General features: G+C 39.3%; 6 protein-coding genes across 6 annotated transcripts; 1 reads left to right on the top strand and 5 right to left on the bottom strand.

Moving 5' to 3' along the window:
* Positions 1-64,556: 64,556 nt before the first annotated feature.
* LOC137914777 (kelch-like protein 4) lies at positions 64,557-80,263 on the bottom strand. The gene is made up of 11 exons (XM_068758271.1): positions 79,818-80,263; positions 74,889-75,056; positions 73,847-73,983; positions 73,251-73,447; positions 70,770-70,982; positions 69,422-69,608; positions 69,113-69,337; positions 67,144-67,306; positions 65,827-66,039; positions 64,956-65,127; positions 64,557-64,616 (listed from the first exon to the last, which is right to left on the bottom strand). The coding sequence occupies exons 1-11, from the start codon at positions 80,261-80,263 to the stop codon at positions 64,557-64,559; spliced, it is 2,181 nt and encodes a 726-aa protein (XP_068614372.1).
* A 5,394-nt stretch (positions 80,264-85,657) lies between these two features.
* Positions 85,658-115,290, bottom strand: LOC137914779 (neuroblast differentiation-associated protein AHNAK-like). Its single transcript, XM_068758274.1, has 15 exons — positions 115,111-115,290; positions 109,507-109,563; positions 107,485-107,541; positions 107,213-107,369; positions 106,895-107,121; positions 101,987-106,769; positions 100,898-101,875; positions 99,779-100,771; positions 98,690-99,667; positions 97,586-98,563; positions 95,834-97,459; positions 92,963-95,707; positions 91,874-92,851; positions 90,770-91,747; positions 85,658-90,643 (listed from the first exon to the last, which is right to left on the bottom strand). The coding sequence occupies exons 4-15, from the start codon at positions 107,367-107,369 to the stop codon at positions 86,523-86,525; spliced, it is 19,542 nt and encodes a 6,513-aa protein (XP_068614375.1). The 5' UTR covers positions 107,485-107,541; positions 109,507-109,563; positions 115,111-115,290; the 3' UTR covers positions 85,658-86,522.
* Positions 115,291-125,402: 10,112 nt separating this feature from the next.
* On the bottom strand, positions 125,403-131,932 carry LOC137914778 (elongation factor 1-gamma-like). Its single transcript, XM_068758273.1, has 10 exons — positions 131,908-131,932; positions 130,829-130,987; positions 130,619-130,682; positions 129,212-129,354; positions 128,882-129,025; positions 128,619-128,748; positions 128,305-128,503; positions 126,639-126,811; positions 126,347-126,471; positions 125,403-125,741 (listed from the first exon to the last, which is right to left on the bottom strand). Exons 1-10 carry the CDS (start codon positions 131,917-131,919, stop codon positions 125,583-125,585), a joined length of 1,308 nt encoding a protein of 435 aa, XP_068614374.1. The 5' UTR covers positions 131,920-131,932; the 3' UTR covers positions 125,403-125,582.
* A 300-nt stretch (positions 131,933-132,232) lies between these two features.
* On the bottom strand, positions 132,233-135,884 carry LOC137914781 (DNA-directed RNA polymerase II subunit RPB7). Its single transcript, XM_068758276.1, has 8 exons — positions 135,758-135,884; positions 135,352-135,461; positions 134,276-134,435; positions 134,054-134,104; positions 133,889-133,954; positions 133,339-133,410; positions 132,717-132,750; positions 132,233-132,529 (listed from the first exon to the last, which is right to left on the bottom strand). The coding sequence occupies exons 1-8, from the start codon at positions 135,767-135,769 to the stop codon at positions 132,516-132,518; spliced, it is 519 nt and encodes a 172-aa protein (XP_068614377.1). The 5' UTR covers positions 135,770-135,884; the 3' UTR covers positions 132,233-132,515.
* Positions 135,885-136,218: 334 nt separating this feature from the next.
* Positions 136,219-140,630, top strand: LOC137914780 (uncharacterized). Its single transcript, XM_068758275.1, has 5 exons — positions 136,219-136,356; positions 137,210-137,374; positions 137,453-137,552; positions 138,072-138,202; positions 138,479-140,630. The coding sequence occupies exons 1-5, from the start codon at positions 136,306-136,308 to the stop codon at positions 138,767-138,769; spliced, it is 738 nt and encodes a 245-aa protein (XP_068614376.1). The 5' UTR covers positions 136,219-136,305; the 3' UTR covers positions 138,770-140,630.
* Positions 140,631-142,268: 1,638 nt separating this feature from the next.
* On the bottom strand, positions 142,269-144,171 carry LOC137914782 (CHRNA7-FAM7A fusion protein-like; the record flags this gene model as incomplete). The annotated part of the gene is made up of 4 exons (XM_068758277.1): positions 142,269-142,678; positions 142,721-142,871; positions 143,396-143,505; positions 144,102-144,171. Coding segments are annotated over 4 exons (741 nt in total), but the record flags the coding sequence as incomplete, so codon positions are not given.
* Between the last annotated feature and the right edge of the window lie 8 nt (positions 144,172-144,179).

Here is a 144,179-nt window from a genome sequence, read left to right as displayed (position 1 = left end):
ATAATCAAACCCTTGATAGAAATTGACCTATTTGGGAAGACAATTTCATTTTTTTTTCTGACTTCATGACATTCTCTTGTTAAAATCAGGCCAAATTATTAAGAAAATCACTTATTTAATTAATGAGGTCAAAGGGACCATACACCATGATGCTACTGCAATTTTAAAATTCATGTCTCTGAAAAATGCGTCTTTTCAACAAAAATAAATTCAGAGACTATTTTGAACATTTGGAATTCATTAACAATGAAAGGTACATATACTTTCTACTGTATGAATGTTTATAAATGTAACACAGGAAGCTTCATTGTGTTAAGGAGAGTGAGAATTTCCACATAATATACATGACAATAAACACTCACACTGTTATAAAAAAAAAGTGATTGTTTGATGATCTATCCAATCATGTGTACAGTAAGCACAATATTACCTGTCTGTAACCCTCAATGTGTTTTAATTCACTGTGTCTGCATAACTCCTGTAATATAATGTTGCTGCAGCTACATTAATTGAAAGCGAACTCCTGGAGGGAATATTGTTGTAATGGCATGAATGTACATGTGTCGGATGTTGCTTTTGATATTTTGTTTTTCTACTGCAGTCCTGTTCTTTTTTTGTTTTTTGACCAAATACCCCTTAGAGATACAAGTCATGGCATTTAATTTTGCGTAATTTTTTTCCAGACAAAAAAGAATCCCATATGAATATGCATATACATAGCTCATTTGGGCAAGTAGTGTACCTCTATGTAAAATGCTTTCTAATGTAACAATATGTGAAGTGAAATAGACAAAATGTCAGGCTTTCACTTTAAGCAATTCAGTTTTCATTGATATTTTCAGCGTTTTTAAATTCCCTCTACCCATAACTAAAGATAATATAACTAACACTAAAAATCTACTTGATTTTCAGAGTTTTTTCTATCCAAATGTGTGTCATGGTAACCACATCAACCTGCGTCATAATTTGCATGGACTCTTTGGATTTCCACAATCCATTTTTGACACTGAAATACTTGGCTCATGCATCCATTCTTAGATTCAGTGTCTGTATTGATGTTCTACCTGTGTTTGTCTTAATGAAAAGTACAAATGTTACACAGTGTACACATTCAAAGTTTGTAAAGTGTACAAACCAATTATGCCTATAGGTTCACACACATATCTACTTTCAAGTGAGTTGGGTTTTGAACTGTACATAACAGTACCCCTAAGACGTGGTGCAAAGGTGGAAATTCAGATATAATAAAAACGAATGGATTTTGGCTAAATACTGGTTGATAAAATGAATGAAGGGAACACATTAGAAGTGATGAGATGACAATCTCTCTTGTGATGTAACTGCTTAAATATGCATAATATTAACAAGAGCTTGTTTGGTCTTTTATGTGTGTGAAGGAGGGAATGTCTGTTTAATTGCATGTATGAGTGTGTGTGTGTGTGTGTGTGTGTGTGAGCACATATGTGTATACTGGCATGCATTTTGCCACAATATTTTATGTACACAATTGTATCTTGTGCTATATCAAAATACTTAAATATATGCTTGTAAATGCGTCATTGGTGTGTCAGATAAAGTTTGCTTTGAGAGTAGGCAGCAATGCTTGCCAGCAAATCTGTATTGGTCAGTGAAAGCTATACAGTCTATGTTGTCATGCCTTTGTAAGATATCTCATTTTAATCAACGAAAAAATGACCTCTCATATGTGAAATGATTTTTCTTGTCATTGAATTTTACTTGATCCATTAAATATTGAGTCCTCAAAGTATGCATGGATAATGTGTGTCCTTTAGATTGTTGTTTTGTTCTGATGTTCTGTTTTCATATCAGTGATAGATGTGAGTGGGCTGTCGCTGTACACCAATTAATTCAATTACAATTTAATGATAAAAGGCCCATTAAATTCATAATTTAAGCAAATCAATATTCCAGGGAGGCAATTCAACCTTTGACATTCTGCTCATTTGGGGGGAAAAAAAGAAATAGAGCTCGTAATGAACATAGAAATATCAAGGAGACTACGCTCATGAAGAAATTTACTTTATATTGCAACATGTCTCTTTTGAAGCAGAAATAGTAGAATTACTTTTTCCTTTACTGAAAACTAACTGGAAGCAATATTTTCTTTTTTATTATTGAATGATTTAATGCCATTGTGGCACAGCTCTTCTTTAAAAAAAATTCAGAAGACTGATTTTATCAATATTATTATAGTTCAGCCATTAAAATACAAATTTAAAAGCAGACCTTTTAAATTTGAATCTTTTTCTTGTAATATGTTGAATTAATGAATTATTCTAGAATTCTTACTTTATATACTTACTGTATTTTATTTTATTTTTTTGCTTTGAACCATAATACCATTCCACCATTCCATAGCCATGGAATTTCATAAAAAAATATTCTAATTATTTTTTCTATTTTAACAACCTTTCTATGCATCATCATCTCTGACACTCATCAGTGACACTCAGGTTTTCTTCGTTATTTTTTACTCTTATTTCATTTTTGTTTATCCATTAATATATTCATCACTTCATTTGTTGTCTTTCGGGCAGAGAATACAACAGCTTTCGTAATCCCCCTGGGCCACGTCCCTTCTGAGGACCTTTCCCCTCAATACTTTGTCCACTGTCCATTTATGAACACACACCAGACCTGGGAGAGGAAACCATAAGACAGTATTCTCTAAGAAAGGGGGGGGGGGGGATGATGTTCACAACAACAGAACATGACAGGATCCCTCAGCACTGACTTCTAACTCTGGCAATGCAAAGAGTTGTGTAACGTATCTCGTAACACACAAAAGGGCTCGACGGTGTCATCTCATTTCAACCTCTGCATATGTTCAGCCCTTCATCTCCTGAAGAGAGCTAGCTGAGGCCTACCCTATTTGGCTTTCAAGGTAATAAGATAGAGACAGTGTAGAGGACGCCAACACTGTCATGCATGCACACCTACCTATACTAATCTGCATTTTGTCTAATTGTTCAATTTTTAAAGATAAATAATTATGTACACTTAACAGCACAGTCAGTACTTGTATTTCCCCATGTGTTAACAAGCCAACTTGTGTCGCCTGTTGAAGTGTCAAGAGAACATATAGAGATTGTCAAACAGTGCACTAATTTCAAATTGTAATTAAACTGGCCATCAGGTACCTTGAGGCTGTTTAGTCAACAGCAGTATACTAATTACTATAAGGTGACCTTTGGAATAATATCTGGTGAAATATTCATAGTTGGGAAAATTGCTTCAGAGACATGCCAACGCCATCCAAGGGAAGGCTGAGCGTACACAGAAAATTCTACTCAAACATTTTAGACCGGCCGTGAAAATGAGGTCCGAAGTTGGATGAAGTTGCACCTCTTTGTGAGACAAAATGAGACAGTGGAGATAAGCCCTGAAAGATTACTAAAATTAAAAAAAAATGTATTCTGTCAAAGAAAAACGCTACAAGCCAGAAAAAAAGGCAGACTTATGTGAAGTTAATGTAAGATTTGGAAGAGAGAAAAATAGTCTGTCTTGAAGCAGCTTAAGAAACAATATCATTCTGCTGTGGAAGTCTTTATAATGGACATAACTGTTGTTTGCTGAAATTAATATTGTCATAGATTATTGTATTATTGTGATTTGACAATTGCAACTGTCATTTACACACCGACACACACACACACATCCACAGAATGTTAGGGATATTTCGCTTTTGGGTGAAATTCATAGAAAACATAGAAAGCTGTATTGATGTTATATCATGAGCATTTAAGCAGAAGCATGTAATGGTGATGTCTTCATTTCAAACAATTTCTGTGGATGGCACACCAAAACCAAAAATGTCATGTCTCAATGACTAGTTTTGTGCCCTTGAGCATCATTTACCGCTTGAGAACGACATCTCATGGTGTTCACATGTCGACTTATTGTCTGCTGAGGCATGGCAACCCGTTCTTTTGAAAGGTGGCCGTCGGGTAATTGTGGTTCTGGGGCAAGTACAATACTGTACCACAACTCAATGCAAACACTACAGAGGATCCATCACACACAACAACAACATTCATTCAAAGCTCAATGTTCAGAATGTTATGGTTATTTATGTATTACACACACACACATGCAATCATTGTGCTCGCATCTCGTCTGTAATGATGGTGCGAGTTTTTCTGCCCCTGCCCATTGCACGTTTGGAGCCTTCAGCAAGCTGCACGCTGAACTGGCTTTTATGGGCGTGGTCACATCATTTGCAACAAGTGTGTTCCACTTTGAGTCGTTACGTTGATTGAAGCCATGAAGTGTGTTCAATGTGTTCAGATTTTGCAACCTGTGACAAACATTTTGCATTGCATGAGTTTTAATTTGAGAATTTTAGCAGAGTTTCTTGCAACTTGAGTTTTAGCAAGTAATTGTGTCTTCATGTGAAATGTGTTTATGGTTTTGACAAATGGGGGATAGTTTTATTACATGTGTTTAGAGAACTGGTCATTTGGTTTAGAGAATTGGGTTTTGTGTTTTAGCAATTGAAAAAAAACTGTAAACAAAAGAGAAAAGGAAAGCCTTCTTTACAAATCAGTTACTGAGCAGAACTTTGCAGTAATCTGGACAGCTATGTATATCTTTATTTAAGAATACTGGCAAATATATGAATATTTAATTCTCTCAAAGCAAGTATCTTATTTATATTTTCTGAACATCAAAGATTACACAATTTCTTATACAAAAAAGTATGCATCATATAAACCAGAGTATTATTCCTGCCTTCAATGAGATACCACAATTTGAGTACCGTTAAATAACATTGTCTTTAGTTAGGGTTAGGGGTTAGGAGTTAGGGATTAGGGGTTAGGGGTTAGGCAGGATTGGGGGTTAGGTTTAGGGGTTAGGGCCAGCAACAGCTTCCTAACTTGCTCACATTCTGTGATACATTTTAAGATCAATCAGTGAGCATGCTCAAATTTGCTAATTAACCCAATGCAGCACAAACTACAGCTAGTATTAAGGGAATATTATTTGCTCCGTGAGTTCTTGGTAATACAGTATTGCAAAAAAATGTCAATATTGACCTGTGTGGTACGATACAAAAAGTAAAGGGATCACTGAGGTCATTGAAATAAACTTTGTGGAGAATAAATGCTGATAGTTTCATAAAAAATACATGAAAACCATAAATTGAAACCTAATATTCGGTACTAGATTAAAAGTATGGCTACCCGCATCAAAAGTTTAGATCCATTAATAACAAATGCCCCTCTTTGTTTCTCTCAGGGTTTTCCTGCCTTTGTGAAAAATAAATAAAAGAAAATGATACATACACAGTATGCGGTTCCTGATGGGTTATAAAGAGAAACTAAATGTGTACCATGGCCCTTTCGCTGTGAGGAAGTACATCAGAGAAAGTGCTTTAACTGCGACTTCTTCTCACCACGCCGGCGCTGAGGCTGACAAGTCCGTTCACATTCAGCACACATGCAGCTTTCTTGAAGTCGAGGCAGCGAGTCCCTGAAGCTCTTCCTCCATGAAGTTTATTGTCAGTGCATCCGACGGAGGGATACCTAAGGCCCCTCCCCCCCGCCCCTTCAAATCCGGAAGATCAAACAAAACAACACTGTTGGTGCAGAGTTTGTTGTGTTTGTGGTTTGAATATATAACTAGTTTCTATTGTTAGAGGTTATTATTTGTTGGTGGATTATTTAATGTGATATTTGTTTAGAGGTTTTCCTTAACTCTCATCGGTTCTTTTATCTCTTTCAGAGGTATGTGATCAATAAAGACAACATTTGAAAGATTTCAACATTTAATAAAACAATTCAGATACAAGTTGGTGAGGAAATCAGCGCTGGGTCCGGACCCGGACACTGCCTCTTGTCTTTTGAGCCAGCACCAGAACAAAGAGACTCCTTCGCCGGCTTTCTTCTCACACCTCTGTGGTGTGTCTCTCCCTTGGGGGGAGGGTGTGATGTGAAACTGACTCTGCTTATGTGGATCAGTATCTATGTGTAGTGTTCTCTTATTGTGATTTAACGTGATCAGTATAATCAATAAAGCTAAATGTTGTGCAATCCCTTTGTTGTATAAGCGTGCAGCAGCATGGTGAAGTTCCATCTATAAGGGAAATTCCCTACAAATTAAAACAATTATGTCTGTTCATCCGTGCATTCATTTTCCAGCATGTGTTTATTGTTTTCCATTCGTTCCTCACAAACCTGAGAGAAACAGTCAAAACGAGATTAACCCTGAGCATCAGCGAATTGATTTGAATAAAGTAGTGAGTGAAAGCCAATTGTTACCGGGACAGAGTTTTAAAAAAAATATACATCTTTTAATTAATTTTCAAGCATTAATATTTTCATCAATCCACATTTAATTGGCAGAGTATCTACTGAACGGTTCTGGACAAATGCATGGCAGGATGAAACAGGTGAGAACAGGAAAAAAAAAAATCAATGCAGCAATTGCGTGCACAGATACCAGACATCAAGGTGTTATTTGAAGTTACTGAAAAGAAGAGATGACTTACGGCAATTTAAATTGTGCAAACATTTGTCAGGGTCTTTAAATGTGTATTGTTTCGCTGCATCTCAACAGATGAAATAGAACAATTTACCACCATCTAATCACGAGATTCTGCTTAATCAAAAGCAACAAACAAAGTGTTTATTCATTGGAAAAGGGGCATTCATTGCTGCAGCTGAGTTTTACCCTTTGGAACGGCATTGCTTCACACTGATACAAACCGAGTGCAGCAAACAGAAGGGTACGGAGTTACAGAATAGTACAACAGTTACAGAAATTAAACTTGAGAAAGTGTACGTGCATGTGTGCATGTAGTCTTTGGCTTGAGAACTAAGTCACAAAAGTAACTTGTATAATAATGATGTTGAGGTTCTATTTATGCTTTTTTCCACCACATACTTCTTAATGGGCATCGTATGACAATGTGCATGCATTTGGAGAGCAGCTTTTTGACTTCTGAATCAAGGAGCATTTTCTTTGCTGATATGTGTGTTGGTTACCATGGTCACCAAACTGCATAGAGATATTAATGGATTATAAAAATCCATCATAAGACAACTTCCTGGCCAACATTTAACTAATCAGCAGATAGATTTATCTTCACTATCGCGTTTGAATCATATGTGCTATCATAAACTACTTTGGTTGGTTGGTTGGTTTTCATACTCCAAACCAACTTTTCATTTGTAATTGAGCTGACAACATCCAGTCTTTGTGATCTTGGCCTTTTTGTTTTGTCCCACATCAGAGTGCGAGTTCTTTTCTTCACACATCTACAAACAAACCAATATTTGGAGGGGAGCACTCATGGTTCAAAAACAACTGCTCAAAATTCTGAAAACAGAAAGAGAGAATGAGGCGAGCATGGGAGGAAGAAGGAATGGAAGAAAGAGCCCCCCCCCACACACACACACCTCCTTCCTTCTTTTACCTGCTGGATAAAGGTCACCTCCAGCTCTTCTAAGGTTTGCAGGTGTGTCAGAGATCTGGATTTGATAACTAGCGGGAGTTTAGAGAGCAGACATTTGTCAATGCTCTGACAGCCCTCATTGAGCCATGATTAATGACTGACATCGCTGTTGCATGTCTCCTACAGAAGGCAAATGCAGCTCAGAGAGAAAACTAAGCTGATGGTCCTTCATGTGATGCGGAAAGTAACGCATGCAGCAAGAACATGACGAGACTTTTTTCTTCTGACACAAGACTTTATTACAGAGAAGACTGTCTGGGTTTGATGTGAGAGATGCTGCAGTCTAATTGAAACTGACCGGCAGCAAATCCTTCTCATTTGTAGTAACACGTTGACATTTATCAGCGAGTCAAGGGATGAGCGGAGAAGATATTTGGAATCTATAGTTGAAAAGTCACTCCTGACCCAGCTCCCTCACTTCATGCAATAATTATTTTCTTCTTGCTTTTTAATCACATTACCGAAATAGGTCAGTGAGTTTTATTCCACATATTAAACAGTGGACAAGTACAGGGATGTTAATGAATTTCAAAAGTTAACTCTTCTCATGCCACATAGAGACAAGAACACCAAATGTTTAAGCACTTTTGCACCGGTTTGACTTTGAGCAGGTGTTGCAAGTTCAAACAGCTGGTGTGAGTTCTTAATGAATATGCATAACGGTTCAAATGCATTGACATTTGTCGTTTTGACTGCAACCACCGACTTTATGTTCTCAAAGGCAAGAAGGTTGATGAAAGACTTTTACGAGGCAAAAGTTCAAATTTGCTAAAAGTGTGACACAAAATAATACATTTCTGGAAATACTTCATATATGTTTTCAACATCCCATAACCCCAATTTTTGTCATCGCGCTTTGGCTCTATCGAGCTGCTGTACGTGTGTGCTACGCGCTTAGCCCTGATGTGTTTCCATTCAGCTGTTCAACAACACCTCACTAATTACTGCGCCAAATGAGCAAGTGCTTCAACGAAAGGAATCAAAAAGCACCGCCAACCTTTTCCTGTACTGCTAATCACTCTAAGAATCTCTACAGAAAAACATGGGTCCATTCTTTGACACCGGCTAATAATGAATTGAACAGAGTTAGCAGTGCTGTTTCAATTTTAAGGGATGTTAATTTGTGAGTTTCGATACCATCACTTCACAGTGTGTGTGTGTGTACTTCTTTCTGACTGGTCAGAAATGGCACAAACTGAAATAATAAAGATAAGGAAAATTACAATTATACCGATACAATATTCAGTCGTGTGTCTTCACACGCTCAAACACAATAAAGGAGCTGACTGTAAACTATGAAATCCACTGAGAGAAGAAGGAATTGTCATAAAACTTTTGTTGGGAGAAGGGGGGGAGTTTTCATGACAGCCTCCCTCTAATGGGAATAAGTGTCAAAAATAAGCCCTGCTTTGAAAGATCATTGAAGTTACAAACACGAGCAATTATGAAAAGTAACCCGAAAAATATGTATCCCTATGGAATAATGAGCAGACCAGGCTCCATGCCTTTTGCGACGATCCTCATTGTTCTGATTGAATAATAGATATAATGTCGCATTTGGAGTTGAGAAGCATGCCTCTTTCTAAAACAAAAAGAGAGAGAGAGAGCAGTTACACTGTAAATTAGCTTGTAGGTAACACTGGGGCTGCTCCTTCATCAAAGATATTAATGAATCCCAGGGATTAAGAAAAAACTCGCTTTGACGTGTATCTCTGATATGGCGGAAGCTGTGGGACGTGAACAAACAGTTCTTTCCAGGTGGTTTGAGTGATTTCCTAATCCCCTGCCGCGAGATGATTGCAGCGCAAGGTCAGTTTGAAGGCTCAGACTGATTGAGTGCTGTCTTTGGTCCAGGGTTCACTCAAGCCTCTGATGCCATTAGAAGATGGAGAGCTGCTGAAGATTCACTCTGGAGTTTTCCGCTTGAGCCAGACGTCTCCAGACTAAATGACTCTGATGTTCCTGTAATCACAAGGACACACTTGAGAAAACATAAACAATCAATCCTACGGGCTGCTGAAAAATACATAACTGTGTCATCATTCCCAACAGCCTTCTCCGTGTTCCTAACTGATTTTTCTTTATTTGCATGCTGGCTGCATGTTGGCTGCTTTCTGCTGAAAGAAAAAAAATATATCCTCAGCATATATCCTCAGGGGTTGAAATTGGATCACCCCCTGCCACTGTGTACATTCAAATGGCAACATGTTCTGTATTTCAAACTCTGCTTGTCTGCAGCAGAAATCCTTTGTGCGGACGTCTCGGTGACGGCTCCCTGGCAAGTTGTGCGCAGGCCTGTGTGTCACAGGCTCCCTAAGCTAGCTGACTGTTTGGATCAAGTGGGAAGAGGCAGAAATCCCAAAGAGAACTCAATAGCAGATCCCAGCAGCTTTCTCAGCCGATGCTGTGAGATTTACTTGACTTGGCAAGGGAAATGGAGATAGTCATCAGGACTCTCTCCGGATCAACCCCCCCCTCCACCCCCTTTTTTGTCCTGCACATATGAAGTGTCTTTGTAATTTATTGTAACGTATTGTAATTTATGTAATCTATTGTCATTCATTGTCGTTCTGCATCAGTAGTGTAATTTATTTTAGATTTATTATTAGTTTGCATCGGTGGTGTAAAATCATTTTATTTTTCTAATGTTACTTTGCATCAATTGAGTTATCGAATATTGGTTTTATTTTTATGTTTTATTTGTATTATTTTTATTTGTATTGTTAAATTTGTATTGTTAATTGTCGAGGATTTATGTACCAAGGACTTTCAATGGAAACAAGACCGCAAGGGTTTTTTTGAAATGCTCCTCTTAGGCAGGATGTTTGACTTTATTTGTACTGTAATACATGCTACTGTGTGACTGTACTTGTACTCTAACATTCTATCTAATAAATATATTCATCATCATCATCAATCTGTGCACGTGTGCTTGTGTATGTGTGATGAGAGGAGGCATAGGTGTGCTTTGGAAGTGTGTGTAATGTCAAGACAAATACGAGTCACACGATGCATTATGTTTCCATATTGATGAAGTTGTGGATCTTAAGTGTATAGTGTTAATATGCAAATGTTGACAATAACAAATCTGTGAGAAGTTCTTTCTTTTAAAAGGTGTAGGCAATGAATCACTCATTTTCTTTCTCTTGTCCATGAGGGCTTTAAAGTGATTAAAACGTTGAACGTTAAAACAGTTGTGCCAATATGTACATTATTGTTAGAAATTTAAGCCAAAAGGTAAATAACTGTATGCACAAAGTATTATTCAACTGATTTCAATAATTATTTCTGTTGAAATGGTTTTATTTTAGAACAAGTACAATTGTTTGAAATCCTATTAAAAATTGCATTTTCATTTTTTGTTAATAAATACAATCATTTAATTCCAACCTTTTTTCCCAGCTGACACCCAAACATAGATAATCAGAGTTGATGCTGATCATACACAGCTTTGTTTGTGATTCACTTTTCATCCCTCTCTTAATCTTCTAAACCACACATGGGTATGCTCTCTCCTGATTCGCAGGATTAGAAGAAATGGGCCGAATTGGTTGCAGTCCAGTGAACACTCCACATCATTTAATGTATTCCTGTCTATTACAACTTTTTTTTTTTCCCCGACACCTCATTCTTTTTCACCAATATATTAGGGGGTCAGTCAATAACTAGCACCTCTTTTCCATACCATAGTCGCATCTCTGTTGCTGTTTGAGCATGTGTCACAGCTGAAAAGCCTGCATTTCAGCAGATGGATTTGCTGACAGAGACATCTCATCACTCCTCGGGCTGAGGATCACAGAGGAAATGCAGCACTGTAAAGGTGTAGACGCCTTGTCCCTTTCATTTGAGCTAATGGATCACAGCAGACAACAGCTGATGTGTGCAAGTCAATTGCAGGGGCCAAAAGGATAGTGCTTATTCAGATAAAAGAGCTCCAGCATCCGGAATCAGTCACTTTAGATCGGCATCATGATCGACATGGAATTAAGATGGCAGAAGGATTCCTCTTTAAACATAATTTGTCAAATCTGGCAATACATACAACTGCAAAGTCTATTTTTCTGTAAAATGAACATATTCATAATAACTTTACAATTTTATCTCCACCTTGGAGCATATGGAACACTGGAGGAGAGACTGTTTCAGGGCAGGTGCAGAAAATGTTGGACGTTCTTACTGGAAGTAAAAAAAAAACAAAAACGGAAAAAACATGGATACCCTGGGACTTCTCAAATGCCACTTAGCATTCGAGGGCTTTGTGATTCATTAGTAGCCCAGCAGACTGGTTAGACAGGAGCATCTGCTATCTGGTTCCAGTCCTTATGCCATCACTGTCATAAATAATCACATACAACAGGTGGTTTTACAGCTACAGGTACTTTACCCTCCAGCTTGCTGCATTAACTTCCATTATTGTGCCATATTTATAAGCTGGCATCACTGATTTAATCATTATAAGGTATGATTCTGATTGAGCTATGCTATCTATGTATGTCTCGCTTTTGTCCTAGTATTTAGCTTCATTTTCACTCAATGATTCTTCATTATGTCCAAGCAGGTATCATGACAGTAGAAGATAGCAGTAAACGTGGTACCTAATGCTTCAACAGAAAACGTGTCATTAAAAGCTGCTGTTAAGCAAATCTGTTAAGGACGTGCCTTGAAAGTCCTGCAGATCCCAATGAATACTTTTAACAACAACTAAAACCAATATTTCCCAGATGTTCTATTTTATATAATAATCAACCGTGCAAAATATTTTATTTTATTCTGTTGTAGAGTGACAAAATCACATAAATATCACTCAAAACCTAAATCCTCACTGCAATACCTTGACATACGAGTATAATTCGTTCCTGGACCGAGCTCGTAACTTCAATCGTATGTTAAATACATTTTTCCCATTTTATTACTTCTGGTCGTCTAAAAACACTCAAACCAACGCTAATAACAATGGAAAGAAAACATTTTTAAGTGCTATATAGATGCACACACACACACAGACAAAATTATAAAATAAATGATATACAGTATTACACAGTTTTTGGTGGTGGTATGAAGCCGGAGAATCCGGAGAGAACCCACACAGACACGAGGAGAACATAAAAACTCCTCACAGAAAGGAGGCGGATTTAAACCTGTGTCATCCTTGCCGTGAGTATTCAATACACACTCTTTAAATTGAATTGATTCATTTGCAATTTATTCTTCTTCCTGTCACAAATTTGAGGCTCTAATAGAGCATTTTGTTGACATACCCACACTGGCAGAGCAGCCTTTTGTGCTCTACATGTAATATTTATTTACACAGGATGCTTTGGTTGGTCACACAAGCTCAAACAACCTTTAACAAGCGCTTCCTCAACCTCCTCCACAGACATCATTCCGGCATTTTGAGCTTTTGTATAGAGGCTAGATTTGCTTCTATATTGATTGTTGAATGTTTATTGGCTATGGTGAAATACAGCATGAGATACTGCCTTCTTCTTCTTCCTGCCGTCGCTGTGACACGGGGCGATCTGGAGGTTTCTGACCCATTTCAACACGTCCCACAAGCTGTGAAAAGGCATGGTTATTATCAGAGGTGGTGATCTTGACACTTGCCCTCTTCAAATGGGGAAAATGATGGAAGAGAAAATGGGAGTGTAGAGGTCTCCAGTGGACATAATCACACCGTCCTCGGAACATGAAAATTATTGTGAGGCCACACAATGGGGAGCATCTGGAAGGGGGAGGCAGAAATCCATTTTCACATTGGCTTTACAATCCACATTTGAGTCATTTTCACTGATGAAAGCAATAAAGGCGTATGCTTTTGGGCAAGTTGGAAAATTAAACATTAATAATTAATATTTACTTTTCTTTATCTGAAATTTTGGTAAATCCTGTTAACTGCCTTTTTTTCCGAGTGAGACAGCCTTTGTCTCTGGATTTGTGGTCTTATTTTTCCAATTGAAGCTGCTGAATTATCTTTTTGATGCATATGCTGAAATCAACATTTATCTCCTCCCGATCCTGTTTATTTCTTCATCGTTCGTCCAAGTCCATACATTTGGACACACCAAACTCTGTCCATATTTAATTTAGCTTCATTTGACTGGCAATAATGGGAACGAACATTAACACACATACCTCTGAGCCTAATTTCCATAAGGCTTATTAGAGGGTCCAAGGTGAAATCTACTTCCTCAGTCTTAAATTGCAAAGACACAATAGCAATTTCAGGGTGTTCAAGCTGAGATGGTGCGAGAGATCTCTCAGGCTTGTCGACCTTTATCTCAGCAAACATCAGAATCCCTATACAAAAAAGCAGAAAATGAGCTATTGATTTTCCGTTTTTCTTCTTCCTTCTCACTTTCTTATTCCCCTCTGGAATTGTCATGCCATCGTCTAAATGAAGGTCAACACTGGTCTCCTTGTCGTTGCCACAGAGATGCACAACAGAAATAGAGTAATCCATGCTGTTTTAAAGGAAAGGGTATTGTGAGATGGTGCGACAATGCTTTTTATCTTCGGGTCTCAGAGGGTTAATTGGCTCAAGACATCTTTTCTTTCAGAGCAGCACAGTTTCTACTGTTTGTTATTGCAGACTGTTACTGAGCGAAAGTACACACTCGATATATAACGGATGACACCACTTAATGAAATAATTTGAACTGACAATGTATAATGTCTATTTATTAGAACCTGAGTCTAAGGACTACGAGAAATGAAAGAAGCAAGAGCCGCCTTGACATCGAGGAGAGTGAAAATGCTTCCTTGCAGACCCCGTTAACATTGTCCCATTCAAAGCAAGCCCCCATCAATTCATGCCTGCTTTCATTGTGTAAACATCCAAAGCCAGCTTCCTCCAAGGAAAAGATATTTATACGTTGCAGTAGCCACAGAAAGACAACTCATCTTTGCAAGCCAAAACTCATTCTTAAAGGTCGCAATTTCAACAGTGAGGCAAAAATAATAATAAAGATGTGTTTCAGGCACAACGTTATATTGAATTTGACATTTAAAAAAATATATTTAGTAAAACGTGTGATTTTTTTATCATTTATTCCAAAAACAATTATTTATGAACATCAATTTATGAACTTGTCATTGATTTTTGTCCCAAGATAAATCCTTTGCCTCTTACAATTTGGGATTCTTATAGGTGCAGATAGTTGAAAAATGTCACTTCTTGGGTGTAACTCTTTCAAATGACTTGAAACGGAGTAGAAACGCCACCAGCATTGGCAAGATAGCAAGACAGCGCCTCTTCTTTAAACGTAAACTCAGAGCATTCACACATAACACAAATATTCTTTTAAACTTGTATTATTGTGTGATGGAACGTGTGTTAGTCAGCTCTATGATTGTGTGGTTTGATAATCTCTCTCTGAAAGAAAAAAATGTTTTGGACAAAGTGGTTCCCTCAGCCAGCAGGACAATCGGTGGCACTCTGCCGCTGCTGGAGGCCACACATAAAACAAGACTCTTAACTCGTGCTTTACAAATCGTTCATGATTCCTCGGGCCATTCTGCCAGGGCCGTGTTTGAAATACTTCTCAATTAAATGTTCTACGGCTCGCCATTCTAGGAGCTTCCTCCCACAAGCTGTGATGGTTTTAATTAATGTATCTTGATTCTTGTGTTTTATTTATTATATTTGTTGCATTACTTTATCAGTAAGTATTTTATGTGGCATTTTTGGTCTGTCTTGTTCTGTAAATATTGACAGCGCACCCTTTCTGTTTTTACTGTAAATGGCAAATAAACTGAACTGAACTAAACTCAAAATTAAGTTTTGGGGATCTTCTGAGGCCAAACCAGCCCAGTAATCATAACTGGGCATTTAACAGTCCCAAGATTGTCCTTCATGTGCCCACCAAGGTGGTGCAGTGGATTGCGCTCTTGCCTCACAGCAAAAGGGTCAAGAAGCTCTCTGGCTTTGCAACATAGTTGAATTGGAGATTCTGAATTGCCTGGGACTCTGCTCTAACCTGGTAAAATGCATCTCCCCCTAGTGGTCAGTGTTAAACTGTACGCTGTCCCTGTATAAATAAATTACAAATTTAAAAAACCAAGCAAACAAATGGGCCAACTGTTATTGTGATGTATACATTTGTGCTGTAGCTGTGGGTCAAATTTATTCATTGATTCATTCATTTTTGTACTAGTTGTCAATCAATCAGACTATCAAATGTTAAAATATTGATTTGTAACATCACCGATTAGTGGCAGTAGACAAATACTTCTGTTCTGTCTTCTACAATCCAATGTCAGTTTAAGATGTTGCATCTATCTGGAGTACCCCCCCCCCCTCCCCCATTATGAGATTAAATGTTACCTGTTTTAGTCTTATGTTGCAATGTGTCTGTAATCCTCTCAGCCTTCTTGCAATCTAAATCAAGTTGAGAGGAGAGTAATGGATTTGACATTTCCCTCCGCCTCCTTAGGCCCGGCGTGCGAGCCGATCAACGGCAGTGTTTCATTTGACCCAATATATCTTTTCCTCGTCATCTAATGAGCTGTGCCAAAGATTCCTGTCGTGATGTTAGCTACATCAGCGGGATCAAACACTTTCTTAAATCTGTGGTGGCATTAGTGTGTTTCACTGGGTGTGCCTCTCTCATCTACAAAATCATCACTTCCCTAAGGTGAACGTGCGATACTAAATCCAACTCAGTGAGCAATGCACAAGCCTTTTGTTTTTTGCATATTCTTCACATTTGTTTATGGATTACTGAGCAGGTCACTTCCCCTGCTTGCTTGAATAGTGCCCCCTCCCCTCCGAACAGGGTCGAATAACTACTTGTGAGCTGCTCCCTGTCAAGCTCTCCTCTGGTAGGGAGGCCTGCTGGTGACCTAATGCACAGCATTTACAAGTACCATGTGAATAATGTATTCTTTGAACTCAGCCCAACTCTGACATTTTGATGTTTGATGCCCACAGGCTTGAGGTTTGACAATATAGATAGTGCTCTTTTCCTATGTGCACCATCAGATAAAGTGCAAAAAAGCACATCCAGTGCACTCGATATCAAAACTGCGAGTATCAGGGATGCTGTATGTTCCGTACGCTGACTTTCTCTCTTCTATTACCTCTTAGAGAGGTATCTCTCCGCATTCAATTGGATTTTATAGAGGTTGGAGACATGCGGGTCGAAAATATTGTGTTCTGTCAATAGAGATAAGATAGGAATTAATCATCTCCAAGGGGACAGAAAATAGAAAGACATACTTGAGAGAAGAACAGTATTAATAATCACAAATAGAGCAAAGGGAACAAACTCTATGCATGCACAAACAGATATAAAATTCACATGTTGTTAAGTTTGTATGAATCATATGAAGCAATCAACCACAATATATAAAATACAATAATTAGAGAAAAAATGTCTGCAGCAGCACCGTTGCAAGTGACAAAAGGAGGTGTTAAAAATGAACAGTCTTCTCCTCCATGTTTTAAAACGGCTGGTATTTAAGCCTTTGAACCAAACGCTTAAATGTGTAGACACAAACCACAATGCCTCTCGGCTTAGCTGCTGGACTCGACCATGAAGAGCGCTGTTATGTAGACCTATAAGCAGCCTGTGCTGCTGGCTCTCTCTCACACAGCGTCTGTTTCCTACTCGCTTCAGACCAATTGTGTTATTGTACACACTTGTATGTTGGCACCACCTTCACCACGAATGATGACTATCAGTAACATCTTGCTCTTTAGGAAATCTGACAACAGCTCCTTGGTCTTGCTGACATTTGGCTGAAGGTTGATGGTTTACTCCTCCAAACACATCACATAAAAATTATTAATATTACTTCTGGCCATTACATTCCACTGCGCACCGAAGATGCCTGAGATTTAGCAATTAATAACAGTTAATTTTACTTTGCCACCGATGCCGGCACTGTGCTAATACAATGGAAACTTTGTATGAAGAATCCCTTTTACATCCCTATTAGCTAACAACAGTCTCTCATTAATGATTTGATTTGCCGTACTCCACCTCTGTTTACTTTCTGGAAAGACTTTGAGGGACATTTTCTCAAACATTGGACTCTGGCGTTTCCTAAGATCCCCCCAAGGACACTTCCTCCTGCTGCCAAGACCTGTCAGGTAGCAGCCTCTCAGCAAAGGGGTAAGAGCACACCAATTAGAAAAGCATCCTCGGCCAACAGAGTCAGCGGCACAGCTTGCCACAGGAAGTGTGATGTCTGACTTCCTGCATGGGGTCACAGCTGTTTGCAGGGAGGTTACCACAAGTAGACATAACACAGTACCATTTAGCGTCTGATGAGGCAGACCTCATTTGAATAGCAAAGATCCATGTCAATGTCACCAATAAATTTACATGATTTCTCCCTTGCTACAGCTGGGATCCAAGTGGGCATTTTGAATTACGAGAGCATGACTGAATGTCAAAAGAGCAGGACCAGCTCCTTTCAAATTGGCTTGTTCTGAAATAATAATAAAAATAATACATTATTTACAATATTCAGATACAACATTTGGATACATCGAGAAAAACTACTCGAAGTGTGGGTGCAACAAGGCTTTATGTCTTGTACTCCTTCATTGAGAAATATTTTACATAACTTTGTCAAATACTGCACAAGCTTTGAAAAATGCACTTTTTAAATATAGGGGCAATTTCCTGCTAAACAAATAAAATAAAATATGGTTTACAAATGTACTGCATTTCCCAAATTCTACTCAACTATGAGATCATCAAACACAGACAGTTTTCAGAAATGCATAAAAGAATTCAGGGCACACAAAATGCTTATTTAAATGTGTGTGTGTGTGTGTGGGGGGGGGGGGGGGGGGTCAGAATTCTACTTTGATTTAATGATTCAGGCTTCTTTTTTCAGAGTTCAATCTCTGTAAGAGGCTTTTGAGAATAACGTCATAATTATGATTCTGCCAGAAAACGACAGAACAAGCTGCAGCTAAATATCTCCACTCTCCATCGTCAAAACTGTGTGAGCATTTGAGACATGTGGTGGTGTGGAAGCTCTGCAAACATGACATTCACATCACAGTACGGCTCTGCATGAGCACTTTAAGCGAGTGAAAAAAAATGAAGAGAAAGTGGAAAGACTGCACAGAATTAAGTCCTGATGACTTTTTATACACGCAGACATGTTAATAAAGTGTTGACAGTGTTAATTCATTCTAAATTAAAATTTTTGCTCCACTGTTTTTAACCAAGACACCTTGCCCATGGAGTTTTGGGGGTGTTCACCATTGTGGTATATTGTAAGCTCCGGAGCGCTTATAGTCATTTCTATAAGCGCTCCAGAGCTTCTATTTCTATTCTTTGTCCCCATCCTTGTAAAAAAAATTAAAAATACATGTGACGGTAATTATTTGACTGCACCCTCCTCTTAGGACATAAATTCAGTACAGGTTTTAGGTTAAATGCATGATTAAAAATAAATGATTGTCCACTTCTTATACTCAGCTGGTCTTAACTAGCCTTGGCTTGCTAATTACATTTGCTGCTGGACATTGGATAGTGATGAGAAAGCTGCAAGTAGCAATACCACCCGAGCAACCGTTTTTTGAAACAAACATTGTTTGCTTTTGAAAAATATAAACAATATTATGCACTAATTCGTCTGATTTGAATGGAAAATGTGTTGCTGTATGGAACAGACATTTCATCCCTGCTCTTCCCTGACATGTTATTATAACATTAGTGGTGACTAAGTGACTCTATTTCAAAGTAGTTAAGAGCAGTTAAAAAAATGGATGTTCAATATAAAAAAATACCGCTTTAAGCGCAAACCAATCAAGAGCAAAAGATCAAGTATCTTTAGCTAAGATGGCAAACAACTGGAAGCGTGACAGCAACTGGTGTGTGCGATTGGCTTCTGCTATGGCTTCTGCTATGAACAGTTACATCCTCTGGTCCCCAGTTACTGGGCTGATGCAGTCAGAGACATTCATCTCCCTAGCTGAGTACCATACCATGAGTTAACAGCCCCCCGCCCCACACACACACACATTCAAGCCCCATGACCGGTGATTGAAAGTTACGCCAATCATTTTGATTCCTTTGACTCTGATGTACCCCTTGGGCTCATTGTGATTATGGACAAATGTCTGACCCATTTGGTAATGTAAAGTATCCAGGATGTACTCCCAGTATTCCATCAATGTTTTTTATTCTGCGCAAGTGTGTAGTGTTCGAGGGGGGGGGTAGTATGAAATGGAAGAGGTTAAAAACATTTCCAGATCTGGGATACTAATGACAAAATATCATGAAGCATTGTCACTGGGCAATTCCAACAAATCATTTTCAAAGGGGACAGTTGTAAAGAGGGTTGTAAATTATCAACTTCCCAAACTAAAGGCATCTTCAGCTCATACATGGTCCATGAGTCGACGTCTACACCAGAAACCAGAACATTTAATTCTCGTGTTTGGCCGACTCAAATCCAATCTGTTGAGAAAGGAAACGATATATCATCCTCAACAATGTCCCAAATCGCAACCCGTTAGATTGACTGACCTCTAATGTGTTTGTGTAACCATGACTACTGCTCATAACTGGATGAGAAGAAAAAAAAAAGGTCTAATTTAAAATAAGGGGAAGTGGTTTAATCAGGGTCTGAATTACACGGACCTTAGTAAGCCTTTTTGTGTCCACAGAGATTAAGGGAGAAGTCACACAGTGCTCGTTTGTTCCGCTGAGAAAAGAAAGCCATTTTCTTTGAACGATAAATGTCTTTCCGGCATAAATCATGTCTCTGAATCCCTTTAGTAATGGCACATAATGAAAATTGTTTCTCATTTCTTGATCGCACAAAAGGAGACAATGAAGAAGTTTATACTCGGATCGTGTAACATGTTCCTTCCTGCTAAGTAGAGATGGACTTTCACTTGCATTTATTCTGAGACAGGAGTCTTTTGTTGGCTAAGGTTGTGTTGCATCGCTCAATACTGAATAAACACGTGTCAAGTAATTGTGCAGCAAAGATATTGCTTCATAATAAACAGAGCATGAAAAAGTAGACTTTTTTTTTTAATCGGCCAGCTGCCAGCAACTTTTAAGTTTGGTCCAGGTTGCCTCTGTTATCCACCTTTTTACTTCAGTCTCTAAGCACCGCATGAGTCATTTACCCAAAGGATTCAGGTTGACATTTAGCTTTGCGTGGGCCTATACTCCATTTATATTCCCATGACAAAGATGGCTTTACAAAATACGCAATTCCTGCAGGCATAATTAAAAGTCATCTAAGACAGTCTTCTGTGACCTGCTTCTTTATCAGGAAATAGCTGACAAATTTATGTGCATGCATATTTGTTTTGTTAAATAAAACAAAAAAAAACAGATGCAAATAAAGCCACAATATAAAAGGAGTTCAGAATAAATCTTCTGGGATTATAGATTACTTCAGTGTTCAAGGCGCATCTTCTCTATATGAACTTGCCTTTTGTATCACGGCGTGACCTTACCTTCCATACAAAAATAAACACAAGGCACACTGTGCGGATTTTATCGACAGCTCTTCGCTGTGTGATGTCCTCTGCCTTAGCTCTTAGAATAAAACACTAACAAATAAATCTTTGGCAATGTGTGTTTTGGTTTGCAAGAAAGAGCCCATTGTGTATTTGTGTTCTACTGATGTAAAAAAAAGATGTGTGTGTGTGTGTTCCTGTCTAGCCTAAGAGCAGGGGGTATGTCCATGCAATATATTAAGATCACTGTGTGCTTTGTTTGTGTCTGCCTCTGTGCTTAAGTTGGTACTCAATGATCACATTGCTTTCAGGGCCCCTATGTGTGTGCCTTGAGCGGGTGATCTATGTATCTCCTCTCAGCTGCCACGTAACAAGCCATGAGGGATTGTGTTCAATGGAAGCCCAATACAGAGGGATTAGTCATAAAACCACCATGTCACCAAGGAATTGTGAAGGCTGTGCTTTTTACGTCTTACAAACAGATTTTAATAAACCAATTGTTGATAGAGAGGCCTTTTTCCCTCATGGGTCTAGATTTCAGGGGGCGGGGGGGGAATAGGACTGGATTGATGGTGAGGAATAAAACATATTTGTTGTCATTTGGAGTTGAGCCAAGAATTACAGTTGTCATTTGAACGGTGTTGAAAGTCCATGAATTCATAATTATTGTCATTTATGTTCATGTAAAACTTTTCTGTCAACTAGGTCCTCACCTAAATACAGAAAAAACCTTGAAAGAGTTTACAGTCACTACGAATCACGCTATTTTTGTGCAGCCATGCAAAAGGAGAGTTAATAATTATCTATATTTTCTTCATTCACGCAGAAACACATTGTGCTATTCCTGTGATGATTTTGTGCAGCTAACAATACCTGCGTTTTCATTTCCTAATAAACGAGCTCTGTTTGGTAATAACACAACAATCCCTGCTGCTATTATTCATTAGTGGCATGTACAATTGTACATTTCAGCAGGTTTGCACGTCGCAGTAACAGTGTCAGCGATGCACTTTAACAGGAGCAGCAAAGCAGGAGTTAAAAGTAAGCTTTCATCCTTCCCGTGGCGAGGAGGCCGCTTTAAATACAGCTGGTTTTCTTCCGAGCTCCTAGCCTCAAGCCTATAGGCCTAACAAGCATGATGCTTTGAGGATTGACTTGTGATTCAACCCAAATTTACAAGCCGATTACTATGCAGACACAGAATAAAGTGTCCTGCTTATTTTTACCAACAATCTTTTGGATGTCCAGAGTCCGCATGTGTTTTTGTATGTTTGTGTGTGGCTGTGTGAGCATGAATTTAATGGGCACCAGCTGAAACTTTGATGTAATTGATAAAAGGGATCTGTTCCCATAATCCTAATGGCACAATTCCTTATGATCCTTTATTCACAGACTTGCTGAGGATCAAAGAAACAGAGTTTAGCCCTAGGCGATATGAGATGTATTAAAAATGAGTTTGAAGGATATATTAACGGGATAAAATCCTGTAATTTATTCAATTGCTAAGTTGGCATTGCATGTAGTTCACAGAATTTTTTCATCATTCACAGATGAAACTGCTCCCAATCATGACTAAACCATGATTGGGAGCAGAAAAATGTTTTGGCCAAAAAAATACACTTTTCTGTGGTCCTTAATTTTCAAATTAGGAACACTTCCGTGAACGAGAGAAAGGTGATTGAATGGATAAAAAAGTGCTTGGTACAACATGGTCGATGTGTCGGCTGTTTACCTTTCATCGCAAATAAAGCTTTACATATTTACCGTTATTAAAATAATGGGGGAAAGGTACTGCACGTAGAGGCAATGTGTAACAGCCATTAAAAACAAGTGGATTAACCAAATTAAGTGTCATTTTTTTCTTTGTATTTCTATCGATCGCAGTTCATTTTGACACTATGGACAGTGGGATCTTGCATCCTTTCCCTGCAGGATCCTGGTTCCAGGACCCATTGAGAGACCATTTAAGACCTGTTTTTCCAGTCTCCAGCAAGCCATTGACTTTAATGTTAAGCACAATGTGGACATGGGCTTACAGCAACATTTTGATATCATTGATAGTTGGCACATCAGCGTGATTTGAGTACAACTGCTGCGTGTGAGGATGTTTTTAGTTTCTTCACCACCCATAAAAAGGCTAATATAAGACGTAAACCACACGAACCACATGTGAATGGTGGATATCACACTCTGTCTAAGCAGTGCAAATTAACAACTGAGACAAGTCCGGGTGAAATAAAGCGCTTCTCCCTCACAGGTGATCTATAGTTTGTCAGCACCAATCAGCCGGGAATGGGAGAAAAGTCCATTTATCTGCTCATGGCTTATTGAAGACAGTGGGCTGCTTTTGAATGCCTCAAGACCACAGCTCCCATCCAGGAGCACTATTGAATTGAGCCTATTTATCTTCCTCTTTATCAGTTGAGAATGCACTTTTGATTTATATGTCCATATGATTCTCTCTATTGTGAAGAATTACCTCCACATACAGCCCTGGGACAGCGGCTCCAAAGAATGAGCAATAGTCGCAATGAATATGTCCTAGTGACATCGAGTAAACATCAACAGGAGGTCTCTGCCAAACAGATGTTAACGCCGTCACTGCAGTAGTTCCATCTGACGTTAGTGCAGTGATTGAGATACAATATATTTCAATAGGATATCTCAAGGTTGATTAGTTCAAGGATTATGATATACACCAGAAAATTAGTTTCAAGGCTGCATGTTTGTAGGTGTAATGGTGAAACACTGGTATACTGGTTTTCCTCTGCAAAACTGGTAATTGCACCAAAGCCCCTTCCCTAATCTCATTGCATATCCAGCTGCATATACTGTCATCATGGATATAATAAAGGAAGATTAGAATGCATTCGCATTTTGCTGGCTCAAAATCTGTGGTAAGTTCACTGTTATATACTGAATATTTACAACAGTTAATGTGATTATCGCTGTACTTCAACTGAGCCCCTAATGAACAACAAGCCTTAATTACCTCCGCCGAGGCCATGTCATCGCCGGCTTTTGTTTGTCCCTCCGTTTACAAGTTCATTCAAAAGGATTGTGGATGGATCTCGATTACATTTTCAGGAATTGTTGGGAATGTTACCAGGAACAGATGATTACATTTTGGTGGAGATCCTGGATCAGTTTGAAATTTTTGATAACATTGCAGTCAATGAAGCTTCAAAATTTGTTCCTCAATATACCCATTTTTATGGAATCGGACACAGTCAGGGTGGGGGGACTTCTATTTCGCCACCGAATTTCATCTGGATCGGATCTAGAATGGAGCCAGTAAAAATATTTCATTTTAACATTGAAAATCAGTTACAGATACACATCAACTCCGAATAACTTTTACTTTTCATGGTTCGTGTATAAAGATACCAAGAACAATATATAACCTTTTGGTGATGATCCAGATCAACATGTGGATGGTGTAGATCTAACTAGGAGGGGAATGTGAGCTGCTCGGCAAAGGTCTTCGTTCATGTTTGGAAAGCTCGCTCAAAGTAAACCTTTCATTGTACTGTGTTTGGTGAGTCACTTTATAGTCAAAGCAATGCTGCTGTGTTTTTCTGGTGTTGCCAATAATCAGTCGGCCACCGATCCGGAAGGACATTTGGTTTCATTCACTGCGTATGGACTTCAATCCCAGCTGCACCTGTGTAGTTCAATACACACCGACCTCTTTTTATTGCATGCTCTAATGTGTGCAGTAGCTAAATGCTAAAGGCAAGTAAAATAAAAAAGAGTTAGATGTTACCAGGAGTGGAATTATTTTCTGCAAAGGGGAGCAGTAAATATTCTTCATGGGGCCCCACCCTGTGTTGTCACTTCAACACAGCGGAGCTGATTAGACTGAACTATTACTGAGCCCAGCCCAAGGCTTTAATTAGAAGTTATTTGAGAAGTATACTGTAGTTATTAAGAAAACTGGAAATTAAGATTTAGCTGTTCCTTCTAGCATCTTTTTACTGTGACACTTAAAGGGTTCATATCAAAGAGGCATAGCATTCCATGCTCATATCAAACACGAAACCTTAAAACCTAGAGCCTTCTCCCAGTGAAGAACCAGTACTACCCACTACACCACCAAGCTCGGGTTATTCATATAAATTATTTATTGCTGCACTCCAGGAAAATGTCATCTTGAACTTGTTGTCCTCTTGGTTTGTCGTCTAATGGGGAGTATAACATGTCTAATTGCGTGTACACTCATTGTTCGGAGATGCCCTCTAACATTTTAACTACTGTCCATAAAAGTATTAGTAGCATTAGAATTTTGAATGTGTTGACTTAAACATCAGGAGAGATGTCACTAGGCATCATCAATCAAGTCAGCAGGCTCAATTAGAGCAAAACGGATCGGATCGGTGCTAAATCGTTTAGCAGTGCCGTTATTCAGATGCCAGCGTGACATCTTGTGGAAATCATTTAGATCTTGTTGTGAAGCTCAACTGCTTTATTATTCAAATAAATCCCATTCCACCATATCCAGCTGCTTCATTCTGTGACTCTGTGATTAAGGCACACCTCGCCATGCTACATGTACAAAATATAGCCCGTGCCCTCTGCCCTGCGGAGCATCAACTTTTTAACATTATTCAAGATCTCATCCTAAAAGAGTAGAATTTACTGCACTGCCATAAAGCCGTGCACTATACCAGAGAAGCACAATGCATGTTCAATAAAACAATATGAGATCATAAAGGGTGAGCAATAACGCATCTTGGTGGCAGATTAAATGAAAATCAGGGAACCAATAAGGCTTGTGTTAACGCTCTCTGACAGGGTGGGGCTATTAAACAGGGTAGACTCTCTTACATTTACGCATGGCCAAACTTGTTTTGTTTTTTTTAATTCAGAGAAATACACCAATCTAATTGAAATGATTTCAGATAGCATTCAAAAAGATATACTTTTTGAAATGATTGTGAGATAATGCATTTATTACTCACACTTGAGCATACAGAAAAAACAGATGTACATTTGAATGTGCAGAAATGTAAATAAAGTCATCTCATATTAATGAATAAAAAAACCTGTTAGTTAATTCTCATGCTTCAGAGGTTATTTAGGTCCAGTAATGGATAAACCTCACAGGTGAACAGTGAAGCCAGAGGCGAAAGCCTTAGTATTGGGTTCCACACACATCCAACATTCTTCTCTTCAGAATAAATGTTGGCTCATAAATGCAAAGCTTGGATAAAGTTCATCTGAAGATTTGAATGTTTCATGAACAGTATTTTAATTGCAACCCGAATCACAAGGTGTAGGACTGAAACGCAAACGGCAGGTCTATGCAGCGTTTCTCTGTCTTAATTCGGTGGCCTGAGGAATCAAAGCCTTGCTCTTGTTGCCATGGAAACCTTTTACGCTTTATATTTCCTATCGTCAATTGTGTTTTTTGTTCTTGTCCACCTCAATGAGACTGAGTTCTGATGGCATTCACCACAGGAAACAAGGTTGTAAGAGCTGTACTTAGACAATCGACCAGTAAGCCCTTATAGGGCCTAGGTTTAAGGAATTAAACCTTGATTTAAAGGGAAATGGAATGAATGGTAAAATAATAAACATTGAGAAAGAAAAACACGTATTGATTTTAAAAGATTAGACCTAGACCCCACTTAAAACACTTAAGGATGTTTTTCAAAAATGGCATATTTTTACTTTATCTTATATTATTCTTTATCAGAATAAGCGAGGACATTCAAAATGCCTGCACCAAGGTGATTGTCCCTTCCACACAGCCTATTTCAGCTGCGGCAGCTCTATGAATGTCCTTGTGTATATTCTAAAAGTACAATTAAAATATCAAACACTTGACGAACATAGACATACACCACAATGGATCTATCTATCTATCTATCTATTTTCAAGCTACTAAATGATAACTTATTTGATTACTAATAAATGTCCTAGAAATTTAGAATGTTAGCTCACGAACATTAACATGTGCCACCTCGATGTGACCTATAATACACAAATGTCACAGTCAGAGAGAAATAAAGTGTCAGGAAAAACTGTCAAAAAATCACATTGAACATGACAAATACACAGGCTGGACTGCAGCTCCACATTTCTGACTTGACCAGCACAGGATTTTCTGTAAGGGGCAACAAAATTAATTTATCCAATCAGAGTATCACCTTGTATTGTAAAGTAGGCAGCCCATGTAAATGACAAATTGCTATTTAAGCAACGCTTGTATTCATTGAAGGACTGGGATTGCTGTCCTCGGCCATTGGCCCTTCTGCCTCTGTCATCTGCCAATCTCAATCAACTCCATTTCACAAATGACATTTATCTAAGGGAGACGGGGAAGACCGCTGCTGCGCATCATTGTGTGTACTGTGGCTTATGGATCAAGTATGTGGAACAGGCAGACTGGGTAATCACAATTCTGATTATGATTAGTCAGAAGGTGATATGTGGGCAAAATAATACACCTTTAATGAGGGAGATATTATTTTCATTGCCTACAGTTTTCCTCCAGCTGTAGAAACACTGCGTTTCACCATCAGGAGAAATGCTGTGTACTCACGAAGCACAGCAATTTATCTTCATTGATCATTTAAATACGCTTTAGTATACACTTGTGTCGGAGGCAGAATAATGTCTATAGTGGGAATACTTAACTATTGTGGGAGTAATCCCTTGTGAATGGAAACCACTGACTAGCTTGCTGGCACTGGCCACGGAACATCCGGATGAGACAAGCAGCAAGAACAAAGGAAGAGGGATTTTCCATCTCGGGATAAAGTTGCTTATGGACAAATAAAAAACCCTTAGTGACCTTTATTTATTTATTTTAACCAGGTGAGTTAATTTCCAATAACGACCTGGACGCAAGGTGCATGTTTTTTTGGTGGTGGGAGGAAGCCGGCGAACCCGGAGAGAACCCACACAGAGAGAGAGAAAATGCAAACTCCTCACAGAAAGGCGCCAAGCTGTATTTGAACCATGCAACCGTCTTGCTGTGAGGCAACAGCGCTATCCACTGCGCCACCCTACTGCCGTATTTGTAGTTTTCACTTGAAACTGTGCCTGTGCCAATTAGATTTCAGGGCGACAGAAGCAGCGTGAAGGAAACAAATGCACCGCAGAAAAGCATCCCAATTAATTATCTATGCATAGGAGACATATCTTCTCATGTTTGAGTCGCAACAACAGAAATACTTGCAGGTCAGAGTATAAGGTCATCCATGGGTCGCAATCTCAGCAGGAGAAGTGTGGTAGGTCAAGTGACCCATCAGCAGCTAGTGTCTTGCGATTAATCCCTGGCAGCCCAAGGAACAGTGCATGAGGGCAGAGGAATTAGAGGCCACTGGAGCAGTAAATGGCCTTCCCAGCATATCACTGTCCCAGGGTTAAAGGTGGCTGAACTTGCCAAACTAAGATTATTGCTTCATGTTTGGGGCTACAAGGTGCTGCAACAGTGTCATTGGTATCCATGAACAGCTCTGTTTGCCTGTAGTGACTCACTACTCCTTGGTCGGGGTTCAACCTCATTTTCGTATACCTTAGACAACTTGACCAACCCTTGGCTCAAAATTTTTATTTAGGCATTTCCTCCCTTAATCTAAGGGAGGAAGCCGTTACTCTTTCGGGCCACAAATACACAGCATTACTGACTAACTCTGTGTTTAAAAAAAAAGGAATATCAGAGTGGATAACTCCTCTTCCCCACAAGGTGTCTTGTGAAAGTCTTGATTTGATAGAGAACAGTAGTTCATACTGTCACCATTGTTCTCTGATTGAAGTCTACCTCTCCATCCCAATGTCACTTGAAATCTGGCGTCAACTTTAGACAATCAGATTGATGGCACACACAGTCTTATTATCCACATCATCGTTCAGCGGGAGTCAAATCTCTGTACATACGGATAATGTACAGTTCTACAGCTAGACCTTTGGAGAACTCAGCTGGAAGCGAGATCCAGACCGGGAGATAGGCACAAGGAGGGGGTCTATTAACGCTTTGGGGGACCAAATGTGACAGCTCCTTACTCATCTGAGCCCCACAGGGAAGCTTGTTCTCTCTCCAGTAGTGACGGTCAATGCCGGAACTTCCAGAGACACCTGGGTATGGGCTGGAGTTAAACCGGAACGAAGGATTGATTTTCTGTTTCTGTCTTTATTTGCTGAGCTTGGACTTTGAAGGCTATAATCTTGTGAATATTAATGTAAAACTGCATGTACAATGAGTCGTAAACGGGCAATCAAGCATTTTGTTCTAATTATGTAGAGAACGCTGAAGGCTATGGAGCTATTAAGGCAAAGCAATATTGTCAATGCATGTTCAGTTTGAGATATTAATCAAGGTAAATTCTTGTTAAACATAGAAAATCTTGTGCGTCTTAAAAAGGATAGCTTTGTTTGTATTCAATTTGAGATGTTTCAACACTTCAAAACTTATATTAATTAACTTATATCAATGATAAAATATTTCACAAAAATAACAGGAAGCTTCAGCATGAGAGCAAAAATCTGTGAAATGTTAAACGAGACGAAAACTATGCAAGTAAGTCAAAGGTGGTATGCCAGTGTTTATAGATAATAATTGAATTATACTTATTGCCTCTGATGGAAATCCTGTAAATTGAAATAAAGTTCCTTTATTAATAATTTATATTATGTAAATACAGCATATACAGCTTCATTTCATTTTGCACAGGAAGGCCGGTGTCCTTGTACAAGCCACTTTTGCTTTTGATTACGTACAGAGCCCGTTCTTTTTCACTTCTACTTGACAAAAGTTCACCTTTAACCAGTCATTTTTGCACAAGTGACTGTATTTCTTTTTGAATATTGCGTGTGTAAGTGCTGCACACCATGGTGTATATATATATGTATATGGCATTATGGCATGCCGTTCAGGAACTTATTATATATATATATCAAAAGTGCTGGAATATATGGACCGAACTATGAAAAGTCTGAGAATATGGACCGAACTCTGGAATATATATACGAAAAGTCTGAGAATATGGACCGAACTATGAAAAGTCTGAGAATATGGACCGAACTCTGGAATATATATACGAAAAGTCTGAGAATATGGACCGAACTATGAAAAGTCTGAGAATATGGACCGAACTCTGGAATATATATACGAAAAGTCTGAGAATATGGACCGAACTATGAAAAGTCTGAGAATATGGACCGAACTCTGGAATATATATACGAAAAGTCTGAGAATATGGACCGAACTATGAAAAGTCTGAGAATATGGACCGAACTCTGGAATATATATTTTGATATATATATTCAGACATTTTCATAAATATATTCAGACATTTTCATATATATATTCAGACATTTTCATAAATATATTCAGACATTTTCATATATATATTCAGACATTTTCATAAATATATTCAGACATTTTCATAAATATATTCAGACATTTTCATAAATATATTCAGACATTTTCATAAATATATTCAGACATTTTCATATATATATTCAGACATTTTCATATATATATTCAGACATTTTCATAAATATATTCAGACTTTTTTCGGTGCACGGGAATATATATTTGAAAGCCGCGGTGTAGTGGTTGGGGTTCCGCGCTCACACCCCAGTCGCGCCCGTTCGGTTCCCGGTCGGGCAGCCAGATCGATCTTGTGTCATAAATGTAGTCAGCTCGAAATCTAGTGCCGGCAATCCTCAATGCGGAGATAATGAACGCCCTGAAACAAACCCGCAAGGGCTTTTTTGAAACGCTCCTCTTAGACAGGATGTTTGACTGTATTTGTAGTGTGATGCATGCTGTGGGTGTCCGTCTGACGCGCGACAAGTCACGTGATGGCTGGCGTGCCGACAGCTGATCGTCACGCCCCCTCGCTGGCCAAACTGTTCTGACCTGATACGGCACTTGACAGGTCACGTGACGGGGTCGAGGCTGCCTGCCCCGGAACATGCATAGCGCCGTTCTGGCTTTATACGGCGCTATGCATGTTCCGCCGTATAAAGCCAGAACGGCTTTATGCACGGCGATATGCATGTTCCGGGGCAGGCAGCCTCGACCCCATCACGCGACCCGCCAAGTGCCGTATAAAGCCAGAACGGCGCTATGCATGTTCCGGGGCAGGCAGCCTCGACCCCATCACGGACACTTATAGCATGTATTACAGTACAAGTACAATCAAACATCATATCTAAGAGGAGCATTTCAAAAAAGCCCTCGCAGATCTGTTTCAGGGCGTTCATTATCTCCTCATTGAGAATTGCCGGCACTAGATTTCGAGCTGACTCGCTCAGTGATGACGCAAGATCGCAGCTGCGCCGTGATGATGATGAATATATTTATTAGATAGAATGTATTTATTAGATAGAATGTTAGAGTACACGTACAGTCAGACAGCAGCATGTCTTACAGTACAAATATCCTGTCGAAGTGGAGGATTTCAAAAAAGCGCCCGTGGATTTGTTTCCGTTGAAAGTCATAAACTAGTTTGCCCGACCGGGAATCGAACAGGGGCAACAGGGGTGTGAGCGCGGAGCCCTAACCGCTACACCGCGGCTTTCAAATATATATTCCCGTGCACCGAAAAAAGTCTGAATATATTTATGAAAATGTCTGAATATATATATGAAAATGTCTGAATATATTTATGAAAATGTCTGAATATATATATGAAAATGTCTGAATATATTTATGAAAATGTCTGAATATATATATCAAAATATATATTCCAGAGTTCGGTCCATATTCTCAGACTTTTCATAGTTCGGTCCATATTCTCAGACTTTTCGTATATATATTCCAGAGTTCGGTCCATATTCTCAGACTTTTCATAGTTCGGTCCATATTCTCAGACTTTTCGTATATATATTCCAGAGTTTGGTCCATATTCTCAGACTTTTCATAGTTCGGTCCATATATTCCAGCACTTTTGATATATATATATAATAAGTTCCTGAACGGCATGCCATATGGCATATACATATATATATACACCATGTGAACCCTTCTCTCATGAGTGATAAACAAATATAATATAAAATATAGAAACTAATTAAGAATAGGGGCGGCACGGTGACGCAGTGGGTTGTGCTGTTGCCTCACAGCAAGAAGGTCACAGGTTAAAATCTGATTTGGGGACTTTCTGTGAGGAGTATGCATGTTCTCCCCATGTCTGGCTGTCTACTCAGGCAGAACTTAATCTTTGGCCAGTAGGTTTATCTTTTATTTAGTGAGAATAGGATTGAACATCAAAGAACAAAAACACATGAGAATAAGTTTTTCTTTTTTTTTACTCATGATGGTTAAATTTTGGAGCAGAACTTCGATCAGACGCCAAGTCTCTGAAGTCTGCAGATTTGTGAAATTATCTTGTTGTACTTTGAAGATTTGTATTTCAGGATACATATACTGCACTTAGAACTGAAAACCTTTAGTGAGCTTGAAATGTGGCCTCTTTTTCATCTCGTCATAAAGTATCAGGCAAGTCCGTTATGTGTTAACCGGTTCTGCAAATCTGTTTTGTGCGCATAGGCCTATGTAGCATTTTCATTCTCACTCATATAATTAAATGATCTGTGTGGAAAAAGTGACATTCTCCACACAACTGCTACAGTGTGACAAGAAAAAGAATATGTATGCTTTATTTCAAAGTAATAGAGGAAACAGGAGCAGGAGACTTCAGCCAGCGGTGCCGGTCGAGAGTCAAAGGAGGAGACACAGTTTGATACTGGCAGAGATGTACAGCAGGAGCCCCCAGCTTAAGGTACAAAGTTCTGACAGTTCCAGAGTTCTTTGTAGTGCGCACTTGTTTTATGGCCTTGATAATGTCAATAACATTGTGGTTAAATGCAACATTGAAACAAAAGTGGAAAGTAAAAACTTTTATGAGTAAAGAGCAATAGTTATTATTTCATTTTGGTCATTTAGGATGGTTATCACACCCCTATTTATAAAAAGGATGGTTTCATTATCATTCTATCATGTACTCTATAATTCCATAAACTCTGAACACACCTCTGGAAAGAACCAGGAATTATAGACGGAAATACTATGAATATTTTATTTGCTGTATTAGTTGTATTCAAACTGGATACAACTAGGCAAGGAACATTTTAAATGAAGTATTTTATCAACAGTCAACATCACGCTCTCAACCTACATTTGTGAGTTAAATTAAAGACTATAATAATCATTCAAAAAAAATGTCCCAATGAGGAACAAGCTATATTTTGTGCAACAGCATATTAACCAATATTCAGGGGCAACACTCTTACCTTTTCCAATATGCAGTTTAAATAGTACTGTTGTCTGCTGCTATTTTTAAAATGTAACAAATGCTGCATTTTACTCGCACTTTTGTTACCTGCAACAACCCTATACTGTCGACGTGACAGGCAACAAATGAGACAGAGGCAGACCAAGAGATGCACCGTCCAGATAATTTAGCAAGACAGCCCAGAGAGAGATGCACTGTGATGTATTCGCTCTCTCTCTCTCTCTTTGTATTACTACAAAAAAATTCATACATGTACACATACACATAGATGTCTGCCACGACACAGTCACAGTCAAAATGCAGAGTTTGCATAATCTGCTAATTGACTAATGGCATCTTCTACAGCGTGGAACCGTTTATGAGGAAGACGCCGCCCTATGAGTCAGAAATCTGCATACAATAGACATACACATAATGTCTGTGTATTCTGTATACACATGTAAGATATATTCTTTTGTGAGCTAATTTAGTAGTTCTGTTTTCTCACAGTGGATTCAAGTGAGAGTTCATTTTTGTGTCATTCTCATCCATTTAAACAAGTGCTTCCCAGCAAAGTGATATACCTATGAATATTTGCCTCCATCCTTATCTGGCTGCGTCTTTATGGACTCTGACAGCTGTGTAGCTATTATTAATGTCTCCGCAAAGCATAATAAAGGTGAAACCATTCCTCAACAAGAGGTGGCAGTTATATTGTTAAAAAATGTGCATCCACCCTGACTGGTTATAGCAGATATCAAGAAATTAGTGAGCTCAAAATCATCTTTTCATTAATTTCTTATGGAGATTTCTGTCTTGCGCATGTAAAGTGTTGCTGCTGAGGATTTCAATGATGATCTTGCCCTTGCATGGTGATTTGAATGGCAAATTCCTGGACACAGACATTCAAATCTAAACCTTGCAGTGGATAAAACAAAAACTTGTTTGGTACTTTGGCTTCCTTTTTTTCTACATATTTCAGGTAACAGGCATTAAGATTCTAGGCACCTCCAGGCTATGGTCATCATTAATTAAGGTGGTTGTGTTCTGACTTACTGACCCTAGTAGCTCAAGAGATTTTGATGGGTCATGGAGGAGCTCATGGAATCTGGCCCATGGCCCCACGTCTTTCGTTTTGCCCATTCACAATGTTTGATGCATGATGATTTAAATCCTCTCGTCTAATTAAATGTGATCTGCACTTGTGCTAAATGGCTTTTTTTTCTGCTTGCTGAAAGGTGTCAGCTGCCTCACACACAAGGTGACATTCCACTTTTCCATTATGCAGGATTATAACAGGTAGGACTTGGGAGGATATAGTGTATGCGGAGGGCCCCTACCACGCTGGAAGTTTTTTTATTTTTTTGGGGTGAATAAGTAATAGTGATGAGCACGCTGCCAGCCAGGAAGAGTCGAAGGGATTTGGGGCTTAATTCACAGCTTAGCTACCCAATCTCTAGTGTCAGCACAATGCAAAGTTCAGTGGTAAATCATTAATAAAATAATGCCGTCACTCAGCCAACAGTCAATGCTTAAATGTTGAATTCCTGCACCTTTTGTGGTCAATACTTGAACTCTGCAAAAGAGAGAGGACCAATTATAAACATCAGTTACACATACATAACTGTTTGTAACATATATATATATATATATAATTCAATTTTAGGTACACTCATGTTGGGGCCAATGCAGCCTGTCCTCACCTAGTGAAGCATAAACTCATTTGTAGATCTCCAGGGATCATACACACATATATGTTATTTTTGGAACAGACATGTTTGTTGTTTTGGGAGTCTCTGCCAATTAACCTCTCCAGGTGTATAAGTAATTACATGTTGGCTAGTAAGGAGTTGTCTGTAGGGTTTACTTTCTACAAATGGGAATATCAATATTGTCTTTATTCACTTCTCAGCACTTTTTTCAAAATTCATTGTCAGACCTCATTAGTGTTGGCATCGAATGCCAAGCATGGCTGTAAATCGACCGCTGAGGCCTGCATACAGTGAAGCAAAGGCATTTAGACGCTATCAAGGCTGCAGCTGCAAACACAGGATCTAGCACATCTTTCTCTCTTTATTGTGTCCAAACAATTGCCCCTGGGAGACTTCTTTGCACTGGCCTATCGTGACCTTTCATAATATAACTATTCCCATTGCTCTTATGGTTAAGGTGTCAAGGAGTAAAGTGCAAGCTCCTTTGGTTGGCACAGTTAGCAAACCTTTTTTCTAAATCCACACTCATTTGTAAAAAAATATTTTTAAAAATCTAAATTGAGCATTAAGGCCTGCAGTGTGAACTAAGCCAAACATACTTTGTCTTTGGTAGATTTTTTCTCTCCCAAAAAATGAGTTGCATGTGATCCACTGAGAGAAGATGGACAGGTTAAGAGTGTGCCATTACTACTCCAGGGGTATTTCTGGTATCAGAGGAGGTCACATTTTATGACCCCTGTCATTTCTGAGCAGGTCAACTCGTATATGCTACAATTAGCAGTTTGTGCTAAAAGTTACATGGTCCTTGAAATAATTTGTGTCATCCTTGTTTCCTGCACTTTTGAATGTAAACCTTAAAAAGGCATTTAATATTACATTTTGAAACCATCCTCAACTTCACACAGAATTTGATGTTAATTCAAAATGCAGTATTTGCATGAATTACATGAATAGTATTTTATTCTCATCACTGTATAAATCTGGTTATATATCTGGTTCTTGTCTGCTGTGCTGCTCCTGCTGGGAGAAGAACTCATAAATAATATGATATGCATCATACTGCAGCACCTCCATTGGCTTTAGCAATTATTGGGAAAGAGTCTCTCATGAAGCTTTTCATTTTTAGTGTAAAGAAATTATCTTTTGATCAATCTCTCTATTCATCACTTGGAATTAGTGAGGTCCTTTCAAAAGAGCTCATTTGGCACCTTTCTCAAGTCACTGGCAGTTAACATGGTGTAACTGCCTTCTTTAACCTCAGCAAAGAATGTGAGGAATTTGTGTCATTATCAGTAAACCTGCGCAGCATATCTAAAAGAGCAGGTCTGGGTAGTGCTGCAAAGAGAATCCATCCCTTCTGTATAAGAACAACACACTCAGTCCTCCTACATGCCATTGACAGAGAGGTTGCACAATCTGTCCAAAGAAGACGTCATATCAAAATGACATCCTCCTACAGTTGCTCATGAACATGTCTCAAGTGCTCAGGCATCAATACGTATTCGGTTTAGCCTGTGTGAAGGAGCATTGCTGTTGATTCTGCTGCTTTAAGATCTTTTTTCTTCTTCTTCTGAATGTATCTGGCTCTTCTTCAAGGCTGTGTTTAGTATGATGTGACGGAGAATGTGAGCGAGAAGCCCGATGTGCGAGGATTATCCTGCTAATGCACGATAAAGACCTTGTACTGTTGTCTGGTTTAGTCAAGCCTGTAGGTTCAGCACATTGGCAACCTTGTTCTTGGTAATCTTACGTACTGTGGACTGGACAGATTTACTCGATCATTACTGGCTGACCTGCTGCACTGTGTCAATCAGGATTTGGTGTTGACGCGACACAAATAGCAGAATGGATATGGGTCTTTCTAAAATAATCCATGCAGCAAACTATGGATGATCCGGCAAAAATCAGATGCCGATAAAGTGTTCAGATGCAATGCAAAGTGAGATTAAGCACACAACTTAAAAAAAAGTTAACAAAGCCACAGGTGAACATAATTGTATTCATTTTTGCTGTTGGAGAATTGGGACAAAGACAAATGCAGGCAAGATTGAATTTGAACATTTGAACTAGGGTGAAAAAATGTGTGCTTTGACACAAAACCTTTTGATTCATGAGAATAAAAAGAGGAGAAGATGTGGAAATGTATTCAATAAATAAAAAAGCTGATAAATAATCAGTAACACACACATATATAGATAACAGACAAATAAATATTTATTGTTTTTATTGTTTTTCTGACTTTCACAAACTGAAAAAAGAAACACTGTCAATGACAGATTTGAAAAGGTTGTATTGTTATGGAAACAATACAAACTGTTGTTATGGAAACAACAGTTTGAAACAACAGTTTCAATAAAATCTCAGACCTAAAATATTTTATTTATTTTTGATTATTTTTGTATTTCTCTCTGACAATCTCCTGAATATTTCTTCATGTTTAATGGAAGTTTTATGGTGTCAGTTTTTATTTATTGTCTCTGGTTCTTAGCCTTAAATTTGGTTGGTAATTGTTGGTGTATTTTGTGTAAAAAGTAAATGTGCTTGCAAATCGGCACAAATTAGTTTTAGTGCCAATACAAGATGTTCAAAATCAAGTACAAATTTTAGCTAATGATTTAACTTGGAATGTAACTTTTCTCGCGAAAATCAAAGGAAATTAACATGAATTTTTAAGTTAAATTTAAAAGCAGATGATATCCCCCAAAATCGAAACCTTTGGTTTCTCTCCAGGAATATATTAAATGTAGCTGCCCTGTGTGCATACTGATGTGACGAGGTGGCCAAAGTGCCCTTGCCTGATTACAATACATTGCAATTATCATTATATTCACATTCAATTGAAATCAATAATATGTTTGACACACACTTTATTATGCAGTGGTTGTGTCTACCGTTACATTTAAATGGTCCTGAGACCATTTTGAAAGCAAAGGATTTGAGTCAGTCATAATCAGGAAATAAAGGGTTCAAATATATTCTTTTCACAGCAGCAGTGGGCTTCTTTCTCGTCTTTCCTTCTTGAATTGGGACATAATGCAGCGATGAGTCGAAGCATCTCTCATTTTTTATGGAACAAAGTCGATGATCTGAGTGCTGAGTGTGGGCTGGGAGACGCAGACACACACACACACAGGCGCATGCAGACAATACACCTGCAGAATTGTAGATCAAGCTGGCTGGCGACAGTGGGAGGGGACATAAATGGCCCATAGCGGAACCATTCCCAGCGGACAGATAGCAATAGTCAAGCAAGTTCAAGGTATAATCTTTGTTGGCCCATGAGGGGGACTAATGAGCAAATGGATGAAGGAGGAGGAGGAAGACGATTATACTTTACATACTAACCTTGGCAACTAGACCTGTCCTTTAATGACGGCATAATTCAGCGTTCACCTTGAAAGACTGCCACAGGTTTTGGTTTATGAGGTCACCTGGGTAACCTCAATCATTCAAGTGCATGCTCTGCCTTTGCTTCAGTGACTTCCCTCAACACACATCCACATAAAGGCACACACACACACACACACAAACAAGCACACACAGTGTTCTTGTGCAGATAGGCGGCCCGCCAACACCATCACCACCGGTAGCAGAACAGGTCAGACCACAGTCCTTCCTCACTAGCCCTCCATGTTTCAGGTATGCTAGGCTAATGATGTCGTTAAAGTCTTTAAAGGTGTAGTGTTGTGATAATGCTCTTGTAATAAAAGTTAGTGAATTAACTCAATAGTTTCTTTACTGGATTCTTTTGTTTTTTTTGCTATTACGGCATCAATTTTGTCACTATTGGCTCATCTTTTCATTAGTTATCCTCAGATTCTCCAGGCAAATAATTTGTGAGTCAAAAGCCAAGAAGGAAACACTCCTCAGCCTAATGCAAAGATTTTTATGTTTAGCTTTCCGGTTTGATTCACATGTCTGATTTGTGATGTTGCAGCGAGTGCTTTCTATTTTATTTACCTTTCAAATTACAATTTGCTGCTGCTGAATGTGTTCATCAACCACCTCTAATTGATACTGGATCTTATTACATATTGATCAAAAACAGGCTGCGCCATGTCCGAGAACATTTTCTAATTAGATGATGTATATTTCATGTGGCTATTTTGCAATACAATACAACACACAGATGTATTAAAATATCCATTATTCATATGAAACGCCAATATTTTTGACATATTTATTTTTCAGTCTCCTTTGGCGGCCAAACTCAGAAGACATACGCATTGAAAACGAATATTTCAATGAATTGTGAGGGTATGCATAAATGTCTTTATTGTTCGCCTTGTTGAATGATTCCGATGCGTTTTTCATGTTTGTAACTGATGAAAATATATTGTCATGAAGCATATGGAGACCTGGTGCAGCACAACAACGTATTAGCAACTTAACTTGTGTCCTGTGAATTCTAGGGAGGAGCCAAAGCTTGTTGAATAGTGTGAATACTGTGCTTAGAGCAGTTTCAGACGGCCAGCATTTTCAAATATGAGTGAGCGTCTGGAAAGTAAATTTAATGAGAACAACAGAATGAAATTCATGTCATCTAAAAAGTCATGCAGTAGTTGTTTGTACATTTTGAAGCTGCATAACACATTTTAATGGGACAAGACAGCTATGCACATGGACATAATTGTGTGTGTTTTTTGGGGGGGTATAAATAATTCAATAAATAATTGAAACAAAAATTATAATAAATAATCATTAACAGAACATTAACTAATACAATTGTGTTTCAACATAATCATTAAATAAAACAAATGAAACGGTACCCTCAATATTTTTGCACAACCTTTTGGGGTCATTGCTGCAGTCATAAAGTGATTTCTGTAACTCTCAATGACACAAATGGAATTTCTGCATTCTGTATTTTGGCTCACTTCTCAACTCCTCATATTTGTAGGATGCCTAGTCCAGACGCCATGTTTCAGCGTCTTCCACAGATGCTCAATAGGATCCAGATCAGGTGTTATAGAAGGCCACAAGGAATAGTCAACTCTTTATGTTCTCAGCCATTCATGAGCCTTTAACCCTGTAGGTGGACCCATGACCTACTTTCTGACACTGGGCAGACGCTATCACTCCAGAATGCCTTGATAGCAAACAAACCTTTGTCCAGATGGATAGCCAGCATAAGATATCTTTATCCCTTTGTCAGTGGCGCTGTGGGAATAGTAAACATCTTATATTTAGTGATGCTCTAACTTTATAAAAACTTGTGTTTTGCTCTATTGGGATCCGCCCACAAAGACAGAGGGAGTCGGTTTTTACTCTGCCGGATGCCATGCTAATCTATAACATTTATATGCATGGTATTTCTTGACAATAAACAAACTGTACATTGACAATCAAGCTCAGGAGAAATTGTAGATACTCAATCACTCATTATTTTGCCATCTCAATTACACTCACGCTGTCAGATTTAGCCATGCAGAGTCTCTTTAATGACGACTTTCAGTCATTCTTTAGATTTCACTGGGCTTTGATGTGAGTTGCCAACTCAGATTGCATTCAAGCATCTGTCACTTTTCAACATACGGAAGAGGGGCAATGATACAGAGAGAGAAACCAGCAGGAGTGTATGAAGCCCGCTGCAGACAGTACACTGTAGGCAGACATCCAGTCAACAGATACAGGCAGCCAGTGACAAAAATGTCGTTATAGGTATCAGTCAGAGCTACTTCCCAGAAGTCCCACTTTTATTTGGCCACTGTTTTGGCCAAAACAGTGGAATTGATCTCGAATCGATCAAAATGCTTATACAGCTCTCTCATTTCAAGGGGATTTCATTGATCTGCCAAAGTCCCAATTGCTTCAGTGAAGCATAGGAATGGCCATTTTCATGTGGATAGGTATCAGGAAAGAACACAAGTTGGACAACTTACAGATCCTTAAAGTAAGGAGTAACACACACAGAGAGGGAGAGAGAAACACACACCACAACACACACACACAGCCTCAAAAACTGAATTCAGATCCACAGCTATTCAAAAGAGAGGATGTGCTACCTACATTAAAACTACATTAAAGTTATTTTTCTCACCAAATGTCATATTATATATTTGATACAGTAGTATAATAGCCATATCTAGTGAATCCATGTTTCCGGCTCATTTTTGTGTTTTGTCTTATGCATGCAGGCTCATGCTGCTTGACTGCCACCTAGTGAAAGAGCTCACAGGGCTGAGCAGGTTTCGGAGATGCAACGTCTTTGAAAGTGCCATCTGACTCATTCTTCCACAAAACCTTTTTCTGTTGGCAGCAATACCGAGGCAAATGCATTACAGGTTTGTGAGGATCACCTAGAAATCCTGATTTTAGTTTCATTACATATTTTGATTACTATTTTTTTTGTTTTAAACCAGAGATTATTGACTCCTTAAAACTTCTGATATCAAGTGAAAAATGTGAGAATTATCATAATATTAAGCTAAAGATGCAGAAATATCTGTTTAATAAACATGATACTGTTTCAACACCAATTAGCATTGAGTCCCATCTGTCAAGCTCAGCATCCAACCTTCTCCTCCCACCATTTTTCACCATTTCTTTCTCCTTATATTCTTCAAGGGAGCAGAAAAAAGTAAACTTTCCATTAGTCCGATCCACAGCCAGTGGGGATGGTAGAGAGGGGGCTTTGTCTAGCATTTAAAGAGCAGCACTGGCCATTGTTAAGGCTTCACATTAATTGCAAATAAAGAAAGTTAGTTCAACTTTGTTTCTGAAAACGCTAACTTAAAACAGAACAAAAGAGTAAAAAAGGAAATAAATCATATTAGCAAGACACTGATTTTATGCTTTGATATTTAAGATTTTACATTCCCTGGTCAATTTTCAAGCTTAGTTTCAAAATACCTATAAGGAATAAATATTTTTGCAGTATAGGCGTTCAACAAATGAAACCATTTTCAATGTTAATGAATATGCATCAGTATTTGTTTCTTCTTCATCCTCAGGAGCTATCCAATTTGGATTAAAAAAAATTATCAGACCATACATTATCCTCCCAAATACGCTAATCCCACGCTTTCAGAACTGCGCAATGATCAGCCGGGTAAGAATTGTTGTGGGACATGTACAGGAAATCGAACCCTAACAGAACAGTTGGGAACGAATTCTCTGAGGGCTGAAGCATGTTTTTGTTTTTGCTTTCTCCACAGATGAGCAGGTCTGAAACCAAGCAAAGGGGAATGTCCCTGTATCAAAAGCAGATCACAATCATGACCATTATTTATTAAAAAGCAACTCAGCTTGGCAACTGGATTACTCGATCAAGATGAGTCAGTGTTCTTATTCATTCAGCATTCATGTCCATGTTAATAATGGATGAGCTGCACAACAACTAAACAAAAGGAGAACATGGCAGTTAACGGTAACACACTGGCTCTGGATGTCAACGCCGTGCTGCAGTGATGGGGCTTTTACGCGGGCTTAAATCAATTAAAGCATTTTAAGGGATGAATCACCCATGATTTTATTGTGAGCATATATTCTGGCAATCAATTGCACAATGGCATTAGTAAAGACATAATTTAATGAACATCTGGTTTTCTGAGGATGCCTAATGAGTTCACATTCATCTCCTTCTAAATTGCTAAAGTGCACGCAATTATGTTTTTAATTAACTGTGAATATGTTTCTGTCAATTGAAATGATTCATCTCTTAACCATGAAATTATCACGTGATTTCAGAATGCATGTATTTGTTCTGATTTTTGAACAGGTCTATGGATTCTGCTTTAAAAGCTGTAGGTATCTGAGTAATAGCAATGATTGTTGATATTGTTTTCTTATTCCACTGAAGGAGGAGACAACAGGATATCTTGATGTGATGTTTTGTTATTTTTTATTATTTTCTTTACAATTCACATCATAAAATGATGTGAATTTAATGACTGGAACACAGATTAATCATCGGGTTTACCAGCCCAGTCATTAAACCCTACTGCCTGTCATTCAAAGTAAATCATGAAAATCTCCGGGTCCCTAATGACGGCACTTCCTGGTCTCCGAGACCTTTTGGACTCCGCGACGCAGTTCTGACAGTCATTTCGGCTGACCTCAATGACTAATTCCTCATTAGAAATGATGAGCTTCTTCATCACCTCTCTTTGGAAAAGGTTAGGCCTGGACCCGAAGGAGAGGCCGCGAGTCCTTCAGTCTGGACCTGATGGAAGTTTCACAGCCCTGCAGCTATTGATTGGGGACTTCAGGTTGCCTCTCCACCAATGTAGGGTTCTGCACTGCAGCATACTAAGCTGATGTATAATCAATGACTCATACCACAGCCGGCCTTCTGTGCAAAGACCCGTCAAATTATACAGTAGCCATCCAATACCTGACATAGAGTGTTTTGAAAACTGCCTGCTAAAAAAATGAAACAGACGGTGCACAAACACCAACACATACATTTTGGAATGTGCACAAGATGAACCGTATAGCAGGTTGAGCATACATTTGTGAAGCCTCACAAACTCTCACAAACAACCCACACACATATCGTCCACACACAAGCAGACGCTGCGTCCTGAAGGGCTACTTTGATTTTTCTCCCTCTGTCCAGATGAAATGTTTATCAGCTCAAATACTCTTTTAAAAAAATATATACAAGTTATAAAACCCAATCCTTCTCGGAAATAGTTGCCTTCGGAGTCTAGCAGACGCCAGCTGTGAGACATGGCCGATCCACGCACTTGGCCTGACAGCAGCTCCAACGTGCCCTCCTCCTCTTTATGGGGCTTAATGATATGCACAAGCACACTCCAGGGCCAGCTTCCCAGAGCATTTAATCCACAGAGATATGATACTATGCTGAATGGTGTGCCATCCATCTCTCTCCTCACTTTCTTTTCTTTCTTCCTGTCTTTCGCCTCACCATTCATACTGAGCTTACACAGCTTGATTAGGTGCTCTGTTATGTATCTATTATCTGTCTAACTGACCGTCTCATCCATTAACTTTTAAGTAATCTCAATCCTTTTAACACTTAAATTAAAGACATTGTCAAAAATGTGTGTTGTTTTGATCACAAGAAGCTGAGGTTCTCCTTGGGAGCGAACCAGGTTGGACAGGATTTGAAATGAGACAATAACAGGGACAGTGAAGGTTAGATGTTTGGAGACAAGGTCAGAGAGACCAGACTTCGATGGTTTGGACATGTCCAGAGGAGAGACGGGGACTATATGGGTAGAAGGATGCTGAGGATGGAACTGCCATGGAACAGGGCTAGAGGTCAACCCAGGAGAAGATACATGGCCGTAGTGAGGGAGGACATTGACAGGTGATTGCTATGTGATTTTTCTCCTCAATCAAACATATGTTTTAGTTATTCAACATCACTTTACTTTGATTTCCCATTTTCTTGAATGATTATATCTGTAGCATCTGTTATTTAGCCTTAGTTAGAATTGTTCATTAACAACTTCTTGTGTTCAGTTTTTTGTCTCAAGCAGTGATGTGTGGTCAGGGGAGGCAGCGCAAAAAACCCAACACACTACCTTCTAACTCCTCTGTGCTTTGGACAAACTATAGAAATGTCTTCCGATATCTAACATGACAGAATGTTAGCAGGTATTAAAATACATTTCAATTGATGACGCTTGAATAAAATGCATAATTGCAAAAGAAAACTGTTAGCGTCTGAATTATTTGTTTTTTTTTGTATTATCAGTGTCACCTAACAATGTTGTTAGGTGACACATGCATATCACGGCAATCCTTTATCCATTACACGCTCCATTACATTGTCCCTGTGGTTTCCCGACAAGTCATTAGGTCACAAAACCTCACGAAGGAAATCTAATCTTTCCCAACACAGGGCGGTCATTTTGCAGCCTTTATCACAATATGTTTCCTTACCTTCCTCTGGGTTTCACAGCGCACTATGGAAGACAAATGGGTGGCCATTAGTAGCGTATTAATTACATGTAGAGAATTACTTTATTCATCAATCAGCCAATTTTTCCCTCCTCTTGTCAAGTGTAATTTGATGACACATTGAACAAAACCTGGAAATGCCGTTCCGCTCTGATCTCCGCTGTTAACAGGGAGCGTAGCGTTGATAGACTGTAACAGTGAATTCATCTGTCTCGTGCTTCTTCCGCACACACACGGCACAATGCTACCCTGCTGAGCAAAGGTTGACAGAAATACCTCGGATAGAACTGACACAAATTATCATGTCAGGATAATTTAATTACAAAGATCGCTCAAAGACTAATTATTACAAGTGTCAGAACAGACTGGATTTAAAGGCACAGCAGTAAAAGCATTGTAATGGGTTTTCATATATAATGAATGTCAAAGCAATGTGTCTAAATACAAATACCATAAATGATTTCGGTGGGAGGGGGGGTGGTCTTTTTCTAATTAACCGGATTACTCATAACTTTATATACTCTACCTACATATGGAGTAGATGATGTAACGCATCATCATTTGGCACAAGCTGTATACAGTTTGCTTAAGGACTTTTTGAAAAGGAGAAGCTAAAGAACAGTGAATGAATGCAGCAGGCAGTATACTCGGGCAGAAATGCTGCGCCGACGGGATATACCAAATATTTTGTGCATGTAATGTAAATCCTGTGCAAAAGAGCCATTTACACTTCACTGCTTAAGTATCACCTTTTGACCTTTAAGTTTATCTCATAATTTTAACAACTACATTATTTCTTCTCAGCACAGCAATCATTGCATCATTTCTATAAATGTGGTTACATTTGGGCTTCTTCTATCACCAGCTTTGCAGATCGGGAAGCAGAATATTGGACGGCCTCTGCAGATGTACCAGTAACTCTGGCGATGGCCCCGAGGCAGGAGTACGACAACAGAGGTACGAGCAAACATTCTTATCCTCTGAGCCTCTGCACTGCATCCTTGGCTGGTTTACTGCATACAGGGGGCCCCCTGCAAATATACTGTGATACCATTGACACAGATTATGGATTTTGCCTTCTTAAAAATATGCTAGGTGGAAGTGTGGAAATGTCAAGGAAGGTGCCTGGCTTCTGAGATTTATTAGAAATTTATAGATCACCAAACACTGCTCTCTGAGGAGAAAATCGAGGGCAGGTCCATGCAGTGGGGGCTCATCGGAAGGCAACCAATGTTTCCCATTTCACCCCGAGCAAGGACTGCTATCTGGTTAATTTGCATATGTATGTACTATTTGCACAGATCCAATCAAACATCAAGGCACAGACACAATTCCAAGATTCAATGCATAATACCTACCAGTGTTTCAGAGTAACTAATGCCCACAGTCCAAGGATGTGGGGGTGGGGGAGCACTTTATCTTTGGAACAAATACAATGTAAACCACAGAGGGCTTTTAAGCTGACGACATCTAGCAGTACAGGACAGGTCACTTGTTCTCGGTACAAATGTAGTGTGTCAAGCAAGTGGAATGTAGTGAGACAGGCAGTGCTGTCATTTATCATTGAGTTCAATAGGGCGTCTGTTTATTCACAGTGTTAAATAATTAATTATTTGTAGAGCATCCCATTCCTGTGCAGAATGTACCTGTCAAGCAGGAGCTTACCACGGTTTCATGGTGAATATATGAGCAATTTTGGATAAAATCAAGGTTACCTGGTGAAGTGTGTTGTCATGTTGACATAGGAAATATGTTTACATCAATACTTGTGTTTGTGAATGTCAGAATGTAAAACCCTGTGCAGCTCATTGTGGTGGCTCGAGCTGTTTTTAGCAGACAGTAGCCAGTGTCCACACAATGTAAAACCAAAATGCATTGCTTGTTAAAAATAATTATGAACTGAAAGTGTAATGATTTTTAGAAATCTAGAAATCTTTAGAAAAAAAAATGCAGTTAACGGAAGAGAAGGAAAGATGCAAGAATGTATTATACCCTGAATGGAGAGAAATAGGAAAGGCGTATTCCTCAATCGCAGCCTTCAGAATGTTTTATTAGAGAGCGATTTCAACAGGCTCTTAGTAGCTCTCATTAGATGGTGTATCAAACCAGAACAAAACTCACTTCTCCTGACTATGTGGAGGAAGTGGATTGGAAAATTAAATGGGGAGAGGAGAGTGAGGGAGCAGTTTCTGCGACGCTCTTGTCACAGTGCCCCCGCTCCCACTTACAAGTCCGCTCAGTCGACTCGTGCTGAAAGTCATTCGCATGGTGTTTAATTTTGCTTCATTGATTGGAATTTTAAAGCCCCCGAATATAGCAAGGAAGATATTAAGATTATCTATTCCCTTAAACCATGTGCTGGACATTTGTTTTTAATTGTGATACACTGTGGCAGAAACCAAGTCTACTGCGTTTTCAGCTCAGAAACTTCCCTAACTTAACAAAGTGAGCCTGCACACGCTGTTGTGTACTGTATGAGTGCATGTAGCTTCTAAGATATATATTTATACACTGCATGCTGTAGATCAATAAAAGCAACATTTCATTAGTCTTGCTGCCAGATGCTGAGCTGTCGAAACAAAAGACATGCTCTTCAGTACTTACTTTCCCCTTCCTCATTTTTCTTTGTCTGCACTTCCAAAGACGGCATTACATCTGTCAGCAAGATGTGATTTACATAAACATCAAACTGTTCTTCAGAGTAACTGTCAGAGAAACTCTTGAGACTTGAAAAATATTAGCATTTCAAGGTTTGCATTTAGACTATGTTCATATCTGTTTTGCATATACTATTTTTATGTTTTTGTTTTTGAATTACGCTCATATGGCTGCTCTCTGACTAAAGCCAATGTGGTCAGGTTTAAGGCATGGAATTGCAGGATTGCTAATTGCAAAGTCATTTCTGAATCTGCGAATCAAACAGATTGAAAAACAACTGTTTATTGGATAGATCCAGCTAATAACTTGAGCAATAAGATGACAGAAAGCAGCCAGAATCTTGCAGGATATGTCTTTTAATGGAATCAAAGAAAATCTACAGTATTTGAATTCACTAACCAACTAAATTGAAATGGGCATTCCAGCTTGGACCAATACGTGGCTGTTTTGTGGATTATATTTTCCTGTGATTGTGCGCTGCTCGTGTCGTCAGCCAGTCGTAGATGGAATTGTTGCAGACAAGTATATGAAATCTTCATGATGTGTGGACAGTATATATTTTCCAGTGATTTGTGTTCCTCTTGCATAGACATGTGCCTGCTGCGTGAAAGCCAGATTCAAGTGTCACTTGTGAAAGGGATGAAAGTGGCACTCTTGATGGAATTTGCATGATTAGTTGTTGTTGCACTGGCCTGGAGAACAACTTTAGCCAGGACCCATTTCGTTCTGAGTAAACAAACACTTTTATACAATTGCTTTTATATTTGCACCATATAATGAGAGATTTATTCATTGGCACAATTATGACATCATAGTATTTGAAAGCAGCGAATGAGGTCAAAAGTAGTATAAAAAAAAACTACTAAATTAATGAAATAAGTAAACATTTCATTAAAGTAGTCAGGTGGTTAGGAGCAAGGAGCAAGGCGGGGGGGCGAAGTCTAAATAAATTACAATGAAGATTCTCATCACTCAGTTCAGAGTGAGTTCAGTCGGGAACTTATGCTGTGCTTCATTTGTGGAGTAAATAACCTGCCACTAATGAGAACTACCAACCAAACTTGTGCTTCTGAAAATGGTGAAAATGATGAATTGATTGAACGGGGTCTGGTCCAGCTGCAACCAGCTGGTAAGGCGTTTGGTAGATTTTTGCACTTAGTTTCAAAGGGAGACGATTCTAACCCTGCTGATTCAGGTATTTGAAAACCTTGAGCTCAATAAATACAATGATAATTTAAACGTCTGTGTTTTTCTATTTAGTCAGGGTGCTTTGGTTTTTTATTTATTTATTTATTGTTCAAGTTTGTTTCACTTTATGCACACACACACAAAAAAAAAATGTCAGACCTCTTTACAGCACAATATTTGCTGTTGGGCGTGCAAACCATGTGCATGCACAGCTCTAGTGCCTCAGTATAATCCTCTTTTCCCATGTCAACAAAACAACAACTGCTGCACACAAATGTTTTGCACATCCCAAGAGCCACAAATGAAACCTGAGTAGTTTCATACAAGATTCTCCTGAACATGACTTAAACATTGTTCTTCAGGTACCGTATCTATCAATATCGCTTTTAAATAGAAATAGGAATAGAATAGAATAGAAAGCCTTTATTTTCCTTGCATAGTGGATATACAATGAGATTATATTATGTGGTATTTTACCTCATTCAACTGTAAGGATCAATACTCTATGAATTTGGAAGTGTGTCTTAGCGTCAGACTTCAGTAGCCTGTGGTGCTGACAATCTCATTTGGGCTTCCAGTCCTCTTCAGATAACAAGTGTGAAGCACCAAATTTATTTTGACGTGACAGAGGCAAGTAATCCATAGTGTATCCAGTAATATCAGTATAAGTATTAGAAATACTAAAAATAGGTTTTTATATAAATTGAATATCCTTCTGCCAACTTAATTACTTGTTTGGACAAAAATGTTTTCCGTTGATGGTAAGGTGAAGACATTTTTTTAGTTAAAGCCGTGATGTTTTCAGTCTTTGCAATCCCATATCTCTGAATTGCAGATTGAATCTTTGCCAAGCATCAGAACGATATCAGACTTGAGGATGACTCCTCTGCTGGCCCCTTCCATTGCTGACCACTCACTGCACACGTGTCTGTAAATTATAAGTTATGTGTTGTAGCAGTTCAGGCAGCAACTGGCAGGTATCCAATGCATTTGAAACAAAAGGCAACTTACGCCGGCTAATTGGCTGCTTTGCATTTTCAAGATCTGTTTGATTTTTATCTCCGTTTCAAGCCGACATCTTAAGATGGCGTTTTTTGTTTGCAGAGAGTATTGTGCTCAGTTTCACACATTGCTTTTACTGAAGAGGGAATAATCAGCCGAGTTAAACTCAAAATCAATTACTCTGAAGTGATGTGTCCCATCATTTCTTGCCACTAATAATGCATTGTCTTCAATTCTGCAAAATACCTTTATTTGTTTATAATTTTATTTTTCATGTGTGTGGCATTGGGCATATGGGGCCAAACGGAATGTTGCCAACAACGCCACTTTAGGACTTTCAACCTAAAGATCTATTTTGTGTTCCTTTGGTTCCCAGCTCGTTTTAGCAGGTTTCCCACCCACAGGTCCGCTCACAGTGACGACCAGCACGGCATTCAACAATTCAAAATATTTATTTAGCACTCTGAAAACTTCCTTAAAAACACTCTACAAACAAAACTAACAAAAGAAAAGGAGAGACAAGGCAGTGACGGTCTACGGCCTACCCGCCTTCGAGACGGGGAAAACACAAATGAGGACACTGGAACGAGGGAGGGGAAGCACCTATATACGCCCCCCCCCCCCAATCAGTGGCAAATGGGCCACAGGTGCTCCCTCCCACACCTGCCTACCTAATTACATCCCATCCGGTTACATTCGCATGATTTCACTTTTATTTAAATATACTTGATTTGATGAATTTCCAAAACAATGTGTTGCATCATAATCATCATAATCATTATAGCATTTCTTTAAAAAATTGAAGCTTCAAAAAATGTAACACATGTGGTCACGGTGTGGCTTTATGCACAGAAATTCTATGTAAATGTAAAGACAGAATTAATTTAATTAATTCAAAAACGTGATTCATGTATTGCAATATTTCATGGAAATGCCCTGCAGGTATCTCCAGGCACTGGCAGGTGAACCTATTCATTTAATTGGAATTAAGGCCAAGAGCGTATTTTTGCCTGCTTTCAAAAGCTATGGGGCAAGAGTAAGAGATGACTGATTTAAATATGTCTGATGTGGTGCCCAAGTTGACAGTTGAGCTCCAATCTATCAGGGTTATGAATGCGAATATTTTTGCCTTGATAAAGATTTTGGTGGCATTTAAAGGAAGCATCAACACAGTGTTTTATGGTGCTGGACCACCGAGAGCTGAAGGAGAAGAACTTCTGAAATACCAAACTTGCAAAAACCTGTGCTCCTCATTTCTGCAAGCTGCTGTCTAAAACTATTTTCCAACAAAGATTAAATAAAGCAATGCTCAAAATGCAGCGAGTATGGTAGAACTGATGTCTGCTGTCAGGAAGGATGGGCAATCATTTACACAATGATCACTGGGAAATTGTAGCAGTTCATTGATTAAAATCATAATGACAAAAAGATTATAATATAAAGCATTTCTTTCAGAAATCTGTTCCATTGTCTGTTAATTACAGACCTGATTGGATCACCACTTACCCCTGTGGATTTCAGCGACATTGTGCACACACCGATATAATTCAATCTGCTAAATGTATTTCATGCTCATGACACTTTTATTTGTTGCCGTTTTTGTAGTTGATCAAGTTAAAAACAAATAGGCCCCCTCTCAGTTTCATCTGAGAAAATCCAAGCTGTCAAAATGTTCTTAAAGCCTGGCATACGTCACGCGCAATTCGCTTTTGCGAATGGATGCATCTTAAACAATTGCAGTGACATCACACTTTAGGAGCCCTGTCTTCTAGCCGGTGTCAACGTCTTTGATTCGGAGACAGTTTAGACCAAAAATAATATCCACCTGACAGAATGTGATGCAGGCTGACTTTCCTGTGACATATGATTCCGAGTCCTTATTATCAGCTCAACCTTTTTTTAAGATTCCCCGGCAGAGAGAGTTGATATGCACTGGAATGGGTTGGACTATAATCTCTCTGGATACAGCGATTCTGCATTGGCAAAAGGACAATAGTAATGATATTCACCTAATCTCCCATGACAGATTCAGGACATGCTTTTCATTAACACAAAGTGGATAAGAGAGCAATAAGCACTGTTTCAGAGTTTACCTAAATCCTTTAAAGCTAACTGAGATTCACATTCCGGTGTCGCCTGTCTCTGTCTGCTCGGGCTTAAGCCAATGAGTATAGTATTTACAGAGCTTTATTTGACATATTTTATTCTCCTGCATTTTCCGCTTTGTCTGTTGGAAGTTGTGACTCCATACAACAAGGTTAATATTAAAAAAAAGGCACTGTAAAATGTTTGCTGTTAAAATAACCCATAATAAAGTATTTGAAATGAATTTAAATGAAGGATGTCTTGTTTTCTGATCGTCTTAAAATATGTCCATAAAAGCCAATCAGAATATAATGTAATTTACCATGCATGTGAAACACTGCATTTCATTTCATTATTTCTTTGTCAGCAGCCTCGTTTATTGTCTGGAAAGCCAGCATCAGATTGTGATGCCAACTTTTGTTAATAACAGGTGTTTGTAAAAAAAAACATTTGTCGATGTTATTTAATAAGGAAACTTTTAATTTCTTGATGTTTGATGTTTAAAAAAGTGTTAATTTATTATTTTTTTGACTAAAAATGTCAGTAGACTTTCTATTCAGATCGCAAAGGAGGTAAAGAAAAAAAAGAGGGAGGATAGCACTTATTTTTCTTTTTAATTAGCTTCATCTGAGGAATTATCCAGCACTAATATAATGGCTCGATTCATCTCCCACACCATCTGGTGTGAGTGCGGTCTACCTCTGGAGTTGATCGCTTTCCCCCGGTGCTGTGTCGGAGTAATAGGCTGTTCAAAGGCTGCTCTGGGCTCGGACAGCTGAGCAGAGGTGGGGCAGGAGCAGCTGGCCCTGGCACCCGTCACCTGCTGCCTTTCAGGAGGCGCTCAAATGTGTTCGCTCATTCATTCTCTATCTATCTATTAGGGATGGGAACTTCTGGTCTCTGTCCGATTCGAATCGTATCTCGCTACACATGTCCCGATCCGATTCATTCAAGATGCATCTGTTAAATCCTCCGATGCGATGCGATTCGACGGTGCTTCTCGATTCAAGTCCAACATCTGCTAAAGTCTTACATAAAATATTATTCAAATACACAACTATGTAAAATGTATGAAAACAATCAATAGCACGACCCCAAACCCAGGCTGAATGGATCAGGTGTACGTGTGTGTGTGTGCATGTACGACATACTTAAGAGTCAACTTCAGGCAGAACAACAATTGTATCCTCTTCCACGGTTCCACAGGAGTGAGAGCAAGAGAGAGCTCACATCATTCAGGCTCTTATGAACATCTGGAAAAGGTGAGACAGGTAGGAAATATGCAGTGGAGTCTGGAGATATGACAGTACTTAAGTTAGATGCACTTCTTCACTTCATGCCAATTCACACAGGGAAGAGGATGTATAATTAGCTTTTTGATAAACAACCGGGTTTATATCTCAACATCTGCATCTTGTTTTTTTTTTTTTTTACCATGTTATTGATGTTTTAGATCAAATTACGAGAGGTACATTTGACAATTTAACAGTAACTGATTTCCCCAGACTCATTTAAAGCCATTCCACAGTGTAGTCAGTGCACCTAACATCTCTCTATTGCTGGCATCTGTTGAAAATGGCCATATCAGTCAACAACCTTGTGTGGAAAATCTGGTTAACTACAGGTTAGAGCTGGGTGAACGTCTTGTGGTTATTCAGTAACAGTATGGAACAATGCTGCTGCTGCTGGTGGCTCATATTTCTCAGAGTGGCATGGAAGGTGTTTAACTACCAGAGAATTCTCAGCTGACACTGCAGCTTTCCAGCAACTTTTTCTCTGCAGGAAGCTCGGATGAACCCAAAGTACAGTGTCTGCTCGGCACCACTCTGTAAACGGTCTCATTTAACCCTCATTAGGTGAACACAGCAGAAACATTTTGCAGTGGACGCAGCATCATTTGCAATGTGTGATAACAATAACAAAGCATTTGTTTAATGTTTGTTCAACCACAATTAATGCTGTCAGTCAAATTATATCAAAAGCATGTGGGGTGTTCATTAGGGTTCTGCAAGCATTCTGTGTGTGTCTGTGTGTGTCTGTGTGTGCAAGTGTGTGTGGACTCCTATGATGATGTGGAGAGGCGGGGGTTATTGAGGGTGTCTTATATAACAGCTGAGTAGCTTTACGACTTCTAATAGGCGTCCTGTCCGATTGAATTGTAAATATGGAGTACAGGTGCATTCAGAGGTGTATACATCCTCTGCTTCATTTACCAGATGCTAAGTCATGACCAACCTGTTTATTACACCGTGCAATCCAGAATTAAGGTAGAGGGACTCGGAAGGAAAAAGTCATTTACCGTAGCCCAAGCAGCACTTTCACACCAGACACATTTCACTGTTACTTGAAAACTTCCCATGCATGGCGCACATTATCATTTGATTTCCATCCAGAGATCTCAATTAAAATTATACAGCGGTTGCATTTCATTACCTGAGCTTGGGGCAATTTGTAGACCATTAAGCTTCTACCTGTATCAGTGGAGATGTTTTCAAGGTGAACATCTGGGGTTGAGGAGGCAGAGCATGAAATGAAATGCCCCTGGTCGTCTGCTTTGCCTTTGTCCTAAAAGACCCCAGGGTATTAGAAAGCCATGCATAGTAAAAAGCGAGTTTCTATGGGCCGCAACAAATTGGTCTGGGATCAGAATGGAAATAAGAAAATAAACCATGAATGCTGGATAGCAAGTTTGTCATACAGGGACCAAAAACCCAGAATAGTGTTTTATCATGTACTACTGAATGAAGTAGAGTAAGTAGTATGTACACTAGAGTTATTATTATTATTATTATTATTATTATAGACACTATTTAATAATAATAATAATAATATATGGTGTTTTTGCATCATCCATGAGGCTTTTAATGTCACCGGTGAACTATCTCCTGAAATCCTGAAGACCTGTAAAAATGCAAAGTGTTCCTTGCTGAATTCCCCATAAGGGATCAAGAATCTCTATAAAACTGTAATTGATTTTGGTAGCAACCAATAAAAAAAGTGTTGCCACACAGTAACTGCTCATTCGAGAGCTTTTAAGAATCATACCTCATTATACCTCAGATCTAATGTTTTTTTCTCTATGGCTGATTAAAAAACAAACTGCAATTAGATTGCATCATGACATGATATCATTTGGTCGGTAATGTAATAAAAGCTGAATCTTGTTTGTGATTATTGCCTGGATTTCTGTGATCAAGCTCTTGTACATATTCCATGGGTGTGTTTTGCTCACTGTGAGATGGGAATGAAATGTGCCCACAGACTGCAGTGCTAGATAGAAACAACCCCATTAGATGTCCATGTTAAGGCCTTTAAATGTCATATGATGATGTGGGTTCCATGAACTTCTGAAATGAATCGTATTCTGTAATGACTCACTATGTTTCTAGAAATTCTTTAATACCCTCTTATGGATGCATCAATTTCAACGTAGAAGAATTGATGTTATTTGAATAATATCTAAGGTTTCTTTTTTTTTCTACAAAAAGCTTACTTTTATACCTGATGTATTCATGTAATGTAATATTCTGACAAACTCTGAATATGTAGTACTACATTCTGGTCTTTGATATGCACAGTTATGGGTGGAATCCATAAAATGAGCAATAATATCTGGATTTAATTTAGCATTTGTTGCCACATTTTGACATTTGACAACATGCGGCCACATTTATTAAATAAGCATTAGCTGGTTTCCTGAAAGAAGCGATGTCTATGAAAAGAGGTGTTTTATCAAGTGCTACAGAGCTTGCTATAAAGAACCAACAGAATGAAGAGCCTGTCTCATATGTTCCTTAAAAAAATTGAAAAGAAAACCGAGCAGCAAAACCCACATTTATTGCAGGGCAGCTTTGGTGTGTCTCTTTTCACACTGTTGTGAATAATAACATTTCTTTGTTGGGGATTATGGGTCCTTGCTGCAGGGTGTTCCAAATAATTTTGCTTGTGACAGCTTGAAATAGCTTTCAGTTTGTCAAATAACTGCAGAGTCGCTGTCATGCAGTGAGCATTCGAGGATTACTTTCCCAAACACTGCAAAGCAGGCGAGTTGAGAGAGTCCCAACTCAAACTCGCCTTTTTATTTCTGTTATCATTCTCCGGCAGTAGAGGGATCTCACTGGAGATTTGTGTGTTACAAGTTGTATGCTCGATGATATGAAGTAATCAGGCCCTTTGAGTCTCCTTCTATCTCTCTCTCTCTCTCTCTCTCTCGCTCTCTCTCTCACTCACTCATTTTCTCCCCACTCTGTCTCGCCCTATCTCTCCTGCCCTCACTAAAGCTGTTGAGCACTGAAGTTGTGCAGTGTTCTAGCATTACATCATTCCACATGGCGCAGTATTAAACTTCTGGGAAATGGGAAGACAGCACGGGCCTCCAGATTTGTCAGACCGTTGAGCTCGATTGTTGCACTGAACAGATGAATTGCATGCTGACCAAGACGCATTCTGGCAAGCTACAGGCAGAAATTAATGCACAGTCCCTTTTTGTCTTTTACACATGCATGGGCAAGCGGCGACACCGCGAGCAGGTTTGTGCCTTTTGTGTCAACACTGAGGACACATATTTATTCTACAATAGGCACATCCTCCGTCTGCCTATCCCTCATATGATATTCCATCCAGGTACGATGCCATGGTGACGCTTAGTTATGCAGTGGAATTTATTGTCTGCACTGCGGCAGATTACCATTGCTTAACATGCTACACAGGAGACTTAAAGAAGCAGCAAGCGTTGCATCCTGCTGGCATGTTGGAAAGCCTGGCCTTAATGGATGTTTCCTTTTCTTTTTACCAGCATCAGCCGTTCGGAACAAGTCAGGAAAATGTATAAAGGCAGAGACTGCACACATTAAAAATGAGGCTTTCACCAGTTCTATTTTAGTTTCAAGTGTTTTATGTTCAGAGGCTCCTCGAGGTGCTAAATGGCATCCATTGATGTACTTACTTACGTTTATTTTACTATTTAAATAAAACGGCTATCAATTGTTAATGTTTACTGTTAATGAAAAACAGTTTTTATGTTGAATTCACTTGAGATTTTGTTTTTACCATAAATGTTTAAATGGCATGTGCTGCAGTGCCATTAGGAAAGGCAATGCTCTGTAATGATCAGGTATCAAATACACTATTTTAGTCTCATAGTAACTTCACATGTTTTTAGTATTCCTGCCTTTTTACAACAAAATACAGATTCAAGCTAAATAATTTAACACCTCTGCACACCAAGCAGGGGTATCAGGCATGAGCCTCAGGATGAATTTGAAGGGAAGGTTCTTTACCAAACGAAAGGCTATGTAACAGAAGGCTTAGGCTACTCTGAGAACAAACAAAATGTGTAGCAACATGGGAATTAATCTTTTCAAGTTGTTATCTGCATACATATGCTATCAGATTCAGACACCATGCTCTGGGAATATGAGAAAGATTCAGTTTTCTTCCACTTGGGGCAACCCTCCAAGCAATATGGCTGCCATGTATGCTTTCCCTGTCATGCCGCCGGGGGTTAAGCAAGAAACAAAATGTTATGGAAAAATCTGTGGGTAGCTACAGACCATGGCCTGCAGTTGCGCTTTTACCATTGTGGCGAGTGGAAAAGGAGGAAAAGGTAAATTTTGCACTCATGACAAGACTCATTAGCAAAAGTGGTTCACAAAAAAAAGAAGCTATTTTTCATGTCCAACATTAATCTTGTTCATTAGAACCATATTTTGCAAAATGTCAGTCAAGTTGTGAGCTAATCAAACAGCTGTTTCAATATATATACTACATGAGGTGCTATTGCAATGCAATCATAATTTCCGTGATCTATATTTCAATTCAAGAAGATCTATATATTTTTTTAGTCACTACTTGCTTAATGGATTTGAGTTCGTTGATGTGTGTTGATATTATGTGAGTAAAAAAATAAAGCCAGAAATTAATCAAAATATCCTTTAATGTTTTCTGCTTTAGTTGAGGGATGTGTCCACTTGCCTCAACTAAAAACAAACATTGTGAAAGTTTAAATTGTTTGTTTCACTTCAGGTCTAAATCCAATAAACAATCAATCGTCATTAATTGAGACACATTTGGGGGTCAATGGATGACAAATGTCTTCTCTTTTGATGAAGACTGATGCAGCTCCGACAGCCCCATGCCTTTGACAAATGTGCTGATACTGCAACATATGGTTTGAATGCAGTTGCTTCTTACAATGATCAATATTGTTTTCAATATTTCTACCCAGTGTAAGGTGATTAAAAACAGATTCTAGGTCACTCTAAAAAGCTTTTAAATACATCTGAAATATTTAGTTCATTTCAACAATGTAATGATATTGTTTTAAATTAACTAAGCATTTTATGGGACTACTCTAATCTGATTTACATCTACATTTAGCCCTGTGAATTGCTTTGGATAATTGATAACTGATTATCTTATGTTAATCATTCTGTAAATCACCTGCACTAATCACAAATTGCATTAACTTGTAAACCAATGCTAACTGTTAGTATGTCCAAGGCATTTAGCAGCCATGCATTTACACTCAAATTCACAGCCCTGCTTGTTTTGCATTTCCACTTGATTTAATATTTTTAAGATATTCTCACATCTAAATCTTATTTATATCAACCTTCAGTGAAACTCCCCATGTCATCATCTTGTGTTGACTCGGTGTGCAGCAGGTCTGCTCCTGCTCGTGACCTTAAACTCATCTGTAATCATTTTATGCTAAGCGCACTGGAACAGCTGGGGTCAGAACGCCCTCCGTTGACCTTCATCTATACAAGCGGAGTACCGGTATTTGTGGCGCCGTCACTGACATGAGCAGCACCATAAAATTACCGTACCATAAAAGTCCATTCACTACGACACTACGTCGCAAAACAAAGCAAATTAACCATTTATCTGCCATAAAATCAGTCACCTCACCAGTGTCAAAAATTATTGTTAACTACACTTTTTTTAATCAGTTTTATTATGATCTGTAAATAGTTTTTTGTTTTGCTCTTTTTCCATCAGATCACATTTGTCTACTTTCTACTTTGTTTCCATCATGATGTTTCATTCAGACCACTGGCATGTCTGCACAGCCCTGAGCCAAAATGTGCTCAGCAGTGGACATTTGTTGGCTCTTCATCCATTTTAAGACTCCCCACTATGGCTCTGGGTGACAAATGTTGATCTCCTTCAGGCTGTAACACATGAGGCCTAACCTTCCCTCCAATAGAACTAATGGTCCACACCTTTAATTGTCATGGGCTGTTCATCTTCACTAACAATAGCAGTAAGCAATGGGTCTGAGAATGAAAGCCAGCCGTGTCTGAAGAGGAACGTGATTTAGTTGCAGCGGTAGCCGCAATTTGTGGAGAGGAACATCTTATGGACTAACAGGCATAGCAAATATAGTGGCACAGGAGCAACACTAAATGTTTTTCCTCCCATTTTTCTGCAGAATAAATTGTTAGGTTTAAATGCTGTGTCTTCAATGGAGGGGCGAATTTGTGATGCCGAAACGGACATTATGTTGTCTCTCTCATCCTGAGAGTTTAAAGGCTTAGAAAGTAAGTTGCACATTAGCAACTTTGCTATCATGGTGATGTCGGTCATAAAACAAACACATACCGTACGCAGTACAATCACTTGAAGAGAAGGGCTGTTTGTGGAGGTGATGTTTACCGGTTTTAATGCTTCCTCATTATTCTATGTTATGTCAAAACAGCATGTGATACCTTTTCTTCTTTCTTTTTTTCCAAAGAGCTGAAGAGAATCAACTGATAAAAAAGAAGAATTGACAGGTCATGAGTTTATTGTGTGATTTAGACATGCAACACGGTGAACAGACAAGTGTAGTTACCAAATTAAATTGTGTTTCTGGGAAAGTTGAAGCCCATTAAAATGATATATCGCATGGTGGGATATTTTACACCCACAAAACAGTCTAATTGCATTCCTTCCTGTTAGAAGCCCACAAATGTTGAATCGAGCTTCTCAGCCGTATTGGCAGAACGCTGCAAGGCAGCAGATGACTAGCTTCAAACGAGTTGCAAGGGGGAGGGATGTAAAATCTTGACAAACAGTGAAAGCCAGTGTCCACATCATTCCTCGCCCCTGACAGGCTTCCCCATGCATGAATTCAAAGCTGGTAAATCCATGGCTGGATTCATTTTGATCTGACATCCATCATGTAGATCAGTGTTGTTTTTCACTGTGCTGTGTCCACAGTAAGATGTTTTGGCAATTGGCCCATGACATCTGTTAAAGCCAGTCAAGAGAGACTGGGACCAATTTGGCATTTCTGTCACATTGTTTTCTACATTTGAGCACTCTTCATTCATTTAGAAAAGCCACACAACTTCATGTAAGGCACAATGCCTAAATTGAAATACTGCACAACTGTATATATCAATAGCTATAAAAAAAAATAAAAAAATTGGTGCTGTCATAATAGACCTATATATGTATACATTTATTTTAATCCGTGCTATTTCTTTACCGATGAAAACTTTTCTCTTTTCATTTATCGGTCACAAACAGAAAAAGCCTTGCAGCCAGGTACCAGGGCATATGGACATATGTGTACTAGTCTAAAGCCATTAAGGTATAAACAACATGATGTACTGCAGCAGTAATGATTATATGAGCTCCAGATTAAATAGATGTGAGGGTCTGGGGCTCTTAATTAAACATAAAGGTAGGGATCAGCACTAATTGACTGTTATTATAGCCAACAGAAAATTGCTTCATAACCTGCACAGAATAACAGCCTCATCGCTGCGTTGAATTACAGACAAACTACTCGCAGTATTTCTGCCCCGGTTTGTACAGTTGAGACATGGCGACATGTGTGTTGAGGGTGTCGGGCAGATGGGATGTGTCTGATATCGCTCACTCAGGATAACGAGAGGAGAATGTGCTTCACCAATCTTAGAATCTGTCTGATGGTAAGAGACATGGTGCCCACTCATACGGCAGGGATCTTTCTCCTCTTCAAAGATAATGAGATGACAATTTATTCAACTATCATTAGATAGAGCCAGGGTTTGGTTCGGGGGGGGGGTCTCCAACACTTGCCTGTTGCCTTTGATCAGATGAGAAAAGCAACTGTCTTTCCCTGTAGCAGCGCTGGACTTATGAACTACCTTATCACTGTTAGTGTCACAAGTCGGTGATTTCTCGAGTTCACCTGCAACATTGACTCGATGGAAACACACGTCTCTGAGGTTAAATGTTGTCTTGCTCTCTGTGTGCTTAAGTCTTGGTCTCTCTCTCTCTTTAGTTAGCAGCTCAACAAAACAAAAGATTTGCGCGTAAAATCAATTTGCCGTCAACGGGGAAGAAAAGACGCAGCATCTTGCGTGACATGGCACTCCATTCCAAGATGTTAAAAGTGCCATGTTTGCAGGCTTATTTAAGCAGGCTTGACAAGACAATCTTATTCCATAAGTTGACAGTGTGTTGTGGTACTTGTAGAGGAATCCATCCTGTCTCCCCCCCCCCCCCCCCCCCCCTGTGGTGAAGATAATCCCTCACATGCTGTTGTTTTTTTCTTTCTCTTCTTTTTTCTTTCCAGTATTCTCTGAAAACAGCTCTTTGAAAAATTTACCGTCAACATCCTTTATTCAGTTGTTCAGTAGCTTGAGGCCAAATGACTTGAGCTGAAGTTCTGAGACAGTATATTGATAGCAAGCAGTGATGCAGCTTTATTAATACCCGGCACTACTGTTCCTGTCACGTGATTAGCACACAATGCAGTGTTTCGTCTTTAAACATGAAGTCCTCTTTAATCAAAAATCATAGCGCATATGAAAAAATCATCTACACAACTAAGACACGCCTTCCCGACAAACAATCAATATAATGTTTACAGCTCGTGCTGTGCTGTTGCATCTTCCTCTCGTCACTTTCCATCTCTGTTCAGTGTTTTGAAAAAAAAAGAATAAAATATGAGGGCAAGATGCTTCCTGTCTCCTAAAAAAAATATATCGAAAGAGCACACCCTAAAAATAGAACAGTCTGTCTACATTTGTCACACAATTATGGGAGATTGTTCAAACTTTTGTAATGCCAAAATCCTTTTAAAACCTGACAAATGATTCTCAAGCTCATCCTCCTCGCCGGCTGCACGCTCCCCTTTACACTCATCAAGAAGCTCATATGACAGCAAGAGAAGGAGATGCCTTAACATCCAATTTCTTAAGATTTCATCATTGTGTCTCAATAATTATGCAGGCTTATTAGCTCAAGTATTCGTCCTTGAAATTCCTAATGCCGTTTGACATTTATTTATGAACGGTAGCGGTATTGGAGATCTTCTGATTTGCCATTGGCGGCAAAAGACGTGGCTTCGCATTCTCTCTGCAGTGCAACAGCTCCCTCTCTTGTTAACTTATTATGTGATCACATCACTTTGAATACGGCATGCAGCATTTAAAAGTGATACTGATGAAAACATACGCATATCAAAATGGCTAGCGTGGACTAAAACTGATGGGCCCAAATTTAGATCTTTTCTTTAAGATTTTATCTCCCAAATTAAGAATTCATTCTTCAAATTGGTTTGGCCTTTGCAGCACTGAATCCTTATCCCATTCCCCTTATTGTTTTATCTCAATGGCAAACTTTGAGAGTTGAACCCCTGAAAAAGCAAGCCAACACTTGAAAATGCTCCATAATTTACAGCCACATGCATACATTTAATGCACGTGGCTGTAATACGACAAATTAATTATTCAATTATTCATTGTTGTTTTCGCAATTGTGCTTGTTCTATTTTAAATTCATATTTTTAAAGTGATGTATTGTTGTGGCACACTTTAATTTGAATTGGTCTAGTGGTAATCTCTGCATGTCATTGAAGCTTTATGCAAAATAAAGGAAAGGCTTTTTAGCCATTACTTTAAATTCTCAGGATTAAATTTCAACAGAGAGGAATAGTAGAAATAATTATGTTTAATATTTTAGAGGATTAAGTAATAGGATTGTAAGGATACTCCTAAATCAGGTTTGTGCAGCTGAAACAATGTGGCTTTGAGCTGAGTATCTGCTGTTCCAAATTACGTCTCCATTATCAATATGTTTAATTATTTAGGAATTCCAGTGAAGTTGTATTGTTTTCCAAAATAGAAACATTGTAAACCAAAATTATAATAGTTAGTTAAATGTTACAGGCAAAAATCATGGATAAATAAATAAAAATGTAACATCTCTCATCACGTGAGATGACTTTCTCTAAGCACTTTGCAGGTGACAACTTTGCTCTGCTGGGAAATAAGGTAGAATATAAGATTTTTTATTTAAATGCATATGCAATGTGGTGCATTAGAGATTAACTGAATAGGGTTATAAAGAATCATGTTTCTGCAGCATTGGTCTATTTTTATTGATGAAATGGACACAAATATAGGGAGATAAAAAGCTATTAACCTTTGGTGTCTATTCTTAGATGAGGAGACGTAGATACATAGAAATATAGTACGGAAAGGACATTTATCTATACAAAAATTGCAAAATGGAAAGGAAAGGACATTTATCTGTACACAAATTGCAGAATGGATTGTGTAAAAAACAAAAACAAATGGGGCGGGGGGGAAGGGGGGCAGCATGAGCATGTGCTTGATTTAAAAAAAATATTTAAAAAAAAAGGGCGCTCCGATGAAAACAAACCGGAGGTTAAAGTTAAGGGTGGATGCAAAGCAGTTTTGGTCAAAGAAGCACCTCAGTTTGTTAAACAAAAGAAAACAGAATCTGCTCATTACATCACCACATTCAACTCTCACCGTGGATTCGAACATGCAGGGAAGACTGAAGTATTTTATTTGTAGGTTTGTATACTGTACACAATTATGATAAAGGCATAGAAGTAATATTTGTCCCTAAAACATTTATATATTTACATTTGCAAACTGTTTTATTGTCATAAAGCTGGTAAAGCTGTTTTTTAATGAGAACAGACAACAAACCTGACATTCTGATAAAAGTCGTATTAATTTCACAAGGGTTCCAAACGCTGCTGAAGAAGTGCTTTAAATTATCCAACAGCCTAAGAGAGCTGGTTTGTTTCATGTCAGTCGATTGTTTACATCTGAATCAGATCATATACATTTCACAAAAGGGGGTTTTGTTCAGGTTGGATTCTATCAGCACAAATGTAATTTTCAAATACTTACTTAAAACTACTGTGAAATATCAATATGATATATCTCCTGTAATTCACAATTTCCTAAAATTGAATATGCAAAAAAGACTTCTAAGACAGACCTGACTTTGGTGTTCTGTGGGTACAGGTGAAATAACAAAAAGGAAGCCAAGACAAAAGTGTTCCACGGAAAGTTTGATTTCTTTACTTTGAAGTGGCCTGAACAGACAGTGTTCTCAGCGGTGTTCTTCACTTACACAATGTGAACCTGTGCAGATTGGCCATAATGTATTATTACAATCTTCATTTGACTGTTTAAAAAGTGAATTATAAACCCAGAAATATACTGTATGCAATGGCACTGATTATAAAGGTCTGTGGCGACAGAAACAATCCTGCTGGCCTTTTTATTCAGAATGTAACTTTCAAGTAATACTGAGAATTCTTCATAAAACTATAGTATAACAAAACTAGTGCAACAAAATCTTGACCTTTTCTACGGCTTAGCAAAGTCTATGAAAATTCTTGGTCGGGCGAGAATGTGGAGAATGTGCAGTCCTCTCCCAGTGGGTGTCCACTAATGATAGAAACAATGGTTTATAGGCAAGGCTCTGTCTCTGTTTTCCTCTGAAAAATCTGGAGAGCCAAGTTAAAGGGAAAGAAAAGAAAACATGAATCCCGAAGGAAGTGTCCTCGATCTTTTGTTTTATTTGTCCACTCTGCCCTCTCATTTGTTTCCCATGCTGTCGTGAGAGAGAAAAAACCCTCAAGCCAATTTCACAACCACCACGCAGGCGCCCGCCCTGCCAATGTTGAGCGGGACCTCCTGCAGGAAGACACAGAGATTATCATCTAAGGCAGACTTTAATAAAAAACAACTTTATTTCATGTAGATAAGGGGAATACAGGGCAAAAAAATTGATAAAAATATATTGTGGAGATGAAAGGCAAAGCTTTAAATGTAGATTGTATTGAGTGATTCCAGCAGATCTTTGACCCTGAGTGGTGTTGGCTGAATCTCTGATGTTAAATAGAGCCAGGTCAGGAAAAACAAGCAAAGTTCCAGCAAAGGAATGTGTTTGCTTTTTATTTATTTATTTAATCTAAGCCAATAAATATCTCATATTAAAACTGTTATCTGTTTTAATGAGTTTTGGTTGGTTACCTCAGTCCACTCGTTGTTCTGTGCATCATATGACTCGACAGTGTTCAGATACGACTGGCCGTCGTATCCTCCTACAGCATAAAGCCTGTCGCCCAGGAGACAGACACCCACCGCATCCCTGGGGACACTGAGGGAGGAGACGGTGGTCCACATGTCCGTCTTTGGGTCATACCTGAAATCGCAATATCTGATCAAATGACTGTTTATGCGTTATGATGAAAGTAGATTGATTTATTCATTCAATCATCTTGAATGTCAGCAGGGAAACAGCGTCCCACCCCCACTAACTGAGACGTCCTCTGTTTGCTGTCTTTAATTACTGCTCTGAATGGTCCCTACAGGGTTCTCCTTTCAGCACACATAAAGAACCAAGTTGAAATTTAAAAGCAAATTTGTCTCTTCAATGGCAGCTGAAGTCAGATTTTAAGGGGGGGGGGGTCCTCTGTTGACCCCTAAGGTGAGGAAAATAAGGACAACTTATATGATTCTCATTTTGTGATTTCAAAATCATGTCTTGCTGAGACTCAGAACAAAGTGTGAGGCTTTGTCATGCTGCTGTTTGTCTGCAGCAGGGCATTATTTTCAAGTGTATATAATATATAATATAATCAGTCGGATTTTTTTGGGGGGGGGGTGGATTTCATTACCACCAGATGGAGCCAGATACTGGAAAAAATAGTTCACGCCTCAACCGCAGCCATCTCTCTCGAACTGCAATGGCGCGGTGCGGATGAAGATGAGTGCTGCTCCTCTTCTATTCTTTCCATAAGTCTTGTCCACACCAATGACATAAGGCATCGCTGCCACATCTCTGTGTGTGTGTGTGTGTGTGTGTGTGTGTGTTTACGCCAAAGAAAAGCAATTAACATACCTCTCAACGCAATCGGAGAGTCGAGAACAATTATTGGAGGCAGGAGCATCATGTCCACCGAGAGCATACAAGAAGTTGTTGTATGTGGCCACACCCACCCCTCCTCGCCGCTTGGACATAGGAGCGCACGTGCTCCACTTGTTGGTGTGCGGATCGAAGCACTCCATCGACCTCAGACACGAGCTGCCGTCTCTGCCTCCGACTGCAAACAATCTGAGAAAGGAAAGAAGAATGTTCACCATGCATCTTGTAGCACGAAAGGTAATTATGTTTGAAAACTGGGGGGTTTTAATTATGTATATCCTCCTGAGACCCAGCCAGTTAGCATATCCTCTGAAGTGGACATTTGTCCATTACAGAGGACATGCTAACTGGCTGGCTGGGTCTCGGGAGGATATACGTATTCCACTTAATTTCAGTACTTGAGTTAAATGTAACACATCCAATACACTAAGAAACATTATACAGAATTTGCATGTTGATTGAAAACACTTGAGTTTTGGTCATCTTTTTATTTTAAACGTCTCTCACGCCAGGTGTCAGATGTCGATGTGAAAAATTACAGAGCATTGACAGTGTGTCATGTTTTATAAGTCACACTGGTGAGCAGCCGACAGCATTTTTCAAAGGCCACTTCAATGAGCGTTTTCTCTCCCAGAAAGATCACAGCAGTATTTTCCGTGCTTGTAGCTCGCAGGTCCAACAGCAGGAAAGTAGAGGCTGGGGAAACACTTTTCTTTTTTTGACCTAGATACAAAAATAGCTCGGCATCGATTTTTAACAAGTTGGGAGGCGGCGTCTTTCCGCTTTCGGCACATCGACTTGAATGAGCCTGAGAGCTGGTCTTTTACTTGCTTTGTTTACTTTCAAAATAATGCTGCATATAACCGCAAAAAGTACTTTGTTTTTACAGAATCTCTAAACTACCTCATTCAGAACTGCTGCATACTTCAAAGTCTCAGACTACAAAAGTCAATTCTGTGTTCAAAATGTTTGATGTTATTAAACTACCACTGCATTCATGCAGCTCGTCAGCGTTTCCCGTTGCACAACGATGCCTGTGTTGCTACATGCCCTAGTCCTTTTGCTGTTGACCAGAAAACACTGCATCGTTTACAGTTTTGTGTTTACTGAACACAGTGCAATCTCAAATTAATCTTCAGAACCGTAATGGAGACAAAACGGCTTTGACGTGACAAACGCACCCTGTCTTTTGCAAAAACAATTAAAGAGGACATGGTTAGATTTCAAGCCCGCGGTGATGATTAAGCATTAAGTCACTTTGGGATGGTTTCTGGTTTTGATGAAGCAACTTACTTTCCACTGAGTGCCGTGACACCCATGGTGCTCCTTGGTGTCGACATACTGGCCACATAATTCCACTGTCTGGCCTGTGGGTCCCAGCGTTCCACAGTGTTGAGATAGCTCCAGCCATCATGCCCTCCCACTGCATACATTGGACCCTCGAGCACAGCGATACCTGTACAAAGGGGCATAAAAGAAGCCCCTTACCTGAGAGGTGTGGGCCTATTTGAAGAGCAAATCTAAAGAGCACCTGTGATAATAATTCGAGAAATATTTCACCTTAACTGATTATTTTGAATGTGTCTAGTTCACGTCACACTTTGGAAAAGAACACTGCATGTTCTGTCTATAAGCGTTAACCATGTTGTGGTAATAGCTTTTACACACGCACCTAAGCTGGAGGCACAATGTGTTCAATTTATCCATTCGACCAATCAAACTGTGGGCTCATAAAGCATCATATCAGCGTACAGTAGCTGTGTTCACGAATCGCATGCTTGTGAATTTCTACAGACATTAAATGAAAGCACTTTTCTAAAATAAAACATCCTTTCGATGGTCCATGGAGAGCTGAGGTTGTCACTACGGAAATAAGCAGAGTGAGTCATGCCGCTGAACAATTCTATTCACAACTCAGGAAGGCTTTTTAACACTGTGTTGTTTTTTCTCATTCCTGAGTCAGGAGGAAAGCAGTTTTCACCAACAACATTGCAGAGGATGTAAAACAATGGATTTTTATATTACCGCCCGTATTTCCTTCGGTGAGAGAACGAGAGGGCGAGGCCCCATCCACAGAACCTCAAATGATAAAAAATATTGTCAGCCAGAACTATTTCTTTTGTGAAACTGTTTTATTACAGACTGGGGATTTTGGAATTGCCGACACACCAGGCATGGATGTTGGTAGCCTCGGTCAAGCAGATTCAGACTGAATATATATATGCTCGCCACAGGCACAGTAGCTAGAGATATTTGCTAGAGAAGAGATCATAAATGACAGGGGTAATATGTCCTGTGTGATCTCCCGGGCTCGTTGATACCCCAGAACTATTTCAACTGTGAATCAAATGCTTTTGATATGAGATTTACTGTGCAGGGAAGGGTGAGGAAGCGCAGGACCGGCACTGCCTGCCAAGCTTTGATAAAGGAATGGGGGAATATCAAAGGTCTATCGCAACAAGACATGTGTGATATTATTTTTATGGCATGCAAGCTGTGCAATTGTTTTGAGATTCTTGACTGAAATAAAATCTTGAACCCTGAAACAGGAGAAATAATTATGTTTTACTGCAGTATCCTCTGGAAAATCCTTCATCCCTGCATAATGGTTTCCAATAACGACCGGCGCCTTTCTGCAGAACATTATGATGTCATATTTGACCTAATGCATATAAATATAACTGCTTATCATATAAAAGAATAACATAAACAAATAAATTCAGTTATGGTCAAATATATAATCATGACCTTTGAGTGACTTTGAGCTAAAACATTCAAATGAATTTAATTTCATGGACTGATTGCTTAGTAACAAATATTTTTATACCATATAATAATGCATTGATTTTATATAGCGCTTTTTCTGGACACTCAAAGAATCTTTACATTGTGCATTATTCATTCACTCCATACTTGGTGGTGGTGAAGTTACTACAGTCACACAGGCAATGTGGGTGAAGTGTCTTGTCTTGTCCAAGGACACAACAGGGGCGGGAATTGCACCCCCAACCTCTCGATAATAGGACTACCCTCTCAACCACTTGCGTCACCGTCACTCCATATGCATTGAAAAGTGTACTGATTGATTAGCTAATATTTCCTTGTTTAAGTGTTTTTTTTTTATTTGGAGAACAAATCAAACATACAACAGTCTGGCCTGAACAAGGCACCGAATTCTTGTCCGCATATTTACATTATTTGCGATCAGTAAATTATTAAGTAAAATAAATGGGGCTACATTTTCTTCAGGAGACATACTCACCAAGTCCATGTCTGTGTGTTGACATTGGGGCCATGGTGGACCACACTTTACTGATGGGATTGTAACACTCCACCATGTTGGATGTCTTGAGTCCGTCCCTCCCTCCAACTACATACAGTTTGTTGTCTATCACTGCCACGCCAAACTGCAACCGGCGTCCATTCATGACTCCAACCTGGACCCAAGTGTTGGTCCGCAGGTCGTATTTTTCTATTGTGGTTGAACCTAAACCCATAGGCACAGTAAGACGTTTAACTTTTTAAATGCATAGTCTTCTGCAAATTGATAATTGCTACAAATGGGCTGTACCTTTGGCAGCATCCATCCCTCCTACAGCATAAAGTGCACCAACAGTGGACTTCCTAGGTTTGGTTCTTGGACTCTGAAACATGGGACGTCTCTCAGGCAGAAGATGGTACTTCATAGCCTCCATAAGCAGCTTTTGGCAATCAAGATCATCAGAGAACATTTTGTTGTTTTCCAGATCTGCTAGGAGCTATAATTCAAGAAAGCACATCTTAAGAAAGAATTCATTCAAAATACAAGTGGAGAAAAAGTGCCAAATGTTTGCATTGTTATTATGAATACTCACAGAACAGTATCGCCCCAGCCAATAAATAGTGTAACATATGAATTAGGTATATTTTTCCATATAAATATGTAATTCTTTAAAGTAGAAAAAAATAGGCCTACTTCCTCTGTTTGATGGTTGTTGATTATTTTTTCCCCTGCATCTATTCATCTAATATGTCCTTACATATTAAAGCACAAGAAAAAAGTGCAAGATTAGTTTTGGAAATATGAGATTGTGTTCTTGATTGTCATTTAACAGGCATTGTGTATAGCTGTTATGTGAATTATGATGTCGCAACCATAAAATAATGCTTCCTGGACCTTGATTATGAACAAGACAGCGGTTAGTATACTTTCTTGAAGTATCACTTTGAGCTAAAACATTCATTGGTTAGTAGAATAATAGAAAATGTATTGGCAACTTCAGTAAAATGCAAAATATTTCCTGGTTCTAGCATCTAAATTGTGAAGTATTGCTTTACAATTGTACCTTACTTAATTTGTAAAGTTTTTTATGTCAAGTTAAGCAATTTCAAATTATTGGAGGCATTTTTTATCATCTCTAGCTTCATATTAATAATACTAATAATTAAAGAATTACAAATTCAGAAAACTGCACCCTGGACAAACATACAGCAAAGGCAAAAAATAATCATAATAAATGAAAACAAGAAGACATACTTTAGGCTTTTATAAAGCCTAAAATATCATTTCCCAACATGACCACATCCTAAAGTTTGCAATGCCCTCAGGCCGCTGCTTTATCGCTCCCTGTAGGAGAACAAATCGTTACTCCAAGTCTTTCATTCCTTCTGCCATCAGGCTGTTAAACTCTTTTAAATGTGCATTATAATCATTATTGCTGAGCATTTGTCAATATACTGACTCTTTTTTATTTATTATGTTTATGGATGGTTGTATGGCCCGGTAGACTGCATAAACTGAATTGGCCCTTAGGATAAATAAAGTTGTCTGAACTGAACTGACCAGAGAAGAAAACGGAGACATTATTACAACCGTTATCTCAGCTACATACTCAAGCAAAAGATAATACAAGATCATCAACATTTTCCCCCTCCCTAACCTGTGGAGGAAGAAGAGGCAGTCGAATGAAGGCAAGGAGAACGCCAAGGTCCTGCTGGCGATGCTGGACATCGTATCGCACCCACATCATCAAAGCCTGAAAGATGGTTTCCTCATCGGGGACGTTGATGTCATCGCTGGAGAGGAGCTTAATAATTTCTGCTGTGGGGAGCAGCAGGAACTCCTGGTTTTGAATGACCTCCAGAAAGTGTTCCTGGAACACAGAGGATATGTCAGAGGTAGATAATCATCAGTCATTAGCCAAAGGGCACAATCGCTGCAGTATTCAGTGTGTGTGTGTGTGTGTGTGTTGGCACAAGGACAAGGAGATGTCGAAGCATTGATAAAATACCGGTAGATACAGAAAACCATTTTAGAGATTTCTAAAAACAGCAGATAATGTAACTGACAATTAAACATTAATATCCAATTCCTACATCAGGCCAGTGTTTCATAAGGAGACCATTATTACCATTCCGAATTACAGAATAACAGGGATATATGTGCCTTATATCATAATCCACAAAATAAAAATAAATCTGGCATCGCCAAAATTCCTCCGCATGCCAACCAGACACTAAGAACTAACTTGCTTTTAACTCAGGTAAGGAAAAAAGCTTAACACTTGATCTTTATATTCCAACCCTGACCTATGGTCTTGAGCTTTGGGTCGTGACCGAAAGAATAATTTTGCAAATACCAGCTGCTTTCTTTGTAAGTTGGTTATGAAAAAGAAAACCATTGGCATTGGCATTGTTTCCTCATCCCAATTCAGAGTCCAGCTCGACATGTTTTTTTTTTCCTTCCTAAAGATTTATCTTCTATTCACGGGCTAGGAGCCCGGGTGATATTACAGTACAGCAGGCCTACATCTTCAAGGACATAGTATCTGAGAAGCTCCATTAGGGGTGACACAACATAAAACAACTCCCTCTGCAATAATATGTTATATGAAACCTTAAAACACTAGATATGCAGAACTTTCACCCTAATCGCACTCTGTTTCCTTTTTGAACAAGGCAGCTGAGCAATAGTTATGAAACTGTCAGGATAACTGTAGCAAATCGCATGTTCGCCGTGGGTGAATGCTCAGCAATTACAGAATACAAGCATGCTATTGATCATCAATGAGAGGGAAATTACAGTGTCCTGGTCCAATCTATTATGAGGGCATGTTTTAACAGCTAAGCACAAACAGCCTAAATTAAATGGGGGGGGCTTTATATTGATTAGCTATGGATAGAGAGAGAGAGAGACTACTTACTTTTTTTTTTTATGCTTTGTTTCATAACCGTTTAAAACTAATTGCTTTTAGATACAAGAAAACTCGTTTGTAAGTCGGATGCACAGAAGAAAAAAAATCAGTGTGTGAGAGTATTATCTGATACAACCTTGGGAAATGAGTGTTTGTGTAATAATTGTGTTTTACTTGAGGGAGAGGGAAACTTCTGGATGAGTTTGGTGTGGATCACAATTCAAAAATAGATTTTCCTATTTATTTATTTTGAATTTACAAAATCCAAACCCAACTGTATCTATAAATATAAGTAAGAGAAATACATGTTTTTGTGAAATGAAATGCAATCGAGAGGAAAAGGATGTCGGGGACAGATCTCAGATCTCAGCTGCTATCCGCAACTGGAAAAACAAGCTTATCAAAACACAGCACCCTCGACTCGGGACTCAAACGACGGACTTCCAGGAAGCTCGCAGCTCTCCCTGCTCATTACAAAGTGATTGAAAAGGAAGTTGGCCCTCTTGTGCAGCCTGATTAGATTAACCTCCTGCTCCTGGATGGGCCCGATGTAAACAGGCTGAGCAGATGTCCCTTAAGAGATAAGGCTTGCCAGGCTGTCATTTCTGCCTGGCCAGCAAGACACAATCAGACAAATACATGCATGACTGTTAATTCAATGCAAATGCTCTCTGCAGGTTACATATTCACAAGTGTGACAGTGCCCTAATCAATGTGCAGCAGTGTAGTCCTTCATTCCGACAGCCACGGCATAAAAATTAGATGAAGTGAAACCATCAAAGTTTTCAATTTCTATTCAAATGTCCATATCAACAATTTATCTGCTGAACCTAGATGGTATGAATAAAGAAGACTCAGTCGCAGGTTGAATGACGACAGATGGAAGTCACCGATGCTTGAATGCGTAGTCTTATCTTAGCTTACATTTAATTAATAACAGTAATTATAAAACAGTAAAGAAAATAATAATCAGAATTAGAGAAATAAAATCCATCCCGTCAGCAGTAGCAGGTTGTGTAACATTAATGTAATTCACAAAACTGTGGGCTGAGTGTGATATGAAAGTAGCAGATTACACTCGTTTTAAATACGCTTAATAAGGTCATACCTCTTGTTACCATGGATACCCTTGTGTATTCATTCACTTTTTAGGATCCCTCACTATAAACTAAACAAGGCAGTCCACTCATGCATGGACATATGGTCGTGCACCGCCAGGCCTCCTACCATGGTGTAGTTATGAGCCACGTTGAGCAGATCCACGCAGCCCTGGGCATCGGCAAAGGAGCGTATTCCCAAACAATTAGAAGGGTGTAGCTGTTTCTTCAGGAAGTTACAGCAGACCTGGATGACTTGTGAGAGCTGAAGGAGGCAAGACGCTGCCAATAAACTCTCAATGGTCTCCTCTTTTAGCTGAAGGACACCTACAATGTCGAGAGAAAGGAAAATGTATAAGCCAGGACCGGATGTCAGACAGAGTGCCGGGAGAAGCATTGCTATATCAATGTTTGAAATTCTGCCCACATACAAACAGTCAAAGTACTTACAGCAAAGAATGATGATAGTAAAGCAACAGCCTTGTAGAGCTGGATAATCATCAATGTATTATTTTAGCCTGTTTCACAATGAAAATACTCTGAAAGCGGATATTTTAAATCAAGAGCACTTATCAAAAGGTACAAATAATGCATTAAAATGTTTAAGTGCTACGCAGTTATTCGGCCCAGTGACTAATTGCCGTATTGATCCACTTCAATCATGTTGGCTTTCAGAAGTCTCGTAACTGCTTTCACGAGCTTATGAAGATCTTCACAAGCACTCACCAGTGTAAGCAAAATGAACCAGGGATCTGAGGGCCTCCGGATCGACTCCCTCCATCTTGATCTCGTCCTGCTTTGCCTCTCTCACATCGCTGGTGAACATGGCGGCAAAGTAGTCCGACACGGCGCTGAGGACCAATCTCCAATAAAGACAATGTAGTAAATTGAAGTTATTGCATTTCTCTCGTTTTTTGCATGTATGAGCAAACTCAACACATTGATTATTTTTATTGGTGAATTAATCAGTCCTGAGGTTTGTGACTTTGCTCCATTAAAAAGGGCGTAGCTCTACAGTATGTTGTAAAAAAAAGAAAATGCATGTGATTTATGCTGCTTGTGTGTTTTTTTTTTTTTACTGCTAGGTCATGTTGAGAAATTAAGGGCCTTACTCTTGATACATTCTGTATCATTCTACATTGTCTGTGTATAATAAATGAAATGATCCCACATCCTTCGTGTTGCTAATGGCTGCACTTGGTCAAGACCACTAATCATATTAACTCATTTGACTAGTCTGCATACACAGTGGTCGATTTAAGAGGCAAAGGAGAGCTCAGAACTGCAATATAATGAAGCCTCATTCAAGCATTTGGAGCGCTTTGGTGTGTATGTCTTGAATCTACATGGGTTAACTAATAAATGGGCAGAGAGGCACACGAGAACATGTGATGCCTCCCAGTCATGCAATCTGTTCTGTTCAGCCATTCAACCAAGACTTGAATGCTCTAATGTAAATACACCTATGCCCTCTCTCAGTTCCACATCACATTTAAAGCATGAGAGAACACTGTGATCCGCTATGTGAAGGTGTCGATAAATGCAGTTTAAGTCAGTCTCTTGAAACACGGAAGAACCTTATTTGCATTTCAAAGCTGATTTGATCATTCCTGTGATGGCTGAGCCTGAATCTGCTTTAGCATACAAACCGGTAACACTGACTTCAGCAGCAGAATGAAGTGAATCCAGATGAGCGTCCGCATCACTCAACTAAATTTGATGAAGATGTAATTAATGGCATCAAAGCAAAGAGAAGCGTAAAAAACACCTGTGAGCTGGTATCTTACGATCCCCTGCTATTAAGAGGACGTCACACAGCTGCTTGTGCTGTAGGTAGGTCTCCATCTTGCGAAAGGTCTGCTCTGCATGATTTGTAGCCTGGAAGAATTCGTCGGAAGAGTTGGTGTTCATTCTGGGGAAGGTGCTCAGAGACAACCTGTGTAACGACAGACACAGGAGGAAGCAGAAGACGGCCGGTGTTGTGTGACTAAATCAATGAGGTATTGACATATGTCAGCAAAACAACAACAACAGAGCGCAGACAGAGCAAAATACGTATTAGGTGAATTAAATTTGCAGACATGTTAAAAATGCACTAATTCCTCTCACTGTTTCATGCTGTTCATGATAAGCAAGAAATTATCGAGGACACTAAACGGCTTACTTGGATGCGTCGCACTTGTGAATCCTCTGTTCCCTGAGCTGCGCTTCCATTTTTCTTGCCAGTCTAAGCCGAATTAAAACTAAGACTAAACTCCGTACATATGTGGCTAACTGCGCTCCAATGGGACGCGGAAGCACCACAATCTATGCAGCAGCTTTCCAGACAGCATTTCCCTCTGCCTGTATTCATGCCTGCCTTTGTGTCCGTTCCTGTTTATGTCTGTTTGTGCATGGTTGCTTTCTCAACACAGGGATTTAAAGTAACCGAGCCTTTTCCTCACAGCATTGTGCTGAGGCTGAGTCCCTGTCCCCACAGGCTGCTAGATTACATGCTGTTTTACAGGAATCCAAGTAATCCCTCACACTCGTGGCAAACACAGTCAGTCTCTGTCCTTCAAAGAGAAAGTTTACTCGTTGACATTTAGTGTTGTTTGTTACGCTACATAAACAGACCCATGTTGCCTCTCCAAGCAAATTTGCCATCATATTACGGTCCTTCTGCTGTGCAAGGCTCAAGGACATGAAGCAAATGATGTTTCAAGCAATGCATTGCGTGATGTACTCACTCAAATGCTGATACGAGTGAAATAAACTGAAAACCCTGTAATGCTTGTCAGGGTATTGGCATGAGCTGAGATTAACAACAGGTATGTTATGGCATCGACGGAAGGGGTTTATATTGATGTCCTGATTAACACACTATGACAAAGTTCTCAGCAATGTGTGTAACGTTCTCTTCTTTGATTACCAAAATCCAGATTTTCCATCAGGGAATTGCTTATGCTTGCCCTGCAGTCACTGCAGTATCCTATAGCCTTTTTTACTGGTACACTTTCTTCTAAATACAAGAGTAATTTATCGCCCTGTCACGATAATTCCCAGCTGACTCCTCCTGAGTCTCGGAGAAGAACACCAAACAAGACTGAATAAGCAATAGGGCTGTAAAACTGAGATACATCTCCTTTGTATTGGCTCTGAGGCATGCAGTCGGGATCTCTCATGCCTACCAATCTCCCCGACACTAATTGCTTTGGTATCACATTCTAGGGAGCAATAAATTTCTCTGAGGTGTATATTTCGCTTTCAGGAGTCGGCTGGATCATCAGAAGTATAGCCCGATTTTATTGAGGTACTAAAGTCGGAGAACACCTTACTCCAGAGAAACTCCTCCAGGAACATTGCTCTGCATCACATTGCTCAGCACTTTAAAGATAGCCTCGCAGTCTGGGACTATACATTTCTTTTGTCATCTAAAAACTATTGAAGTGTGCCAATCTGCATAATGACAGGATACATTTCTTCAGAATGTTGTTATTAAATTTTTCATCTCATATGATTTTGCCGTCGGTGAGCTTAATTCCTGTCAAGTGCTTCTTTCTCACACCCTCCTTGCGATATCACACCATAATGTGACTAACTAAATTTGTTAAAAGATGCCACAGATCAAACTAAGAGTCACCAGGAGATGGAATAATCCCCCAACATCTCAAAAACCCTAGGAATACATCAGTAAACTCTGTGGACAAGATGACCAGCCTGAAGAGCCATGATTAAAGCATCTTCCCATGAGGAAAAAAAAAGATTTGTTGACAAATCTATCTATTAAAGGCACAAGTATGTATCATGGTACATGTAAGGATTCAAGACATACTGTAGTTTCCTTTATTTTTACAGAACAGATGACAACCCTTCAAATGTGCCATAAAAATCATGTTTCTCTAAAATTAATAGGGAGATACAAAATTCATAAAGCTCAACTACGCATCACAGTTAATGTGAAACAAAGACAAGGAGATTGTTCCCTGTGTGTCAGGACTTTAAAGATCCTGTTTAAAGGATACTAACTTTGAAAATTCTGATGAAAAACAAACAAAATAAAGACATTAGCAAAGGAACATTAAAGCTATATATATATATATAAGCTACAGTATATATAGCTATAATTTCTCCTCTATTCAATATGCTATTTTCAAAGGGCTGTCAGGTCTCGCATTGTGCCCTCTGAGATGAATGGTTGGACTAAGATCGGCTTTCTGTCAGCCCTGATTACACCCTGGCTCTAAATGTCATGAGTCAACATGCTGGGAATCTCATTCGTACTCCAACTCGTGTCAAAAAGCATCCCTCTACAAGAAGGACAGTCATGTCTGCTGGGCCCAATTGGGAAATGTCTCTTTCAAAATGGATTATGACAGCTATTTGCCCCTGAAGGCTGCTGAGGATCTCCAACAGTCCCTCTAAAACCTTATGTAGTATATATATATATATAATAATTAGTGTATTGTCTTTTAGCTTTGTGTGGACAGAAATATATACTGACTGTGATAACTTGAACCAGGCAGTGAGGCTGACATGATAATTCTGCAGAAATTGATTTTCCTTCCTGCATGTTTCTGTCTCAGTAAGTTTCAAAACAGACTTTGCTCCTCTGTCAGATTGAACACACCTGGTTAATATAGATAGTAATGGAGAAAATTAAGCCACATAGAAGAGGCATGTATTTTGAAATCAGCTCCAAATGTGGTCCATATGCTGGAGCAGGCTGTGGAAAACATGCACCACTGTCAACAGTATTGAAATGAAATGATGGCTACAATGTTGTCTTTATATAATTTTCCAAAATAGCAAAAGTTGTAAATAAGTGTAGTTGTGTAGAGACATTGGTCCTGATACATATTACAGGGGGTCGTAGACTTACGACCTATGTGACTCGTGACTGTTCGACTTTACAACCGGACCCGTCTGTTGTTTGTTGTCTGTTTACAAGGTGTTTTTACCTCATGCCGGAAAGCAAGATGTAATAGGGCCACCCACCTCATGGAGGGTGACAGCATTTGTAAAGGTCTATTGCTGTTTGGAGAGATATATATATATTTCTGTGTAAATTCAATAACAGTTTTGGGTGGAAAATAATTACAAAACCCCTTACAAGGAATCATAAATGTAATCAAGAAGAGCTGAGACATAGATATATTCTACACACCAGCAGACAACAATTTAAATATGGTAATATTATTGTCAGAATTTGATGCCTGTGCTGTATTTCAAATGGCTTGTATGAACTCGAGATCCCCACGGGAGCTGGAGAATTACACAGTTTTACTGTGACGCACATCTTTTATGCATGCACTTTTCACACGCATGGACCAAAAACATGAGCAGCTGCCAATTATGCCAACACGAGGAGTTAAAACTGTCTCTAGAATAATTCATGTTCGTCTCTAGGGTACTCGGCCGTCCACGGCCTAGCATTCATATGATCAACAATAGGGCACTTTTGGCTGTAGACAGAGTGCAGTTAGAATGAGCTCCTCAATCACAGTGAGCTCATTATAAAACAAAAAGACAGTTCCTCCTTTATTGTTCATTTTGTCACCAAATGCATCGAACAAAAGCAAGGCGGGAAGCTCAAGGACCGATCTACTTAGACTGTCACAGACGAGATAAAAGACGACTCGGTCTTTTCATCCTTGATATGCGAAGCTTTTAGTGTTCTGCCAGAAAAATACTACGCATGCAAACACACACACACACACACACACACACCTCTAACTTGTTTACTTCCTGGAATTATAGGTAGAAATATACAGAAGACCGAAAGGGACAAAATACAACCTGGAAAAGAAGGGGGTGGGATTTACAGCTGGAAATAAGACCCCGCCTATGATGCTGAGAGTTCAACATCCGGGCTTAAGAAAAGATACTGAAATAAATAACCAGGTATTGCCAGCCTTCATAATATAATTATAATATATAATGTTAATCCAGTTAATTTCATATCAATGCTTTGCTTTGCCTTTTTTTTAAATAGGCCAACTATTTGTCACATCATAGAATGATGTTTCCTTACTATTCACTTCTAACTCTGCAAAATAATGCATTGGATTAATATTTCCAAACAGAATAATAAATCAGGCAAGGCCACTGAGCACACACTAGTCTTTGCCACAGCACAGACAAGGGAGCAGAAAAAGCTTCCGTTTTCAGTCATCTGAATAATTAAACAGGTGCTTTATTGGTTTATCATGCTGAACATGCTGGGGAAGCAGGATGTTCCCAGGTGAGCCACGGTAGCAGCTGCAGAGCTTGAGTAAAATATTAAAGAGTAGCTGTGTAGGTCATTTAAATCTTGTTTCATTAAAGCCTCCACATGTGGTGCAACTGCTTTCTTTAAAGGAACTGAAATTGTACAGATATATCTTTACTCTTTGTACAATTCTTTTTTTTCCAGAAAACATTAAACACTGAGTACAAATATTGCTATTATGTTCAGGGAAAGCAACATTTACTGTTAAGCTCATCTATCCCGATCACCACCAAACAGTATTACTGATCAGCTCAGCCTTTTATCTGCATTCACTTGTTTCTAACTAACTTTCTTAGTCAGATGCAGATTTTATTTAGCAACTGTATTTTAAATACGAAAGTCTGGGAAACATATGTTCCCAGTATACGGTAGAATCCCATTATCTAGTTTCTGCTGAGTGCTATATAAGCAAAGTGTCTCCCATCTAATATTTGACAGCAGTCATACCTCTCTCTGGAATCCACCTCTACAGGTTCCTCTGAGCATTTCTTCACATCTTCTCTGCCAGTGTTTTCATCCTCTTTCTTTATGGTACCAGATGAGGAGCTGCTCTTTGGAGAATCCTCGTTCACCGGCAGTCCCTGTATGGTGTTCTGCTGATGGTGCCATGTTGTATGTCCAGCTCTGACATAAACAGGTGTCGGCCCTGACGTCGGTGCCAAGATGCTGTGGACAGGACTATTAGCCTTCCGCAGTCCTCCAACACCTCTTTCCCGTGAGTGACTCTTTAGTCGGCCTTGGATAGGCGTCACTCTGTGGTCCAGGTTATCCTGCTGGATGTACCCTCCCACTCCGCTGCCTCCACTGCCGGATGAACCTGGAGAAGAATGACTGAACCAGCGCCAGCGGAGCCTGAGGATCTGCTTCACATCAAAATCTTTCTTCCCCGACATCCTCCTCTGGGTTTGGAGTTGAAGACAAAGGTATAGTGAGCCCCCAAAAACATGGAGAGCAAAGGAGAGAAGAGCCTTGGTTTCAGTCACTTCAATGTGATTCTCCAGTTATTGTTTCACAACTATCATGCCCACCCCTCCCCTCCCTCTCCTCCTCCTCTGTTGTTCCTTCAGCAGTGCTTTGCAGCTTTTGTTCGCAAGCCAAAGACTCCTACCCTCCCTCCAACTCTTCCTCTGTCTTTCCCTCCTGTGCTGCTGCTGCTGCTTCTGGAGCTGAGTTAATGCACATGCACGAACCACAATCCTTCCACTCCGCCTCCCTTGTTTCTCTGTCTCTCTCTCACTACCTCCTCCTCTTTACTTGTCTCGCCTATGCGCGTGCACGCACACACACACAAAGAGAGAGACAGGCATGTGTACTAGAAATAATAAATAAATACAATCTCCCATTTCCTGCCTATTTACCTGTGTCTTTGGGTCTGTGATATTCTTCTTCTGTGTGTGTGTGTATGAGAGAGAGAGCGTTGCTCCCTATTGCTGCAAGGGGGAGGTGAGGAATCATCGAGCCAGGATGATGAGGTCACGCCTTATCCAAGTAAATCACAGCTTACGCAAGGGACGGAGGAAGACTACCAACCATACTGTACTATTACGATTATCAGTGGGAGCATGCAGTACATTACATACATAAAAGATAAGTCAGGAAGATATTAATGACATCATTAAAAACCAACACTTTAAAAAGCAAGTGAAATTGACATCACACTATAAACCACATCTGTGCAGCCTGCCATTCTCATATCAAACAAAATCTTATAGGAGAATTATCCTTCAGCCATGATCTTGTAAGCCCCTGCGATTTCAAGGAAAAAATACATACTGATGAATCGTCAAGGTCAGTAAACTGCCTCATTCCCAGTCTGGGCTGCAGGAAATAGTTCAAAAGAAGGTCTTGTTTCTGCATATTTGTAGTACCGCACCATTGCTAGCAACTGATGCACCCTAACTTAACTTACACTTGAATCCAAAGAGAGTGGAGTAGCGGGCAAGGTAACTTTAGGACAATTTGATCAATGCTGACAGCATCACAAGCATATGAAAATAGTGTGGCTGAGTATCCTGTAGGCACTGTTGGATCTGGGTGTTTTATGTACTTTGCTATGATCTAGGGCAGGTAATAATTACCTCCGCCAAGGCGAGGCGGAGGTTATGTAATTGCCGGAATTTGTCTGTCTATGTCTGTCTGTCCGTCTGTTAGCAAGATACGGTAACTTAAAGATTTCTAGACATATCTGGATGAAATTTTCAGGAAATGTTGGAAATGTCACCAGGAAGAGATTATTGAATTTGGTGACGATCCAGAAGAGATCCTGGATTCTGAGACACTTTGACATTTTCGTTCACATTACAGTCAATGGAGCTTCAAAACGTGTTCCTCAAATCACCGTCGATTATTGACAGACGTTCATGGAATTTGACACAATCATGTAGGTTCATAGTGTGTTAACCTCCATCTTACCACAGAATTTGATCCGGATCGGATCCAGAATGGAGTTAGTAAAAAATATGTAATTTAAAAAAAAAAACATTGAAAACCCCATTTACGGATTCAGAAATCTGCTGATTTTACTTTTCATGGTTGGAGTATAAGGATACCAAAAATTATTTAGAACTTTTTGATGATGATCCAGATCACCATGTGGATGGTGTAAATCCAATTAGAAAGGGAATGAGCTGCTCGGCGGAGGTCTGCGCGCTGAGTGATTTTATATTTGGATTAAGAAATGAATTATTAACAATCGGTCTGAGATTAAAAATGATAATTTAAGCAATTCCATGAATTGAGTTTTAAACATTTTGCAATATTATATTTCAAGGCACAGGCCCATTCGCAACTACTATGTCAAATTATTCGATAAACAAGAGGCTCTGCACCCAATATCATGTCATATCATGGGGGTTGTCATTATTATTTAAATATTTCATTATTTAAATATTCATACATAAATAAAAGGCAGCTGTGGCTCAGAGGAAGAGCAGTTATTTAGAAGATTGGTGATTCAAATCCAAGCCACCGCATTCTCAATGTCAAAGTGCTCTGAGGCAAGATGCTGACCCCAATTTTCTTCCAGGGATGATCCATGGGTGTGTGGGTGATTGTGTGAATGCTTATTGCTCCTGATTAACGGGTGGTAGCCTCTGCCATGACTGTATGAATGCTTGAGTGAATAGGTGAATGCAGATGTGTTGGACAGCCTTTTGAGACGGCATCCATTTAGTTATAGGACCAAAATCCACTTATATCATCCACACAATACTTAAATATCTGACAATTTACAGAGGAATCAAACTATTGTGAGGTCAGGTCACCGACATTGATGCAAAGCTAGCATACCAAAATGTCTAGATAAGCAATTCGAAGTAGAATAATTCAACTTTGAAAAATAACATAAAAAGCAAAAACAAACAAAAACATGTCCAGCATGTTAGAAACTGCAGGAAATAAAATAAAAAACTCCATGAAATTTGTGGATCATCCTTTATTTTGAGTGTTTATGCCAAAGATGCAATTACAACCGATGATCTTCATATACTATTTTTACATTAATTCACTCATTCATCCATCCATCCATCTTCTTGAAGATGGGATAATTAAGATCATCAGGTCTTGATTCGAACCCAGGGAAATTGTCAAGAATGAAAAATTACACACATGTATACTTAACAATATATTTATCAGATTAAACTACGGAATATTCCAGCTACATGAATGAATGGAAGCCCCCTTCACCAACAACTGCAACTGAAAGATCCGAAATAAAAATAAATAAAAGATAAAGGAATGGCCTTGCACATCAATTCTGACTTTGTGTCCGGCAATAATTGCTTATTATAAACTGCTGACCACACTTTTGAAACTAAGGAAAATATACAGCAACTGAGCAAAGAAAAACACAACAATACATATTAACATATGCTGACATCTTTACAATGCATGCATGCGCATACAAAAGAAGCCCAATATAAAAATTTAGTTTTCAATCTATGAATGCTTAATTCTTTGCTTTAACTTTTCTGACCTAATATATATGTGACAACATTGCCAGAGTCCGACACAATAGAGGTGAGAAAGTAAAAGTTAAAAAATTAAAGTAAAAAGTAAATTACTATTATTGAGAAAAAATATTAAAACCAGCAGTTTACTCTACTTTACTCTGCGAAGAACTGACCCGATGAATGCTATTATATTAAAACATGTTTTTATCACATATTCGCATATGCAATAATAAGCATGTGGTTGTCCTTCTTACCTGAGAAATGGATTCCAAGAGGCACTCTTTACAATTCACTTCTCAAATGGATGGCCAAAGGAAATTATCTGCATATAATCCAACAGCACTCATTTGACAACTGCGTTGGACCACTCAAACGTTATTCTCTCGTCTCTCTTTCAGCACAAAAACATTTGCTTTTCCAGCAAGGAAGAGGAACTTTCCACCTACAAAGGAAGCTCCTGATAAGTTCCTTCCTCTGCACTACAACAACTTTCAACCAACCAGGAACACTGGGAACATCATGTGATTGAGGTAAAACACTCCTCTCACAAGGCCAAACCTTATAGTCCATTGTTTGTTTGTTTTGTTAACTAGTTTACTTTGACAAACATCTCAAACTGCTGTGTAATAAAACAAATGTGACTGAAAATAGCTAACTTAAAATAACATATTTGTTTTGGAAATTTAAATTTAAAATCTAATAAAGAGTAATTAATAAACAATTAAAGCTGGCAGAGCTACATATGAGTATGCAATTTCATAATGCTTTTCTATATGAAATATTGGGGAATGAATAATGAATAATTCTAAAAAGTGTTTTGAAGATAATCAATTTTAGTCCTTGTGAAAGTGATGGTGTATTTTATTATTCAGCCACTGGGTGGCATATGTAACATCAATATCTTAACCAAACGTATTAATGTAAAGCATTACATTATCACAGAGGTTTACCAGTGCAAGTCATTTTTGGCAAGGATCAGTAATTTCATAGTTAGAAGTCCATAAATCATTTTGCAAACTGATGTTATTATCAAACTAAATAATGTCATGTTTGACATGAATAAACCTGTGAATCAAACTACTTTAAATAAAAAATAAAAAAAATAAAATAAAATTAACTATAACTTTGTTTCACCTCAGTGAACCGACTAACTAATGATAAAAAGTATTTTTGTTTAATTAAATACTGAGATCAGATGATATTGGCAACTAAATTTGATCTTTGTCATAAGTTTAAATTAGTTTCTGATTTATTTTAAATGTATTTGTACACAACAGGTCAAAGTACCTATGTACCATTAAAACATAATTTAAGCATATGATATCAACAATTTCTCACTTAAATGCTATTCCTAATTGCAAAGTATACATGGCTCGTTTTAATGTTGTTGCACTTTTTTTGTGATCATTAAGTATGTCAAGGATTGCCCTCCAATATATACCACGCTCAACACAGAAAGCAACAGCTGATGTAGTATTTAATGGTTGTACTCACCACTCTTACTAACACATCATATAGTTAGAGTTCTTTTCATTTTTGGAAAGTTTTCAAAGTGTCTTATTTCTGGTTTGGAAAACGCACTGAACATTCTTATTCCATTTATTTATTTCCTTGTATGAGTTTGTGTCTTGGATATCTAACGAAGGGCACAGCAACTGTGCTAAAACTAAAATTATTACTGCATTCTCTGTTCTCAAACATGCCTCAGTACTTGCTCTCTCCTGAGTTAGGAAAAACATAGCTGTTCCTAAAATAAAATTAGGGAATAAATCCCAGAAGGCTCTTGCAGAGTACGCAGAGGAAATCAAATTGAAAAAAGCAATTATTTTCTGAATAAATTAAAGACTTTCACTAAAATCCATCCATCCTTCCTGATTATCTGGGGCCGGGTTGCAGAGGCAACAGTTTCAGCAGGGACTTCCACGCTTCCCTCTCAAGAGCCACCTCCTCAAGCTCTTCCAAGGGTATCCCGAGGCGTTCCCAGGCCAGGCTTTTTCAAAAAATAATATCTTGTAAAATATACATTCAATTCACTCACCAAAAATTAGATTCATAAAGGGGTCTTCTGGATCTAATCCAGAATGAGGTCAGGAAAAATGTATTTTAAAATTCAATGTAACTTTGTATTGTTGTTACCTGTTACAGTACTTCTTTGGTGAGCAATGCACAATGCTGAATCATCTTTTGCCGACATTACAAACAATACATAGAGAACAATGAAACTGTTGGCTTAATTTAATCAAGTAATAATAGCTTGGCAAAAATTACTGTAATGTGTAACATCATATCATGTCACATTTTAAATGCCCTGATTAAAAAAAAAATATACAACAAGACTTATACGTTTTATAAATCTTTTATTTAGTTTGTTTGGCAGAATCCACACAAACAGTCCCAAAGAACCATGGTTTATTTCAGTTAACACTTTATTAACACAAATTTTGTTTGCAAAGTGAGTTTAGTTGTGAATTTTCTGAGTAATGTGTGCTGTGTGTACAAAGGGTGAGTGACATAGAATGATATACAGAGGTTCATAAACAAAATGTAAGTAGGAAGTGACACAAACCTAGGATGCAAAACATGTTTAATATGAAACAAACGCGTAAATGGCAAAAATGTAAGTGTGAATAAATTTTAACAATTGAGGGTTAAGGGTTTTAGCGACTTTCTTTGCTTTTATGGTATATACAACACAATCCCTCTTTTAATGTATTACAGCTCAATCATATGAACATATGCTTCTGTATTTCATAATATCAAAGCTTGAACATAAAATAATTTCATACATAAAAATGGAAACTGTTTATGTTGGTTTGTGGGTGTATAAACATTGTCCTTCTAAATAACTATTGTAATTATTCTGTCAAATAAACCTATGACAACCAATATACCACACCCATTAATTAAAACCATTAATTCAATAGAATGAAATTATAATCCTTGTAGTAAACCTTTTTTTGAGAAGTGGAACATGTTCAATAAATCTGAACTATTTACAAAAACAATATTATTACAATACAAATTAATTTTATTTACAGTTAAAAGGGCTTTAAAACAATCTCATACACCCTTTGTCCAACTGCTAAAAAAAGGAAATATTAGTCAACTTTAGAGTCATTGTGTATGTCCCCTTAGGTTTCAAAGAATCTATGTTTGTTTGACTTTCATTTTGGAGAATGAGAGAGTATAATTTGGCATATAATCACTTTTTTGGTGAAACAGATAGTTCAAGTCTGGGAAACTTGAAACCACCACCACTGTCACTGCTGGAAGATGAAGACAATCTTGATTGTTTAGCTGGTAATGACAGACCTGCACTTCCCTCCAATCCTGCATCACTGTCATCACCAAGTGTCACTTCATAGGAGCCCTTTGATTTTGAACCAAAACCTCCAAAGGTACCAAACTTCAACTTGCTTTTTTTCCCTTTAATCTTGGTTTCTCCTAGGTCTAATGCAATTGTCTTTTCTGTTTCTAAGTGAGCTGAAGGAGATATAACAGCAAGCCCTCCCTCAACACCCAGAGAAGAAGAATGATGGGTTGATCTCTTAAAAAGATCCAGTGAGGCTGATTTTGCTTTACTTGACCCACTAAGGCCAGGAACAGATTTTAATTTCCCACTGCAGTCTTTCGTGATATCAAGACTCTTTCCACTTGCACTCAGTTCTACCTCTGATTCTCGAAGGTCACCTGCACTACTGCCCTTTGGTTTTGGTTTGCTGAACAATTTTGGCACCTTTACCTTTACTTTGCCTTCGCCGTAACTTAGTTTGTGACTGGGAACCTCAATTTTGTGTGTACTGACCTGGGAACTAAATGAAGGAGTCTTTATGTTTATGCCGCCAGTAGCTGCGAGTTCTGAATCGTTTCCTCCTTTCTCCACTAGCAATTGCGGCAGAGCAATACCAATCTTTGGTAACTTCATCTTGGGAAATTTTATAGGACCCTCTGGGTAATGAAGACCACTTGTACTGTCCCTTGAAACAAATTTAGCACCACTTTTCACATTTATGTTCTGGTCTTCAAAACCAAGCAACATTGCTGACTTTCCATGTGAGGTTAAATTTACATCAATATCAGGACAGGAAGTGGCCGCACTTGTCATCTTATCAGTCTTCAATCTTACATTTGGTCCTGCCAAAAAAATATTTGGACTATCAACAGTGGTGTCCGCATTTATATCTACCTCAGATGGTTTGAAACCGTCTCCGTCTCCTTTGAATTTTGGTGATTTAATATCAAATTCCACATCAGGAAAATAACGTTTTGTGAAAAGAGGCTTTTTTGTCTGGGTTCCTTTGGCATGAACATCAGGTTTGTCTATATCCAAATTGATTTCTGGTGTAACTAGCTCAGCATCAGATTTCATTGCCAGTCCTTTTACTTTCGGGATTTTAAATTTCCCCCTTTTCCCCTTGATATTTAGATCAACATGAGGAGGATCAAGACATGCTTCAGAATCTGCAAGAAAAACATCTGTTTTGGAGCCTTCCCCCCCCACACTGACAACAGGTAACTTGACTGAATATGCAGGCCCTTCCACTTTAGGAGATTTAAATCCAAACTTAGGACCTTTGAACTTTGGAAATGTAACACCAGTTTTTACAGGATCAAATGCAACATTTTCTTTCGTTATGTCAGACACAGACATATTAGCAGATGGACCTCTGATATTTCCCTTTACGTTTGTATCGACATTTTCAGTATCAACATTTGGTCCTTCTAGTGCAACCCTTGGAGCTTTGACATTAATGTTAGCTTTTGGAAAACTGGCATCAACATCTAGATCTATTGGACCTTTGAAGGTGCGTGATGGTATTTGGATGGAAGGGGCTGCAAATCCACTGTTTGCTGAATCAATATCTGGTGCATTTAGTTTTGAATCTGGTGCTTCCATATCAGTCTTGGCTTTTGGTAGATTAAAGTCAATATCTGCAGCTTCCAATTTTGGAGGATCAAACCTCAAACCTGGCATTTTTATTACAGGCATTTTAAATCCACCTTTGTGGCATTCATTATTGACATCTGGTCCCCTAAGACCAATTGTTGGTGCTTTGACATCAATTTTAGCATTTGGAAGGTTTGCATCAACATCTGGAACTTCAACAGTTGGACCTTGCAATTCAAATGAGGGCATTTTCATCTTTTGAATTTCAATATCTCCACAACGTTTCTCAATCTCAACCTCTGTATCAGTAATGTCCATGGGTGGTGTTTCAATATTACACTCAACTTTTTGACCTCTTGAACCCAATGAAGGGAATTTGATTTTAGGCATTTTAAATCGTCCTTTGTGGCCTTGAATGTCAACATCTGTGTCCTGAATATCAAGTTTTGGAGCTGGGATTTCACCTTCAATCTTTGAAAGAGATAAATCTCCTTTGACTGGAGGACCATGAACAAGGAAGTCAAGATCTGGCATTTTTGGGAATGAAATATCTGGTATATTGAACTTGTGTCCTTTCAGTTTTGCATCAGGTACTTTAATGTTCAAGTCTTGTCCCTTCAAACCAATTGTTGGTGCTTTGACATCAATTTTAGCATCAACATCTGGAACTTCAACAGTTGGACCTTGCAATTCAAATGAGGGCAGTTTCATCTTGGGTATAGAAATACTTCCATGTGGTGTGTCAATTTCATCCTGTGGAACGCTGGTGTCAATTTGTAGTGTTTCATTATCTCCTTCTATCTTTCGAGTTGAAAAATCCAAATCGGCTTTGAGTTTGGGACTTCTCATATCCACTTTTGGTATTTCTATATCCATTTTTGGAAGGGATGGCAACCTAACTTTAGTCCCTTTGACTTGAGCATCTGGCATTTCCATATTAATATCTAGTGCCTCCGTATCCATCTTGACTTTTGGCAAACTCATATTAAAATTTGGACCTTCCACTTGTGGAATTTTGACTCCAAAAGTTGGCATTGGCATTTTTGGCATTTTTATTCCTTTTTTCTTGACATCAATGTTGAAATCTGGTCCCTCAATCTGAACACTTGGAGCTTTTATATCTCCTTCTCGTGTAGGAAGTGCAACATCAGGACCTTTGAAATTAGTGCCAATAATTGGCATTTTTGGTAATGAAATATCTGGCATATTGAACTTGGGTCCTTTCAGTTGTGCATCAGATACTTCAATGTTCAAGTCTTGTCCCTTCAAACCAATTGTTGGTGCTTTGACATCAATTTTAGCATCAACATCTGGAACTTCAACAGTTGGACCTTGCAATTCAAATGAGGGCATTTTCATCTTTTGAATTTCAATATCTCCACAACGTTTCTCAATCTCAACCTCTGTATCAGTAATGTCCATGGGTGGTGTTTCAATATTACACTCAACTTTTTGACCTCTTGAACCCAATGAAGGGAATTTGATTTTAGGCATTTTAAATCGTCCTCTGTGGCCTTGAATGTCAACATCTGTGTCCTGAATATCAAGTTTTGGAGCTGGGATTTCACCTTCAATCTTTGAAAGAGATAAATCTCCTTTGACTGGAGGACCATGAACAAGGAAGTCAAGATCTGGCATTTTTGGGAATGAAATATCTGGTATATTGAACTTGTGTCCTTTCAGTTTTGCATCAGGTACTTTAATGTTCAAGTCTTGTCCCTTCAAACCAATTGTTGGTGCTTTGACATCAATTTTAGCATCAACATCTGGAACTTCAACAGTTGGACCTTGCAATTCAAATGAGGGCAGTTTCATCTTGGGTATAGAAATACTTCCATGTGGTGTGTCAATTTCATCCTGTGGAACGCTGGTGTCAATTTGTAGTGTTTCATTATCTCCTTCTATCTTTCGAGTTGAAAAATCCAAATCGGCTTTGAGTTTGGGACTTCTCATATCCACTTTTGGTATTTCTATATCCATTTTTGGAAGGGATGGCAACCTAACTTTAGTCCCTTTGACTTGAGCATCTGGCATTTCCATATTAATATCTAGTGCCTCCGTATCCATCTTGACTTTTGGCAAACTCATATTAAAATTTGGACCTTCCACTTGTGGAATTTTGACTCCAAAAGTTGGCATTGTCATTTTTGGCATTTTTATTCCTTTTTTCTTGACATCAATGTTGAAATCTGGTCCCTCAATCTGAACACTTGGAGCTTTTATATCTCCTTCTCGTGTAGGAAGTGCAACATCAGGACCTTTGAAATTAGTGCCAATAATTGGCATTTTTGGTAATGAAATATCTGGCATATTGAACTTGGGTCCTTTCAGTTGTGCATCAGGTACTTCAATGTTCAAGTCTTGTCCCTTCAAACCAATTGTTGGTGCTTTGACATCAATTTTAGCATCAACATCTGGAACTTCAACAGTTGGACCTTGCAATTCAAATGAGGGCATTTTCATCTTTTGAATTTCAATATCTCCACAACGTTTCTCAATCTCAACCTCTGTATCAGTAATGTCCATGGGTGGTGTTTCAATATTACACTCAACTTTTTGACCTCTTGAACCCAATGAAGGGAATTTGATTTTAGGCATTTTAAATCGTCCTCTGTGGCCTTGAATGTCAACATCTGTGTCCTGAATATCAAGTTTTGGAGCTGGGATTTCACCTTCAATCTTTGAAAGGGATAAATCTCCTTTGACTGGAGGACCATGAACAAGGAAGTCAAGATCTGGCATTTTTGGGAATGAAATATCTGGTATATTGAACTTGTGTCCTTTCAGTTTTGCATCAGGTACTTTAATGTTCAAGTCTTGTCCCTTCAAACCAATTGTTGGTGCTTTGACATCAATTTTAGCATCAACATCTGGAACTTCAACAGTTGGACCTTGCAATTCAAATGAGGGCAGTTTCATCTTGGGTATAGAAATACTTCCATGTGGTGTGTCAATTTCATCCTGTGGAACGCTGGTGTCAATTTGTAGTGTTTCATTATCTCCTTCTATCTTTCGAGTTGAAAAATCCAAATCGGCTTTGAGTTTGGGACTTCTCATATCCACTTTTGGTATTTCTATATCCATTTTTGGAAGGGATGGCAACCTAACTTTAGTCCCTTTGACTTGAGCATCTGGCATTTCCATATTAATATCTAGTGCCTCCGTATCCATCTTGACTTTTGGCAAACTCATATTAAAATTTGGACCTTCCACTTGTGGAATTTTGACTCCAAAAGTTGGCATTGGCATTTTTGGCATTTTTATTCCTTTTTTCTTGACATCAATGTTGAAATCTGGTCCCTCAATCTGAACACTTGGAGCTTTTATATCTCCTTCTCGTGTAGGAAGTGCAACATCAGGACCTTTGAAATTAGTGCCAATAATTGGCATTTTTGGTAATGAAATATCTGGCATATTGAACTTGGGTCCTTTCAGTTGTGCATCAGATACTTCAATGTTCAAGTCTTGTCCCTTCAAACCAATTGTTGGTGCTTTGACATCAATTTTAGCATCAACATCTGGAACTTCAACAGTTGGACCTTGCAATTCAAATGAGGGCATTTTCATCTTTTGAATTTCAATATCTCCACAACGTTTCTCAATCTCAACCTCTGTATCAGTAATGTCCATGGGTGGTGTTTCAATATTACACTCAACTTTTTGACCTCTTGAACCCAATGAAGGGAATTTGATTTTAGGCATTTTAAATCGTCCTCTGTGGCCTTGAATGTCAACATCTGTGTCCTGAATATCAAGTTTTGGAGCTGGGATTTCACCTTCAATCTTTGAAAGAGATAAATCTCCTTTGACTGGAGGACCATGAACAAGGAAGTCAAGATCTGGCATTTTTGGGAATGAAATATCTGGTATATTGAACTTGTGTCCTTTCAGTTTTGCATCAGGTACTTTAATGTTCAAGTCTTGTCCCTTCAAACCAATTGTGTGTGCTTTGACATCAATTTTAGCATCAACATCTGGAACTTCAACAGTTGGACCTTGCAATTCAAATGAGGGCAGTTTCATCTTGGGTATAGAAATACTTCCATGTGGTGTGTCAATTTCATCCTGTGGAACGCTGGTGTCAATTTGTAGTGTTTCATTATCTCCTTCTATCTTTCGAGTTGAAAAATCCAAATCGGCTTTGAGTTTGGGACTTCTCATATCCACTTTTGGTATTTCTATATCCATTTTTGGAAGGGATGGCAACCTAACTTTAGTCCCTTTGACTTGAGCATCTGGCATTTCCATATTAATATCTAGTGCCTCCGTATCCATCTTGACTTTTGGCAAACTCATATTAAAATTTGGACCTTCCACTTGTGGAATTTTGACTCCAAAAGTTGGCATTGGCATTTTTGGCATTTTTATTCCTTTTTTCTTGACATCAATGTTGAAATCTGGTCCCTCAATCTGAACACTTGGAGCTTTTATATCTCCTTCTCGTGTAGGAAGTGCAACATCAGGACCTTTGAAATTAGTGCCAATAATTGGCATTTTTGGTAATGAAATATCTGGCATATTGAACTTGGGTCCTTTCAGTTGTGCATCAGGTACTTCAATGTTCAAGTCTTGTCCCTTCAAACCAATTGTTGGTGCTTTGACATCAATTTTAGCATCAACATCTGGAACTTCAACAGTTGGACCTTGCAATTCAAATGAGGGCATTTTCATCTTTTGAATTTCAATATCTCCACAACGTTTCTCAATCTCAACCTCTGTATCAGTAATGTCCATGGGTGGTGTTTCAATATTACACTCAACTTTTTGACCTCTTGAACCCAATGAAGGGAATTTGATTTTAGGCATTTTAAATCGTCCTCTGTGGCCTTGAATGTCAACATCTGTGTCCTGAATATCAAGTTTTGGAGCTGGGATTTCACCTTCAATCTTTGAAAGGGATAAATCTCCTTTGACTGGAGGACCATGAACAAGGAAGTCAAGATCTGGCATTTTTGGGAATGAAATATCTGGTATATTGAACTTGTGTCCTTTCAGTTTTGCATCAGGTACTTTAATGTTCAAGTCTTGTCCCTTCAAACCAATTGTTGGTGCTTTGACATCAATTTTAGCATCAACATCTGGAACTTCAACAGTTGGACCTTGCAATTCAAATGAGGGCAGTTTCATCTTGGGTATAGAAATACTTCCATGTGGTGTGTCAATTTCATCCTGTGGAACGCTGGTGTCAATTTGTAGTGTTTCATTATCTCCTTCTATCTTTCGAGTTGAAAAATCCAAATCGGCTTTGAGTTTGGGACTTCTCATATCCACTTTTGGTATTTCTATATCCATTTTTGGAAGGGATGGCAACCTAACTTTAGTCCCTTTGACTTGAGCATCTGGCATTTCCATATTAATATCTAGTGCCTCCGTATCCATCTTGACTTTTGGCAAACTCATATTAAAATTTGGACCTTCCACTTGTGGAATTTTGACTCCAAAAGTTGGCATTGGCATTTTTGGCATTTTTATTCCTTTTTTCTTGACATCAATGTTGAAATCTGGTCCCTCAATCTGAACACTTGGAGCTTTTATATCTCCTTCTCGTGTAGGAAGTGCAACATCAGGACCTTTGAAATTAGTGCCAATAATTGGCATTTTTGGTAATGAAATATCTGGCATATTGAACTTGGGTCCTTTCAGTTGTGCATCAGATACTTCAATGTTCAAGTCTTGTCCCTTCAAACCAATTGTTGGTGCTTTGACATCAATTTTAGCATCAACATCTGGAACTTCAACAGTTGGACCTTGCAATTCAAATGAGGGCATTTTCATCTTTTGAATTTCAATATCTCCACAACGTTTCTCAATCTCAACCTCTGTATCAGTAATGTCCATGGGTGGTGTTTCAATATTACACTCAACTTTTTGACCTCTTGAACCCAATGAAGGGAATTTGATTTTAGGCATTTTAAATCGTCCTCTGTGGCCTTGAATGTCAACATCTGTGTCCTGAATATCAAGTTTTGGAGCTGGGATTTCACCTTCAATCTTTGAAAGAGATAAATCTCCTTTGACTGGAGGACCATGAACAAGGAAGTCAAGATCTGGCATTTTTGGGAATGAAATATCTGGTATATTGAACTTGTGTCCTTTCAGTTTTGCATCAGGTACTTTAATGTTCAAGTCTTGTCCCTTCAAACCAATTGTTGGTGCTTTGACATCAATTTTAGCATCAACATCTGGAACTTCAACAGTTGGACCTTGCAATTCAAATGAGGGCAGTTTCATCTTGGGTATAGAAATACTTCCATGTGGTGTGTCAATTTCATCCTGTGGAACGCTGGTGTCAATTTGTAGTGTTTCATTATCTCCTTCTATCTTTCGAGTTGAAAAATCCAAATCGGCTTTGAGTTTGGGACTTCTCATATCCACTTTTGGTATTTCTATATCCATTTTTGGAAGGGATGGCAACCTAACTTTAGTCCCTTTGACTTGAGCATCTGGCATTTCCATATTAATATCTAGTGCCTCCGTATCCATCTTGACTTTTGGCAAACTCATATTAAAATTTGGACCTTCCACTTGTGGAATTTTGACTCCAAAAGTTGGCATTGGCATTTTTGGCATTTTTATTCCTTTTTTCTTGACATCAATGTTGAAATCTGGTCCCTCAATCTGAACACTTGGAGCTTTTATATCTCCTTCTCGTGTAGGAAGTGCAACATCAGGACCTTTGAAATTAGTGCCAATAATTGGCATTTTTGGTAATGAAATATCTGGCATATTGAACTTGGGTCCTTTCAGTTGTGCATCAGATACTTCAATGTTCAAGTCTTGTCCCTTCAAACCAATTGTTGGTGCTTTGACATCAATTTTAGCATCAACATCTGGAACTTCAACAGTTGGACCTTGCAATTCAAATGAGGGCAGTTTCATCTTGGGTATAGAAATACTTCCATGTGGTGTGTCAATTTCATCCTGTGGAACGCTGGTGTCAATTTGTAGTGTTTCATTATCTCCTTCTATCTTTCGAGTTGAAAAATCCAAATCGGCTTTGAGTTTGGGACTTCTCATATCCACTTTTGGTATTTCTATATCCATTTTTGGAAGGGATGGCAACCTAACTTTAGTCCCTTTGACTTGAGCATCTGGCATTTCCATATTAATATCTAGTGCCTCCGTATCCATCTTGACTTTTGGCAAACTCATATTAAAATTTGGACCTTCCACTTGTGGAATTTTGACTCCAAAAGTTGGCATTGGCATTTTTGGCATTTTTATTCCTTTTTTCTTGACATCAATGTTGAAATCTGGTCCCTCAATCTGAACACTTGGAGCTTTTATATCTCCTTCTCGTGTAGGAAGTGCAACATCAGGACCTTTGAAATTAGTGCCAATAATTGGCATTTTTGGTAATGAAATATCTGGCATATTGAACTTGGGTCCTTTCAGTTGTGCATCAGGTACTTCAATGTTCAAGTCTTGTCCCTTCAAACCAATTGTTGGTGCTTTGACATCAATTTTAGCATCAACATCTGGAACTTCAACAGTTGGACCTTGCAATTCAAATGAGGGCATTTTCATCTTTTGAATTTCAATATCTCCACAACGTTTCTCAATCTCAACCTCTGTATCAGTAATGTCCATGGGTGGTGTTTCAATATTACACTCAACTTTTTGACCTCTTGAACCCAATGAAGGGAATTTGATTTTAGGCATTTTAAATCGTCCTCTGTGGCCTTGAATGTCAACATCTGTGTCCTGAATATCAAGTTTTGGAGCTGGGATTTCACCTTCAATCTTTGAAAGAGATAAATCTCCTTTGACTGGAGGACCATGAACAAGGAAGTCAAGATCTGGCATTTTTGGGAATGAAATATCTGGTATATTGAACTTGTGTCCTTTCAGTTTTGCATCAGGTACTTTAATGTTCAAGTCTTGTCCCTTCAAACCAATTGTTGGTGCTTTGACATCAATTTTAGCATCAACATCTGGAACTTCAACAGTTGGACCTTGCAATTCAAATGAGGGCAGTTTCATCTTGGGTATAGAAATACTTCCATGTGGTGTGTCAATTTCATCCTGTGGAACGCTGGTGTCAATTTGTAGTGTTTCATTATCTCCTTCTATCTTTCGAGTTGAAAAATCCAAATCGGCTTTGAGTTTGGGACTTCTCATATCCACTTTTGGTATTTCTATATCCATTTTTGGAAGGGATGGCAACCTAACTTTAGTCCCTTTGACTTGAGCATCTGGCATTTCCATATTAATATCTAGTGCCTCCGTATCCATCTTGACTTTTGGCAAACTCATATTAAAATTTGGACCTTCCACTTGTGGAATTTTGACTCCAAAAGTTGGCATTGGCATTTTTGGCATTTTTATTCCTTTTTTCTTGACATCAATGTTGAAATCTGGTCCCTCAATCTGAACACTTGGAGCTTTTATATCTCCTTCTCGTGTAGGAAGTGCAACATCAGGACCTTTGAAATTAGTGCCAATAATTGGCATTTTTGGTAATGAAATATCTGGCATATTGAACTTGGGTCCTTTCAGTTGTGCATCAGATACTTCAATGTTCAAGTCTTGTCCCTTCAAACCAATTGTTGGTGCTTTGACATCAATTTTAGCATCAACATCTGGAACTTCAACAGTTGGACCTTGCAATTCAAATGAGGGCAGTTTCATCTTGGGTATAGAAATACTTCCATGTGGTGTGTCAATTTCATCCTGTGGAACGCTGGTGTCAATTTGTAGTGTTTCATTATCTCCTTCTATCTTTCGAGTTGAAAAATCCAAATCGGCTTTGAGTTTGGGACTTCTCATATCCACTTTTGGTATTTCTATATCCATTTTTGGAAGGGATGGCAACCTAACTTTAGTCCCTTTGACTTGAGCATCTGGCATTTCCATATTAATATCTAGTGCCTCCGTATCCATCTTGACTTTTGGCAAACTCATATTAAAATTTGGACCTTCCACTTGTGGAATTTTGACTCCAAAAGTTGGCATTGGCATTTTTGGCATTTTTATTCCTTTTTTCTTGACATCAATGTTGAAATCTGGTCCCTCAATCTGAACACTTGGAGCTTTTATATCTCCTTCTCGTGTAGGAAGTGCAACATCAGGACCTTTGAAATTAGTGCCAATAATTGGCATTTTTGGTAATGAAATATCTGGCATATTGAACTTGGGTCCTTTCAGTTGTGCATCAGATACTTCAATGTTCAAGTCTTGTCCCTTCAAACCAATTGTTGGTGCTTTGACATCAATTTTAGCATCAACATCTGGAACTTCAACAGTTGGACCTTGCAATTCAAATGAGGGCATTTTCATCTTTTGAATTTCAATATCTCCACAACGTTTCTCAATCTCAACCTCTGTATCAGTAATGTCCATGGGTGGTGTTTCAATATTACACTCAACTTTTTGACCTCTTGAACCCAATGAAGGGAATTTGATTTTAGGCATTTTAAATCGTCCTCTGTGGCCTTGAATGTCAACATCTGTGTCCTGAATATCAAGTTTTGGAGCTGGGATTTCACCTTCAATCTTTGAAAGAGATAAATCTCCTTTGACTGGAGGACCATGAACAAGGAAGTCAAGATCTGGCATTTTTGGGAATGAAATATCTGGTATATTGAACTTGTGTCCTTTCAGTTTTGCATCAGGTACTTTAATGTTCAAGTCTTGTCCCTTCAAACCAATTGTTGGTGCTTTGACATCAATTTTAGCATCAACATCTGGAACTTCAACAGTTGGACCTTGCAATTCAAATGAGGGCAGTTTCATCTTGGGTATAGAAATACTTCCATGTGGTGTGTCAATTTCATCCTGTGGAACGCTGGTGTCAATTTGTAGTGTTTCATTATCTCCTTCTATCTTTCGAGTTGAAAAATCCAAATCGGCTTTGAGTTTGGGACTTCTCATATCCACTTTTGGTATTTCTATATCCATTTTTGGAAGGGATGGCAACCTAACTTTAGTCCCTTTGACTTGAGCATCTGGCATTTCCATATTAATATCTAGTGCCTCCGTATCCATCTTGACTTTTGGCAAACTCATATTAAAATTTGGACCTTCCACTTGTGGAATTTTGACTCCAAAAGTTGGCATTGGCATTTTTGGCATTTTTATTCCTTTTTTCTTGACATCAATGTTGAAATCTGGTCCCTCAATCTGAACACTTGGAGCTTTTATATCTCCTTCTCGTGTAGGAAGTGCAACATCAGGACCTTTGAAATTAGTGCCAATAATTGGCATTTTTGGTAATGAAATATCTGGCATATTGAACTTGGGTCCTTTCAGTTGTGCATCAGGTACTTCAATGTTCAAGTCTTGTCCCTTCAAACCAATTGTTGGTGCTTTGACATCAATTTTAGCATCAACATCTGGAACTTCAACAGTTGGACCTTGCAATTCAAATGAGGGCATTTTCATCTTTTGAATTTCAATATCTCCACAACGTTTCTCAATCTCAACCTCTGTATCAGTAATGTCCATGGGTGGTGTTTCAATATTACACTCAACTTTTTGACCTCTTGAACCCAATGAAGGGAATTTGATTTTAGGCATTTTAAATCGTCCTCTGTGGCCTTGAATGTCAACATCTGTGTCCTGAATATCAAGTTTTGGAGCTGGGATTTCACCTTCAATCTTTGAAAGAGATAAATCTCCTTTGACTGGAGGACCATGAACAAGGAAGTCAAGATCTGGCATTTTTGGGAATGAAATATCTGGTATATTGAACTTGTGTCCTTTCAGTTTTGCATCAGGTACTTTAATGTTCAAGTCTTGTCCCTTCAAACCAATTGTTGGTGCTTTGACATCAATTTTAGCATCAACATCTGGAACTTCAACAGTTGGACCTTGCAATTCAAATGAGGGCAGTTTCATCTTGGGTATAGAAATACTTCCATGTGGTGTGTCAATTTCATCCTGTGGAACGCTGGTGTCAATTTGTAGTGTTTCATTATCTCCTTCTATCTTTCGAGTTGAAAAATCCAAATCGGCTTTGAGTTTGGGACTTCTCATATCCACTTTTGGTATTTCTATATCCATTTTTGGAAGGGATGGCAACCTAACTTTAGTCCCTTTGACTTGAGCATCTGGCATTTCCATATTAATATCTAGTGCCTCCGTATCCATCTTGACTTTTGGCAAACTCATATTAAAATTTGGACCTTCCACTTGTGGAATTTTGACTCCAAAAGTTGGCATTGGCATTTTTGGCATTTTTATTCCTTTTTTCTTGACATCAATGTTGAAATCTGGTCCCTCAATCTGAACACTTGGAGCTTTTATATCTCCTTCTCGTGTAGGAAGTGCAACATCAGGACCTTTGAAATTAGTGCCAATAATTGGCATTTTTGGTAATGAAATATCTGGCATATTGAACTTGGGTCCTTTCAGTTGTGCATCAGATACTTCAATGTTCAAGTCTTGTCCCTTCAAACCAATTGTTGGTGCTTTGACATCAATTTTAGCATCAACATCTGGAACTTCAACAGTTGGACCTTGCAATTCAAATGAGGGCATTTTCATCTTTTGAATTTCAATATCTCCACAACGTTTCTCAATCTCAACCTCTGTATCAGTAATGTCCATGGGTGGTGTTTCAATATTACACTCAACTTTTTGACCTCTTGAACCCAATGAAGGGAATTTGATTTTAGGCATTTTAAATCGTCCTCTGTGGCCTTGAATGTCAACATCTGTGTCCTGAATATCAAGTTTTGGAGCTGGGATTTCACCTTCAATCTTTGAAAGAGATAAATCTCCTTTGACTGGAGGACCATGAACAAGGAAGTCAAGATCTGGCATTTTTGGGAATGAAATATCTGGTATATTGAACTTGTGTCCTTTCAGTTTTGCATCAGGTACTTTAATGTTCAAGTCTTGTCCCTTCAAACCAATTGTGTGTGCTTTGACATCAATTTTAGCATCAACATCTGGAACTTCAACAGTTGGACCTTGCAATTCAAATGAGGGCAGTTTCATCTTGGGTATAGAAATACTTCCATGTGGTGTGTCAATTTCATCCTGTGGAACGCTGGTGTCAATTTGTAGTGTTTCATTATCTCCTTCTATCTTTCGAGTTGAAAAATCCAAATCGGCTTTGAGTTTGGGACTTCTCATATCCACTTTTGGTATTTCTATATCCATTTTTGGAAGGGATGGCAACCTAACTTTAGTCCCTTTGACTTGAGCATCTGGCATTTCCATATTAATATCTAGTGCCTCCGTATCCATCTTGACTTTTGGCAAACTCATATTAAAATTTGGACCTTCCACTTGTGGAATTTTGACTCCAAAAGTTGGCATTGGCATTTTTGGCATTTTTATTCCTTTTTTCTTGACATCAATGTTGAAATCTGGTCCCTCAATCTGAACACTTGGAGCTTTTATATCTCCTTCTCGTGTAGGAAGTGCAACATCAGGACCTTTGAAATTAGTGCCAATAATTGGCATTTTTGGTAATGAAATATCTGGCATATTGAACTTGGGTCCTTTCAGTTGTGCATCAGATACTTCAATGTTCAAGTCTTGTCCCTTCAAACCAATTGTTGGTGCTTTGACATCAATTTTAGCATCAACATCTGGAACTTCAACAGTTGGACCTTGCAATTCAAATGAGGGCATTTTCATCTTTTGAATTTCAATATCTCCACAACGTTTCTCAATCTCAACCTCTGTATCAGTAATGTCCATGGGTGGTGTTTCAATATTACACTCAACTTTTTGACCTCTTGAACCCAATGAAGGGAATTTGATTTTAGGCATTTTAAATCGTCCTCTGTGGCCTTGAATGTCAACATCTGTGTCCTGAATATCAAGTTTTGGAGCTGGGATTTCACCTTCAATCTTTGAAAGAGATAAATCTCCTTTGACTGGAGGACCATGAACAAGGAAGTCAAGATCTGGCATTTTTGGGAATGAAATATCTGGTATATTGAACTTGTGTCCTTTCAGTTTTGCATCAGGTACTTTAATGTTCAAGTCTTGTCCCTTCAAACCAATTGTGTGTGCTTTGACATCAATTTTAGCATCAACATCTGGAACTTCAACAGTTGGACCTTGCAATTCAAATGAGGGCAGTTTCATCTTGGGTATAGAAATACTTCCATGTGGTGTGTCAATTTCATCCTGTGGAACGCTGGTGTCAATTTGTAGTGTTTCATTATCTCCTTCTATCTTTCGAGTTGAAAAATCCAAATCGGCTTTGAGTTTGGGACTTCTCATATCCACTTTTGGTATTTCTATATCCATTTTTGGAAGGGATGGCAACCTAACTTTAGTCCCTTTGACTTGAGCATCTGGCATTTCCATATTAATATCTAGTGCCTCCGTATCCATCTTGACTTTTGGCAAACTCATATTAAAATTTGGACCTTCCACTTGTGGAATTTTGACTCCAAAAGTTGGCATTGGCATTTTTGGCATTTTTATTCCTTTTTTCTTGACATCAATGTTGAAATCTGGTCCCTCAATCTGAACACTTGGAGCTTTTATATCTCCTTCTCGTGTAGGAAGTGCAACATCAGGACCTTTGAAATTAGTGCCAATAATTGGCATTTTTGGTAATGAAATATCTGGCATATTGAACTTGGGTCCTTTCAGTTGTGCATCAGATACTTCAATGTTCAAGTCTTGTCCCTTCAAACCAATTGTTGGTGCTTTGACATCAATTTTAGCATCAACATCTGGAACTTCAACAGTTGGACCTTGCAATTCAAATGAGGGCATTTTCATCTTTTGAATTTCAATATCTCCACAACGTTTCTCAATCTCAACCTCTGTATCAGTAATGTCCATGGGTGGTGTTTCAATATTACACTCAACTTTTTGACCTCTTGAACCCAATGAAGGGAATTTGATTTTAGGCATTTTAAATCGTCCTCTGTGGCCTTGAATGTCAACATCTGTGTCCTGAATATCAAGTTTTGGAGCTGGGATTTCACCTTCAATCTTTGAAAGGGATAAATCTCCTTTGACTGGAGGACCATGAACAAGGAAGTCAAGATCTGGCATTTTTGGGAATGAAATATCTGGTATATTGAACTTGTGTCCTTTCAGTTTTGCATCAGGTACTTTAATGTTCAAGTCTTGTCCCTTCAAACCAATTGTTGGTGCTTTGACATCAATTTTAGCATCAACATCTGGAACTTCAACAGTTGGACCTTGCAATTCAAATGAGGGCAGTTTCATCTTGGGTATAGAAATACTTCCATGTGGTGTGTCAATTTCATCCTGTGGAACGCTGGTGTCAATTTGTAGTGTTTCATTATCTCCTTCTATCTTTCGAGTTGAAAAATCCAAATCGGCTTTGAGTTTGGGACTTCTCATATCCACTTTTGGTATTTCTATATCCATTTTTGGAAGGGATGGCAACCTAACTTTAGTCCCTTTGACTTGAGCATCTGGCATTTCCATATTAATATCTAGTGCCTCCGTATCCATCTTGACTTTTGGCAAACTCATATTAAAATTTGGACCTTCCACTTGTGGAATTTTGACTCCAAAAGTTGGCATTGGCATTTTTGGCATTTTTATTCCTTTTTTCTTGACATCAATGTTGAAATCTGGTCCCTCAATCTGAACACTTGGAGCTTTTATATCTCCTTCTCGTGTAGGAAGTGCAACATCAGGACCTTTGAAATTAGTGCCAATAATTGGCATTTTTGGTAATGAAATATCTGGCATATTGAACTTGGGTCCTTTCAGTTGTGCATCAGGTACTTCAATGTTCAAGTCTTGTCCCTTCAAACCAATTGTTGGTGCTTTGACATCAATTTTAGCATCAACATCTGGAACTTCAACAGTTGGACCTTGCAATTCAAATGAGGGCAGTTTCATCTTGGGTATAGAAATACTTCCACGTGGTGTGTCAATTTCATCCTGTGGAACGCTGATGTCAATTTGTAGTGTTTCATTATCTCCTTCTATCTTTCGAGTTGAAAAATCCAAATCGGCTTTGAGTTTGGGACTTCTCATATCCACTTTTGGTATTTCTATATCCATTTTTGGAAGAGATGGCAACCTAACTTTAGTCCCTTTGACTTGAGCATCTGGCATTTCCATATTAATATCTAGTGCCTCCGTATCCATCTTGACTTTTGGCAAACTCATATTAACATTTGGACCTTCCACTTGTGGAATTTTGACTCCAAAAGTTGGCATTGGCATTTTTGGCATTTTTATTCCTTTTTTCTTGACATCAATGTTGAAATCTGGTCCCTCAATCTGAACACTTGGAGCTTTTATATCTCCTTCTCGTGTAGGAAGTGCAACATCAGGACCTTTGAAATTAGTGCCAATAATTGGCATTTTTGGTAATGAAATATCTGGCATATTGAACTTGGGTCCTTTCAGTTGTGCATCAGGTACTTCAATGTTCAAGTCTTGTCCCTTCAAACCAATTGTTGGTGCTTTGACATCAATTTTAGCATCAACATCTGGAACTTCAACAGTTGGACCTTGCAATTCAAATGAGGGCAGTTTCATCTTGGGTATAGAAATACTTCCATGTGGTGTGTCAATTTCATCCTGTGGAACGCTGGTGTCAATTTGTAGTGTTTCATTATCTCCTTCTATCTTTCGAGTTGAAAAATCCAAATCGGCTTTGAGTTTGGGACTTCTCATATCCACTTTTGGTATTTCTATATCCATTTTTGGAAGGGATGGCAACCTAACTTTAGTCCCTTTGACTTGAGCATCTGGCATTTCCATATTAATATCTAGTGCCTCCGTATCCATCTTGACTTTTGGCAAACTCATATTAAAATTTGGACCTTCCACTTGTGGAATTTTGACTCCAAAAGTTGGCATTGTCATTTTTGGCATTTTTATTCCTTTTTTCTTGACATCAATGTTGAAATCTGGTCCCTCAATCTGAACACTTGGAGCTTTTATATCTCCTTCTCGTGTAGGAAGTGCAACATCAGGACCTTTGAAATTAGTGCCAATAATTGGCATGTTAACATTTGGACCTTCCACTTCTGGAATTTCAATTCCAAAAGTTGGTTCTGGCATTTTTATTCCTTTTTTCTTGCCATTAATGTTGACATTTGGTCCCTCACACTCAACACATGGAGCTTTTATATCTCCTTCTTCATGTGGGCCACTAATGCCAATGTGTGGTGTTTCAATATCACAATCTATCTTTGGAATGCACACATCTCCATTTCCTGTTAAGTTGGGACCTTTCATATTCACATCCAGTTTGGGCATGGTTATATCAATTTTTGAAAAGGATGACATGGCGAAGGTAGGTGATTTTGCTTGTTCTTTTGCCCCTTTAATATCAATGGCAGGTCCTGAAACGTTAACATCTGGTGCTTCCATCTCAATCTTGGCTTTTGGAAGATGAATATCAAGATCCAGAGCTTCAACTTTTGAAGCAAATGATGGAAATCTTATTTTCGGTATTTTAAATGCTCCTTGGTAGCCATCAGTGTCAAAATCGGACCCCTCAATCTCAATTTTCGGAGCTTTCCTATCTACTTCAGTCTTTGGAGGGGAGTAATCTCCCTTGACGTCTGGGCCTTGGGCTTTAATGGCAATATCTAGCACCTTGAGCTTGGATCCTTTTAATTTTCCATCAAGATCTTCAACATTGAAATTTGGTCCCTTGACACCAATCTTTGTTGCTTTCACATCAATGTTCCCCTTTCCAAGAATGACATCAACATCTGAAACATCCACTTTTGGATCTTTGAAGCTATGTGGTGCCATTTTGACTGAAGGCATTGTCAATTCTACATTTTCTGTGTTCACATCTGGAATTTTAAGTTCCAAACCTGATGTATCGATGTTCATCTTAGCATTTGCTCGATCAGTTTGTCGAACTTCCCCTTTGCGACTTTCGAAACCAAATGATGGCACTTTGATTTTAGGGATTTGAATTTCTACTTTCTGGCCTTTGCTGTCAACATTTTGTTCCTCAAATGCAATACTAGGAGTTTTGATATCCCCTTCAGTCATGGTAGGGAAAATATCTCCTTTGACTGTATGGCCTTTAACATGTAAGTCAACATCATGATCTATATTTTCCAAACCTGGTTCCTCCATGGTAATCTTGCCTTTTGGTAGATTAACATAAGCACCTGGAGCTTCCAATTTAGCCTCGTCTGGTCCAAATGTTGTCATTTTAATTTGAGGCAATTTAATCCCTCCTTTGTTGCCCTTACTGTCAACATTTGGACCCTGGAACTGAACACTAGAAGTCATGTCTTCTCCTTCTATTTTTGGAACTGTAATATCATCCACTTTAGCACCTCTCAAATTAATATCCATATTTGGTATCTTTGGTTTAATATTAATACCAGGTATGCTCACATTGGTTTCAGCTCTTGGAAGGTTTATATCAGCATCATGAGGTTCAATATTTGGACCCTTAATGATAAATGATGGAATTGAGTATGTTGGCTGATTGAAGTCACCTCTTGGTCCCTTTCCCTCCAAATCCACTTTGGGAGCGTTTATGTCTAAATCTGAGTTTTCACTATTAACTTTGGATGGCATGTGAACTTTCAGTTTGTTTTTTTCATCATGATCCTCACTTTCAACTCCTGATACTTTAATGTCAACATTAGGAGCTAGTACATTAATGTTTGGTCCTTTAGCAACAAGTGATTGTGTCTTTATCTGAGCCATTTTGAAATCTCCTTTTTCATCCTCAGTGTTTGCACCTTTGATGTGCACTGTGGTTGCATTTATTTTTGTCTTCGCCTCTGGCACTGCTACATGATGGCTTTCCCCTATCTTAAAACTCTTCAGGCTTCCTTCAGTATCCGGGGTAGTTAAAAATGGAATTTTAACATTATAAACCTCTACCTCTGGAAGTCTATCATCAACCATTGATCCTTCAGTGTCAGCAGTAGGACCCTTGACCAGCAAATCTGTACTTTTAATGTCTTGTTCTGGTATTTGCACATCCTTATGTGTCACAGGTACTGTTATATCTGTATTTTTCACTCCAATTTTACTCACATCTGAGGTTACTTTTGAACCTTCGAGCATTTCTGTTGTGATATATTTACTACCAGTGTTTCTGCCATCACCTAGTGCTACGCTTGCTCCTGACACCTGAATGCCCCCATCTGCTTGCTCACTACTCCCTCTTGATATCTCAAAACCACCCTTTCTCGTACCAACCAAATTAGCCCCTTTGAATGTGGGACCTAAACTTCCTTCTCTTTCTATTTCTCTCATAACATTTCTGGTGTGAACTCCCCCACTGCCCAAGTTCATCTCTGTAGAAGTTACTTGTGGCCCAGTGTAAGACAAAGAGCTTGACTCAAAAACTCCCTTTTCTTCTCCCACTTTACCTAAAGGGCTACCATGTGAGACTCTAATCGGAGGCGAGCCATCTCCAGATTCATGCCTTGGGCCCTTAAACTCTGGACTTGACTGATCAAGTTGCTCACTTGTGTCACCTGGCATATCCACAGTGTAGGTTGTGATGCGGCGGGTGATAGTAGTAATTGTGTTGCCATCACTGCTTGTGCTGCTATGACGCTCTGTACGGACATCTACTCCCTCTGCAAGATCGTCAGACTTCAGTCTTGGTTTAATCTTTTTTGTGTATATTCTCTTATAGTCCTCATCATCTCCACTCTGTTGACAGATAAAGACAGGAAGCATACAATATAAAAAAAATAATATTGCATTGTTAGTTTTTCAGCATTTTTGCCAAAAATAAATCAATTATTGTATACACAACTTAAATGAAATTAGCTTACGAGAATGATGTCAGGACTAGAACCTCCGAAGTGAGTTTTCCCTTCCCATGTCAGGGTGCCCATTGGGGAACGACATGGTGTGCCCAAAGGGGAAGGGGAAGGAGATTTGTCTCCTTTGTTTTGTAGTTTCAGTCCAACCTTGTGACGATTCAGTGTCTTCAGTAGATCAGCTGTTTCTTCTGAGCTCATGTTATCAAAGTAGACAGTGGCGCCTACAATTTGGTCGCCTATGATTTATGAGACAGCACCAAAGAAGATTATCATTGTATGTGAAACAAAATTATATTCATACTTGATTAAAAAAGAAAGATGTTCTACCTTCATATACTTTCCCAGACCTTGCTGCAGGTGACTCTCCTTTCACTTCCTTTACAAATATTTCACCAAGACTTGTCTGCTCAATTGTCAGTCCAGTTTTGTCTGGACCCTCCCAATCTGGGAAAAGCACCTCCCTGGTTTCCTCTTCTTCAGCCATCTATAAATTTAATCAAATAAATCATGGTTTGAAATATAAAAGCATCACCATACACCACAGTAATTAACATGAAATCAAGAAAATATTGTATTATGACTTTAACACAACAAAATACCTTTTTTCCTTTATTTTATTCAAATCCCGTTGTGTTGGAAACGCTATGTTGGATTTCCTGCAGGAAAAAAAAGTATAATAATAAAATAAATAAATGTATTACTTTATTCCAGACCACATGATTTTTCCAAACCTTAAGACAGCGGTCGCCAACCACTGGGTCGCGGGCCATTAGGTACTGGGCCACACAGAACGTTTGAATGTTTATTTGTATTTCTTTTAATGATTATCAGTCTAAAGATGTTTTATTTTGACAAGTGACTTATGTGCAGAATGACGCACAGACGACTGCATGCATCTGTGTCTCTTGACAGGTCTCGGTCACGTTACCCCAAAAATTAAGAAAAAAACATGAACAAGAAGGGCAGCAGCAATTACTGATGGCCACCACTTCAACAAATGTGAGTGTACTGCTAGCGTTATACTTAGTGGCTAATTGTATTGCTAAGGCGAAGAAACATTTTACTCTTGGTGAAGAATTGATCCTGCCCACCGCTAAGGACATTTGTCGTGAACTTCTAAGAGAGGCTGCAGTTAAAACTAGAAAGACAATCAGAGATTGCAGACCCTCGCCTCCAAAAGACTATTCAATCTTGTGAGACAGTAAACAGGGCTTCTGGATCAGAAGGGCCAAACCTGCTCTAGCTTGCTGCTCCGGAACGTACTACAAGACACCTTCTGGACTCTTTTTACCCTCACCGAAGGGGAGGCGAGGGTATTGCAATTGGGTCCGTTTGTTTGTATGTTTGTTTGTTTGTTTGTCTGTCCGAGCGCATATCTCAAAAACTAGTAACCCAATCGACTTGAAATTTTTACACAAGCAATGTTCTGTCCGTGGCTTGGTCCTCCCCGAGAATGGTGTTGATCCGGATCTGGATCCAGATTCTAGAATTATTTTTACATCTCCCATCACATGCATTTGATAATCACAGTTATGGGTTAATTTTGTCTCTAAGTTGATTGTTTCCTTCACAAATGCATACATAAGCATCCATCCATGCATTGTCTTGTAGACAAGATGATTGCAGTCATTTTGACTATAGCCACAGCTCTATAGCAGGCCCCAAAGACCGTAACCCTTGCGGGTCATGGGTCTGCCGGAGCCTATCTCAGCTGGCTACAGGCAAACTCCCAGAACACCCCGGATGTGTGGTTGATTGCGGGGCCACATAAGAGACAAACAAACACACACACACACTCACATACTCACCGATCTATCAAATCCATTTAGTGTGACCAATTCACCTATGATGCATGCTTTTGGAGGTGGGAGGAGGCCCTCACATACATACTCTGCACAGAAAGGAATTGTACCCAGAATCCTCTTTCTGTGAGGCAACACACACACACACATACACACATATATGTACATACACACAAACCAAATCAATAAATTCAGGCATTCCAATCACTTCCAAGCCCACAGGTGTATAAAATCAAAAACCAGGCATCCCAATTTCTTCTATAAACATTTGTGAACGAACAAATGGCATTCCTGATGTCACATTAAATTTGATGTAACTAAGTCAAATTCAAAGAGCTAGTTTCACTCAAAGTAACCAAGTATAGGTAATGAGTGCATTAGGAAAAATAAGAGGCTGTTTATCCGTTGACTTTTATTGTCATCGGGCAGTTGAAAAAGTGGGAAATGGAGAAAACATTAGACAATGGACAATGTCATCTAGAACAGTTAAAACAGCATCAGCAACGTATAACAGGGTTGTTTCACAAAATAAGGTGGGGGGTTCAAGTCGAGCAGGTGTTGGCCTGTAGTGCAAAGATGAGACTCAGAGAGCAGAAACAGCTAAGTGTCCAGCTTCCACAAGCCTTCAAAACCTTGAAACAAACATTCCACTGAATTTTGGCATCTGACTGCATAACAGAACATTGTGCTTAGGTAACACTGATGAGGTAGAAGGCCTTAGAATGGAGAGATGGAGGTAAGCTATTTCATTTTCTTTCCTTTACTTAACCAAAAACAGATGTCCTCGGAGGATCTCTTGCATTTTGTGTAAACACTTACCTTGGATTGCTCAAGCAAGGCCAAGGGCTTCAGTCTCTGGTCTTATATCCTTGACTTCTGTTGATAGACAAACAGAATAATAATTAGATACGATAAAATATTATTTACATGACAAGAACAACAAGAATTTCCAGATCCTTTTGCTGTTATCATGGGCGGAGACCCAGAATACTTATCCTGAATTAATCATCAGCTATTGAGGTTACAGTCATAATTTACTCACAAAATAATTTTGTACATGTTCAAAGGATTTTCGATTTCCTGCCTGTCTTTAATTATTAACCTACCAATAGTGTTGATTTTGGCAAGTCATGATGCAAAAGACTCCCATTAAGTAAATTAACCCAGCTACTTGCTTGGTGTGGGCCTCTCAGGAAGAACACACCAAAACCCTGCCTATACTGTATCCTGTTCTAGAAACCAGTAAATGCAATTTTAATTGAAAAAAGATAGAATAGACAGTTGAGTTCTCAAATGGAAGGGAATTTTAAAATATGCTAGTGAATTCTGCTCTAGATTCATTGCATGAGAACATTAAAATGGAAAAGGGCACCCAAAAAAAAGAAACACTTCTGAATGTAAAAAATATTTTTTTTAAAGAATGTGGCCAAAAGCACGGCCACATAAAGGATTTGCAACACATTGTATATTGATTGAAAGAGAAAATGTGATTTGAAACAAATACCTCTACAACTACATCTCAATGCACAATAAATAAATAAAATGTTGTGCTGCGGTGTAGAAATACCATACTAATGTGTATCGCATCACTTGGCTTATGTGTACTGCTTACAGAGGGAGTAGCTCAGGGAACAGCTCAACCCAGGCCTCAAGTCACGCACATTCCTTGATAGAGCAATCAGGCCAACTTGAAGGGAGACTCCCCTACAGTGACTAACTCCTGAGAAATGTCCTCTTTCTCCCTGACTATAGCTCCATTCTATACCGCCCACCATGCATCCTGTCTGGCTGTCCACACTCCTGCTGTCAGTCCACCACACACACCCACAACCAGCTCAGGTTCAGCTCAGAAAAAAAGTAAAACCAATTAATCAGATCTACAGTTCTCTCAAATGAAAGCTGATCGGCTGAATGGATCCAATTCTAACAATGTATGCATCAGTTAGAGACATCAAACAACACACAACTAACATTTCCATTATACCCTGCATGTCTTGACATCACATTCCTGGACAGTTTTTAAGGCATATTAATTAAGTCAATGCTCACAGGTCAAATATGGGAACCTGGGACAGTGGTGCTTGGGAGTGATGAGAGTTGATAATTGATATTAAAAAGTCCTCAGTACAGAGAGGAAAATAGACCAAACCAATCATGTTTTCAAATTATAATAAACCCACCAATCATCTATATCCATTGTAGATTTCGCAGATACAACAAATACAAAGAGAGACAGATCTGGCTCTAGTGAAGGTTCACTCTCCCCTTAAAAACATAGATAGGACATGCATGTGTGACGCATTTAAAAGGAATGCATGTCAAAACAAATGCTTCTTTTCTGCACTCCCTATTCCACATAGCTTTAAACCAAACCACACGGCCTTCATGAGACTAAAGCCTGCCCACTGACGCCAACTTGGCCTGCTGTCGATTAAACCATTGTGACTCTGGCAGGACTTATGCACAAATGGAAAAAGTGAGGAAAACTCTCTAACATCACAAACAATGTCAGTGGTTGCATTGGGAGGTGATTTGAAAGGCTCATTTTCACACAAGAACAATAAAAACATTTTTTAAAGAGCTTTAACCTGCATGAGGTGGTAAGTACCAGTTAATTCACGACATTGATCATTTGAAAATACAATACAAAACAATGTTGAACTCAGAGGCAGAGCTGCAGACTAACTTGGGGCCAGAGTGTACGTAACTTTAAAACTGGCATAACTGGATTTACTAGGGTGTGACAAGTAAAAAAGGAGAGTGCAGTTTACACAGTTCTACCAGTTAAATGTGAGATCACAGGCTTTTTGCAGACATCCATACCAGCTTCATACAGGCTGTGACATGTAGCTGCCCAACCTAAACTCCCTTTAGTCTGGCATGATTAGGGGCTGTTGCAGTCGGCTACAGCTGTTGTTTGAACAACTCCATTCCTAAAGCATGTATGAAATAAATGGGGCAAGAATGTGCAGCAACTATATCAGCAAAATGATTGCATTGTATTAGACAGCAGCAGGTTCATCCTGAAATACAGAAGCAAGACAGAATGTCACATTTTGATTAGTGACAACCTCGATGAACAAAGATGGCTCTATTTCAAAATTGTATTTATCTTTCATTCCCTGCTGCCCTGACAATTTGCCTTGCTCAGTCAAAAAAAGCATTTTAACAGATACTGCATGTCATTCCAGCGTTCATGAAAGAGCTTCTGTTTTTGGATGTTTCACACTGTAAATGTTTTAAAAGTAGCAGTGAGAGTTATTGGTTTATCCAAAAATATTTTAAATGACAAGCTTATTCGGTCTCCAGTAAACTGGGACTAGCTTTTCTCGCCTCCTTGTTGAGACGGCAATTTCGGAAGTATGAACAGCTGCCATACAGTAAGTCTGAACTGCATGTATGAACCGATCATGGGTGTGACTTAAATGGGTATTACGTGTTACCTATGATAACTCTTTCATCATACTTCCCAAATTGCTGTCTGAACAAGGAGGTGAGAAAAGCTAGTCCCAGCCCATGCTGCAGTCATGCTGATACATTTCAGGCCAGGGAGTGGCTGCATGCTGGATGCATTCACTAGTGAGAATTTAAATTCTCATGCTCAAATTAGTCATTTGCACTCAGAGAAGAATGATGCTTAGCTCAGTGAATTAGACATTGTTTTACGTGACAAATGATTTGTGATGGGACATCAATACATTTGCTTGTAAAATAATTCCGCTTCAGTTTGATTGCACTCTATTCTTTGAGCTTATCCACAACATGCACCGCCCTCATTTTGTCCCTCAAATACACCGTTGCTCCTTCCAACCACCCACTCAACAAACCCATGAGGAAATGGCAGAGGAAGTGAGCTAGAGACCATTTTCTTTCCATTTCACAGTGTGGCACAGCTGAGTAACAGCATTCCTGCCGTCTGTGCTGCCAGTCAGCAGAGCAATAATATATCAAGGATCTGGTAGGGCTGTGATGAATATCAAAGTTTTGTCAAGCTAATGCCCAAAGCAGTCATAAGACATGACATAGTGTTCATCACAAGAGCGGCAAATAGAACAAAATCAACGTGTGATGTTACGTACTGCCAATTCCATCTACAAGACGTGTACTGTACTTAGTAGTTCTTCATTGTATTTTTAATTACATAACTTCAGGGGTGGAAAAAAATCCCCCATACTGTTGCACTGGTGGCATGTTTGAATATTTATCCAGACAGAATTTAACAGAGGGCAGGATAAGGCATCATTAACTGACAGACGTTTCAGCTGCAGGCACTAAGGGAACAAGTTCTGCCAAAGGACTTCGTCTATGATTTATTCTGTTTGTGTAAGTTCATGCCTTAGCTTGCAGCAACACTCAACATATGCAACTCATGAAATACAGTACTTTGAATTGTATAATCACAAAGTAAAACAATATTATTATTACTTCTTTTTTTTAAGAAGAAGAATTTTACAAGCACTATAAATATTAGCTGGAAGAAATAGCTTACAACCCAGAAGCATTTTAGGCCGACTCAAACAGTATGCCTCACATTAAATCAACTTATCATGGCTGATTTGAGAAATGCCAGATATCAAGACTGTGAGACATGAAACATGAGATAAGTGTGCATTTTTGCGGTGCAGAGCCAAAAACAGCATTCTCTAAAAAAACAACACTGAAATCATTTTTGGGTGTGGCAGGATGGCGCTGTAGGCTACACATTTGCCTTTTAAAACTGATATTCACCATCGGGGTGTATCTGGATCGGTTCTTCTTTTACCATAACCTCAACAAACACATTTTGTGAAAGAGAGTTAGAACCATATGCGATGATGTATTTATTTATTTTCAAACACAACTACACTCATATGAGTGTTTGACAAAAATAAATATCTCTCAACTTTTGGGTTACGTAAAATATATTTCTCCAAATGGGAAAAGTCTAAGCTTTCGTCTGTCTGTGTAAAATCTGGTTTCAATTATGTTGTCTTTCCAAACCACTACATTCCATTACTCCCTCCTCAACACCCGCCCAGCCCCTCCCCCTTCACTAACTCCTCCCCGACTCTCTTTCCATCCCACCCACTCACCCCTCTCCTTCACTGCACACCCTGGCTGGGAGCCCAGTTTATGGAGAAAGAAAGAGAGAGAGAGAGAGAAATTGCTCTCTGTTTAAGACTTATAAAAGTGTGTCATCAAAAACATAAAAACCTTAGTGCAAAGTAGCAGCAGCAGTTTTCAGTTTTATAGAAGGAAAGAAAGTTTACTCTCTTTTAAAAAACTGATTCATATAAAAAATTATCAAGGAAGTACCACATTCCACAAAAGCTCGCAGCATAGAAAGCCTTAGATGAGATTCTCAAAGTGGCTCTAATCAAGCAGCACCGAAAGAAACAGTGGAAAAGTTTTAAATCAGTACTGAAAATATTTCTCGGACCCCGTGGACACAACATGTTGGAATGATAGACTTCTGAACGTTTGCACCAACGACCGCAACAACCGCCTGTAGCATGTTTTTCTTTTTTAAAGGGAGGCGCTACAAAGGGTGTGCCTCTGCGAGGAGACAGCGAAGCAGAAAGGGGGGAGAAGGACAGGGTGTAGGAACGTGAAAGAGAGGGATCCACACCCAAGCCTGTTGCTGCAGGCTCCCAAAGGGAATAAAAACATATTGCTATTTAAATTCACATCTATTTTATCCTTCAAGCACCTCTTCCAATCAACCTTCATCTAGTTTGTGAGATAATCCATTTCTGGAAAGAGAAAACAACAACTTTGCTATCCAAAAGACTGGGGATTTTGGGTATGCAAACATCCACGTTGCACAATTATCACCTTGCTACATGCATGCTTTGAGTTTACATGTTGGCACTTATTTCTAAAAGGATTAAAATCACAATAAAAGACTCGATATCTTCTTTACAACGGCGAGTGCAGCACTTAAATGCAGCTTAGATCACAACTTTTGTGCACAGAGAAAAGAAGTGCGCCACAGCAGTCGAGTCCCCTGCATTCATGTGGTGGCTGTGGGTACACACCCACTTCTCCCTGTCTGAACTACATTGAATGTTAGACTTATGATATCCATAAAAAGTTACATTACAACTTTACGCGTAGAGAAAAAGGTGTTAATAAAACATGCTTTCTCTTTACATAACCTCTGCAATAAAACTTCCTTGGGATGGAGCAGGAGATAAACATATGCAATAAAGAAATGCGTAGTCACTGTTATCTTAACTTTGATACACATTAACCGCATTTACCTATCGGAATGTCAGACTAATACCTTTGTCAGTTTAGTTGTTTGAACCAGTGTTAGAAGTCAGTTGCAATTGAACTTTAATATTCACATTACACAGCTGGCAGGAAAAGTTCGGCCACAATTTTCTTTTTCTTTTTTTTAAACAACTCTTTCATTGTGAGAAAATAAAAAAGAGCAGTTACCTGTGCGCAGTCTTTGCGCTCAAGAAGCCTCAAACCAGCATGAGCATCCTTGAAAACGTCCTCTCCTCAGTCCACGAAAGCGCGTCTTGCCGTCACAACTTTGCTGGATTCTGTCAGTCTTTTCCTATTTTTTGATGAACCAAGTTTCCAGGGCGTTTCTCCCCCCCCCCCAGTCTCTCTCCCTCCTCCCCTCTGAGTTGATTTTGACTTCTTTTTTCTGAGTGGCTGCTTCTCTGGGCTGAGCAGAGTGGTTGGATAGGGAGCTGGGCAGGGCTCCTGGTTTGCAGGGGGAGGGGAATGCAGAGGAGCGGACTGGTACAGGGAGTGTTTTTCAACAGTCATGGGGCCACCCAGTGCTGCACATAGTGGGGTCCTATGACATGTAACAGGAGATCAAATGCCCATACCTACCATATTTCTCAAGGTTTTGCCAATAGCCCACGGTTTTGAAACATTTTTATAAAAAAAATAATTCATTTTGTCTAAGGGAGTAACCAGCAGTGCATTACACAAGTACATAGACTCATACTAATGCAATATCCTCCTGAGACCCAGCCCGTTGACATGTCTTCTGTAGTGGACATTTTGTTTAATGAGTGGAGATCTCTTGCTTATATTTGCTGTAAATAAAGATTTAAAAACTGGAACACCTTGACTTGTTCAAGCTAATACTTCAAAGTGCTATATCTACGTAACTGACACCAATCCATGAGAGGAAGGATTGAGCTGTCATGCATGAATACATAGCTCTGCAGTCGTAAAAAAAACGTGCTCATGTTTCATCTTCACACAATTCAAAGAAGTAAAATCCTTATAAATAGTCAATAAATTTATGTTTCACATTTTAGAATGAGCATGACAAACACACCACAAAACAAATGTCATGTGAACAATGACATAAGCATATACTTATGCATTTAAGCTGAGCTGCTGCACACAACCTGACACACAAAGTTATAATTAAGAAAATGACTCAGCAGTGTGTGTCTTTTACTTACCGTGCATACAGAAGGAAAAAAGGTGTGTGTCCACTTCTGCAAAGTGAACCACGTCTTCATGAATTTTAACAGCTTAAATTCCAACATTAAGTAACTTTATTTCTTGTTTGAATATGAAATGGTGCATGAAAGTATGTTGAAAGGAAGTTTTACAGGGTTTGTGCAACATTTGGTTGTCAGAAAACTGTACTGAAATAGTAAAAATCTACCCTGAATAATTTTGTAATGGACTGTGTCTTTTGGCAAAACAGGTACCGATTCTCTTAAATAATTTTTTTCAATGATAAATAGAGTCCTGGGCAATCAGAGAAATGTCTCAGTTCAGCCTCACATTACTGTTGCTGTGTGCGTTTCAGGCTGCGCAGGCTTTGTCTTTACACGCCTCACCGATGCAAATAAGTCAGGCATTTGTTTGTCACGTTTATCACATTTCGCAATCACTCCTGTTTTTAAATGTTAAAAACATTGCGAGCGATCACAAAGTTGCACAGTGGTACAGTAATTGATTTTGCGCATCAATTTCACTGTGGAGAAAAAGAAGAGACGTCACATGAATTGTTGTGTAGTGTATTTATACGCAATAACTCTGCCATCAAGTTGCAAATTTGACTTTTGTTTAACAATACAAAGTGGATTTAATATTAAAGTTTTTACAAATATCTATTCTAAACCATAAATATTTAGGTTTTGTCCATGAGCTAGCACTAAAATGATTGATCATTTCATAATTGTCTATTCATTACACTACTTCAAAGTACTTCAACCGTGTGTTTGTTTTTTGAGACAGGTATTACAACTGCTTGTTCTTAGTTTACACTTTCAGTCATTTATTATGCATGAAAGCCAGTCCACAAGCATCTAGGTGCTAATTTTGAGCCCTAGTCACGGTTAAGTCTGCTAGAAAGTCCCGAGTGACGATTGTCATTTGATTGATATGGTGTTACATCTATATTTGGTACACTGGATTATAATATTTCACATCCTCATTCAAGGTCGTCAGATTCCACCTCCTTGACACGTCTGTAGCTCAAAGAAACCTTCGGCATCTGTGTGCTACAAAAAAAAAAAAGTTTATGTTCAGAACACTGTTTATGTTTGGTAGTTTAACTTTGATGCAGGACTCTCCACTCAACCCGAGCTTCCACCACATTTTGGGTCTTTCTCCCTTTCTAAACTATGCTTCTCTGACTTATTATTTTCTGATACTAATATGGGTGTGTTTATATCGTCCGACTCTGAGGAACATACCGAAATCCAATGGTATTTGACGCCCTTACAATGGGAGTGGGCTTCGCATAACTCGTGGAAATTCTCTAAAGCAACATTGTGGGGAAAAAGAAGTGACACTGCAATGTCCAATATGCATGAAAATTAAGACCTGAATCATGTGCCCCACACTCACAGTCATTACTGAGGTGAAATATCAAGCAACACAAGACAAACAGAGCAAAGACAAAAGGAGTCACTGTGTGGCTTTGCATGGATCTAACAGGGTGTGGCACACAGTCACACATTCGTGCCTTAGCATGACTACATTACACCACCATGAGTCAAAGAGAGCTTTGATTTTGTTTCCCAAAAATACAGGGTGCAGCTCCTTGTCTGTGCATGTGGGTATTTTAAATTCATTGTGTGCAAGCTCAGATAAAAGCAAAGGAGCATTTCCAAACGTGAAAGATAAGCAGAACCCCGAACAATGAAGGCCCATAAAAATATTTCCAAGACTATACGCATCTCTGTCGTCCTGGATACAGTCTGTAAATGAATAGCTGATTGTTTTATACCATTTTATTGGCTGCAGTGTTTAGTGCCCATGTGATGTGTTTTTAACCCTCTGGCGCTTCAGAATGAAAGGTTTTAGCCGCAGAGCTGTGTTGTCTAATCAATGAAAAGGAACATTTCCCTCTTCATACAATGTGCTGCTACTGCGCCTGTTTGCTCAGCTCCATGCATGTTTGCCTTTATGCCTCTGGGGTGTGGCCAGAACTGCCTTGGAAGAACAGTTTCAGCTTTGCTGTTTGCTGCATACAGACAGACAGACAGCTGCCATGTGTAAATAGCAAGATTTCTGTCTGAACGTTATGTTGCTGAACAAATTTTCTTATTTTGATTGTTAATAGTCACAAAACAAGCACGACAGTAAACACTCACACTGCTACGAGTTCGACTGGCCTTGTTTACTCGCTTTCACAGTTACTTAAGCGCTAATCGTCGCACTGATGAAGAATCCAGTTCATTACTTATTGATTCACCGGTATTAAATCAAAATGAATCCTCAGCTGTAGATCATGAGAAAGATGGCAGAGTGCAAACCTTGAGTTGAATACAAGGATATGTGGGATTGGGTGTGTTTCCTGATCCGAGGTGTGTCAGTCAGTGTGAACCAACGCTTGAAGCTTGGCTCAGATGCACAGTGACTCACAGCGCATGACTATAATGAAAACAGGCAGCAAAGTGAAGGAAAACCAGTTTATTAGATGATGTTGGACAACTGATCTAAACCTTTGAGTGTTTTTAAGTTAACATCACATGATAAAGGAAGTCACATGACAGTGATCTTAGCAAAACATGAACTTCGATTTGCATATGCACAGTCTTTGCACATGTTAGGTGTGAGAGCCAGGTAGGTGAGTGTTGCACAACAACAGTTCAGCAGTGTTTGCAGAACCAAAGGAATTTATTATATGTTTATAAAATAGCTGATACCAAAAGGGAACGAGAGAAACTGAAGAATAATGTCTCTGATATACTTGCAAATCTTCACTTTTCTGTGTACAATGTGAGCTTTGTTTTTGCCAAAGGCCATGTTTCTTGTATTTCATGAGAGAACATGAGATTACAATGGAGGAGTTTTGTCCCAGAACACATTTGAGAATGCAACTCCATGTTCCATGCTCTTTTCCTCCTCTCTTCACTATAATACTGAATATAACGTTTGCACGTTTTAATAACAAACAATTTATATTTTGTATGTTTATTTGCACAAAGCTGTGAGAATTGCTCGTAGTCTCTGGTTTGATGTGACAGAAATTTCAACATTAGTTTAACATTCATTGTCGGTGAGAAGAAAAAATATATTTGTGTGAAGAGTAAATCTATCAAAATCTCTTTTATTCACAGTGATATTCTTGCCTGTTTGTGGTTCTTTGAAAAAATCTATACTTCTGAAAGTCTTTCAGTCATCTAATTTTGATCAAGAAATATTGTTAGGAGCAGACATTCAATATGTGTGTGCAAATAAAAGTCTCTTTGTGTAGCAATGGTTAACAACCAAATTGGATTTTTTTTTGTACAATGCATCATTGTCGGTATTGAGACAAGTGTTCTAAATGTAGTTGAGCGAAAGTCGTGCAAAAAGACAAAGACGTATTGTCAGCGTAGAAAAGGTTGATTTACTACAGATTGATCCAATGTTCTAGATCTAAAAGGACACTCACTATAGCACACAACTCTGTTCCACCAAGGCTGAAAAATTCCAAACCATTGTTTTGCTTGACCCATGTCCAATCTGTCATTAGACTTGTGTTGAAACCTTGAAAGCAGAGTGCCAATCCAGATCCACTCCAGCACCATTTCATGATATATATCCATTTGTTTGGTTGTAATTTAAAAAAATAAATAATAATAATAATTTCATATGAACCGAAAAGCCCTCCATGACGTTATGCATAATAGTCAGAAATGATTTTTAGAATTGATTGTTACATAAAATGAAAAATAAATTCCCAAATAAAAGTATTTGTCTGGATCCACTCCAAAATTGTATGTGTTCTTCATTGCTCCATGGCCACACCAAGGTTGTTGTGTAAATGTGCTAACAAACAAGTAAAAACAGGGGGGGGGACATTATCTCCATGTTGAAAATAATAATTTAGGTGAATCCACATTTACCCATGTTTACAGTCTGGTTGGGTTCCATAACTAATGTCCTGTACCGGTATTTATGAAAATTACTCACTTGTTTGGGTACTATTACAGCTTTAAGTAGCAGTATGGCCTAGTTGTGTAGAAGCTAACCATAACCTGTCTATGAGATGTCACCTCAGCTCGTTCGTGGCTTTGGAGAATTTATACTGCTAATATTGACCAAATAAAATAAATCCCAGTGCAGCTGATTGTACTAACAGAGGGACAGACGGAGGCCAGCAGAGCTGTTGACGAAAAAGTCATGGGGCGAGCCAGGAGCCTCTGGCGGTTTGATCATCCGGAGTCACCGGATTTTGTCCAGTGCAGTTCACTTGCAGTAGGAAAACATTGACATTTATTTTGATGTTTTGGATTAAAATGAGGATTGATTTTAACTCCAGTTTCAAGAGGATAACATAAATAACGAGTTTCAGCAGTTGCTGGGTTTAGATATGTTGGAGGAACAAGTGATCAACAAAGACACCCACGGCCACTGGGCTTACTGTTGCTTGTTTGCTCATGGTTATTGTACAGTGAGGCATTGTGGCTGCTTGGGGAAAATAAGCCTGCTATTTAATTTGTGTGAGTAATGAATAAAGAGGCCTTGCTTGTTAGTAAAAACATGCTATTTAGGTGAATTGGTTACTCTAAATTGTCCGTAGTGTATGAGTGTGTCTGTCTCTGTGTGGCCCCCAGATGCGTTGGCGACGTGTCCGAGGTGTACCCCGTAGCAAGCTGGGATAGGCTCCAGCAGATTAAAAACAAAGTTGGCCTAAAAAATAACCACTGAGAGCAGGGTGTATCCAAGGAGAGATTACAAATCAAAAAGAATTACAGCCAGATACTCAAGATATACTATCTTGCAACACAGAGGTCAGCTTGCCTGATATTTGCCATCACCATAGTAACTTGTGATTGGTAATTGGTTTGGAATTCCCCACAGTATTTCTCCCTCACACACATACATACATACACAGACACAAACCCACACATACTGGTGATTCAGAAAGTGAAGATTTTCCTTTGGTGCAGAAACGAATGTAAAGGGGGGAAAAGGGCAGAGAGGGACAGACTGAATTGTGGTTTCCACTGCAAGTTGTGAGTCACAAACACGAGGGAGGAACGGAGAAAAAAATAGACTATTCTGGGATGGCTGCTATAGTAACATAATAAGCAAGGGGTCAGGTACTTGCAGGGATGTTTCCATAGCAATGCCCTGTCTGTGTATCGATAAATATCACTTACCAAAAAAAAAGTAGATTTTATAATAAGATTCCCTGTCCTATTTGTTACACAAAGTTTGTAATTTATTTTTGAAAGAAGATAGTTTGATGATGATGGTGATGAATATATTTATGAGATAGAATGTTAGAGTACAAGTACAGTCAAACAGTAGCATGTATTACAGTACAAGTACAGTTTCATTTTTTCATTGCAGTCTGACTCTAGACTAAACTGACTGCACAAACACTTCTGAAAGGTCCTGTCTTGTTAGTTATGTCAAACTGAGCAGTTATAGTCAAAACTAACTAGCTTGTCAGCTAGTTAGACAGACTCCAGATTTGACACATCCGTGTAGCCACCAGATGTCTTTGTGTTGGCATCTAATCAGTCAACCATGTCATTAATCACTTTACTCTCAACTGTTCGCTCCCTGTCAACTGTTCTGTCTTATTGATCAAAGAGAATTCCGCCTTCCGAGGTAGGTGAACTGTTGTTGCCTCTACACAAGTAAAAACCTTCCTGAGCTGCACATTCCACTCTTAGCTGTAAATGTTCCAACACTCAATTCCTTTTTCTTTGTGGGGGGGTACAACTGTCAAGTCAATACAAGTTACCGCAATCAATCCTTTCACAATCAGGGTTGGGGGGGGGGGGCTGGTTCAAAGAACTCATCCAGGTCAACACTACTGCTTTCTCAACTGGACATTGCATCAAAGTCCATAAATGTCTTAAAATGTATAATGACAAATTAAACAATGTATCTAAGCCATGTGATTGAACAACCTGTATCAACACAGTATCATTTGACAACAAGGGACAGTTACACAAACTCCATGGCAATATGGAGATTTGTGATGATGAGAGGTGCATACACACAAACAGTGATTACCAAGCAATTCTAACTTTGACATGTATCATTTCCCATATTCAGTGCTGAATACTAATGGTAATCAACTAGACAGGCTTATGAATTGCAAAAAGTACATTATATTTATTTAAAATTTTATTCATGTTTGTTTTATACTTGGTAGTCATGGCAGTGCGTGGTTTATTTTTGCTTTGGTTTCACAAGATCACCGCTCCCTTTGCTCCACCTCCAGATTCTAGTAACATGAGCCAGGACCATGTCTGGGGTTTCATGAGGAAAAGCGCAGGGGCTGACTGTTTTCCCTCCGCCATAACTCTCGTCTGGTCTCACACATTCCATTTGACTCACACTGGCAACCTCTGGGAAGAACTACACACACTTTATCCAGAACTAACTGGTTTAGAATCTCTTCTAACATTGACTGCCCTGTTTCAACTTGTAGATTATCCTTGCAGGTATTGTCTTGTCTCTCTCTCTGCCCTCTTCAGCTTTTTTTTTTTTTTTCTTTGAGCAGACTCACCTTAGACACCCCACCACCCATTCCACTCCAGTACTAAATTGCTGTGTTGTGTTTAGGTGACACAAAAAAATGTGCAGCTCTCTCCCCTTTAAGTTCACCAATGGGAACAAATGCCTCTTATTTGAGAACAGGGGTTAACATCCAAAGGTCACTTTTTCTTCCTTAATATAGATAAATACATCAGGATGTTTGCAAATATGAATTTCCACCATAGATTAACACTTTTATGTCTTTACTACACAGTCACTTCTTAACTTGTATGAATCCCGACATGCTTTTGCTTGAAATACTGTGTAGCATTCAGTAACTTTGGTCTTACCTCATATGCAAAGTTGATGTTCAAGGTAAAGCAGCCCTCAAGTTCTGAGTAAGGATCGGTTTTTCTGCCCCCTTTCCTTTTGCTCAAGTTTTCTGTGAGTGTGTGTGTGTGTAACCGAGATTTCAGCACAACCCCCAGACAAGAGTCTAAAGAGAGCTGGTGGGACTGTGTATGCACGGTGTTTGACATTTGCTGCAGTCACTGAGAGATGCCTATACGAACTATTGTTTGACTGCACTTGTACTGCTCTAACATTCTATCTAATAAATATTTTCATCATCACACTAGCAATGTTTGTACACTTACGTAAGAGAATTGTAAACTTCTTTAAAGTGGGAGAAAACAACTATCAAACAACTGTGTGGGCCACAGACACTGTCAAAAAATCTGTACAGTCTCCTTTGTTACGAGTTAGTCCATTCTTGATGGAAAATATGAGATTTCAGCTTCTGACTCCCCGATTAGGTTCTTCACCTCCCTGGCCTTCTACCGACCAACTTGCTCTTTTCCAGATGTGTGCCTTGCACCACCAGATGCTCAGCACATGCATGCCATGCCCGAAGCTTCTACGAGGGGGCTCACAACTACGCAGACCATATGTGAGGTAACAACGCATTCTCTCTGTTTCTTCATTGAAAACACTCAATGCTGAAACTAAATTAAAGAGCCCCCGCCCTTATGCACAAACAAAGAAAAATGTCCAGTGAGCAAGGAAGGAAAAGCAGTTGTGGGCGTGTAACCAAGAGAGAACTAAAGAACAGGGGAGGAGCAAGGTCCGCAGGGCTGGGAGAGGGAATGTTGCTGTTGGCATAAGTCTGATTATTGTTCTCATGGCACGCTTTGGTAGAGGCATTTAACACTGAAGTTACAAAACATAAAGACCAGAATACATTATATGGAATAGTATAACGCATCCATAGTCCTTCATGAAACTGCGCTCTTCTCACATTACACTTTAATTGCATGTGAGGTGGCTTGTGGAATACCACTCCTTCAGCAATCAAAGGGTTAGTTGTCGGTGAAACTTAAATGCTCTGCCACGCTGTTTGTGTGAACCTGGAGTTATTTGCTCAAGTAACAGATCCCGAGGGTGGGTGAGTCATGTGCTCAAGGATTATTTTTTTCCCCTGTTGTGGAACATTTCCACTTTACCACAAAAGAATGTATAAAATGGTCTCTTTGATTCAAAAGTAGTTTGGAGATCAGCTGCACAAGAATGTTCTTGAATCATAGGAGGTTGGAAAAAATTACACATCTGACTCACTCAGGGATGAGATTGCTTCCTTGCGCTTTTTTTCCAAGTGCGCCACAGAAAAGATCAAGCCAGATTCTTAACTTTAGAGTTTGACATACCGGTACTCATTGTTCGAACTAAAGTTGTGCAAAACTGACCGAGATCATTGCAAATTCATTATATAGTGGTCCGGGAGTCCATTTTGTGTGCAAATAAAATACAAAAAACAGACCCAAACAGAGAAACGAGCACGAGCAATGCAAATGATAGGATTAAATGAAATGTAGGTGTGGCAAGAACAGGATTTTTTCAGAATGGTTGAACTTGTTTGGCACGCATCGAATAAAATTAAATGCGCCATTGGCTTTTGAAAGGGTTCTGGTGAATCTTTTACATTGGTCTTGCATTCTTAAATTCATTTACAATACACTGCATTAATGCACATATATTTCAAGACATCAGCCATCCTCTTTCTGTAGCTTGGATTCAAGTTTCAATTTTATCACTGGTAACTTCAAATTTAGTTCTTAAATGAACAATACCAGTAACGACTGGTAAAATATTAAATTGTCCACCTCAACTTGCCCTAAAGTACAAAATAAAAATATAAACCATATGCACATGTTAAGGGGTGCATGTGCTGAAAACATGTTTCAGGCTTGCCTACTGTGGTTGGCAAGGCATAAACATAAGCACAAATTTCAAAGTTGTTGTCTTCAGTGGAAACCACTGAAGTCTGCCCAGTTATTTTCCCTTCGAGGTTTTCCATGAAGCCAGCCCAACAACTTTCAAATGATGGGTCTTTGTCTGCCCTCTGCAGGGACCATATGTCACTACAGTACCGGCTGAACATTGCAATCTCAAGTGGCCGTAATCTACTACTTTTGGCACTACTGTCAATGTTTGATGAAGTGTCTCAGGGTAGATGCTAAATTTATAAACACAATGTTAAAAGTACAGAGGAACCACGTCCAGAACATTCCAGTCACAAATTGGCAGGTAATTGGTGTTATAACACTGAAGCATCACTGACCTCTCCTGGTTACCTATGTTCTACTACATGGGTGTAGTCAAATGGTGCACGCCCCATGAAAAAAACAGTCAAGACTTTTCAGTTTTGCGCTTTAAATTAAGGATGGGGGGGGGGGGGGGGCATTTTCGTATAAGCCACAATTGAAAGCATTTCCTGAAAATAAATCAAACAAGACATAAAATCCCAAAGATGGCATTGTGGAAAATGCTTTATTTTACAGGTCTAAACAAAACAGTTTTGAGTCACTGAGACAAATGGTCTTGCAACACTTGATTTCCCGCAACAAAGTAAGCGCTTGGTGGCTTGAAGTCCATAGGTTTTAAGGAAAGCAGAAGCTCAGAGTGCTTTCGGTCACTGTCCCGAGTGTCTCTCACTTGAAGGTTTTGCTCTGGCAGAAGGCTTTACCAACATGCGTAAACTCTCCCTCACAAGCAAAGTACTCCTTTACCATGGTCTTGCATTCCTCACTGTCTGGATCCAGCATGCGCCAGTCATACGACAGGTAGTCAACATTCCAGGCATCAGACAACTAGGAAAGGAGTAAAACAAATTTAACAAAGTACCACTGGAACTGATGCAGATGAAGGTTCATCGCAGTTCATCGACTTGCAAATTTTAAGTGCTCCATGGTGTATGCATACTCAAATGTCAAACGTATGTATTGTACTCACATTTGTGCCCATAGCATGAACCAGCCTTTTACTCACTGACGCAGAGATGACTGGGATGAATATGGTCTCAAATCTTTCTTCCCCCGTCAGATTAAGACTTTATGCCATAACTAGACACTGCCTTGCCCAATGACAGGGGACTGCTCTAAAACCCTGATCAACTAACCATGTCATATATGGCCCATAATGCACTTTACTAGGCTAAATCAGATATGCCATTTTATACATGACCTCTGTACATCACGGCATTAGCCACAGCAGCTGCACCTTAATGTACGAATGACTTTAACCACACAGCCCCCTAGAGAAACCACTGTGCAAACACCATGTAACTTCCGAGCCAGCAAGCCATTGAAGAATTGACGAGCAAGTGCGTTTACTGTTAGTTTGTAATATGAACAATATCCCCGTATTGTGTTCCACTTTTTTAATTCAATGTGTTCACTTAAAAAAAAATACTTACAGTAAAGGGCAACTCGTGGCCTCTGAATACCCAGATTCCAGAGATGCTGCTGTCATTATTCGCGCCAAACAAAAGGACACTCGCAAAGGCATTCCTTGCGAGTTTTTCCAGGCGCTGGAACATACCTGTGAATATACAATATTGTGACTTATGGTTTTTGATGCACTTACAATACAGCCTAATCTGTAAAACAGTTGTCTAACTGAATCAAGTTTGACGAGGCCAAGTGCACGATTTTACAGAACTGAAGGGAAAACCAAGGTATGCATAAAGTGGCAGCAGCTGGTCTCACCTGAGATAAGGTTGCAGCTCATGAAGGTCTGTCTAAGATCTTCAGAATATTTGTAGCTGGAAAACCAGATTGAGAACCCCTCACGGTCGAAGTTCTCCCAGAAGTACGGAAGGGCTACTCCCAGTGTATCCTCATTGCAATACTTTTTCTTGAAATCATCCAGGATAAATGCACTTCAAAAATAAAGGAAAAAGGATGGGGGTAGACAGTGTCAGAGAAAGAAAACTGAGCAGACAGACATGAAAAACTACAAAACTCCTACTGCTAGTGCCCAATATCAATGTACCTTTTGACTACAGTGTGACTTTCAATACTTCCAAAACACCTTTTCAATTACCGTAATTCCCGGTGTACAAGCCGCTACTTTTTTCCAATATTTTGAACCTTGCGGTTTATGCAACGACGCGGCAAATTTACGTATATTTTCCCACTTTCTTTACGAGCCGTGTTTCGTTAAAGCCTATTTATTTTCGTTACAAAATTAACGCCCGCCCGCCCGGAGGGAAAGCCCCGCTTGCGCGGAGCTGGGGAGATCCGCGAGAAGGGCCCGGCGCGCGTCCAGAGTCGCCGCCGCCGGACCGCCGTACCCGGTCCCCGAGGGGGTGGGTTCCTTCCCCGGTCCCCGCGTCCGCCATCCGCTACGCGGCGTCGGACGCGCCGCGTAGCGGGGAAGGAACCCACCCCCTCGACCTCCCGGGCGTCCCCACCCCTGCCGCACCACGCTCCCGCGGACGGAGGATGAGGGGCACGGGGGCAAGGGGGACGGGGACACCCCGCCAGGCGCGCGCGCGCGCCGCGCAGCCTCCGACGGGCGGAGAGGGGAGGGCGACTGCTCCCCCAGCCGCGGCTCGAGCCCAGCCCCGCTTCGCACCCCAGCCCGACCGACCCAGCCCTTAGAGCCAATCCTTATCCCGAAGTTACGGATCTGATTTGCCGACTTCCCTTATTCTAACATGCCAGAGGCTGTTCACCTTGGAGACCTGCTGCGGATATCGTTACGAGCCGTGTTCCGTTAAATATCATTTGTCTCAATGCACTTGCAGCTTACGAATATGTGCGGCTTATTTTAGTACAAAATATATATTTTTTTTAATTCAGTGGGTGCGGCTTTTTCACAGGTGCGCATAATAGTTCAGCAATTACGGTATTACATAAACCGACATGGCACATTCTGTTTACGTAAATAAAAATGTGTTTCTTACTAAATCTAACCCATCACCAACCTTTCTGCACCCAGAGGTTAACAGATCAAGGTGGAATTACTTTGTGCCCATAGCATGAACCAGCCTCTTACTCACTAAAACAGAGATGACTGGGATGAATATGGTCTCAAGTTTCTCTATCCCCGTTAGATTAAGACTTGGTGCCATGATGGGGCACTGCCTTGCCCAATAACAGGGATGACTTGTTTAACAAACAAACAAAAAAGAAGTTCTTGAGACTGATGCATGCCACAGTTCTCAGTAATTCACTGCCATCAAATGCTTTGCACAATTAACGCTCAAGTCTTCACAGACTTGACTTCTTACAAGTAGAGGGGGTGACTCGGGTACCTTGGATGGCTGCTCCACATTTATAATCCTTGTTGGCTAAAAATCAACTAACCGACTGTAGATTCATACCAAAACAATCACTTGAGACAAGGAAAGCATGAAGATCCCTCTACCTCCTAGGCAGGTGTGCAAAAGGGTCCTTGGTTTTGGGCTCAGCAGCCAAAGCAGCCTCACACTCATCCATCTCTTCTGGGGCAGGCTTTTCTTCCTTTTTCTTTTCCTTCTTCTTCTCTTGGGTCTTGGCTGGATCCTTTGCTCCTTTGTCTCTCTTTGTAGCTTCTTTCTTAGGCTGCACCTCAGCAAATTTCTTGGCTAGAAAAACAGAAGGGCACACGTGTGCTCTGTGAACACCCCGATCCGACCTTCGCATCCTCTGGAACCTCCCTGGCGGAGACTTTGGAGCCTCATTATCTCATTTGTGTCTCACCATCAAACTGAGCCATCTTCTCACACAGCTTAACCTCTCCAAGGACAGCCTTGAACTGGGGCTGGTTGACGCAGGTGACAAACCAGCGGGTCACATTGGGGTAAGGCTGACGGAAGGAAGGCTCAAGCACCTGCAGGGGACAGAGAGGCATTAATGTTTGGACACGATCCTTCGATTACCAGGATGATGAAGTATTACTGTAAAGAGTAGACCACAACATAATTCTGTGACTGACATATACCCCTTGCATGTGTATATTAAACCTGTTTGTAGAGCCAGAGCATGGAGCAGGCCACAGCGATGTCAGCAAGGCTGACCCTCTCCCCCACCAGGAAAGTGCGCGTGTTCAGATGTTTGTTCAGCACGGCAAGGACCCTCTTCACATCCTCCTTGGCCTGCTCTGTCGCCTGGACAAATCCAGTCAAAAGAATGTACAAGATTACACAATATAATTGTAAAACGGTCATGCACCAGGTTTCAGCTACAAGGTGCCGTTACCGTGGCTGACCGAAAATAGGCAATACGCTTCATCACAATAAACAAAATGACAATTCCAAGCATTTGACTTTACTAGCAAAAGGTGAGCTGCAAACCTGCTTGTTGAACTGCATGATTCCCAGAGTGGGGAAGACCCACGCACTGGCTGGAGGGATGATCTCAGAGTCAGCAAAGCTCACCCACTGCAGAACTTGGGCGGCAGCTTGGGGAGTGGCACCGCGCAGGGCATCATCGCCCACTGCAGTTAAAAGACACAAACCGCGAACAGTTTGTACGGAAGGCGCAGAGATAGTTGTAACGCATTTGAGGAATGATGTAGCAGGCGCGTCCAAATACCACTTATTGGCTGGGGAAAACGCACAACTGGACAAAAGTAGCAACATAGTAAAAGCATAGGCAGCGATGGGTTCTCAGGCCTGCTTACTCCGAATCAAACCAAGGTGGATTATTTTGGCCATTTAATGTATTTAATGTATTTTGAGATTGAAGTGTATTCCATACTACCACCACTTCGGTGACATAATATATTGGAACCAATATTCTTGATAGGATTAAGACAATAAGCACCAAGTAAATTTACTACCGTATTTTTTCAGACCATACGGCGCACCAAGCGAAACAAAACAGTCAGACAAGTCAAACTTTATTCAACTCATTCACAAGCTCTAACTCGCCCGGTTATCTTCTTGCTTCCTCCACTTCCGAACCGCTGATTCATAAATGTTGGGTTCTCTCGCGGCTGCTCTATTCCCATGTTCGACTGCAGGACTGATAGCCTAGAGTTGGAAATCCGCTTCGTAAGCATGTCTCTTAACAGATGGCATTGTCCTTATAAACACACCACAATATTACGTTGAAGCGCAGAGCCAGTACGCATCACCCCGCGAGGCCCCCCGACTTCGGTAACCATAATGCTCTGACAATCTATAAAGCGGTGCGGCTTTGCGGCTTACCAAAATCATACTGAAACAGACAGATTTTTCAGCGTCATGTACCACATAAAATCGTTTCAGGATCAGTAAGCAAAACCAGAATTAATACACAAGGCGCACTGTCGATTTCTGAGAAAATTAAAGGATTTTACGTGCAAATCAAATCAGCGAATTTCTGAATGTCTTTCATTTTCTGAATTAAAAAAAAAACTATAAAGAAGTTCAGCTCAAATCATTCTGTAGCGTCATACTGTTTCTTGTGCCCACAGCATGAACCAGCCTTTTACTCACAACCAGAGAGGACTGGGATGAATATGGTCTCAGTTTCTTTTCCGCCATCAGATTAAGACATTGTGCCATGGCGAGACACTGCCTTGCCCAATGACAGGGGAATATTTCTTTCTCGGCAAAAAGGGAAGGCCCCCGATTAACACCGAAGGTGATCATGAAGCTTTACTTAATGACATTCATGCTTAGTTAGGGCTGACCATTAATATAGGACTTCATGGACGTACGCCCAAATAGATAGACTAGCTACACTCCAACTACTCCAATAATAAGCAAACTTACAGTAGTGAGCAATGGCATTACTCTCGAACAGACAGAAGCCGTCGTCTCCCTGGTAAGCTGGTACCTGTAATTCATAGCAAAATTCACAACACAGAATGTTAAACCCTAGTTAAGATTTGAGCTAAAGCTGATGTAAAGACAACGCGCTCCCCAAACACAGTAACACCGCATCTGGAGGAATCCCACTTAAAACTGGCCACTGTCACTGACCTTGCCCAGAGGGAAGTTGTTTAGGAAGGCAGGAGTCCGGTTCGTCTGCCCAAAGGTGAAGGCAGGGGGGTTGCTGGCGAGTTTGACGTTTGCCCCACTGTACTGTGCGGCAATCTGGGCCTTAAAGGCACGCCAGTTCTCTGGGTAAGTGTACAGAGTCTGGAGAGAAGGGAGATGACGCACTTATTTATCAATCACACCGCTAACGTAGCCACTTTTAACATATCAGTGTATCTTTGTATTACATTTAGGACATGTGCATCATTAAAATAAATTCATTTGGCTATGCGGTGTCGTTCCCTAACACAAGATGTCATGCCTGGTAAGACTAGAAATTGGACTGCTTGCAAAACTAATACTAATTCGTACCTCGCAATGTTCCAATGTCATCATAAAGCAATGGCGCTTAATGCTGGACTACCAGGGGGAGCTGGAGCCACCACATCTCATCGGCTATCATGGGCAAATGCTACGCGATAGCAAACATTAAGGCATTTCACGTGGCGTTTGGCTAGCCTTGCATGCTAAATAACCTTATTGTTGATGATGAATATATTTATTAGAATGGTAGAGCAGTACAAGTGCAGTAAAACGCCCCGTCTGAGAGGAGCATTTCAATAAAGCCCTTGCGGTCTTGTTCCCGTTGAAAGTCCTTCGTACATAAGGCCATCACTACCAACAATAACCAAATAGCCCATTGCTGCAAACTGACACGGGCTAGCATCGGGACTGCATAAAGGCCACTTAAGTGCTAGGATTTAGCAAATGCACCAAGAAGTAGAAGGTTTCCATTTAACGCTAAAATTCTAAAGGCAACGTGGCACAAGCCTGAAGCCTCACCCAGGAGAGGCGGAATTCAGAGGCTTGCTACGTCAGGGATAGCAAGAACTCGCGTCGACCCGAACGCACTTTGAATTTAAATCTTTGAAAATGAAATAAAAAGCAGCCATCGAACATCCTGACTACTTTGTTTAGTTGCAAACGTGTCCCGTAGAAGCGCGGATGGGCGAGATATTCAGCGGATTGAACCAGGAAAGTCACAAAAGCAGCGTAGCCGGTGACCGCTCCATCTTACTCACCCCCGCCGCCATCTTCAGGACAAGAGAAAGGAGGAACGGCGGCGCGGTGACGTATTTACACACGACGTGCGCGTCACTGCGCGCGCCATTTCAGCGTGCGCGTTCGTGTTTTGCCGTATCTTTCTAAAATGAGGCCTCGACCCACAAACCTGATCTGATTCTAACTATCATGCAAGCTACCTGTCAAGTTTATTTGCTCACAAAGAGGTACAACCCTCTGATATAATATTTTCCATACAGGAAATTTGAAGAGAAAAGATGTATAAGAACAATTAAAAAAAAAAACATTTTATTACCATAAACAAACAAAAAACATCATGTACATTGAGATGTTAATTAATTCTACCTGAATGAAACAGTCAATTAATGGGGTACATTCTATCCCATTTCATGCTCAATCAAATCAGCCTTCTTATGGTTACAATAATTTTTATAACATATTGTCGAATAAAAATAAAAAAAACCCAGAGAAAAACAGAAAGTAATGTAGGTAAGAGGCTTCACCAACTGTGAGTATACCATATAAACCAGGATAGATTCATTTCAATATAGGAATAACTACAATGCTATACGATGTCCCATTTGAAATGTGCACCATCTGGAGAGAATCAGCTCACAAGACCTGGAAATGAAGAAGGTACAATGATCAATCACAAACATACGGTAATGCATTTTCATTAAAGTAATGAACAATTAAAATAAATTCAGGAGTATGTGACTCAGAGGAATTAATATCAAACATGGAATTATATCAGTCCATGTCCATCTAACAGATAAACCACATATGATAATGTTCCAATAATACTCACCAAGGTAGTCATCCATGAGAGACCCGATGGCAAACTAAAAAAAGAGAGAGAGAAACTTGTTTTTAAAATGCTATTGATTATTATTCAAAACACTTCTACAGACTGTTATAAAATCAACATTCTCCACTTCACCCTGTCCTTTGCATCGTCCTCCCCAACACCAGCCACTCTCATGTCCTCCCTCACTACGTCCATGTATCTTCTCCTGGGTCGTCCTCTAGCCCCGTTCCCTGGCAGTACCATCCTCAGCACCCTTCTACCGATACAGTCCCTGTCTCTCCTCTGGACATGTCCAAACCATCAAAGTCTGGTTTCTCTGACCTTATCTCCAAAGCGTCTAACCTTCACTGTCCCTCTTACTGTCTCATTTCTAATCCTCTCCAACCTGGTCACTCCCAAGGAGAACCTCAGCATCTTCATCTCCACCACTTCTAGCTCCGCCTCCTGTCTTCTCCTCAGAGCCACCGTCTCTAAGCCGTCCATCATGGCTGGCCTTTCCCTTCATCCTCGCTCACACTCTATCACAGAGCACACCTGATACTTTCCTCCACCTGTTCCAGCCTGCCTGCACATGATAAGCCTTCATAACAATTTTCCAAAATAACAAAGAAAAAAGACTTGCAATGTCATTCTTGTCCACTCTTGTTCCCACAATCTTCAGCCGGATCTCATCATCTTGCTGGATGACAATGTCCTTGAAAAAAGGGAAATAAAACTCTATTAAATGAAGACTGATAGGAGTGGAAATACAATAAGCAGTATGTCACTACTTTGCATGCAGAATTTGTAACTTACGTTTCATTTTCACCAATAGCTGTTTTAATTTTTCCTGCAAAGTGCAATCAAACCAGGCCTAAAAACCACCTTGGTAAGAAGATTCCCTTTTCAGAACAACCCCACACGCACGCATTTTTACTTCAGATCTATTTACAGTAATACCTCGATATACGAGTGCTTTGAGTTACGAGCTCAGTCCTGGAATGAATTATGCTCGATTGTCAAGGTAATACTGTACATATAAATCAAATGTAAAATCGTTATTCCTGTTTATTTTGAATGGGTCCCCGAGTTACCTACATAAATATCATTACACATACATTTTTATACAGTTTAAGGGAGTGTACCCAATAAAGTTCAGTATTAAATCAATAAAAAACAATTAATATTCTTACCTCATCAAGTGTCTTATAACAAGGAGGATTAGAGTTTGGGTCAAACTCCATTTCTGAGGGGATGGACTGCAAAAATAAAGTTTCTCATAAAATAAAGATTATATAAAATAAAATAAAAAGTATCTTTAAGGCAAACAGCCAAGTGTTAATGTTAATCCCACTCACATGGCGAGAGATGAAGCAAGACATGGGACCAATTTCTGTGAACAAGCCGACCTTTGAGAAACAAAGAGAAATAGAATTGAAATGCACAAAAGAAAATGTGACTTTATGGATCACTTCAGATTTAAATAGGCTTAGGCATGACTGACGTGATTAAGTAGCACCTGAGTTTTAAGGTAACAAGAGTAAGCAAATGAAAGTGAAGAAGACTTCATCATAGCTCACCTTATTAACCTGAGTGACCACGGCGTCCACCACTTCACCTTTAAATGGGCGAAATACAATGGCTTTGTATTTGACTGGATAGAGGACAAACCCTCGGCTCGGCTGGATTACACCTGCCCCGATGTTGTCAATGGTGGTGACTGCAATGACAAAGCCATACCTGGGGGGGAAATACAATTAAATGGATAACATGTTCAAATATTTGAATCAAATATATCTTGAAATTATTATAACGTCGAAGAAAAAGTCTGCTGCGGTGCATTATTGTTGGCTATTGAGTGCTTTTTTTTTTAGATTAGCAAGTTAAAACCCAGTTTTAAGTTTTGCCTGATACACGGGCGGAGCTCTCTACTACGCTGTGGCAACTCCTCACGAGACAAGCCGAAAGTACAGTAGTAGAAGTAGAAGTAAAGCAATTCAAGTTCTCACACAGCACGTACAGTGATCAAACGATTCCAGAATGTGTTTCACTTATTATTATTGTATTCATATTCTATCTCGTGCAGGATCAAAGCACCAATTTGTTTATGTTTGCTTCCTCTGTGCACACACACTTGAATCACAGCTCAATGTAACTTTCCATTCAAACTTAGCCCTTGGCTTGTAATATTTAATTATGAAGCGCAGGCTAAAAACACCAGGTTGAAAGTAAAACTTAAACTACGTAGAAACCCTGTGACTATCAAAAAGGTCCGAAGGAGTCTTAAACTGTTTTTTTTTTGTTAAATATTATGCCAATAGCAATGGAAAAAAAATACAATATTAAAAGTTCAAAACTAATTCCAAGCTAGTTCAAGCAAATAGTAATGGCTCTCACTTAGATCTGGTAGAGTATTCATGTACAATGCAACAGACAATTACTGCACTGTTAACATTAGATTACGTTCATAACGATAGCCCAATGGCAAGCCAATCGATATCTTTCTGATAATGTTCCAATGGATCGTTCGTGTTATTTCATATCTGTCATAGCTGACTAACTTTAAAGAATAGCCCAAGATACAACAATTGAAGACAGAACAAAAACAAAAGACGGGATTTGGGTCGAACCAGCGTGATGGACGGAAGCCACTCACTTTCCGGTACAGGTTCCCTCCACTTCTGTGAAAAGCTTCTGTTTCACCGTGTTGAGGAGGTTCGGCCCAAAGTACCTCGGATGTAGTAATATTTCATGGTCCAAAGAAATCTGTGGAAACACAAAAGAACATGTGTGTGTGTGTGTGTGTGTGTGTGTGTGTGCGTGTTCCATTGTACGATTTAAATTAATATTAGGGTATTAACAACGATGTAGTTTTAGTTAATCTGGCGAGAGAGAAAGCTGGTGCTGTTTCTGTATAGATAAAGAAAGAATTATGATGAGACGATGTTTGGAAGCGCTGTCCGCACTATTACTTACAGTAATGCTAACCTGCAGACGTGCTAAGCACGCACTGAGACATATCCATGTGTTTCCCTGCTGACAAGACAAATATATATACTTACATGGTAAAACATGTCTGTGATAATGTTAAATTCCAGTTGGTTACTTTATCTGTAAAAAAAAAATATATATATATCCTTGCACGGTTTTTTATTCAATGAAAGAAAAACTTCCGCTCGTGTATAACGATATCACTTCCGGAGTACATGGACATGGGGGAGTTTTACCCGGGCTGTGTCTCCCAGGCTTAGATGACGTATGGATGCGCAACACAATCACGATGTTATCAATAATTCTACTTGGTTAATCGATTTACTAAAGCATGCAATAAATAAAAAAGTATTTTGGATGTTTTTGCAAGGAAACAACAATGAATGGCATATTTCCAACCAACGTTAGAAACAAAGCACCCGCAACCTGATCCCTGATGCAATGCTGCATCCTGATTGGTTCGGCTGTCGCAAAGACGTCCGCTTTACGATGAGCGTTTTCAGTGACGCAACGCTCGGAGCTTACACATAGACATAACTGATCAGTCGCATATTGGATACGATTCTATCGCAGTTAACGATCGAACTATTTATTCCGGGGAACTTCACAACTTCCTGACATGAATGCGCTCGTCTTGAAGTGGTTTCGTCCGCGTTTGTTGACTGAGCTCGTGAGTTCTTGTTTTTCTTTTCTGAGATCTTGTTTATTATGGTGTTATATGATTGTTATATGCTGCTCGTAACATGTTTACGATAACCACAAGAGGTTTGCATGGCTCAATGCAACATTAATCAACTATTTTCCCTAGAAGGACAGGATAAACTCTTTTTGCGGTCTCAAACCGAGCGTTTAGACACGGAAATAACACGGAAAAGTTCGTGGCGTAGGTTTATCCAAATTTTTGATAACGTGTTTTGAAAGTTATATCCAAAATGTTGCAGAATCCTTAAAAAGAATCCAGATACTGATAAATATAATTTTAAATCAACCCCTCCAAAGGTCATTAATACCTTGATGACAAACTTTGGCTCGCCTCAGTTTCATTGCACTGAATTCAGGTCGTTTTTATCCCATTCCAGAATAAAAGTATTCTGTTTCTTATGATTAAAGATCCCATATTATACTCTTTTTTTCCCCACAGGTTACTACTGCAGTTCCCAGACACGTATATGAAATATCTGTGACAGTCTTTGGTGAAAATAGTAAACAGATGCTGCAGGACAGCGTCCCTCTTGTTTAGTTTTAACACTGCTAATACACATCTGAGGATCCGCTCCAGATGCTGCTGTTTTTGTGATGTCTTCTGTAACTATTTTAGGGCGTACGCTACAGCATAGCGCTGCAGCTCGCATTTATTATTGTCATTACTGTTACTGTGTGTGTGCGTGCGTGACCATGTGTGATGTGGGTTTTTAAAACTGATGATTGTAGTGTTTTAAGTAGCATATTTCCCATTAAACCTCAAATGCATTGGGAGCTGAATGATTTCTCTTCCATAACTAACTCCCCTGTCGTCCGTCCAGACGTCTCTCCGTTCATGTTACATGTTGAGAGGGAAGGCGATGGCAGCCGGATCCAGACGTTTCTCCACCCCTCCATCAGCAGACAAAATAAGTCGCTACCCGGTTCCTGACAAGAAAGACCTTCCTTACGATATAGCGGAGCTTATGGAGGAAGTAGAGTTAAAGGTAAGAAATAAAGAAGCCATTTTACCCTACCGAGCTGATCACTGATTGTGCCACTTGCTAAACTTGCTGTTTCCACAGGGAGGCTTTCTGCCCAATGTCTTCAAAGCCCTCGCTCACAGACCAGCAGAATTCAGAGCCTTCTTCGCTTACTACAATGAACTCATGAACAAAGAGACAGGTGAGGGTGTTTGTGTTTCTCTATAGTTCAATTTCTATCGAGAGATTTTATGACTCCAAAGAATTATGCCTGTTGTGCCAATTATTGCTATGATAAATTAGATGCTTTTAGAAGCTGTCAGCAACACAAAAACACGACTAGGTTACGATAAGATCTGGCAGAAACACAAACGCCTTCATTCGGGACCACATCAGGACCGTGCGCTGTTTTGGAAAGTCCCCCCCTGTAGCTTTTTAAGAACCAGTGGTTTAAAATATGAACAGAGCGCCCCATTATTGTGTTCCACATATCAAGGACAGGCCTGAATGAAAATACATTAAGACAGAGCATGAAGCAAAAGCTAGTCTGGAGATCGCCCAAACCACTTGAGCTGGTATATAACTTAATACCAAACAACGTAAAACTGAGCCGATCCTCTCCGTTGTCCCCAATCCTCACATTGACCTACTTTTCATTTTGTTCTTCTGTAAATGTGTGTTTTTCCAATGTGACATTAATTAAGTGTCTGATGTCTCCCAGGCAATTTATCCAAGGCAGATCGTGAGCTGATTGTAGTTGCCACCAGTATCCAAAACAAGTGTCTTTACTGTGTGGTTTCCCACAGTGCATTGCACCGCATTTACTCCAAGAATCCCACTCTTTGTGATCAGGTAACATTTTGGATTTCATGACGTGCCTCTCCTTTTCTTAGAATAGAATAAAATAGCACTTTATTGTCATTACACACGGTGATGCAATGAAATTAAGACTTTCTTATGCAAAAGACACAGTAACTGAAGTTTTTTTTACCACATGAACATAATGAATTCTAATTCATCAATAATAGAAACAAAGTACATTTCATGTTGCCATTGTAAGACTAGAGAATCAAGCGGATTTACCATGTGTCAGCGAATGACAACAATGTATTCCCTTCTTCAACCCAGGTGGCTGTTAACTATGAGAACGCTGAGCTGTCACCTCGGGAGCGCGCCATGCTGGAGTTTGCGATCGCTGTGTGTCGCAGTGAGACCATAACAGAGCAGCATTTCCAGGCCTTGGAGGATGCAGGCTTTGACCGGGAGGATGCCTGGGACATTGCTGCTGTTGCTGCTTTCTTTGCAATGTCCAACCGGCTCGCCCATCTCACCGACATGAAGCCAAACTTGGAATTTTATAATATGGGGCGTGTACCGCGGGACAAGAGCAATGAGGGAGGGAAAATGAAAAAGGAATAATGTCACAGATTAAATTATCAAAGGTCTAAGGCCGTATGCGACACCGCAGCTATTCTAATCCCATGTGAAATAAATGAAATATCAGATCTGCAAACTGACAAAAATCAAAAAGTTGAATATTGACACAATAATCTGTCATTATATCCTGAAATTGTGAAATTGTTGTGTTAAACACTGGAGATTGTCACAGATTCTCACCGTTAATTTTATGTTGAGTAGTTTGTTGATTGGAAAAATTGTTGACAGGAAAAAGGTAGTTTTAGTCGTCCATTACTTTATGTTCCCTTGCATAATTTCATAGCTGGCAATTGATTTACCGGTACATAAATAGCCTTGTATTTTCTTAGAAATCACTTGGAATTAATGCTCTTCATATAAGATAAACATTTCCTTTATTTTCTCAACAGGTTTTTTTTTTTTAAGACGTGACACGTCTTTCTTTCTTTTAAATACAGTGATATTTTGGAATAATCTGTCTTTAATCATATCCAGCAGGACCATCAATTTTGGAAGGACTGAAAAAATATTGTATATATAATATATCTATATAATATAATTTAATATAATATTTGTGAAATTCTGCACTTTACCACTAAATGGCGCTAAAGACACCCATATCAGAGAGACTTTCATTGGCATCGCTAGATTAGATGATAAAGCCAGAAATGTATTCCTAAGGAGAGTTGCACATTTGAGAGATATTAGCTAGCTCACTGCAAAGGTTAGAGAAGCACTCCGAGAGCACAGACCTCCGCCAAGCAGCTCATTCCCCTCATAGTTAGATTTACACCGTCCACGCGATGATCTGGATCATCACCAAAAGGTTAAATTGTTCTTGGTATCTTTATACACCAACCAAGAAAAGTAAAAATGAATCAGAATTTATGTGTATTTGTAACTGATTTCTGAATCAATAAATGGGGTTTCAATTTTATTTTATTTTATTCCTGACTTCTCCAGAAACAAACATTCAGGCTCTCTGCCTATACAGTCAAATTCTATGTTGTCGTGTTTGTAGATCCTACTCACAATTTTAGTTTTTGACGCCGGAGTTTGTTGACCACTCAGGTCCAGGTCCTGGTGCTTCACCGCCTGTAAATCTGCCGGTGAGAGTCCATGTGTTAGCTTTGGAATGAACTGGCAACCACAGCACCAGCGTCGGGCAATCCTGCACAGAATGAGCATGTACTCTCAATAACAAACATTTGAAACCCTTCTCATTCTGGGCCATAGTATGGAATTGCAACAAGGCTTTTCCTTCCATGTTAATTGGTAGTTGATCTCATTCTTTACTTTGAGGGTAATGACATTCCTGCCTTCATGCGCTACCTAATCTCGTTATATATCCACTATGCAATGACAATAAAGGCTTTCTACTTCTATTTCTACAATTTTCCTGTAAATGGTTGCAATTATGAATTGTCCTTCTTCATCATGTTCCTAGGCAGCATCTCCAAAAAACGACTACCAGCAGCCAGTTGACTGCACCCGAGGAGTTTAATAAGAATTCTTGTTTGGTTACAAGTATCCAACCTTTATTTTGTTCTTTTATTTACTTATTAGAACAAGAAGGCATTCATAAATTTAATCTCTGCAGTCTTTGTGGAAGAATGCACACCACTCTAATCGTTGGCCCAGTATATCTGTGAGGATTGTGTCTTTTTCCTCACATATGGTTCTACTTTGCTCTGATTAGTGCCTGAGGCTGCAGCTGGTGGATTGGTGGGACTGGCCTCCACACACCTGATACTCATCCAGTCATCATTATGTGCTTTTAGTCTCTATATTGCTCGGACTCCAGCTGGTCCGATCCTCAGTTTTTATTTGTCGTTTTCTTCTTCAGTAAAAAAGTTTAAAACTATCTTTTGTGTGCGTCTCTGCTTACTGGGGTCCACCTGCTAGTCCACGTTGTAACAATATAACCAGAAATAGGTTTTGAATTAGTGTGACGACTGGAACAGACACAGGGACCGGAGTGCGAACCTGAGCACTGATTTTCCTCACCAACTTGTACCTGAATTGTTGATTACACACCTCTGAATGGGATAAAAGAACCAGGAGAGTTAGGAAAACCGGAAGTGTTCATCCAGAAAACATCAAAAGTGGGAGGTTGAGAACTTTTTCGGCCTGTTTAAGAAAAACCCTATCCCTCTAGAAAAGAAAGATTAAAACCCAAGCAAATAGTTTAAAATATTAGAAAAATCACACAATAAAAATAATTTGTAAAATCATGCATAAAATTCAGTGAGTCTGTTATACAGAGTGTAAGTAAACATTTATTGACATAAAGAGCAAAAAACTCACAACTGGAATAATAGATTAAGACTGAAGCTATGACAATGAGGTGGCTGGGAGGTGAAGGTGAAAATAAACAGATGAACATTGTTTTGTGAATCGGTCACTCGGCTCCTGCTACAAAACACAGATGAAGCTGAGACCTTTTAATAAATCTACAGTATATTCTGCAGTTAATGTAATTTGTGACCTACCGTACTTCTTACAGTGGAATCAATGATGCGTACATGCACACATGGTGTCACAGTAACAGTTAAATATGCAGTATTTGACTACACTTGGAAAAGACACCTGTGCATATGGCAATATGCATCAGTACAAACCCACCAGCACAATGCATTATCATGTAATTACATCATTAATTAATTCTATTAGCAGAACTAAAACATTAACCAAGTGAAAAATGGTCTGAAATAAACATTTCACTCTAGACTTGTGCCAAAGCAATCAAAGAGTGTCTGACACGCTGTGGCCCAAAACAAATGCAAAAATTATAAAATTCACAGTGAAACGTCTCAAGTTCAACTGACCAAACATCATTATATAGTCTTAAATAAAAAATGTCTCATAGTTTCAAAGTTCAGATGGGTAGCAGTTGGTATTTGATCAAGGTGATGTTAGTACATACATGGCTGAGGTGGACTGTGGGGGGGGGGGGGGGGGGGGTACTGCATGTGCCATCGTACAGTTATTGAAGCCAGTTTTTTTAAATCAATTGTGAATGAGACTGATATTTGCACTCACAACCTTTCAACTTCAAGACAATTAGCAGCTCCATTATTTTCCACATAAATCTCTTAAAGGTCCCATATTATGAAAAACTCACTTTTCCCATGTTTCTACACTATTATGGTGATTTTGGGTCCTTATCAACCCAAAAACAACTAAACGAACCATCAAGTCAATCCTTCATAGTCCCTCCGGCCCCCAAGCGAGTTCCCTGTGGACCGGACAACTGCCGCCCCCAATTTTCAGTGATTGGTTTGTACCAAGCTTGGTTCAATTGATTACATGATTGAGAAAATTTGAATGGGTCCATATATTTTCATTAGTTTCCAGAGATATGTTTAGACATTTTTCAGTCTATTCCATCTCTTTTCCAGTGGGGGGAGGGGGGGGGGGGGTCCTGACTGAAGGTTGGGAACCATGGCATGCACAGTGTTTCATTTCATCAATCAACTCTCTCTCCTGCTGCTGTAACTGGTTATGTGAAGTCCTTTGAAACAGCCTCTATGAAGTTTGGCGCTGACATTAGAATGGTGAATGTGCAAACAATAGAAAAGAGAGAGAAGGCAACCAGGCAGAGCCGGTCCACCACTGCCGCTGCAAACTTCCATTCACTGCTGATGGCCTCGGCCTCATCCTGGTCTCGGAATCGCTGGGCTATGTATGACACCTCCGCCAAAATGTGCTGGATTTCTGGTGGGGGGATGCTGATGCCCATGCCGATGCATCCAACGCCGCCAGCTCCTGCAGGTGGCTCAGCCTCGTCACTTGGGGAGCAGTGGGCACGCCCACCCAGCACTACCCCGGAGTCACTCGAAGATGGACAGTGCGAGCTCTCGATGGGGTGGTAGTTGCCAAAGTAGAGGTTCATCGAACCGTTTGAGGTGCCTGTGGGACACGGCGGGCAGGAGGTCTGGGACAGGGGTACACTGAGGCTTGGCACGGCGCCCATCTCTATGGAGCTCGTGCTGGAGTTGTGTTGGGAGGTGTGACGGTACTTGTAAGCTGGCCGCTTGCGCCCTTCGCCTGGTTGCTTCATTCGAAGAAACCAGGCACACCAGTTCAGTAGAACCACCCGAACCTGAAAAAAGAGAGGAGTCTCACTGGTATGTACACACAGTATCAGTCACATAAACTATTTTATGCTGCATGGTAAAAAAAAAAAGGACTTGGTGGTCGTTCCCAGTCCATTTACAAAATAGCTGCCGTCAGGTGGAAGCTAAATACCACATGAAAATATAGTTCTGACAACTTGTCCGGTCCCAATCTTGATTCATAATTAATCAGCACTGCCGTTTCTTTAGCTATGTTTGGCCCGAGATGCTGCTTCCTACTCCCTTTCGCTCACGTAAATGGCATAGATAGTGCATTATGGTTATTATTTATTGTCTGAGTTATTGTTAATTAATATTACATGTGCTGCGTGTGTGTGTGTGAATATGTCTTTACATATGTGTGTACAGTATATATATGTATTTATGTTTATGTATATGTGTGCACATGTATTTGGCATTGTTTTATCATTTTTGGTTGTTTACGTGGTCGAAATAAATAAATAAATAAAATAATGACGGTGAATGCTGCATATTGAAATTTTAAACTCACCCATTTGGGCATTTTGCCTCCGTGAGGGTCATGATGGTGGAACTGCAGGACGATAACCGTCACCACCACAGACATCCCCACAATCATCATGGTGCTGGCAAAGTATTGCGCTGCAGCGTAAACAAAAAGTATGATTATTTTATGCGAGTGTTTTCTATCCCATTTGAACTACCCCACGGTCATATTTGATGCACATGTATTACACGGCACCCTAACATGAAAGCAAAGAACTCTGCTCAAACCATGCAAAAGGTTATTTGCCAAGAGGAAAAGGAAACTGCACTCAAAACTGCAACAATAAAATCAACACTGAAATCGTGAAGCAGAATAAATACACTGGAAAATTATACAGATTCTTAAACCTGATAATAATCCAGCCGTATGAACTTTATTTAATATCAGTCAACACCAGTAAGATAGTTAATGTGAGTCAAGATGTCCACTGGCAAAACCAACAGTTGCTCTATCTCTCTCACTGGCTGATGATGATGATGATGATGATGATGATGATGGTGTGTCTTGGAAAGCCTTGATGTAATCATCAAGATTTTAACTTGAAAGACAAAAGCCTTTCAAAATTGGGACGCAATCGTGTTGCCTGACTGGAGGTGCAGCCAAAAACACGTCCTCCATGGTGATTCCATTATCCTGCCCACATCAATATGTTAAACGCACACATACACACGAACACAGAAGTATAACCCACCGATGAGAGGAACAGAGTCGGATGTGGCAGGCATGATCTCTGCTACCAGCAGCATGAACACGGTTAGCGACAGTAGCA

This window comes from Brachionichthys hirsutus, unplaced genomic scaffold (assembly GCF_040956055.1).
Source record: "Brachionichthys hirsutus isolate HB-005 unplaced genomic scaffold, CSIRO-AGI_Bhir_v1 contig_1458, whole genome shotgun sequence".
In the NCBI taxonomy this organism is placed as follows: domain Eukaryota; kingdom Metazoa; phylum Chordata; class Actinopteri; order Lophiiformes; family Brachionichthyidae; genus Brachionichthys; species Brachionichthys hirsutus.
Note: the sequence above shows the minus strand (reverse complement) of the source record. Positions and strands in the feature narration are given on the sequence as shown.

Bases quoted from the DNA above. Each gene is read 5' to 3' on its own strand.
- LOC137914779 (XM_068758274.1), bottom strand. From the start codon at position 107,369: ATGGCTGAAGAAGAGGAAACCAGGGAGGTGCTTTTCCCAGATTGGGAG. The intron at 95,708-95,833 runs GTCAAAAAGTTG...TTGAATTGCAAG, and splicing joins CCCTTCATTGGGTTCAAGAG to GTCCAACTGTTGAAGTTCCA. The intron at 91,748-91,873 runs GTCAAAAAGTTG...TTGAATTGCAAG, and splicing joins CCCTTCATTGGGTTCAAGAG to GTCCAACTGTTGAAGTTCCA.
- LOC137914781 (XM_068758276.1), bottom strand. The intron at 134,105-134,275 runs GTGAGCTATGAT...TGTTTCTCAAAG, and splicing joins TGGTCACTCAGGTTAATAAG to GTCGGCTTGTTCACAGAAAT. The intron at 133,411-133,888 runs GTAAGAATATTA...CCTTTTTTCAAG, and splicing joins GTTATAAGACACTTGATGAG to GACATTGTCATCCAGCAAGA.
- LOC137914780 (XM_068758275.1), top strand. From the start codon at position 136,306: ATGAATGCGCTCGTCTTGAAGTGGTTTCGTCCGCGTTTGTTGACTGAG. The intron at 136,357-137,209 runs GTGAGTTCTTGT...TCGTCCGTCCAG, and splicing joins CGCGTTTGTTGACTGAGCTC to ACGTCTCTCCGTTCATGTTA. The intron at 138,203-138,478 runs GTAACATTTTGG...TCTTCAACCCAG, and splicing joins ATCCCACTCTTTGTGATCAG to GTGGCTGTTAACTATGAGAA.
- LOC137914777 (XM_068758271.1), bottom strand. From the start codon at position 80,263: ATGTCGGGGAAGAAAGATTTTGATGTGAAGCAGATCCTCAGGCTCCGC. The intron at 75,057-79,817 runs GTATGACTGCTG...GTCGTTACACAG, and splicing joins GAGGTGGATTCCAGAGAGAG to GTTGTCTCTGAGCACCTTCC. The intron at 66,040-67,143 runs GTAAGTTGCTTC...TTCCTTTCTCAG, and splicing joins GTCACGGCACTCAGTGGAAA to ATTGTTTGCAGTCGGAGGCA.
- LOC137914778 (XM_068758273.1), bottom strand. The intron at 129,026-129,211 runs GTTTGCAGCTCA...GGATTTGTCCAG, and splicing joins TCATGCAGTTCAACAAGCAG to GCGACAGAGCAGGCCAAGGA. The intron at 128,504-128,618 runs GTGAGACACAAA...CTGTTTTTCTAG, and splicing joins GAAGATGGCTCAGTTTGATG to CCAAGAAATTTGCTGAGGTG.